Genomic DNA, 144,179 nt, shown 5'->3' with positions numbered 1-144,179 from the left:
GCTTACAAGCTGGTTGTTTCTTAATAGCTTCACTTTCTGCTTTTGTGGGGAGGAAGGAGAACAGTGAAAAGAATGAAGACAGCAGAAGGTGTTTCATTGTTTTAAGACAGAAAATAATCATAGAAAGTCAAAAAGCCTCTTACAAACACCGGCAAGGATTGGGAACAGAATATTCCCATCAAAATGCAAAGCCGTAACAGGAAGAGTGGTGGAAGCTTCCCATCTAAAATGTGAAAATCTCACAATAATTTTCAAAGCTCAGACTAGTCAAATAAAAAACTATCATCTTTTCCATGAGACTGGTCACTTACTCTGGTTGATGTGATAATACACATTATTATCTTAACGACCTTTTTTATTAAAGCCAGAAAACCTTATTGTAATTTTATTTCCAGAAGAATTAAAATCTTCAGAAATTGGCATGAAGTTTACTAATACACTTGCAGGTTAGTTTCCAGGATTTACTTTATAACGAGCAGAATATCCTACTCATTATAGATATTCCCCCTCCCCCCAAAAGTTCCTTAAAAAAACCCACCCCAACCTACTTTTCAAGCTAATTTAAAGTAAAATTGTGAAAGAACACCAAAAGAATTTTAAGTTTTTCAAATTTACTGTTGGTCTACTTCGAAATCTTGGTTATCAAAAGTTGGAAACCTCAAACTCCTGGCTCTGGCAATAAATATAGCAAGTAAAGTAATTTATATTTCTTACGGTCTATAGTAATCTATGATCTATAATGTTTTTCACTCCATATTCACCCAGGCTATTGATCTACTACAGAAGATTAAGATCTGAAAGTCCAGACTGCAAAGTCAAAAAGCAGATTTCATATCCATAAATTAACTCCCACTCTTACAAATCAGCTGTCTCCCCATTCATGAGCACATTAAATTGGTCCCTCCTCAGGCACGGAGGATATTTTAAACTTCAAAGTTAATCTTCTCTTGATCTGGAAAAATTGCTGTAGGAGCTTGTAAGTCATTCTGAGTACTCTTGGCCAGCTGTGAAGACCCAACAGTTTCCTTTATTTATTCCTTAAAATTAAAAATGCATTCCTGTCATGAGTTAACCCTTTCCCCACTAAAAATACATATATCATCAGCTGTGAGTTTTCATTACTGCATTATAATCTACCTTCTGTTTGCATGCTACATATAGGTATTGCTAAGGGGACAAGTAGATGCTGGCATACAGTCATGATGGGGGACACGCTGCATCAAATTAACTGTAAACAGAGGTTTATGCGTACGCAAGCTAGGAATTTTAGATGGAAAGAGGCCTTAGTAACATATAAAATAAGTGTCAAATCTAAGAAATGGTCATATTGAAACTGGTAGAAACACTGAATAAAGTCAGTAACTCTAATGTTACCTATCTTCCTTTGGATCAGTATTACACCATAGAAGAACTCAGAATTTCAGTTTCTGAAGCAGTGTTTTCATGATTGTTTGAGACTACCTAAATTTAATATCTCAAGAGGCCTCATTTGCCCAGTCTATGAAAAGCTAAACACATATCACTAGCCTATAGTTTCAAACTGCAAGCACATGTCCTCTCTTGGCTCCAGACCACTCCTGATGCTGAAAAGATCTTTACCTGTTAGGTTGACCCTCACCATTCACTAATGTTTTAATGGAGATTATGCCTTTTTCTCTCATCCTCCAATCAGTATAAGTTACTTAATAAAAAAGGCAGCAATAAAACCCCCAAACTAAGTTAGATGAATTTTAAAAATACTGTGGTTCTCTTGCATCACATTGAGGTTCCTTCTGGGTAAGAGAAGTCTCATTGATGTTAGAAGAAATCCAACTTGTGGTTCAATTAATATCTGTAATTTTGTTCAATCTTTTTGAAAACACTAATCTATATGATAACAGAGGTGCCAGCAAGTTGGGGAGCTGGCACAGACAGTTATAGATCAACTGTGTTGATCACTGCTATTCTTAACAGCTTTAGTGTGCACAATAGCCATAAGCCATTTGGCCAAGATTATGAGACAGTTTCAAAACCAGATCTGGAGCTGGACTCAGCTTCACATATCACTACCAATCCCGAGAAGCAATGAGGAGATACAAACAATGGTAGAGGAAACTAGAATAAAGTTCTTTTGTTATATTACAAAAGATCAAATAAATATATTTCTACTTTCCTATAGGCTGCCTGAAAACACTTAGTTTATGAAAGACTTCCAGGAAGATAAACTGCTCACATATATGTATTAACGTCCCACCTATTCTGAAAGGTAACATCTCACCTTCATGTTGCAATAAGGCACGGATTGGGGTTTTGTGGTTTTGGTTTGGGTTTTGTTGGGTTTTTTTTTTTAAAGACTTCTGTCAATTTCTGTCTGTAGGTCTCAAGCAGTTATTTTACCTTTATGGGTATCTAATCTTACACAAAGGACTAAGTTTCCTCTTGTTCAAAAATTATCCCAGTTAAACATCAACTTAAAGACGACAGCAGGATGCCCAACTATCTTAAGAGTATTAGGAGAAGCTTTTGCAAAAAATTAGCACTTCCATCACCATGCAATTGAGAAATCACTCCCTTAAAATTACCAAAGTCTCAGAAATTATGTTTTTATAGCCTGCTCTTCTATTGCACTCTTGCGTGTTTTTTTCTACTTGGCCAAGAACATTTAAGAAGTTTCCACTGTCGGTTCATTGGAGAAGAGTATTTCATTTACCTACCTACACAGACATATTGTGTCACCTCCTGTGGTACCCTGGCTCCTTGCCAATATGCATACGTAACTATGAAACTAATTATTGTTTGATATCATAGCATTTTAATTTAATTTTAAGAGGGCACAGTGATGCAAATGTTTGCAGAGCAAACCAAGAACTACTACAAACAAAATTTCAAAGAGCTGAACTTGTCTGTTCCATTCTTATCCAAGAGAAGTCAGTAGCTACCAATAAATTCACACAAAAGCAATAACTATTAATGAAAATCAGATAGTCTTGCTATAATTTGAATTTTCTGGAGGCATTGTGGTCATCCCTCTACTCTCACAGTCAATCCATTTGTACCCGCTGCCAACCACAAAAGAACCTGCAGTTTTCAAGCTAGTCAGGGTGAAGACATACGAATGCTTTTGTGGCCATTTTCCTCAACTTTTCATTTCTTGGGAACATGCCTATTTTACATCACGGAGCGATCAACAACGGGGTAAGCAAATAAAGATCTGTGACTGATTTTTTTACAAAAACACTTCCCACAGACACTTTAATATGCCAGTAGCTAGAAGGTTTGCCTGGACAAAATAGGTTAACAATAGGGGAAGTTTTTGGTATTTTGATTTTTAAAATTAAATCTACCACCTAGTAGAAAGTCATGCCCTACTATGCTTCAAATTCATAAGAAATAATACCTTAGCAGTAACTAATAAAGGGGAGATTGTAATCTTAAAGATTCACCTGCGTGGTTTCTCAGCAGAAACTCTCTCAGAGTAGCCAAAGTAAGATTTTAGAAATCCATGTTCAAAAAGGGTTAAATTGTCTTCTTTCTATACCAAGACTCAGACTAGATGTTTACACGTTTCTGTTTTGATGATGATATACCTAGTTCATTTGTTTATCACTCACACCTTCCATCATGAACTGAAAAGCAGACAAATTTTATTAGCTAAACCCTGCACTTCAGAAAAATTAAGATTATGCTACTCTGGGCTGCCTTAGACCTTTATCTATCAGAGTATCTCAAGCTTTTTTTTTTTTTTTTTTTTTTTTTTTTAAATAACAGTCATTAACAAAAGCCAAACACATTTCCCTCAGCCTATAACCTGGGAAACTCAAATACTTGGCAGAGGTCTCCTATTTTCCAGGGTTTCTACATGCACATAACAATTCTCCCACTACTTTAAAGCTTGACTTTTTAAATTTTTTTTAACTTTTATAAGTAAAATTGGAAGGTCAGGATAAACGTTTCTTACTGTTTGCAAGTATTATAACTTGAGACAGCAGTCCTTGCTCTTAGTATATCATGTGACTTCAGAAATAACAATCCTAGAACCTATCATCTTGATTAAATATGGACGGAAGGCAAATATGAACATTTTTTCTCTCTTCTGTAATAATCAAAATAACATAAGAGTACTCAGTAGGTATATAATCCTTAAATGAAAATCTCATTTCAATTCTCAGAGCACTTCTAGCTTCCAATTATCAAAAAAACCCCCAAATATCATACAAGAAAAATTGCTAATAACCCTGCATGAAGAAATATACTAGAAAGGAACATATAACCCAAAATCGCTTTGCTGCAATATAATTGCAAAGCCAGCTGATTTTGTTTATTAAAAACATCCCAGAGAACATATAGAATAATTACAAGGCACTTACAGGGTTTTCTGGTAATGTAAATATAACTTTATAAAAAAAATCAAGTAATCTTAAAAAATAAGATTATTAATTATAGAAATTAATAATCTCCAAATGCCAACATTTTAAACAAATACTCATCTCTGTTGGATTTTCAGAGCTTGTATTGCAAACCATTACTTCTAAACCAGAGAGTTTCTCTGTAAGATTTGTTTGCCTGGATGGTACAGTGCCTACAGCTACTGTGTCATGGAACTGTTTCTTTAAACAAGAAATATGCAAGATCGCAGTTAGCCTTTTTGATCTTGCAAATGTCAGACTTCAGGGCTGTTTGTTGTATCATCCTACGATTATAATTTATTTGAGGTTTTCATATTACTTATCAGTTATACAAGAGAAAACCTATCATAATTATGTTCTCAGCAATACTATCTAGACATTGTGTTACTCTAAGTACTGCTTTCATTGTCTGGAAAACCGCAATTCTTCCAAAAATTTGTAACATCATTTGCCAGCTTCCTTAACCGGAAAACAACAAACATACCAGCTCCAAGTACTTTCAATTCCTACTTCCATTAAAGCCAGGGAGCATTCCAAGTACGTCTGTATGGCATTAATTTAGCCAACAAATGGACACGGCTTCAACAATAATTATAAAAATATAAAGCTTTAAAATGAAATTTTAAGCAGACAACTTTATTCTAAGAGAGACCAAAAAGAAGAATTTTCTTTTAACAAAGTCAGTACACTTTGTTATTTAGCCTGCAAGTTGAATTTCATATATTTGCATTTCAGAATACTTTAACTTTCCATTCTGATTTAGCCCTATAGTGAATGCTAGTCCTGAAATCAGAAGGTACTGTCCAAAAATAAGCACAATAGAGAACAGCGTACCCTGCGTTCTTGGCAGTGTTGACCCCCTGAGGATACGCTTTCACTGCAGAGTTACCCCAGGCTCCTATTTGGCTGCTGCCCTTTCTCACCCACAAATAAAAAAATTCTTCCTTTCATATTTAAAAGGACTGTAAGCCTAAGGCTAAACATTGTTGTTACTTGACGTCCCACATAATTTCCCCAATGAACTTACAAGGAGACAAAGTTTCCCCACGATTCATTGTGAAAAAAACATAAGGTAGCTTTAATTCTTTTTCCTGTGCAAAAAAGAAAAGAGCTACATTTCCAGAAGCACCAATGATACACACAGAATCACTGCTGAAGACACAATAATTCAAATAAATCTCTGCAATGTGATGAGTAAGACAGGATTGGGCTATCCTGGCAATTAATTCCACAACATACAGCTCCGCACGCCTCCCTGCGGGTGGAGGAGCCAGCTTAGAGCACCTTGGTGTCTCCCATACCTTTTTGCACCACAACCTCCAGCTGAAGTTCTCCACACCCTCCCTCACAGGGCACCACAGCTTGCACTTGTCAGAGGATAATTATTGCACTAGTTCAGCTTACAAAGCAGCTTCAGAAACAGGTGGAGAACTGATGGAGAAGCAAAAAGCAATGCATTTGTGGGAATAAGCAACAAACTTTTAATCTGCACTAACCACCAAAAAACCCAAAGCCCAAACGTGTGGCAGGCCATATCTCAGATCAAGTGTACACATTCTGTCAGGTACTGACAGTAACACAAAATCTCTCTCCCTGCTTTTGCAAGCTTTTAACTATTTTTCCGGTGAAACTTCAGACAAAGCAGCAATAAGAAATAAGAAGCAACAGGTTTATAAAAATGAATAGCATGACGGTTGACAGAAAAATCTTTATGTGGGAAAGCTTTCTCCAGCCTCGTGACCTGACTGAGGCATTCTGCTCCCCCCAGCAGCAGCAAAGGGCTGGGTTCAAGTCCCGTGATCCAGAATCTGTACTTGCTTTTATAGATGATGGGCTCAATTCCTTTACTCTTATTCACACTGAGCACTACTCTTATTCTTCCATGGATTATTCATAAACCAAGAAGGACAAAAGAATTAAAGAGTCACTAGATCACTTACACGCAGAAGCTACATTTCAAAATGTGAATTGCCTATGAGCTGATAAATTCAAGCACAAGGATTTTTGCCTCAAACACACTCCAGACAATAGCTTTGGTAATTATTAATTGCATCTTTCATGTGGAAGTGAACTCTGAAAACTAAACAGCAATTTAAATGTAAAAATGAAGTATTCCACTCTAGATAAGATCTTACCAGAGGGGGGGTTGGTTGACTTCTCACTATAATTTTTTTTCTGTTTAACTATGCCAGCCAAAACCCTCTTAGTGTTTCCACTGTTGCTTTTTATAAAAATAAACCAATCTGTTATCAGCATAGCAATGCTCCCGGAACAAATCACACCACTAACCATCTTCGTTAGGCCATGAAAACTTCCTGCTGTAGACATACAATTAATCAGATCAGAAGTTCTACCCAACGTGCAGTGAAAGGTATTTCACGTGTGGTTAGCCTGTGCAGCGCAGCATTGGCACATACCCACAGGGCAGCGTCAAACAAGGTAGTGCTAAACTAGAAGCATCTACCTTAACATGGTGCTCTGCCCCAAAATAATTAGCCCTGCTGAAACCATTTCCCTCTACAGGATGTTCGCTAGGAAACACTTTTCAGAAAGGGGTATGAACAAGGGAATTAACAGGGTTTAACACCCCTGCTATGAAATGGGTCTCACATACGCAGGAGAGTCAGAGCAGGGATAAATGAAAAGAAAAAAATCTTATTGTCCTTTATATCTTGTTAAGGATTATTTCCTTCCCCAGTAAAATAAGATTCAATTTATTACACAGGTTTTCTAACAATGTGACTTGGTGTTTTGTGGGTTTTGTTTTGTGGGGTTTTTTTCCTTAATAACTTTGATCTTGGAATAATATTCAGCACTACACCTTTTGAAAATTCACAGATTTCTGAAGAGTGTCCAAAGAGATTTCATTTTGTTCACCGAGTGATCCCAAACTGTAAAAAATATGCTGTTTCTCCAAAGTAGATCTGCTCTCTAGCACTTAAAAATAAGTAATTGTTCAAGTTCTTCAATTCCAGTCAAGAAACAAATCATAAAGAATGCAGAAAGTCCAAAATAAACACACATTCTAAGAGCTAAGTACACACACTAACTTCTCAACATACCTTGCAAGCACCCTAACAATTCTTATTTTCTACTGTTGGCAGAATACATAGTGATCTTTCTGCGTGACTGTTGTAACTTGCTCTGTAATTTTGTGCCAAAACCAGAAACATGGTAATGACATTGAATAGGTAATTAGTAACTATTAAAACAGTATACAAACTAGGGCGTAGTCAAGGTGCTAGCATCTGTCTAAGCCACCTGGAGGGATTTGGCTTCCTAACAAAGCATCAAAGATGGTGGTGCCTCTGTAAAAGTTTTTGTAAATCACTGACGGGCTATCAAAGGGTAAAACAAACCAGAATTTCATGTTAAATCCTATCACATGAAAAATGTGAAGTAGGAGAAAAATTTTATAGCTTTACTGTCCCTTAAAAAAAAAAAACCACCACCAAAGCCACTCACAACAAAACATAACACAATGCATTATGGATGGTGTTTCGAGGAAAATAGGCTGGGGTCTGGTTTGGGTTTGTTGTTGGTTTGTTGGGGGTTTTTTAAGCGTCAGGGATTTGAGATGACACTGGAGAAGTCTACAGAGTAAGTGACACGGGAGGACTCAGTAAATGTAGTATGCACAAAGCTTTGCTTTCCTGGGGAACAGCAGCCAGCCCAGCCCCAGAGCCACCACCTTTTTTTTCCACTCCCTGCTACCAGCTGCAAGATCACGAGGAGGAATTCCACTTAATTCCTCCTCCTCAATAGCTAATGGCAATTTTCTTTGCTCCTCCCCTACTCAGACAGGGAAGAGGAGGAGAGAGAGGTGATAAACTCTTGTGAACACACTCGATACTTATGTGACATTAAAACTGATAATTGTCATATTCTAAAAGGATTAGTAGAGTATTGGTAATTTAGTAAACTTCACCGTCAGTCAAGTCTTGTACCAAACATTACTGGAAAAATTTTCCCAGAGTTTGTTCACACTGGAGAATCTTTCTGTGCTTGAAAGAAGATTGGGGACATAATATTGCTCAAGGAGTAATAATGAATCAAAATATATTGTTTCAGTCAGAGGAAGACAAACCCAGACAGCCCTCAGAGTTTCAACCTTTTCCCTTTCTTTCCCCTTCCACAAAACTAGACGTCAGTCATAGATCACACAGCCTAGATTTGAAAGACAGGCATCTCACTGCAGTTTTCCCACCAGCATAACCCCTGCACTACATTAGAACAAGATCAAGTAAACCGGCAATTCCGGCCTTCCCAGTTGTAAGTAGGTCTCTAAATCCAAAGGGAGCAAAAAATTGAGAGCTTTATGTAGATGTGGTACAGGAGGAGGTCAGCCCTCCATAAAACAGTGCTGTTTTCAACACCTAGCAGTAAGGCTACTGGTTATGAAGCAAAGCTATAACACCAACACAAAGAGGTCCCCAGATTCCAGCTACCACTGCAAAAAGAAGCATCAAAAATGCTAATAGTAAGTAATAGTTAGGTGTATAACAATTTAAGCAGGTAAAGTCTTCAGAGATTTATACTTCAGTGATACATGAACAAAACCCTGAAGAAATCTCTGAAACAAAATCAGGACTCATTACCCCATATAAACTTTTTAGCACTACTATTTCCTATACAGCAGCTTTTAGAGTTTGTTTTGAACCCATTAGAACCCAAGGTTGTTCTAAAATTTACCTGAACAACCACAGCTCTGCTACGGATCAGCTACTGGTCTCTCACAAACTGTTTCATTTCCTTATTTTAACATGGTGCAAGTAATTATTCCAAAGAATATCTAATACAGATAGACCTGAAGACACCAATCTATCCATTAACAGTTAACACAGCAACATGTCTGTGCTTGTGCTTAAGCTACCACAGTCTCTAACAATAAGAAGGCCATTTTAATAGAGCAAAGTGAGATACACCAACATAGATATTAAGGACTAGCTCTTAAATGCCTCAGCACTTCCCAGAAATATTAAATACCTTCAGGTCTTCTCAAAGGCAGACAGAACCAAGAACATTAAATGACCCTGAAAAATTGAATATATGTACTTAAGATACCAAAAGTATCTGCTTATCAACTCATGCTTAGAAAAAGTAAAATCCTACCACTTTTAGTTGTTTCCAGCTGCATTCTCTATTAACTAAAGAAAAGGTCAAGAGCACAATTAACTCATCCTTACCTAAAGAGCGCTGCTCTCATGTTGTCTCTATAAAGTCTAATAAACATCTATAATTCCAATACAGCTAACATTGGCGGTCAGCCACTGCATAGAAAGACACCAGCCCAAATTTCCACGTGGGCTGAAGGAGGAGAAGCTTCCCCTGGCTGCCCACCTGCTTTGCATTGAGTATCAGTTGTAATTACCAGGCTCAGCTGTGAGAGCTAGAGAGGGGCTTTCCCTGACCTCTGCCAGGGAGGCAGAAGGGCCCAGAGCAGGGAGGGAAGACTGGAAAGAACAGCAGAAATGGTGCTGCTGAGCTGTCTGATCACTGGGCTGTCTGCACTAAAGACAAGAAGTCTTTGGGAATAGTAGTGTTAAATCCTCTACAGTGCAAGGTGTCTGTTCTAAGTAGGAATTCCACTTTTTGTTCATCTTCCTTGCTCCAGGTGTTCTTGCCCCTCTCTATCACATAATACTCTATGCCAGAACTATCAAAGGCAGCTATCAAGGATTTAATGTATGATAAAAACATGAAAATATATTGATACCACTGCCAAAACTACAGCTACTGTAAATCTGCTATGGCTGTTAAGTGGTTAGTGAATATCTCTTATACTATGTTTTCTGATCAAAATGGAGCATAATTAGTGACAGTATAATTATGGGTTGTGGAAAAGCAAATAAGGCAGGTCTTAAATACTTGTAGGATTATATACTGAAGGGAAACAGCCTTTGCTGTATCAGAACTTAAAAAACAGGTGAAAATAGATGCAAAATTTTCTCTTATACGTTAATAATATAAATTAACTTCTGATTTTCAAATAACAGTAGCCCCTTGTACAGATTATGTACTTATTAAACATGATACATGGAAAGTTTTACAAGAAAACTTCAGCAATGTTGATACTGAAACTAGTAGCTACACCCAGCCTGCATCCTACTCATCATAGAGATGTCTAATTCCATCAGAACACACTGATTGCTTCTGAAGATCAGTCTGCATGAGGTACTACAAAGCTGGATTAGCACTTAAGCTGCTTGTGGAACCAATTACAAAATCTTAGTTACCTGTAATGGGTGGAGAGAGTTTTACAGAAATATCTTAAATCAGAATGTCAGAAAAAAGTGGCGCTCAGAATGATACTAACAATTTCCAGTTCATTCTTCTTTATGCAAAGTTCCTTCTTCAGCTGAGAGAAAAACAAGCAACACAAACCAGGTTTGGGTGTGCAGTAAGGTGAAGGGATAGTCTGACTGGAGAAGCTAGCATAATGCTTTTATTCTGTGCCAAATCCTTAAGGGCTTCTTTAAAATTCATCAACAGACAATAAGCTACAAAAAGAAGGGTGACATGAGTTCACACTAAAAAAAACTCTCTCTGCTATCTCTACAGAGATATTTTCTTCTCGCCGCCAAATACGTTATCATTCAAGATAACAACACAGCATTAAGTGCACCATTACACCACAGCAAGACGCAAGCGTGCATCGGCCTCACAGACAACTCCTTTGGCGTCTTTCATTTGGGTTACAGACCTTAATGAGCTACAAAGAGATATCATCAGTGCTAGATGAAAAATCTCCAAGCCTTGAACTGCAGTCTAAATACTCACTAGCACAGAGCAATTCTCTGCTCTCCGCAAATGTCTGTGGGAAAGCATCGCCGTTCGAGGGAAGAAGGACTGTTAAAATGGTTATTGAAGAGTCCGCTTAGAAGGCAGTGACCAAAGTTTTGTTGCGCTCTCTGCTAGCTTATAGAGCTCAGTGATGCAGACTGACGGTAAAAGCAGGCTGAGGATCACAGTCAACTTTGTTGTTAATTATGACAGGAACTAAAGGATAAGCAGGAATATCACCAAGATCCCCTTCTTCCCTAATCATAAGTGAGGCTCACTTTATTTTAAAGTTTCAAAGATGCAGTTGAATTTTTCTACAAGAGCATTAATTATATTAGTTCATAGATAGCTTGTCATCATAGCACATTTTAAAGAAAGACATGTAGCTTTTTTTTTCCACCAGAAAATGACAAAACAGTACAAAATGATTCTGCTTACACAATGTAAGTAGCCAGTAGGCCGGACAGCTTACGCCATTTTCCCAGGGTTGTACAAAACACCATCAGGATCAGACCATGAGCCCTATTCCTGTTTCCTGCCCTATCTCCAAGGTTTGCTGCCTACAATATTAATAAGAATGTCAGTTACAAAACACATTATCCTCTTTGGCAGATGGCAGCCGCACAGGGATCCTTCTCTAACCAGCTGCGATGTAAACAGTATTTGAAACATCTTCAATGTTTTTTCAAATGGGCATTATACTTCTGCAACAGTCCAGAAATGTTTGGGGAAATATTCTGCTTGATGTCTGAGCACGCTGACAGGCATAAAATGAGATGTGTCAATACTCTGGTGGTATGTAAGGTTTATGGGTATTTTCCAAAGTCACGGTAGCTGGCATCTCATACGGCACAGTCTATATAAGACACAAAAGCTTCAGCCAAAATACACTGATCTAATGAAATGCCATATGTCACCTATTACAAACCTGTGAGAAAAATAAACTGTGATCCTAATTTTTTTTCCTAACTGTGATCCTATTTTTTCCTAGCTGTTTTAGACCATGGAGTGATGCTCTCTGCTACAAAAAGAAATCCATGCCAATTCAGCTAATAAAAACTTTGCTCATACATTAAGACTATAATACCGGTTTTTATATTATTTCCCATGCTCCAGAGCCATGACACATGGAAAGCAAATGATTTAGCATACACTAAGGATAACATGCTTAGACAGTGACAAGTAATGTCATGAGGAAGCAAGCTCTCCTTCTTGTAATGTGGCTCAGAGTAAAGCCCAGCAGATTTTTCTCTCTTCTTCTTCAGTTGGAAAATGTCTTCTTACTTGCTGCTGCCCACACACTTAAGGAGTGGAATTACCAGGAGCGGAGGGATTCAGGAGACTTAAGACCCCTGTTGGTATTGACTTATGTTGTGTGTACAAAAAGTCAGCTGCTAGGGGATACCTGTACCTCTGCTCTGCCTTTCTCCTGCCCTCTCCTTTTGCAAAGTACTTCCTACCCCTACTCATTGTCTGTCAGGCATATTTTAAAATGGAAGATTTGTCATTCTTAATTAAACTACTAAGACTAAAATGGAAATGTAGTCAGAGAAATGTTTCTACTAAAATGTACATTCCTACCATAAACTTCTGCTCTCCGTGTATTTAGTCTTATCTATTTACATGACTCCTTTGTCTCACATATCATTAACAGAACTGTTAATTAGTGTCCCAAGTCTGCAAGCAGTGTGAAGCAACTTCTGCGACTGGTACCTATGTTCTGTCTGAGGTATCTTTACTACTGAATTGCACAACCTTGACTCCAAGTAACCAGAACAAGCTGGCAGAGCCAGTAGTTAACTTTTACATGAAAATTATAATCTGAAATCAGCATGCTGCATTGACAGAAGGCCTTTAAAAAAGTCGCTTTTCTAAACCAGAATTTGGGCTACTACACGTTTACAAAATGAAAAGGAATGGTTCATGGGAACTTATCCTGGAACAAGGCCATGAGTCACAAAAGTACTGCAAAATGTATATGCATACAAATAAACCACAACATATCAGCTATCTGCTGGTTTTATTGCATGCCCTGCATAACAAAAATTACACTCAAAAACACAAAGGAGGTTTTTTTGTAAATGTTTGCAGAACTACTTTACTTGCTAACTCTTCAGAAGTACTTTCAAACTTAATGTAAACTTCCAACCAGAATTATAAATTTTGCCTTAACTTTTAGAGGAACACATAGCAGTTTTACTGGTTACAGACACTTTTTCAGAATGTCAAGAATGCATAGCGATACCTATTCTGTAATCTATTCATATCTTCTTTAAAAGGTAATTGATTCATGTCTTGGAAAATATTTACAGACTATAAAGTATATGACAGTTAGAAGTTATTAAACATCAGATCAGCTGTGTCCTTCTCAAGACGTAGGACTGCAGACCAGGTCTCACTTGCTTTTCTGTCTCTAGCACAAAGAAAGAGTCCCATAGCTGAACAGTGCATGTTATAAATACATGCTTTAGAGTAATACAAAGCATACAACTGCTCCTATCCACATCAGCAGATGATTTATTGTTGACTGAAAGGAAACACAATTCAGGTCACAAGGATATTCCATGAACAATGCACTGCCCAAAAAAAAAGTGTTCCATATTGTTTTCAAATTTCTCACCTTTCAATTTAATAATTTAAGATGAGGCACAAGTCAATGTGATCAACAAAAGAAGGAAAGAAAAAGGGCAGTTGGATATGGTATATTGGCCAGAAATCATTTAGAGGGGAAAGAAATAAGGGAGATTGGTTGGCAATGGACAAGGAGCTACTAGCAAGAATATGTTCCTGATGATAGGAAGACAGATGGACCTAGAGACAGATGAAAAGACATAAAGAAGGGAGAGGGATCGGTGAGGCATGGAAGCAGAAAAGCAAGTGGAAAAGTGTGGGAAAATCAATGCAGCCTTTGACTCAAGCCAAGAGTGGGAGTGACATGAGGGAAATAGATGATAAAGGAACATACTAGCTGGTACAGAAGCAGCGCATTCGTGTGAAGCAGGAGCTGTACCGGGACTCAAAGCTGGGAAGAAACTGAGGGGCTAGCAGGGCAGGGCAGTTAGTCAAAGAGTCACAGTCCGTGGAGTGAAGACTGAACGCATTAAGGTAGTCAGCAGAAGAGGCTGAGCAACAGAAAAACCATCAGATACTGATAGTGTGGAGGTGGTAAAGGATTTAGAGAAGAGGTAGTGAGTATGCAGTGCTGATGGGAGTAAGGACAGCTACTGAGACTCGAGAGAAGCAATGCTTCACTAAACTAGTGGGGAAGAGAAACTTGTGTGCATAATGAAAAAGGAGATCCTCTGTGTTGACTGACCAAATGCAAAAGTACAACTGGAGTCATTAACAAGACAAATCAAAACAAAGGCAAAAAATTGGAAAGAAGACAAATAATCCTTTGTTTAGAGACATGTAAGATAAGATACAGCCTTTTTCTGTTAAGCATGGGCATCCTCTTTTCCTTTTCCTGAGACTGACAAATGCCAATGTAATAGCTAAACTAGACCCTGTCATACATCTGGTGTGTCTTGTGAAGTGAATCTATGCTACCACATTACTCCATTCAAGGTTAAACAGAGCAAAATGAAACATCTGGTAAAATATAAATGACCTTTACTATTGGTCTGGCTAATTATTGCAGGTTCCAGTGTTTAATAATAAAACATGACCAGAAGAGCTAAGTACTTAAGGGTAAACCACAGTACCAATCACAGAAATATTTCACAATTTGAAATTAATACAGGCATTTCCTCAAAGCAATGTGTACATTCAAAACCATGCATGTGTCTACATTGTTACTTTGCTTCTCTAACAGCTACAAACAGCAGCATAGTTCAAAAATTCATTTTCCTGGCACGCAAACAAAAGTTCATGTTTCAACATGCAGAATTCCAACTTTCAGAAAATAAATTTATGATTAATCTGAAAATACATGCACAAGATATACATCTATATTAAATCAGCTATGCATATATTAGAAAGATTTACCTTAACAATTTAATTAAAATGCTGATTTATATGGAATTTCCCCAAAAATCAGTCAATAGGAATGAAAAACATCCAAAGTAGTAGTTCCTGTTCACTTAGACTTCTGAGATCATTGCACTAAGGCAGCACAGAAGGGGAACGGCTACTCTCTACATAAAATTTAATTTTTTTCTATATAACTTATGGTAGAACATATCGTTGGCTTTATGCTTTTCTTTTCTATGTATTTCAGATGGGCTTCTACTGAAATTACAAAAACATCCAGGCCCATCTAACTATATGTATATTTGTCAGTTTGTTTACAAAAATGCAGAAGAGCAGGACTGTCTCTTCCTCCATGATTACAAAGCAGTAGAATATGTTGAGTCTTATTACCCTACCTAAGCAGTATATAGAACAACAGGCAAACTAGCATGCAACCTAAATAAACAAGGTGGTTTAAAGGCATTAGCAGTCAGAAATGTTTCTAGTATTTTCTCAGCTCCAAAATAAATACTGCCTGATGATCTCACATTTCCAGTCGTCCTTGCTCCATATGGGAAGGCAAGCCAGGCATCAAGGGTGATAGCACAGCAGGCAGGGCAGTGACCTCACCGACACGGTACACAGTCCCCCACTGCTCAAACAAGAACATCAAAGCAGGTCCAGTGATGGTAACAGAGTTGGGCAAGAGTCCACATTGCCAGGCAAGTCTGTAGCAATGAGGCAGGTGCCAGGCCAAGCCAGGAAGCCAAGGCTCTGCGTTTAAATGCAGCTCCTGAGTGGGCAGAGGTGTAGGGCTGGAGGCCCCAGGTGAGGCGTCTCACAGCTCTGTCTCACCATTTAGTTGCTTCCACTTCTTGCAACTTGACTGTTTCACAGCAGTCTGAGGAAAGGTTACACAGCTATGCCACACCAGAGCTGACTTCAAACGTGGGCATCTAAATGCTTGGGATGGAGAAAAGAGATCGTGGAAGAAAATTAGAGAGATAGATGGTTGCTGGTTGGTTAGGGCAATCAGAGTCTGTCAGTACCCTGACGGCGTGCAATTGAATAACCCCTCTCAGAGTATAACTTGAGGGACATGAGAACTTGGAAGGGCTATGCCCAACATCTTAAGAGTTGTATATCTAATTCGGATAAATCTCTATGAGACAAACAGCAGTCTAGGGGACAGAAACAGAAGAGATAAAAATTTAAGAACTACTATGTTTTGTTTTTCTTCTATGATAGACACTCAAAAAATAAAACCAAAATACAGTCACTGCCATGGATTTCATTTACCCCAGGCCCCAAACACCAAACTGCTGCACTTGTAACTCCGAAGTCCGGCACTCTACTCTGTAGCACAATCAAGAATAATGCCCCATCTCTGTACATAAAGAGCAGTTTGTACCATGTGCGCCCCTGATGGAAGCATTTTCTCCCTCAGGCATGTCTTACTCCTCTTTTTGGCTCATGGATTAGCTTTCAGAACCAATGAATAATAATACTTCGTACTTAATCTTCAAAGCTTCTCAAAAACTTCAACTCTAAAAAATTTTCCAGCACAGTATTATTCCCATTCCACCAATCAGGAAGCTGAACAAGGAAGTCCACAGATTTTATGTCCACTGAGCAGCAGGAAAAATCCCTGCTCCTCATCTTCTGCTTAAATTCTAAATCAATTCAAAATTGATTTAGATCAAACTTCTCAAAAATGTAAAAAGAAAGAATATAGCAGGAAATTCCTAGTCATTGTCAGTTCTGTCACTGAATGTCATCAGGCAACTTCCATTTCCAGTGATAGTTTTGATAAAACCATAATTAGGCATTCAGTTTCATTTAAAAATTTGTTTAGTGTTATCTTGAATAATTTTTAGAGGAATTAGGAAGTCATTAACATAGCCTTAAGCAGGATTCAAATTCATGCATGTCAAATTTTTCAGTTATTTTGCAAGCAGAATGCTGTCCTGGACAGCCTTCAATGTCTTACTACAGCACTGAACATTGGCACAGTGCAATAAATTGTATTTTATCTGGCAAGCTGTTAGTCTTTGCTAACACCAACTTCAGCTAGGAAACAATGTTGTCTGAAATTGAATTGCACATAACATTCATATAAGGATTTTCCTGCTAGTTCTTTGACGTGATTGTAGCTTTTCCCATAATCAGACTTGTAAACCCAATATATTCTATAGAATCAATAGCTTCTAAAATAGATGTGTCTCTCACATATTTATTACAGTATAAAAATCTTGTCTACTCGCAATGGTACAGTATATAAAACTGAGGATGAAATTATATTCTCTTCTCTTTTAAAATATCTCATCTTGGCAGAAGTATCTTGAACAGATATGGAATGTTAAACAGTGAATTAATCTCTAATTCCAGAAAACCAGTGTAAGAGCAAAATTATATGTAGTATTTGACAAAAAGATCATAAAATATCACAACAAAAGAACTGCAAAGAAGTTTAAAATTATTCTTTGTGTTAAAGAGTTCCGTTGTTAAAAGGTATTTTAGGGATTTAATGATTTGATAACTGAGCCAGCCATCTACAATAGGTTGGACGTTAAGCCATTCTTTATGATTCCTTGCTTTGGAAAGGAAACACAGTCTTCATCATGGGACAAATAAAAAAAGAAAAAAAGGTGCAGAATTGTGAGGCTTAGGAAAAAAAAGACCTAACTGAGTGGAAAGGAATAAGGACAGAAGAGGTGTGGAGCATCAAGAGTTTGATACTTTTGAATATGTATACTCTCTCTTGTATTACGTTGAGAGAAATGACTCTCTTTTTTTTAAATATATTTTAAAAAATCAACAGAAAGAAAGAAATGCCAATATTTTTACTTAATTTTTCTACATTGCAGGAGTTAGTTACAAATGCAGAAATTTAGTTACAAAAAGTAACTAAAATTTAAATTTTGATGGTAGCTTTCCTTCTTAAATGTTTTCCCTATTGTACCAATAATCTTTTCTGTGTTTCAGGTACTTCTTTTCAGTTTTAAAATTAGCTCTAGCCAGTCCTACTACAAACTTGATATGGAAGTTCCAGTTGAAGTAAACAATTGTCAAGAAAAATTAGCTTTAAAACTCCAGGAGTACAAAGAAAGAATATTTGCACTCCCTGTAGATATCTTACATTGCAAAAAAGTTCTAAGGAAGGTATTTAGTGTACTTAATTCTAAATAAGGTACAATTCAGTGCTCTTTTATGTACTGTAGTATGATCATGCACTTGGCAGATATTGCATAAGATTTCCTAAGCTAATATAATGTTTCCACCTCTTGATAGCCAGGATAATTTTATTATTCTATTGGTTCAACCTGCTGTGTGTCAAAAACTGCTGCTGGTTATTCCTAGACTACTTTAACTCTAAGGTGCTTAAAAAGACAGCATAGCAAACAATATTATTAGTAAATATTTTAATATTACAAATACGTCACCCTAGTCTGCAGGATGCCTGCAACTAGTTTGGAGGCCAGTGAAAGGACAAGCTATCAGGTCTAAAAGACACTAAACCACTGCAGCTTTACACTTTCTCTAAACTTCTTAGGTGACAAATGTGAATAAAAATGAAGTAGCCTATATTCTTATCTTCTGTTCCTCTTTCCAAAATAATTTACATTTTCTTTTACACAGTTCTAAAGCACTGTTTCTCCCAATGGACAAAACTTTCTGCTAGCTTCTGTTTAACTCTTTTACTTCATCCAATACTTACTCTACATCTTAATATCCTTAGCATAAAGTGCATTTGTATCATTAAATGTGTTGAATATAATAGCTTTACAAATATTCAAAGAAAAGATTAAAAACTTACTGAGCTTTATAACAGGGGTTTTTTTAAACATCTGCAACAGATTATATACAGAAAGCCTCTAACCAGGGAACCCAGAAGAGGCCCTGTGGTGTTTCCACACCCAGTCAATTAAAGGATTACTACTATTAAAAAACAAGTCTTTCTTTGGGACTATAGATTTAAGCGCATTATCTGAAATTGGTAGGGATCATCTTTGCTTGTAAAATGCCAGTAGGCTTACTGACATCAAATTTTGAGCTAGGCATCTTTGAGACCAACACCAAAAATCTGAGAGGCTTCTATAATAAGACAGACCAGATCTTATACCGTTGCAGAAGTGTAGTTCCTATATTTTGAGTTCTCTTTTGGTAGGACCAGTTATCAGCAAATCCCTTCCATTTTCTCTTCAATGACTAAGAACTTATGTCCAAACTGGAAAATATATCTCATTTGTTGTGTCTTAAGACAATCGTTCCTAAAGAAAAGGATTTGTTGAGCTATCAAAACAATGTATGCACAACACAAAATAAGTATTTTTTTTCAGTTTTATTTTTACCTAGATCTAGTACTGACACTAATTAAATGCCAACAAAGTGTCCACTGTTTTTATATTGTGGAATCCCATAAGTGCTTTGGTAGATAGAGGCCAATAGTTGATATAAAATAAATCAGGCATGTCCAGAATAGAACAAATGCTGTGCGTATTACACAGTGTGTATCAAGGCCTGCATAGTTCTTATCATCACCGAGGACTGGAAAAGGGCAGAAAATAGGTGAATATATTAGGGTAGACTTTTATATGGAAAAAATGTAAAAGGCAAAGAACAGAGATAAATACATATACATACTTCAGGTCCAGCCTCTGACATTAGTGACATTAAACTAATCCACAAAATCTTTGGGATTCAGTTTGACTACTGTGGCTCATAGATCGGCCAACCACAAACCAAAATTGCTATGCAAGATGGTGCAATTTCTGTAGACAGCCACCTCTGGATTAAGTGCTGGTTTAGGGCTCTCGCAAACTTAATTTACTTAAGCAGTATTGCAAAAGGTAACAAATATGGTTGGCATTCGGCCTTTAACTGTCTACCATTCATTATTTCCTCACAGAGGTCAGAACTGAGGCTTTATACTGAAAAACAGCTTCAAGCAAAACATCTGGAAGGGGGGAAAGCTTCAGAGACTAGTTCTGCAAGCTTTATCTGAATGAATGAGTCTCCTGCACTGCCTCCTGATTTCTCTAATTCAAGCAGAGACGCTCTGCAATAAGTTATCCTAAAGTTACTCCCATGGTATCAAGAAGGTAAGAGAAACTCAAACCAAACCAAACCATACTGAAATAAAGAGATACACTTTGGCCAATGAAATCAAGCTTCAAGTGTTATCCATGCAACATACCTTTCTCTCTGTTAAACATGAACAATAGCTGACAGGATCAAAAGGAGCTGTGGTCTGGATGTGCCTGTATTTTGAAAAGAAAAGAAAGAAGAAAAAAAGAGCAGATGGATGCAATGAAGTACTTAAGCAGCTTACTTTACAGTAATATGAAATTTTTTCACTTGACCAGCAAATACTGGATGAGTTATGAGTCCTGCCATGGCAGGTGGCACCTGTAGTTTTGACTATCATAGGAAACATATTTAACTATACCTAAAAAGCTTAGATAAAATAAAGAAGCCAATTACAAAGACTGGGACATATTTAGAGCCACTCTTGAAATAATATTACCACCACAGAAGTGCAAAAATGTGACATATGTAAGCTTAACATTATTAAAAAGTAGAATGATGTGATCAAAAGGGTGCTGATTTTATATACAGAGATTGAATATATATCTCAATGTTTACTATCATACTTAAAGTTCCTTGTAGATTATATTTTATCTTCCTATATCCCATGACAGGGTCTTTCTACTTGTTCAAGTCCTTTTATCTTAATTAGAGAATATATAACTACACAGCAAGCTCTTCACTACAGAAATACACAATATTAATGTAAGCTAAGCAGTTAAAGATCTTTAATAAAGCTTACTGAAGAGAAGGGGATGTAAGACAACTAAGAGGTGGGATTTAAAATTCTTCAATCACACACATAGTCCTAATACCTTTAATTTTCCTGATCACCTTGAGACAGGCAAGATCTAAATAACATTTCAGAAGAGTTACCGATCCTGATCATGCTGAACACAGCTGCTCATGCAAAATACACAGAATCAAGGATTTCTGTGTAGACTATTCTCCACTATTTAGAGGTTTAAATAATGTTTAAACAATGTTTTGACTTTGAAGCATACTTGCTAGCTGTTAGATAGCTGGCTATTGAATAAATTAGGTCTACACTGCAGAAGATCAATGATTCTTTGATAGGTACTGCAATGAGAAAATCGCCTACCTTTACTGATAGGACTATTTTGGAAGTTTTTCATCTACAAATCAAACTCTCATTTACCTAACTTATCAGTCTGCACAGGCAAAGTTCAGCGGTTGAGAAAATGCCTACAATACCATACTATTACCTTCATCTAATCTAGGCTAAGCTCTAAGCAAATGTCTCAGTTTTCCTCAGCAACCTCATTTGTTTAGCCAGAGCAACAAAGGAGGTCATGATGACATACTGTTATACTAACCTTGACCAGGCCATGAGAAGCGTGCTAATCACCACTCAACCTTGCTTCCTAATTAGTTCTTTATGAAGTTATACATATACAATCTTTTTTTTTTCTTGGCTAAGGAATTTGTTTACAAGAACCTGAAAATTTACCTGTAAAAAAATTAACAAAACCAGACTTTATCTTCCTCTATTAGTACAAAATCAACCAAAAATCAGTTTCTTAGTGGAAAACAGTCTTCAGTTAAGCAATACAAAAGCTACCTCTGCTCCATCACATGAAAATCATTATCCCATGCATACTAATATAAACTTTGGGACAAAGTGAAGTTCAGTGCATATGGTCACTGCTGGCTTTTAGAAATCAAGTAAGATGTCTCAGGGTAAGAAATACATTTCCCACAGCATTGCTTCAAGCATTTTCAGAAACAAGGTGGAACGCAATGTCACCATCTGGAAAGCAAGAATGTGTTTATAACCTTGTGTTTAACTGACCTACAAGCATTGTTTCCACTGCTTTTATCCAATTTGTTCATATTCCTGGCAAAAATTCAATCTAAAATGATTTCTAACTTCTCTGCTTCATCCCCTGCAAAGTGCAGTACCCACTTTATTTGAAAAATTAGCTTACCATTAGATCTGTGGCAAATTCCCTCACAGATGGTGTTTCTTTATCTTTTCAATGCCTTAATTGGATTTTTATTTTGCAGTGATCAAGCTTAATAAAGGTCCATTTCACAAGACATCCCTCTTGCATTTATCACATTGTCTACAAATGTAGTTTTCAATTTGAAGTTTTTAAAGTAATGTTTCTTTAAACATGCTAAATTTATACCTAAACACTTTCTAATGCAGTTTTGCATAGTCTCAGAATAGAATAAAAACTTTGCAGACTATTCACAGACTGCATTTGTTAATGATTACAGACATGGGAATGTTTATTGACAGCCTTTATCTCACCATTTTTTTATTGCCATGTTTTCCTTAGTTTCTCCTTTTCATACAGTCCTACACTAATTCTTGGTCCAATATTGATCTGCATATTTAAATTTCAGATGACTTTTCTATAAGCCTTTTCATAATTAAGAGTTATCATAAATCACTGACATACAGTACTGTTATACATTTGCACATTAAACACACTAAAATTTGCTGACTTAAAAGTTCTACTTTTTGTCCCCCCTGCCACAGTAGTGATTAACCGTGATATTTGAAGCTTAGTTTCTATGATTATCTTGTCCAGGCTAAACAAAATTCTCAACTAAATCATTTAGGAGAAGTTCACTACAATTCACTTCAAAATTAAATCAGAAGTGAAAGCTAAGATTTACTGCATCTGGGAAATAGTTCCTTGGATCATGCTATCATTGATTAAAAAGAAAAAGAAGGACTTACAGAGTTACCATTGCCCTATTTGGGAAATTTACTTAGAGTAGTTCAATACATTACTATTTTGTGGTAGCTTCTAACAAAAATACTGTTGTTTTCTGTAATAACGTAAACTCCTTCATGCTCCCTAAGACTTATCATCCATGGTTTCCTTCTCCCAGCTTGAAATGAAGATAATATGAAATCTGTCATAGCAATCTAAGGCTACAAACAACTTCCTTCCAGAAGCCTCCCATATTATCATTTCCAAAGCTGTGTAACACACTAAATACTAATAGGATTAACTTGGTATCAACTGTAACATGAACTAATGAACATGTAATGAAGTAGTTCAAAGCCACTGTGATACATAAGCAGATAACTGTAGATAAGTCTCCCTTCCACTTGCTCATCACCCAAATATTTTGCCTCTTACAAAATTGTGGGATTTCACAGGCAGACAGGGGGGAGGTATCTAGAAAGTTGTGAAATTAGCAAATTATGTAAAACCAATATAAGCTACTTATACTTCTTCAGAAATACTGTTTACTATCTTCATCGTTAGACACCTCTAGATCCTTGTAAATATGACCCTAATACTCATTCTCCAAAGAGATTTATGCCAGAATCCACAAAAGAGCTTCTGTATTGTTCCATTCAACACTGCAATGCCTAATTGTAAGTGTCCTGCAACGTAACGGAAATCAGCATTCTGAGACAGGCACCCAGGACCTGTACAAAATGCCTGTGCAAAGCAAAGCACCTTACAAAGAGATCATCAAGGACAGGAAGTAAAGAAGCTACCTCTGCCAGTCATTAGAAAAAATATAGGAGAAGATAACTTGCCAGTTCATACCCAGCTCCATGCCTAGTTCACCTGTGTCTGAAATGAAAATTCTCTCTTGGCACCAGGAACATGAGCCAAGTCAACCTTTTCCTCACAGTTACAAAACTCAAAGCAAAACCCAACCAGAGCAAGGACAGTATGCAGCACGTCAGCCTCAAAAGTCACCATCCGTTGTCCCGGCAGAGACAACTCTACTAGGAGGGAGGGAGACAGGTGAACACTGTGTTAAAACCCATGAGGGGCTTAGCTGCCAAGCTGCATGTCAGCATGGTGCACAGGAGCTGATTGTGCATGGCAAACTTTTTAGCTAACTTGGTATCCAAAAGAATAGATAATATTCAGGGAATTGGGGTGTCTGTTGGTTTTAAGCTGTTGGCAAGCAGCAGTTTTGAGGATCTCAGAGGAATCTAATGTTAGCCCGAGGTATCTAAATAGCAATTAGATGCTTATGCTATACTGGTACGCGTAAGGAAAAAGACCATAGCCATATCTGAAAAAAAACTTACTTGTTATTCTTAATGCACACCAAAAAATGCCAAATACATTCTTACTATCAACTTGCTGTCAAGTACATTAGATGGGCTGATATGGATGAGACATTCAGCTACAACACTCTCCTGGTAAGCTTTAGTACAAGTAATACTGTAATGGATAAGTTGTACTTAAGGCATATGACTACAGTGTATTTAATAAGAGTCATGTTGACTTTAGTAATGGTCAAATTTAGTACCTGAGCTTCATTTGGTGGTAGCCAAAAACTCCCACATGTTTTGTAAAGTATTATCATAGGTTAGTACTACTATATAGTCAAACTGCAGTAGAATTTAGAGGTCCCTATTAGAAAGGAATGAAAAGACAATGAAATAGCACTGAGGATTTTTAGTTAATACCATGCATTAAATAGCATAGGGGGAAATTTAAAGATATTTGTTGGAAACACTTAAAAGGGCAATAAAGGCTGGCATTGCAGATGCCATACAGTCAGCAGTTCAAGCGAATAAGAGATGGTAAGGTGCGGTCTAAAAAGTTAAAGCAAATAATCCCACAGTACAAGAGAGTGAACAATGGAACATCAAAATAACAAGAATAAAAATATTTAAAAAGATACACATGTTGCAAGCCAGTATTTGTTGAGACTAGAATGAAGATGACTGGAGTTGTCAAGACATGAAATGATAAGGGCCTGAGTGAGAGTTCTGGTCATGTGAATGGAGAACAAAGGCTGAATCAGACTGAGATTGAGCAGGAAGAACTAAATCTACCATGTTAGCAACAGCAAAAAAAAAAAAAAAAGTAGAAAAGTAAAAAGCAGTGAAGTCTAGCGCGGAATAACATGGATGATCATGTACATACTGCCCTGATAGCATGGCATTTAAGGTAACAACATTTTAGACCGAGTTCTCATTTTACTGGTACTTTCAGCTTCCTAACTAGATACTTTTGGCAAAGCCAGGCTGATAACACAAATGACATGCTGGAAGGAGGCTATGCAGCTGGTTCTGCAGACACAAGACCTACATCCTCAGCTGCTACCTAAGAAAGTACTCTGAATTCACAGTCCTAGTAGAAAAAAAAAAAAATTAAAAATATATATTCCTTTTTCTTTCTTGAAGTTGTTCTTGTGTTGCTGACAAAAATACGTTCACCATTATGCTGACAGAGACTCCCAGTGCTATATCGCAATCTTTCTCTCCAAACTCTGACAAAGCCAAGTGTGTTGATATTCATCTGATTGATCTTGGCATTTTGTTCAGGAAAGGATACATCAATGTTGTCTCATTTTAGAACCATTTGTAAAAACTTGCCATGATTTTGAAATGAAAGTAAGTCCTTCTGCCAAAATATTTAAATGTCGTAGCCCTCAGAGAGGATCTTGTGTTCCTACCTACTCACCAGACATTTCCAGAAGTATCACTTAAAACAAAGGCAATAGAAGTGGTCTGAAGATGACTGTACAGCAGTAAATAAAACACTTTATTTACTCTAAGTTTTCTTTCTAATGCCGGCACATGAGATTCCTGGCATGATATGCATGAAATCTCTTCAATCAATTTTAAGAGGAAAAAAAAGTAAGTTCTTTTCCTTCAGCAAGTAGAGTTTCATATTCTATACAACTAAAAAAGCTTAATCCTTTTATTAAAAAAAACCCAGTAAAACCCAATTAACCTGCATTTAATTTTCAGAAGTTTATTCTATCTCCTTTTCTGACTAGAAAGCAGTGTGCAATTCAAAAAAAGTACCTTAATTCATGACCCACTCTTAAAATGACTCAGTGTTGTCCCATCGATTAACTGTTTCACAAGAACATGTTAAAACTCGGAGGAATAAAAACCTTAATGTTAAAATCAACTCACTCCAAAAGCTGTCTGGTCATTAAAGACTACGCTATTCTTCTGAAAGGAGTGATCTTTGGCATTTTTCATAAATAAAACCATCACAGTTTAGGGGTATTTGTAAAATCTGACTGAGGCTGAATGAATTAGGGTCAACTTTTCACCAGACTCTCCTGCATTAAGAAATGTGAAGGTAGGTCCATATTTTTTTTGCATCTTTACCGAATATGGCCAAAACTTAAGTTTTGAGATGACTTTCACATACAACATCATTACAGAAACTATGCAAAGATTATATCGAGTAATGTGATAATGTGCTGGTCTTTGAAAGATTGGTGGGATAAGTTTGGCAACCATGAAGCATACTGTTAATGAGAAATTAGAGGTTGTGAAATTTTAAAACAGATGATGAGCCCCAAACTCTTTATTCATCAGCTACACCAGCTGGACAGTCAGCGGCGAGATAAATTTTTTAAGTAAAAAGCAGCCTGCAGCACATTCTGAGTCAAGAATTTCTGGAACAGTTGCACAATTCAGTTATAAACAATCATGAGAAAATAAAAATAGAAGACATACATACATAAATCCACTTCAGCAGAAAGTGACTGGCTCTTTAATTTTGTTATGCTTAAATGTTTTCTTCCTGAAATTAAAAGCTTTATAGTCTCCTCATACGAAAATGTAATGCACCAAAGTGAAAGGAAACAGGCACAACTTCATTAAACTAGTCAAGATTATTTTACGCCAATTTATCTAATTTTAAAAACCCTGAATTTTACTCATTCCTCAAAATTTTGAACAAAAATAAACCCAGAATTACAAACTGCCGAACACTGTGACAGTAGAAATTTAGAAGTTGCAGCATAAAACAGAGCTACTGGCAGCAGCTACCATCAATAAAATACACTGGTTATACTAGTGGACTAAGCTATTTTTTTCCATTATGAAACACAGTAGAATTAACGTCATGTTGAACACACAAAATCCCCAGTACTTTCATCGATTCACTGAGAGACAGGCTCCCAAGGACTGCATCATTTTTTAGTAGCGGCCTCTTACTGACAGGAACAAGTGTGTTAACTGAGAAGTGGGTCTGATACAATTCAGATACACTGTATGAGAACCGGCATTTAATTTAATCTGCAGACAATTACTGGTAAAGCTGCTTTGTGTGTTCGGTTTAATTCCTGGGCTGTGAAGTCATGAAACGGTGCTCAGCAGAGCAGAAAGGTGAACGGCATCCTGTTAGGTGAAAGCAGAGAGGCCATTTTACGTATGGCTCTATAAGCTGGCTAAAGCGGCGGCCTGTGTCTCGAACAAAGAACATTGCTTCACAGCCACATTCCCACCCGACTAACCGACATCACAAGCTGTAAAGTAACTTGACACAAACAATGGTTAAGCCTCTGACTTGTGGCTTGAAGCAAATTTTTTGTCAGAGACTATCTGTGGACATAATTAGTTGTTCGCCAGAGAATTTCTTGGCACAGCTGATAGCCTAACACTTTTAAAAACAGCATGTATTTTGACCCATTGGGAAAGGGGTTCCAAAATAGTTTATTGTCAGGAGCCATTAAATTAAGGATATAATTGATTGAAGAGAAAGTGTTGCTGGAAGGTATTAGGAGCCCACTGGATACCTGCCATTTCTGAGATGCTCACAAGGGAGTTACTTCTGAAAAACAAAAAGAGGAAATAGAACTGTTAACTATTTACATTTACATAACATACCGTTTATCAAGATTGCTCTAAGCCCTAAATTTGCATAATGATGTGGTGGCACTGAGCCATGCCTGGTACCTGGAAAACCATAGTGACCTTTCTTAGCTTACAGAAACAGGAAAAGGGAAAGGGGCCCCTTGATGGCAACAAGTACGTTTGGAACTGAAGCATGAGTCAAGAAGTGCTTTTTAATTTCGGGCTTGTGCACATGTATAACCTCAGAATGTGACAAAACTTACTGGAAAAACATCAAGGACATTAGTGATCGAAGGTTTTGGGCAGCGGACGGGCAAGGCAGAGCGCGCAGTTGATGTCGCAGTGGGCCCTATGCCATTCCCGGGGCAGAATGGCAGATCTCTGCTGCTCTCGGTTTTACGACTGTCGGCCTGCTGAGGCAAACTTCCCACAGAAGTCACCTAAAAACCTATCAGTTCTTGTGAAGTAAGACAACATCTGAAACTCCAGACCAGCGGCACAGACAGCCTCCATTGGTGTTTAGAGTCGTGTACTTAATAATCCCACCTGAAAACTACTGTAAAACTGAAGATATTGCACAGGTGTTCTGCTTGCTAAATAGGACATCTAACTGTGATGCCAGTGCTACCCGTGAGATACAGTAACCATATTGGTAACTGATAAATAAGTTCAAAAGAAAAGGGGAAAAAAATTGGATATACCAAAGGTAGTAAACCGAGGAAGAAAATAAAATATGAACAGATTTCAAGCATAAGACATATAAATAATTACTATGGCAAAACCTAAATGATTTTATTATTTTTATTCATATTTTTAACTCTGTCTAAAAAAAATCTGAAATAATATCATTCTAGTGAAATATTTTAAAATAATTTCAAATAGGTATTTTTCTGTAAATATTACTAATAAGGAATATGTGTGCTAATATTCAAAATGTGACTAATTCTCTTTTCCTGACACTAAAGCACTATATTTCACAGTAATGATACTACTAAGTTTTAGACGTAGCAAATTTGCTGCCTTTAAAAGGACTGCATCTGGCAGTAAAGTTAGATGTAAAGGCCAACTACAAAACTCCTGGTTTCACAAACCCAATGAAGAAGCTGCTATTTACATTTCTTGAGATAAAATCAAATATTAAAAAATCGTACATGCAAGCAGAGACCCTTCAGCATAACAAAGTTTCATGTAAAATGCTTACCTTCAGAAACTATTAAAAGCAATTGAAGATTCCTTCCAATTATCAGACTAGAAAGACTTGCCCATTCCCAAAGAGTTAAAAAAATTCACATTATTCTGTTTATCACAGACTACAATCTTTCAAGATCAAATATAAAAATTACAATGTAAATAATACTTAATTCATCAACTTTTTAAAATAAAAATTGTCAAAAATCAAAAGCAAGTTTATTAACTTTCAAACCATATTCGAATGATTAAAATTGGAGACAAGGAAATATCTTCAGCAGTTTGGAACCCAGCATCCATACAACACACAAGCCATACTAAAAACAATGATTACATTTGGCTTTTCAAAAAGTAGATGTCAATTGGAACAAAAATGCTAAACTGCCTAGATAAAAAATTAATAATAAAAAATTAATGGAATTATTTATCTTTATAAAAATATTAAATTCAGAAAAGCTATTTACTATTTATAGGATAAACGGTTTATATATTATATAGTATATATAATATATAATTGAGTTCCAGTTTTTCTTTTCTTCTTAGCCTTCAATAGTATGGTTAAATATTACATTAAATACTACATTAAATATGAACCGTATGGTTCACAGAAAACCATTGAAATAACTAAAAACTATTATATAACTATTTGTAAGGTTTGGCAATCCCCAATCAGATGATAATGCAATCTGATTCTATCATTTTACTCTTAGTTTGAATGCCTGTACTTTCAAAGATTAAGAATTGCCTCAATGAGCTTATCTTAAAATACAGAGAAGAACAACTTAAAGGCAGTTATATGAAACTATTAATTCCTTAAATAGTCGTAGGTGGGATTTTCAGAACAAATTGAGTAACTTGGGAGCAAAAATCTCCACCATTATTGAGGTAAGTTAGATTCAAAGGATAGAAAATTTCTACACAATTTCATACAATTCTACATGACTATTTCATACAACTTAGATGTGAAATTAAATTCTAACCTCCTGTCTCTGTGTAAAATATAACGATCACATTTTATTTCAGTTTATCAGTCTGAAAACAGACTCTACCATCAAGACAGTGAAGCTGGACAAGTTTAATTTTTTCCCAGTAAAGGCAGTGTGTACATACACACACACACACACACAAGCCAAGGGGCAGTCTGCATTAAAAAGAAAGGAAACAGGAAAAGTTAATCAATGTAATGTAACAGTACAAAAATGAGAAGACCAAGAGAAAATGAGGAGGGAAAAAAAATTATTCAGCACTGGAGAAATTAATATACAATGTTATAGTGCCAATTACAGATAGATTTCAGCATTGCTACGCAGTGTTTGAAAACAAAAGTAACTACCCAGTATTCAGGTGGACAGAGGCCAAAATAAGACATACTGCTAGTAAATAGCGAGCATAAATATTAATCACAGAAACAACTAGATTAAAACCAAAAAGATTTAGCATCTGTCTGTTGCTTACAAAAAGTAGAACAGTTCATGGTTTTTAAAAATTGAAATCAACATTTCACTTACAAGTATTTAGATACTGTTCTAAATTGAGCACATTAACCAGATTGCAAAGTCATAAGTTATTTCTTCAGTGAATAAACAACGGGGTTAGTGAAGCTGTCAATCCTTTTCCCTAAAGCAGGAATATCTCATAGAAGGCAACATTCTCTGTATAAGCTTTCATTTATCTCATGCAAGGTTCATTTTATCATTATCCATTTTGTCATCTGGCTTCATGCTGTATCCCCAAGACGCTGAAGCAACAGCAGAAGAATGAAGGTCAAAGTAGAATTGACCAACCTAAGTTTCACCTTGTTTTCCAACAAATAATAGGAAGTGCATCTTAACAGAAGCGGTGCCTGTTAGGTTGACATCTCATCCTATCCATAAGCTCTGGCACAGTGGAAACTGATGGACTTGCCCAGAAATGGACAAATACTAAAAAACAGGAGAATGCACATGAAACAATGAAAAAGGTGGGCCAGTAAGAATGGAGAAAGCTGAAGCAAAGGCTAAATGAGGAAGAAAACAGAATGAACTACTTTCCTATACCTCTGCAGACCAACATAATTCTCCGCCATGGACTTCACCCCCTTATGCAAATTAACCTGGAAACTCCAAAAACCTCTTTGGTTTTTTTTTCAGCTGGTAAAGCATTGCCAGTTGGGCATAAACCTTTCCTTGCGTTTCATAGCAAGCATCACAGTATCATTTCCCTACAAAAGCTTTATATTTGTTCTTGAACATACACAAAACCAGAGCTGCCCTAAAACAGCAAACGTCTAAGCAACTTACCAGTCAAAAATGGACCCCATGAATACTATCTCAAGCTGAAAACAATGCCAGCTTGGGAAGCAGAATAGCTGATCTCAAATGGAGAGAAGGTGTGGCGGAGTAGAAATTGTGTGAGGTGATACTTCGGTAGGCAAAATTACAGATAGTCATGAACACAGGGTGACAGAAGGTGATATTCTGAAGCACCTATGGGTTTTCTAGTTGTTTAAACTCTTAGGAAATTTTTATCCTTGCAACTCTTAGCGAATCGGAGGCTGAACAGGCCATCTTGCCTTTTAAAAGGCAAGGCTAAGTAATGACCACAAAATCAGGATAAAAATAATTTCCCACTTCATGTCAAAAATGTAAGACTTGAAGAAGCAAAGTACGGTTACATAGATTCCACAGCTTCAGAAATTCAATTCAAATAAAAGCTAGACAGCCAAAAAAAAAAAAAGCTCTTAGGGGAAACTTTTCTAGATACAGTGGATAGACATCCTTTATTTAGATACAGAATAAAACAAATATGTTCTATAACCCCAAGGGAACAAACCATTGTTTTTAGAAATAACAGAAATATGCAGGTAGAATTCTGATCTTTCTTAAACATGCTAGAAGTTCTCAAACAGGGACATGCAAACATACAAATCTCTAGCAGTAGGACATCTCTTCTATTTGTTTTCAAGATACAAGAATAAAGAGCCCTCTTATAGAAACACTCATCTTGTCATCAAATAATTGACATTTTCATAAGACAAAGGACTAACCCAGCTACTGTCTATTGTTCACATCTTTAAATCAACTCTTGAGAAGTCACTGATGGAAATTGAAGAAGCAAAATCCACTCTAAGCATAACTTGTATTAGGTTTGATGTGATATACAACAAAATCACTGTATTTGAGAATAGACCTGTGCTGGTTTTGGCCAGGATAGAGTTAATTTTCTTCACAGTAGCTAGTATGGCGTTATGTTTGGGATTTGTGCTGAAAACAGTGTTGATAATATAGACTCACAGAATCATAGAATGGCTTGGGTTGGAAGGGACCTTAGAGATCATCTAGTTCCAACCCCCCTGCCATGGGCAGGGACACCCTCCACTAGACCAGGTTGCCCAAAGCCTCATCCAACCTGGCCTTGAACACTTCCAGGGATGGGGCCTCCACAGCCTCTCTGGGCAACCTGTTCCAGTGCCTCACCATACTCATAGTGAAGAATTTCTTCCCAATACCTAATCTATATCTACCCTCTTTCAGCTTAAGTCCATTACCCCTTGTCCTGTCACCACGTGCCCTTGTAAACAGTCCCTCTCCAGCTTTCTTGTAGGCCCCCTTTAGGTACTGCTCTCCGGAGCCTTCTCTTCTCCAGGCTGAACAACCCCAACTCTCTCAGCCTGTCTTCATAGCAGACGTGCTCCAGCCCTCTGATCATCTTCGTGGCCTTCTTCTGTGGGCAGCTGACCCCAACTGACCAAAGGGATATTCCATACCATATGATGTCATGCTCAGCATATAAAGCTGAGGGGAAGAAGAGGGAAAGGGGGATGTTTGGAGTGATGGCGTTTGTCTTCCCAAGTAACCGTTACTCGTGGTGGAACACTGCTTTCCTGGAGATGGCTGAACACCTGCCTGCTGATGGGAAGTATTGAATGAATTCCTTGTTTTGCTTTGCTTGCGTGCACGGGTTTTGCTTTGCTTATTAAACTGCCTTTATCTCAACCCACGAGCTTTCTCACTTTTACTCTTCCGAGTCTCTTCCCCCATCCCGCCGGGGGGGAGTGAGTGAGTGGCTGCATAGGGCTTAGCTGCTGACTGGGGCAAAACCACGACAAGACCCCGCAATTTCCAGTCATTCAAGAAGCATTTCCAGGTTAAGTTAATTTTGAAGACATGACTGAAAATTGCCTAGGGCATTGATAGTGGCTAGTAATGAAGTTTTTACCCTGGTTGAGAGACCAATGAATTGTACACTTCATAGTAGTACAAATCTTGGGAACTGTGAAAGAAACAAGGTCTCAGCAAGCTAATTTCTCTAAAGTTCATCAGTTTGTATGGCAATTTATCTGACAGAGAAGGAGAACATGAGAGGAAATGCTTGAGGCAGTTCATAAGGTTTTAAAATTCCAAGCAGGCAATATAAAATATGCCAGATTACAGGTGAAAGTAAGTTGAATAAATCAACCATAATTACTCATGGCTTCAAACATTCATTCATTAACAATTTATATTAGAAGAACATTTTGAATTAGAAGTCACAAACCAAAAAAAAGATTTACATAGGGATATCTTTACTTACTTATTATACTACTAAAATTATAGTCAGGCTGGAGGAGGCAGAGTAAAAAGCAAAGAGAAACTCATATCTTGTGATTTTCTCACTAAGGAAAAAAACCCTGCTTCTGCTGAAGCAGGATACAAATCATGACCATCAAGTCTGAAATAAAGAGAACTTGTCACTGTCACCGAATTTTTGAGACTCAGAAACAAGGGAAGAAAGCTAGTTATGAAAAAAGTACTCTCATCATTCCGAGGCTACATGAGGTCCAGTTAAGAGCAGAAATCATCTTGTTTCTCTGAAGAAGCCAAAACTCCAAGGAAGCCACCAATTCCTCCAGGTTTACTGAAGTTTTGCTCAACTTTGCTCACCTTCTTACTATCATTCTGATAATATTGACCACATTTATCATAAGATCAAGTAATAACTATATAGTCACTTAAGAAGTTTGTGGTACCCATATGCACAGAGTTACAGATTCTGAAAGCAGATAAATCTGAGCAGAAATCATTACTCAATACTTTTTCTATATATAATACCTGATATGAAACCACCATTTGTAAATCTATGCACTGTTTCACTGTATAGATGACTTGCAAAATAAGCCATGATTTTAATTGAGGGGGAAAATGCATGCCTTCATAATTGCCAGTTACAGTATGTTCTACTTTCTTTCATGCAAACACACATCACAAAATCAGAAATCATATTACTCTAGTATTAAGAGCATCCAGTGAATGTGACTGAAATATTAACAATCACTTTTGGAGTTTGATAATATTATTTTTAGCAATTTTTTTACTTCAAAAAGTTTAACAATGCATTATGTATCTAAACCTGTTAAGATCCTTGTAATGAATACACAAAAATTAGCAAATACTGTCCTAGGTCTGTATAAGAAAAGGCTTTAAAAAGATTTATCAGATTGAATTCTCAATGTTTTCAGAGAATTACAGTTTCAGCTTCATCTGTTCATCTGAATCATCCAGCAAGTTTACACTGATGAGTAAAGCTTGTGTTTATTTGCATTTGAAACAACTAAAAATTAGCTCAAGATGCTATATTTATTTGTATCCCTATATATAGATTTTAGTGCAGTGCTATTTTGGCCTTCAGAATACAACTCCCTGTTGAAAATGTTAAACGGGAAGTTAAGACAGGTAAATTTGCCAAAGAACAGAGTTAACATTAGAAGCATTTTTAAACTTTAGCTGGATGCTTTTTCTAAAGTGAAGTGAAAATGAATGTGGGCATAGGAATAGTCAGGTTTGGGTTGCCAAGTTGAGATGCTGAGAACTAAAGGAGGATGCCCTTTCAAAATGTTTGGCTTGCAAATGCAGGAACACAAATTGCGTCAGTTTACACTCAGTTCAGATTTTCAAGATTTGTCCTCTCACATAACAACACTGTTAAAATGACCATGGAGCCTGATGGATGGTTCTACAGGAAAATAGGCATTCTGTGCCTGCAATATATTAACGATCCTAATTGTTTCACACCGGATAAGTGCTAGGTTTGTATCTCACAGGTACAGATGTACTGTAATGGGGTTGGTATCAAAATACTACACAACCATATGAGTTTATCACATGAATTTCAAGAACAGAGATCACACAACCCATAAAAAGTCAGTTGCCATTAGAAGGATGTAAGTCACAATACAAGCAGTATTTTTATTGCTCATGAAAAAAAAAGTAACTTTAAGGAATTATGGCAGTCATATAATTCCAAATTAGTAGATGCTCTCTAGTAGAACAGCAATGCAGTCAAAATTGCTCATACAGATGACATAATACTGATCCAATAAGCCCAGATGCAAGGATCTGAACTGGCAGCACTGTTGGAACAGAGATTCTGGTAGACTAAACTATCTTCCAGCTTGCTGAAGAGACAGCTCTTAGGTTTAGACAGCCCCCATATGATCTGCAAAGCATGTTTCATATCAAAGATTGCATTCCTGATCCACAATTTTAAACAAAATCCAAACCATTCTCTCTCAGTTTAGACAGAGGTCAATATTGACTATTTATAATTCCTAAAATAGCACTTCTGCAACATAGCATAATATTGGTATTACTTGCCTCCAAAAGACTGTTTTGCTTTTACTGTGAGTGATTTAAATATCTCCAGAATCCTTCTGCCTACTCTACCTCCAGACTAGGAAGACGATGACACCACTTTAGTCATTTCATGTTGTTAATATCTTAAGCCAACTATGTTACTCTGTAGATCTCAAGAACTTGCTTAAGCACACTCCTCACATTTTTTTTTAAATAAACAGGCACCAAAAGGCTCAGAACCAACACGTGCAGCTTTCTTGTAAAATAAGGTTTATTACAGCAGAAGCTACTTACCATTAGCATGAATAATTTTTGTTGGAGCATAAATATTAGCATTCTTTGATTATATGTTTACATCTAATTTCCAGGAAGAAAAGCGATAGACCCTATTGCTAGAAAGAACCTACAATAATAAAGAAAAACCTGTATCAAAGCAAACAGTGCATCTCACTGGCTCCCTCGTTGTCCTTCACCCACTCATTCCCCTCTGCTCAAGACCTGCTCTGTGACTGTTGTCTCTTCTCTTTACTCAGACTGTTTGGGAAGAAGCTCAGCCTTTGTTCTGAAAAAAACACTGTATCAACAGCCCGGTTCACCCAAAGTACATTGATTGGTTTATACCACTTTGAGGGAATGGCCTTTAAATCAGGTTTTCTACAGAAAATAAAAATAACTGTTGCATTCCATTCCATTAAAGTTTTCAAGAGAAATACTGATTTTAATCTGTTTTATAGCTAATGTGGCTAATATTTTACTATATATTAAAAACAAGCACTTTGGTTTAAAACCTTTTATTCTAAACCTGAAAAGGCAAAAAAATAACTACCAAACTAATTCCTTTAGAAACCATAAGAGAAACCAGACTACAGTTAGAAGGAAAAAAAAAAAATTTAGCAAAAATGAACTAGATTCACAGTAACCTTCGATAGAGAAAATGACAACTCCGTTTCAAGTGTACACTGAAAAATCCAGTTAAATGCCTGAGCTCCCCTAGCAGTGCTATTAAACCCCAGAAAGCATTTCCTTCAAAAATTGTTCGCTGATAGCATAGCAGCAATGAAAGACCTGTGTAGAAAATACATACAAGTAGTTTCTGAGTATCTGAGTAATTGATTTTAGGTGAACATTAAGCTACAATTATCACCAAATCTTTTTCGTAGGTCAGTTTTCCCCCTATTTTCATTTAACCTCACAATATAGGTGCCTGTCAGTCACATGAAGTGACTACACTTAGGCAGTTCTGCCCCCTCCTGGCCTAGTCAACATATGCAAGCGACATGACAAATGCAGAGAACAAGGAACTTTTGAACACAGCAGCAACAAAATTATCGGAGTGACCATAGGCACTGAACTGTCCTACAATCACTTCTCTGGATTCTGATCTATCAGTCATTAAGGGTTTATGGATATCTTTCTATATACCAGAGAAACACAATCATATATTTATGCAACAAAAGTAAACTGCAGTTCTGTTTCTGCTATTTGCAGAAAGATCTTCAAGAGAGTTTTTATATTTGCTAAATATTTTTTTCTCTTAACCTGATCTAAGTTTCTCTGTGCAATCTCAATAAACACTTAGCTAATGAGAGGGACTTTTGAGAGACAAACCCATGCCTATTAGATATCTGAGTAGTATCTCCTGCTTAGGGAAGTTAAAAATCTGAAGTTCTACTTCATCTGATATTTTCTTTTATCCCAGCATGATGATATCGCTTTCCCATGTCTCTCCCTTTAAGATGATTCTTGTATGTAATTCATAACTCTAGGCTTGTTACCCAAAACAAATATGCAAACATATAAAGGCAAAAATGTTCCTCATGAGTCAGAAACATTAATAAAATTTGTCAAAACCCTCCCTCCTGGCTTCCATGATAATCTTTTCACCTTTACCACCAGAACTAGACTGCATGAACGAGAAAGTATTGCAGATTGCTGTGTACAGTTGGGTCCTTGCAAGCTCAGAAACTGCTCCAGCAAACAAGAAAGCCACAGTGAAACTCTAGGATAAGCACCGCTAAGGTACACGAGCAACATGGAAAGTCAGCCGCTTTAAGTGTTTTTAAGATATTTGTGCAGAGTGAAAAATGATAATGGCAACTTGTAAAAATACTGCAGAATAACAAGAAAAATCTTACTTTTAAAATTTTTCTATAACAAAAAAGATTTCCTTATTTTCCGTTCCTGCTCCTCTGAAAACAACCCTGAAAAAGGATCATCTTTGGGTCTTGGCCCCTCATGGCAATCAGAACGTTGCAGCTGAGTTTAGAACCATAATGAGATTTAATGATGTTGTGGTTTAACACAGCAGGCAGCTAAAACAACCACACAGCCATTTACTCCCTCCCCCTCAGCGGGATGGGGGGAGAAAATTGGGGGAAAAAAAGGTAAAACTTGTGGGTTTAGATAAAGACAGTTTAGTAGGTCAGGAAATAATAACAACAACAACGACAACGATGACAACAGCAATCAATATACAAACCAAGTGATGCAATTGCTCACCACCCACAGACCGCTGATGCTCAGCTAGTTCCCAAGCTGGGGTCCCAGCCCCCAGCCAGCTTCCCCGAAGTTATATACTGAGCATGACATCATATGGCATGGAATATCCCTTTGGTCAGTTGAGGTCAGCTGTCCTGGCTGTGCCCCCTCCCAACTCCTTGTGCACCCTCAGCCTCCTTGCTGGTGGGACAGTATGAGAAGCTGAAAAGTCCTTGACTTGGTGTAACCATTGCCTAGCAACAACCAAACCATCAGCGTGTTATCAATGTTATTCTCATCCTAAATCCAAAACACAGCACTATACCTGCTTCTAGGAAGAAAATTAACTCTATCCCAGCTGAAACCAGGACACATGATAAAATAAACAACTAACCCTGAAAAGTTTGCTTTCCAAACACTGAGAATAGCTGGATGAGTGAGGACAGGTTAGAACAAACATGCTCTTGTGGGCACCGCAGAACAAAATTCTTCCAATTTGAAATGTAAATATTCTAGTAAAAGGCTTATAAGCAACTAAACAGCTCTTCATATAGTTTATGCTGAAGAGGGACTTACCCCAGACTGTGAGCAGAGTCAGAAACTCCAAGTCAGAAACTCAGTATCATCTGAAGCGCTCACAAAAGGATCAGCTCTCACTTCCAATCCCCAGGAACAGTATCTGTCTTTGCTTTAAAAGTAAACAGTCTTCATCTTATCTTTGTCAGGACTTCTGCTAGCATAGGTTATGATAGAACTAAGGAGAAGTATTCCCTCTTTCATTTCCTGGAGAATTATGTTTTTAGAAAATGCTTTTTGCCATATGTAGAGGCCAATGTCTTTTTCCAGGCAAATAGCAAAGCTACCGCTCAGAGGGGGAAAATTTATGTTTATACATACAGATTCACAAACTACTCACAAGTTCTACTGCAGTCAGCTGTAGGGCTGAACAATACTAATAATTTTAGAAGCACTTCACACAGATGCAATGAAATATTAGAAAATATGAGAATATTTTAATCAAACATTAGCACATTCTGATTTCCTGCATCGTAAGTTTAAAATTATTTCATTTCCAAGTTCCATTTGAATTCCAAAGAGATATAATTTTCCCACTCCGGAGACATAAGAATTGGTTTGACCATACTCTTATTATAATTTGAGTTTATCATGCCAATTTACAGGATTCCAGACTGATTCCATGCCAACTAATTACACACCTACCAACTACTTTTCTAGCTGTTTTATCTAGGCAATTACTGACTGGAACATTCTGAGTATCCTACACTGCTGTTCTTACAGAAGTACTCACACTAAGTTTAAACCAGATCGCTCAGATTTCAATAAAAATACAGTCACAGAAAAGTGAGGGAACATTTTCCTCTCTATATAAGTGCACTACTAGGAGAAAACTCTGTGATGAAGGGAGTAGTAGCCACCAGCTTTAAGAAATGTAAACCTCAGTTAAAAAACACCCAAACGTTTCTTGGGAGCAAGCTAATGCGTCCACAGTTGGCAGAATTTTGAACCTGGCAGAGAGAAAATCCAGAGATCCAAGAGATGCCATTTCTTGCCATCCAATTCAGCAGAACTAGCTGTTAAAATCACAGGCGGATCTGAAAGAGGCTGTTAAAAAGCCACATCAGCAAACTCTGTTATTTGCCGTTCCCTTTTGCTCCCTTTCTAGATCATCTCTCTTTCAGTTGGTGGCACTTATGGCATCCTGTCACAACCTAGTCAGTCAGGTTCAGATCCACAAATCCCGCTCCCTGGGCTCACACCAGAGCTGTCAGATTGGCAGCGTTGTCTTGACATTTGCTATACATTATTATTATTATTATTGTTCCACACACGTAAGAAATCATCATTGCCACCTAAAACATCGAAGACATGCACACATGATCTGACAATCTAACATCTGTAAGTATATAAAAGTTACGCTCTTGACCAATGAGGAGTAGCCAGTACAATTATCACGCTAGAGTTTTATTGTTCCATTTTTCAGTAATTGTGCATATGTGTACTTGGACTATCTTTCTTCTCAGAAGTGTTTAGATACATTGTATAATAATACATTTATCATCTCTCATACATTATATCTGAATATAACCAGTGTGCTCATGCACTCCACTGGGATTCTGAACATTCATTAACATTTATAACGCACTTTGAGGACAAAGAATGTTGTGTCATTACCATTGTCTATCTTTTAAATGAATAGATAGCATAGGATACGTCCTTTCTGGTCCATTGCCCCCATTAATATACTTCTTTCTCCTATGGCTGTACTATTTAGATGACTAGTTATTTTACAGTGTTCCTAGTTATTTTACCATAGAAGCAGCTTATGCCTCTACTGATTTAGCGATTCAGCAGTTTTAATAACTCCAGCTAAAAAGAAAACCACCAATAAGAAAGGAAAAGGGGGAGTTTTCTCCTCTTCAGTTAGGAAGATTCTAGTGCTGTTGCTGTATGCGTCGATGCACTAACTCTATATAGGTGATGACAGAGTCTCATTCTCTTCCCCTGGCAGAGCTTTGCTCCACTATTTAGCAGGGTCACTTTCTGCAATTCCAGTCAATGCTTCTATCACTGTACAAAACCTTTTTAGCGCACAAGATTTTCTCCTCCTATTAGAGACTGTTCTCTGGCTTTCTTTTATCACTCCCTCTCACCTCTCTGCCCTCAGCAACTCACTACCTGTTCTGTCCAGGGAAGATCCAGAAACCGTTCCTTGACTGAGAGCTCTTCATTACAAGAGACTGTAACAAATCACAGCTACCTAAGTCTAGTCTGTATAAAAATCCTCAAACCTGTTACTGCTTTAATCTTACCCAAAGAAAGCCTCTCAGAAAAACACTGCTCCTTCCAGCTGCCTTCTATTAAGGGTCTATAACATCTCTTACCAACTCATAGAAGGTGCAACTCTCTGTGCTTAATTTATTGGGGAGAATTGAGGCTTTGACCAGAGATGAGATCTGAAAGTCTGAAAGGGCTTCCTGTCAGTCTTTTGTTAGAAAGAAATACAGCATTTTGAGATCTGAAATTCTTAGTCTGATTTGGATGTGTCTACATCTGTGTTCTTCGGCAAGATAGTGTGCTGCTTACCTCCATTTTTGCTATCTTTAAAAACAAACAATACACATACTAATAATTAATGCTCGTCTGTGATTATTTAATTATAGGATAGGTCTGAACCTGCATTGTTTGCTCTAAATCCATTGCCTTCAAAATTTATGGCAAATTTCAACCAAAATTAAAAGGTAAAGAAAAAAAGACCCTGCAGGTTTTTGAATAGAAACTCTTTACAAAAAATGTGACATAGACATAATGGTGGCAAAAGACTCGAACACTTTTTGAGTGAATGAAAATTAACTTTGAAAGTTTTTATTGTAATGTTAAAAACAATCTTTTCATATATATATAGTCTAATTTGTTAATTTTATGCTTCTTATAGCAAAAAAGAGACATAATCACTCTGCCTTTGGGGGTTAACAGAACCCTTATGACTACTTGTAACCATGGCAATACAAAGAGCTAGTCAGAGCCCAACATCAAACTAACAGAGGTGCTGAGACACAGAAAATAGCTATATGATGAATTTGCTACACGACAGCTAGCTGAATCTGTACCAACTGCATTAACAACATACAAAGCAAAGTCCACAGAGCCTTTTGAATGCTTCAAAGCATGCAGCATTTACTATGGCTTCTCACTGAAAATAACAGGAAATCCCTTTAAAGGTTCGTTTCTAAAACACTGAGTGCATCTGAACTACTTTAAAAGCAGAGACAAAATGAGGTAAAAAATGGTTACTATGTGAATCGGAACAGTAGCGATATGCATGAAAAGACTAGAAAAGGCCCCATTCAAGAAGAATGGTTTTCTTGACTAAGATTGTAGTTATGGAGATTATGCAACCAATGGCCAATGACATCTGAGTTAGCCTGTACCAAGCATCATCAAAAATGTTTTCTCATCGTCTGGAGAAAGCCTCAAATTTAACAGACACAGAAATACTCAAGGCAAGCAATCACTTAGCTGATGATTTATTGACCAAACTATCTGCCTGCCTTATAATAATAAGCATGTGCACATTTAACTGCCTTCTCTGTGACAGGCCAAACCCACAAAACATTGTTTAACCAACCACAATTACAATCCTTAAACACAGTCATCCTCAAAAAGAGACACCTTTAGAAAAAAAAACAACCATATACTCCTTGCTGTAATATGCAAGCTATGACCAACAGTAGAAGAAAAAATTTTTCATTAATACATCTCAACAAATTACCTCTACTTGGAAAATAAAATGACTATATACAGCAAAATTACAACATATGTGCACATTACTTACATTACGCAGCTGTGTGATGACTCAAAAGAGCCAAAGAGTGACAGCGCGATCAAACAGATACTCTCTCACTCTTACAGCATTAGCATCATTAGACAAACTGATAGATCTCCCTCTTCGCCTCTCTTCTTTTCTTTAGCCCAGTGATAACTACAGAATCAGAGTTCTCTGCGAGTTCCCCTCCTGGCTTCAGGAAGGCCAAGCTCACCTCCAAACCAGCAGTATTTCTGAGGCACAGTAATTTATATGCCCAGATGATCCAAATGACAATACCACGCTTCCTAAAATGAGCCCAGCACAGACTTGTATTTGTGCAATGAAGGCACATGGATTCACAAGGCTTAACATCCTTAAGGAAAGCCTGGTTTGCCCTTTCTCTTCTGTAGGTCCATAGGATTCTATACAGCATGTAAGATATATCAGCTTTACTTTCTCAGGGACAAGAAAAGAATGTCAGATTAATTCTACAGACTTCTACAATAAACCTAATTTTCCTGTATTCTTTGTCCATTTGTCTATTTGTTTTCTATGGAAGCAAAGCACAGACCCTTAGGTCTAAAATATATTGCAGATTTCTGTCAGCATGACTGCGCTGACCAGGGTTGTAAATAGTTGAGATATCATTTACGTACAATTCTATTGGTAGTTGTACTTGCAAAAAAAATTAATAAAATGTCTTAGACAAGATGCTGGGAATCCCAGACACCGAGTTCAGACTAATTGTATGCCAAAAAACCCCGAGATCTTCTGGGATATGTTAGCTGAGTGAAATACACATTCACTGTTTCTGACATGTATGATCTGCTGTTTCACCATACCACCATCTGTGTTCCGCATTTACCGCAACTGTTTTGCAAGTCTTCATAAAATTTTAAATTTAGGAACAGGTTAATGCCATGAAAAATGAAGATACTATCTCGACAACATTTTCTTGGAATTTATTTGTCATCTTATTTGAATCTTCAGTTTCAGAGCTACTTTGCATACCTTTGCAGATATGCTCAGTGAAGGGTACATTAATTACATTAATTATTTTATATTTCATTATTATGTCTATAGAAATCTCCAAATCCTGTACTTAAACTGTAACATTTTACCCAGGACAAAATTTGAAGAAATCCTATTGTTCCATTCTTGAAATGAATTGCACAGATAAAATACTAGGAATTATGGGCTTTCAATAAAATAGCGGTTTCCAAGTGCCTTTCTTTTTTTTTTTTAATTGGAACAGGTTCCTATGCTGCTTAAACACTTTCAAAAATATTATCTCTCTATCTATTTTGCAGGTACAGTATCTGGCATACTAGAACTCACTCCTAATGAGAGTGACTACTGCATTATACTAATTACTGCAATACCAGTAATGTATTAGAAATATTACACAAAAATACAGTTTATTACATAATCTAGATAGATTCCATAGGGTTACATTAGATGTAACTTACAGCAGAATGCATTTCTAGTGTTCCCAGAGAATCTTGGCTACACTCCATACTTCCATTTTGTGTGTGATGAATTTTTTTTTGAGTTGTATTTGGGAACTCGCTAATTCAATATTAATGAGAAATAACCAAACGCAATAGGTAGAAACATTTGAATAGAGGCCAAGTAATAGAAGCCTGGTTTATTCATTAATGGCCAAACCTTCATATTGGCTAATTAAAATAATTACTGATTATCTTAAATTATTATTTGTGGCATTTTGGCCTTTTATCCTCTGAACCTCAAGCTAGTACCTAATATCACAAACAAAAAGACAACGTGAAAACAGAATTATGTGTACCACAACAGAATGCTGGCAGAAAGAACATGACTATGACTTGCATTTTTACCTTGTATTTCAGTGGAGAATCTTGAAAAACTTTAAAAATATTAAAAAGGATGCTTTGAAGCAATACCCAAAGTAAAGTAATATTATGTCCATTTAACTACAAATAAACAAAAGGTCAGAGACCCAGATTCAGAAATGTTTAAGTAAATAATTCACTTTGAAAAGAAAGGATTTGGTCTGAAGTAACTTCAGAGTCTGTGGATCTCTGCTTCTGTGTCCTAGGCATGAGATTGCCCTACAACTTTCAGCATGGGTAGTGAGTATTTGTTTACTAAACAGGTATGTACTACTAAAATACAAAAGGAGCCTAATTGTGCATTGACAAGCTAGGAGTGCTGGCAATCTTTCAGCTCTTTTTGTGGACTGCATTCCATTATTCACTAATAACTTGATCTGCATACTTACAGATACGGTCTTTGGCTTGAACAACAGCTTTGCATCCAGTTCCCAATACAACACAAAAACCTGAAAGGAACACGCAAGAACATTTCCTTCTTTCACCGAAGACCTGATCCAAAGATCACTCAGGGGAGTCTTTCAATTGACTTAATGAGATGTAGATCAGATTTCTAAAAAGCAGACATTCAATTCATGACTTCAGCAGAGTGTATGCTGTAATGAATATATTTATCCGCCTTCACTAATCCTTTCATGTGTGGAATTTACACATGCAGTATATCTTCTATTTTTTTTCATAGATTTTGTAGTCGTGTAACTAATAGCTGACATTAAACCATAACCAATACATTAGAGTAGTCTTTAAAATCTGGACTAAATGGAGCCTGATGAAACTGTACTTTTAGTGGTTATATTAAATTTAAGTAAAATTATACTAGGGATGATATAGGTCTTCTTTATGACAGGCTTAGCATTTTCCAAGACAAAACTAAAAGAATTATGTAGGAAAAACTGTACACTACTTTATGCCATCAACATAATTAAGAATGACACAACATAAAGATTATGGGAGCAAACCCAAGGAAATTCAAAATAATTGGCTACTCCAAGCTGCTACTTCCAACTTGGAGTTTGAATTAATTAAAAGATCAAGTCTAAAATAACAGTAGAAAACCACATACCTAAAAGGATAATTACTCTCCTAAAAAGCCAGAGACGACTTTTAGCATAGAATTTCTTTTCACAGAAGGAAAAGAGTTCTAGGTATCATACCAACTTTGACATGGAGGCAGGTTCAGCTTGGTTCAGCTCTCTGCCCGAGACAGCCTGCAGGAGGAGCACGTGAAGAACCACCGCACAGGATTTTATTTTGTTGGGTGTGGCAAGTTTGTCTCTCATTAAATTGTTAAGACTCCCCTGTAATCTCATGCGTTGCTTTTCAAACTCCGGTCCATACGTTGATCCATAGGACCTGAAGATGATACAAACCTTTTAAACATACACAACTTCTCACACATCCAAGCAAGCAAAGAAATGGTGGGGGAAATGAACATAGTAAATGAATATGCAGAGTATCTTAAATTTCATTAGCTTTATGCAAAAATCATTGAAGTAACTGACCACTGGCATTTTTTTATTAAAAAAATGGCAGGTTTTTGTTTGTTTATTAAAATGTGTTGATTAACATGTCCTCGAAAAATCTGTAGCACTTAGAGCAAACCACAACCATTTGCTCAGACTGTACCACCTGCACTGCCCGGGGCCCATGAGGCAGCCTCCTGGCCCCTTATTCATCTGACAGCAATGAACATTTTCGTCATGCTCCTTCCACTCACTCTGACTGACTCCATGTTCCACCTGCACTATCACACTTTCAAGAAACTTCAACAGGACTGACTTAAGCACAGTATGAACATTATCCAGACTAGTCCTCCTATTCCCTTCTTTGCTTGTCTCCAAACACATGTTCAGGGATGAGCGGTTAGGTCTATGCTATGTCTAAGATGAATAGTGTAACAGCTGACTTGCATGCTCTTTCTGATCCCACAGTGTTGAAGAATATCTTGTTGCTCTTCATGCTGTCTGAGAACCAGTGCTTTTTTCACAAGTTAAAAGAAAAAGTAATTGCTTGCAAAGAATAGCAAAACAATTTATATTAGTAGAAATCCTTCTATGAAGGCCCTGATTTTCAGGTTTGTGGCCACATATAGAAATATGAACATCAGATGGGTATCAAAGAAGTATAATATACAATAATAGTTAAAATTTATGCCACTCCCAGTGACATGCACATAATTAATAATCAGATTTCTAAAGTCACTGAAGTGGGTGTGGAGAGGGTGGGTCCTGTATCAGATGTGGTAGCTTTGCTTCAAGTACAAATTTACTGCAACACAATAAGGTCAAGACTCATGGCAAACTTCATTTCATGTGACTTGCAGACTCAGAAGCATGTACTACACACAGTAAGAAGCAGGCTGGAACTGAAGAGGGCTCCCTCTTCAAGATCAGTCAGTCCAGATGGTTCTGGGGCAACGGCAGGAGAAACAAGTGGCCAGTGCAACTCCAGCATGAAAGTGGAGCTGAATGACTGTGTGAACGCACTATGAGTCATATGATGCAGAACCTCCTGGCTACCACTAATGGTGAAGAAGTGCAGATTAAAGTTCCCTTGTTTTCCTTCATTAAATCCCTCCCTTTAAAATTCAAGAGATTGTAGCAACAGTCCTGGTGAGAATCCATTTAGTATGACATTGGTGCTCAAGGTCTGCTAAACATACAAAACACAATGGATGCCAGTTCACTCATGTGTGAAATAAAATAAAATGTGTAAAGAAGCTTTCTACCTTCCCTAGCCAAGTTTTGCTGCTGATGAAAGGGTGAAATTACCCTTACAGCGCCTGCACTCAGTAGTATGATATTCTAGTACCTCCCAGCTTCAGTTCCCACTCTTCTCATACTCCAGTATGTAGCTCCTGAGCATGCAAGTCGGGGCTCAAGGGCTGGTGGGGCCCAGGAATGCCCTATGAAGATGGGTGAAGACAGAGAAAAGTGCTGCAAGCTGGCTGGCCAGGTAGCTCCACTTCATATTGTGTACAAGGGTCCAATGCCTGCCATACCTCAACAGTGCCCATATTTTGTCCTTTCTTGATAAATCTTTTTCCCAAGCATCTTCAGGAGCAGGTGTCTTTAGCTTCTGTCATGACGTTTTTGTCACCTGTTTTGGGCTGACTGGGATTTAAAATCCACAAAGATGGAAAAGGCTTTGCTCTCCATGAACGGATAGATGAAGTCCTAGGACTTCATGGCAACAGGCAAACTACTTGATAATTGCTAAATTTTGGAATTAGGTTGCAACTTGGCATCCATTTCACACTTACAGAATGTAAGTATTTCCAAGTGAATCCAAATCATGTATGTAGCTTGTCTTTGTATATAATTAATTAACACATACTGTCTTTTCTGTTATTTGTGCTAGTCGCTGGAATTTATCCCCAACATACGTTACTATGGATTCCTTTTTGTTGCCTTTTTCAGTCACTGAAATGGCACATCCATTTTATGGCATATGCTGTATATATATATTTTGATCACATCACACCAAAACATTACTGTGGACTAACTTTAACGCTGTTGATACACTGACCTTTTTTTAACATGGAATGGACAGAAAAAGTACATGGGAAAAGACAACACACTAAGATGGAGTATGAGTGACTGAGCACAACTATGAGAATAGATTTTATAGGATTATGTTAAGTATTCTGTAGATTGTAGAGATGTCAGCTAACGTAAAACTCTAATGTACCAGCTGCTGTCCAAATAGATCACAAAATGAAAGTCCCCATGCTGAGCAGGGCTTAAAATAGAACAGCTGATGAGTAAGATGGTATCTCTTATATAAACTTCACATTTCATGCACTAACATTTTTCATGTCAAATATTCCTGGGGTTGCTATTTTCCATGAAAAACCTGCAGCAGAACAAAAGCACCAAATTGTTTGACTTTTCAGGCTTTAAAATGCAGCTGTTATTTTCATGCCACTCGCAGAAACTCCCTTCTAGTCTGCTTTGTGATTCATGTGTTTGGCTGAATAACTTTCCTGGAACTCAGAACAAGAGGGAAACCTTCCCTAAGTACTTCCTGTCTTTCTACATGTACTAATAACAAGACGGAGTCCTCCCACCTTTCCCATTTACAACACGCCAGGCACACCTACTGGTTGATATACCCATAAGCCTCAGAAATAGTCTGCTTTTGCTCTGTTTTTAAAATAGCATGCATTTTCTCTGGCAACAAAAATATTAAGAGATTACTTAACTAATTGTCTGTTGACAATGGAGAAATCATAGCTCACTGTGAACATTGCCCTTTCTCTTTAAAAGATGGTTCCTGTCTACAGCTAATCGCACCTGTGAAAGCATGTTACCTTAAAACACTGTTGGGAGTACAGAAAGATGTAATGTGGAGGGGAAGTACAACCTATGTCATGTGCTTAACCTTGCAGGCCTTACTCCAAACACCTAATGGAATCAGCACGAAATCGATGCCGAATTTTGACTGTGTAAGAATTAAGTGAAAACTTCAGAATAGGGTCTAGTATATTTACAAGATGAAACGGCAAAAAATAAAATCACTGTCCCAATGTCATATTATAGCCTGTCAATCTGGAAATCCTAAAGGAAAGGATTCAAATTACCATCCTCTAATAAAACCATGGATTGTTAAGCTTTTATTAGTTACCAACACTAACTGAAAATAGAATCAAGCCCCTGTTCTTTCAATATTTCATAGCTTCTTTTCAGAATATGTGTCCTAAGCATCATCTTTTCCTTGTATTTGGAAAATAGCTAAAATGTTTTGTGTAACTGATATGAAAAAATGACCAGAGGTGCTGAGTGGTTTACCGAACTCTTTAGAAGGCTGCCAGCGAGGTACTCCAGTTCTAATTGTGGCTTTGCGTCTGACTTAGTATGTGGGTGTAACCCTGGCCAACTCATTTAATCTCCAGGCCTGTTTTTCCAATCTGTAAAAGGGGGGCTGGTGGTGGTGGTATTATACTTATTTAATTAATACAGTCTGTGGCTGTTAATTAGTTAAAAAAAATTACTCTTGAAATATTTAAATGACATTTACAATTCCAGCTATCCCTTTCTGTTGAACTGATTCTGCTTCTTGTTTGCTCCTTAAAACAAGCAAATTGAGGCTGGCTGAAAAGCTTTCTCTGTTCATTTCATTACCAAAAGGAAAGTCTTGCTGCTTTTTTTTCCTGATTCTTACCCGCATTTCAAGTCAAAGTTGCATATATACTGCCTTGCTCTGGCTATTCTGTGAAATTTAGCTTACAGATTTGTTAGATTTTGCTATTCTTAAATGAAGCTTTATTCCAATAATAAATTAAGCTTTAGCCTACCATAGTGGAGTGTTGTTACTCTCCTGAAATGCAGCAACTAATGCCTAACAGATTTTTTTTCAGTGTTCTAAGAGAAAGATGATCTTTCTGATACCACTGTTTAAGTGAAGCTGCCATTACTCCTATAAGGATGCAAGACAGATAAGGGGGGGGGGGGAAGCACTATAAAAGCTATAGCTTTCCTTGCTAGTAAGAACCAGATTAGTCTTAGTCAGAGATGCAGTTGCCAACAGACCATACAAAATTGTTACACCCCCTCCCAAGTAAAGGCAGTAAAAATCCACCCTGGATCTCAGTGTCCTCAACAAGTCTTGAAGAAATGCACTCAGCCATTTCAAGAATGTCTTTGGTCTAATTCTCTTTTAACAAAATGGCTTCTAGAATTTTTTAATTTTTTGTGCGGGGAGGCAAGAATCTCATACCAGTTAACTCCAGGTTTATACGTGAAATGTAACAAAAAGAAAGTAATATGGTGTTGAATCAAAATTACTCCAAGAATGGATTCTTTTTTATCAACAAAAATGGTAAATAAAACTTTAGTAAACATTTTGATAAAACTTTAGAAAAATGCAAAACAAAAGGTAGGAAGACAAGCTCCTAATGGAAAAATGCTGTTATTTGAAAAGGCTGTAGTCTTCAAGATTTTTAATTTAAAATATTTTATTCACTAAAATTTGATTAACATACTTAAAATTTACCATCTCTCCTTCAAGTTCAGACTTCCAGTCTCTGAAAAAGTAATTAAATTCCACATATTTTTCATGAAGTAAAAACTCTGAACGTGCTTCAACCTCCATTAAGTTCAAATCCAGATAAAGATAGAAATACTTCCTCCTGAGCCTTCCATAAATATTGACAAAATATTGCAAGAAGTACTTAGAATTGCTTAACTCCCTGGCTGTAGCCTCATTTTCCTCATTAGATTCTTCTTCCTGTTCTTATTATGCTGCCAGATATTGGATTGCCAACTCTTGTGAGTTCCTATCGAGTTTCAGAATATTAATCCGTGTTCTTAGAGACCACAGGGCTGAAATCAATGGATTGCACAAGAATCTTCTCTTTTTGTTCTGAAACAAGCTCCTAGCCCTTGAAATGATGACAAAGGTTGTGAGGATAAAGAACAGATTTTAAAAAGCTCAGAAGGAAGCAGGCACATGAAAAAGTCAACATTTATTTATTTATATTTATGATTTTTAATGCTCGAATTGGGAAATATTGTGGTAGGAGTAAGTGTACACTCTTTAAAGTAACAAGTGTTTCTACAAAGGCAGAAAAACCTAATATTCCCCTGGCTTAGGTGTTGTAATATCTCAAGAATTTGAAGAAACCTGAAAAGAATGAGTGAGCAATAGCTTATTAAGACAAAACTTTTGTTTTGAAGAGGTTTGAGCTAGCCACACATCAGCTGCGACATACTATAGTAAATAGACCACCACTGTGGGGTTTTCTGCATCAGTCTGCAAACAGTACCAAGCCATAGCTTCCAGTTTCTTCTGTCCTTGTAACTGGGTTGAAGTATGGCACCAGCTCTGTGTAACAGGGTGAGAGATACGGCTCAGTACATCTCTGGGTTTTTTAAAGTATAGACAGAACAAGAAATCCAGGCATTCAAGTTATTAAGTCTTGCTAATTTTCTATGAGCTATAAGTTCTCCTGCTGCAGGTAAGATCATAGCTCGCATGTCAAGAGTCAAATGGAGGAAGAGATTGGATAAAAGCATAAGACAGGCAAGTTAATACTGCATGTCTGAAAACCTATAAATAAAAAGCTGTTTAAAATGCTGAAAAGCGGCTGGGTCCACAGTTAGGTGCTAAAACAGCACATCTTGGATGTTTTTTGGAAGACAATAAAAAATAAACATGTAAAATACGATCTCCAAACTATTTTACAAAAACTCATGCTCCAAAGACTGAGAGATTTGTGTCCCTCTATCTCTAATTGGGGTCATGAATCATGTTTCAGAGAAAACACAACTAAAACATGAAAGGACTAATTTGGCAGGTACTTCCGAACATCTGTTGCTATTCCAAAGATATATCAGGGCCTGTTTGAAGGCAACCTTCCCAAAAAACCCAATGAAAAACGCTATCAGCATTTGGGTTATCGTTGAGAAACCAGACTCCTTTTTGTGTGTGTAACTAGATATCTAGATTAAAAAATTACTGAAAAATTGCAGATTCTAAAGTGACACATAGCCTTATTATACCTTAGGTAGGCTGCACTTAATGCATATCATACCTGGTACTCTTCTTGACACAAAGTCAAAACCCTAAGACTAGGAAAGTGGTTACAGTACCTTCAAATGTGAATACAGTAAAGCAAATCAATCGGTTGGGACATAGGCTACTTGTTCCAATATTCTATTAATAAACACAATTTTCAGTACAATCACCACATAGAACACTCTCTTCCTGTTTTTAAATCACAATTTTAAGCCAGAAATTAGTCTAAAATCTGGTGTTTAAACATGGTGTAACCATTACCATAGTTAAGGAGGCAGCTAAATTTCTGGTTAAGACCTAATTTACTCCCTTCTTTTAAAAAAAAAAGCATAAAATCTGAAAATTAATCAGGTCAGAGTTGATTGGATGAGGAAACGCTTTTGCTATTGTATCAGACACGCCTGTGCACAGTGCCCTGAGCAGAGTACACAGCTGAGCCAGTCTTTCTAGCAGGTTCCACAGTTTGTGGTGTGATCTCAGTTTCAAGTGCTCCTTCAAGTACTGCCCTTCAAGGAGAAAGTATTCTACCTTTGCTCAAGCCTTACCTCTTCTACTTACTTTTTGTGTTTAGAAATGCGTGGTAGAAGGGTGATGCAAACTCTTTTCCAGCAATAGAAGCTGAACTCTGATCTCATTAAACTTCAAACTGTCATTTCTTAGCTGTTCAGTGATTATCTTTGCACCCTTAAAAATTTAAGATATAAAAGTCACCTATAAGATGCCTGATTGTCTTATTACAGAGAGAAATTCCCTGCACTGAACTTACAGAGAAAATCTATTTTAAAGAAACTCACAGGATTGATGTATATCATCATATGCTGAAAATCAGAATTTGATTAACCAGATGCTGCTGTTTTCTTTAATATCTCATGAATAGAAACTACAGTATAAACACAATTCAAAACAATCATTTATTGGGAAATATGACATATGGCCTGATACGCTGCTTTCCTACAGAAATAGCTAAAGATCATTACTCTTGGCATCATTCCCTACAACAGTCACTGGGCTCATTAAAACAGACAGTATGTGACTGAGTCCATAATTAAGATAGTTTCTACAGGTGGGTAGAAACAATGATAAAAACTACAAAGACTTGTGAGAAAGAAGTAGTCAAGGAGACTTCTCCACCTCCATAACTTCTGTGCACTAAAACAAATCAAGGCAGCACCACTAAAACAGTTGCTGACAAAAAAAAAAATGCATTTGCTCCTTTTTCTTCATGATATACATTTTCATCTTATTAATGTACGGTATTTCGTTTAACTTGTTCTGCTGGAGGGTTTTTCTTTGAGTAGGAACATCCTGATGTGAACAGGAAGTTTGTATCCAGCAGGGGCCACTTGTTGCCTGGGTTTAGTCCCAATTCAATTAGGTTGGAAACCAAACACATTCTGTGATAGTGGATTGGAATAACCACAACCGTGCTGTGATGCAATAATGCTGCAACCCAAGCTGCTCCGGTGATGTTATACTACTAAATGTAAACCAACCATTTGTGATGCAGCATCACAGGACAGGAAATGTTAAGACAATTATAATGTGGCAATGATAATCAGATGTAGCAATAATACAATCACATTTAGAAAATATTTGCATTTGAAAGCGGCTACGCTGTGATCATATTCTTGCAACACATCCTCTTTACATGCCAGCACTGTTGCGTGGATTATCTAAATTTAGACTATAACATGGTGAAGTAGATGACTTTACTATATTCCATCACTGGCCTTTTTCACATGCTGAATAAAATTATTGCTGCTTACAGCATTGGCATTACACAATCATGTTGGGAGATGATGGAGCATTTACGTTAGTGAAACTGATGGCGGCACCACATGTGTGCTTACGAGACATTCTGAAGGGTGTTTTGAGGGTATCATGTGAGGACTCACCAAATACAGCGTACAATGCAACATCACCTTACTGACACAGTATTGTGTACAGGCACCACGTACGTACAGCACGTGAGGCACACAAAAGGCTGGGACTTGCTAAGGCAGGTTGCCGACATCGCAACGGACTCTGCAGCTGAGGCGATGGCAGGCCAAAAGATACGCGCCATCACAAGGCAACGATGGTGACCCCACGTCAGGGAGGAGCGAGGGCAGGCAGCCCATGCCAACAGGGCAAGGCCGGGCAACAGCTCCCGCTGGCCGGCAGAGCGCAGCTCCCCACACCCTGAGGCGAGCGGGAGGCCCCCAGGGCTGCGGCCCCCAGGCGGCCCGCCCCCGGCGCGGTGTCTTTGTTACTGAGGGACGAGAGGCGAGGCCTAAGCGCAGGCGACCGCCTTGCCGCCTTGGGCAGTGCCGTCAAGGCTGCCGCGCTGACCTTAACGCCCCACGAAGTGACGTCACTGCCCAGGCCGATGTCACACGAATGACGCAGAAGGACAGGGTAGCCCTAGCGGCGGCACTGAGGCAAGGAAGGCATCGAGAAGGAGCTGCTGACGACGCTCCGCCCGCCGCGGGAAGCCACAGGCAAACCAACACGGAAAACCGCCACGCCGACGTCGCCACATCCGGGTCCCGCGCCGCGACTAACGGCCCGGCCCGCCCCCTCCCCGCTTCGCCACCGCGCACGCGCCCCTCCCTCCGCCCATCAGCTCCGCCCTCGGCCGGGGGGCGGGATCAAAACTCCCAGCCGCCTTTTCGATTGGTTCCCACTCCAGGGGAGCCCGGGGATTAGCTGCCGTTCAGGAGGGCGGGCGTTGCCCGCTTTCTGGCCGACCATTGGGCAAAGCCGCCGGGGAGCCGCTCGCCCGTTGGCGGGCGGGCGCGTCCGGTCTGGGGCTGGAGGAGGGTGCCATTGGCTGGAAAGTAGGTTAGTGGTGCGCCGTTGGGTGGCAAGCCAGGCGGAAAGTAGGTCAGGGACGGGGGCTGCCTGCGCCGGGCGCTGCTCCGAGCGTGCAGCGCGTTGCCGAGGGACAGCGACCCGCTCCCCCTCCTCCCCCCCCCGGGCGCGGCGCGGCGAGGGGGCGCGCGGAGCTCGCGGTGAGCCGCTAACGGGCAGTGGGCGACCGTTGGGGGGGGCGCTAACGGGCGGTGGGCTGCTGGGTGAGGGCGGTCCGCGGCCCCGGCTGAGGGAACGGCGCCCCCCTGGAGGGTGGGGGGAGCCCGGTGGGTGGTGTCCCACCCCACCCCCCCCGGCCGCCACCCCTCCGGAACTGCCTCCTCCGGCAGGCCGTGGGGAGCTACCTGCCCCGGGAGGGGTTGGGGGCTGCGGCTTCCCCGGTGGGAAGGGGCCGGACTGGGAGAGGGGGGGTAGTGGGGCCCGCGGCGGCAGTGCCGGGCTGTGCCCCTTGGAGCTGGGGCCGGGGTGGGGGGCCGCGAACGGAGCGACCCCGGTATGGACTGTCTCGGCGGTGTGACAGGACCCGGAGGTGACGGGGCGGACGCGAGTCGCGGCCGTTTGCAGCCGGGCCCGCTGCCGGCGCGGCAGCTCGTCCGGACCCCGGGGGCAGCGCTGGGGCCGGGGGTCCTGCTGTCGGTGCGTCCTCGGCTCGGCGGAAGGGGCGGAACGGGGCGAAACCGGGGGTCGAGGAGCCCAGTGGAGGCAATGCCAGGCTTGTTCCTCCTCCCAGGTGTGAGTTAGCCTTCTCAGGGACACGGAGGCTGAGGTAAGTCGCTGAGCAGAGATGTTGGTGCCCCTTCCCCAGCAACAGGAATGGGGCCCTTCGACCTCTGTCCTGCGGCCGATCCCTTGGGTCTTTCTCAGTAAATCAGGTGCCTTGTGGTAAAGTCAGCTTTAGCTGAGGCCTGAGGAGTGTGTGTATTAAACACCAAAATTATGGTAGTAGTTGGAAATTTCTATGGGTTGTGACTGTTGCACGGAGGAGGCCAGTCCTACCTGTAGACAACTAGAGCCAACTTGCCAGTCCCACAGCTATGGGATTCCTTGCTTCCTAACAGTACAGCTCTGTTACCTCCTGAAGGTTTTATGGTGAACCCGAGGGTCCTGAGGCAGTCCTCCCTGGTGCTGTCGCTTCCCGGGCTGTTGCTGATGGGTGTATGTGCATCTTTGTTGTCAACAGGAGAAAGAACACTTTTCTATGATAGGGAATGTAGAATACTTGGGAATGTTAAAGTGGCTTCCCAAGATCAGGATTTTGTGCTTGGAGAGGCAGGGGAATCAGTTTGCATTTTTAATTGCTGAGGTTTCTGTTACTCTGATGCCTCAATTATAACAGTTTTGGAAAGATTTTAGTACTTGAAAATAATGGTGAAGAAACAAGTGGGTGTGTTTTCTTCCTTTTGAAACAGATATGCCCACAGCAATTTTTAAGTGTTTTCTTAGTATTCGAGGTAGAAAGGGTTGATGCAGATAGCAACTGTATTTTTAAACGGTTTTGAATCCAATCTCTTCATAAAATTAATTTGGTCTTTATGTAGAAATTTCTTCAAAATGTTGGTCCTTGAATGTTCAAAATGAGACTACATTTTAATTTGTTTTTTAATAGGTTAGCATTAAAATACCTGTCCTGACTGTTTAGTATATCTTTTCTTTTGTCAAAAGGACTTTTTAAATGGTAGCAACTGACTGCAGCAACAGGCTGCAGCTAAGTTTGTAGGGGGAAAAAGGAAGGTTGTTTGTTTTAATTAACTATTAATACTAACTGTCTCTGTACATGGTCTTGCAGAAGGCTGTGGTTAAACTCTGCCCTCAAAAGAATGTATGTTTTGTATGCTCTAGGAATATGCAAATGTAAATAGCTATTTGAAGTGTCAGAAACTATAGACCTCATCTGAATATTTTAAAGCACGATTGCCTATTAAGGGAAAAGTCTTCTAAGTTTTGTGGGTTTATGTTTCTCATGACAATTCATGATTTTATGCCTACTTGTAGAAATGGACTATAAAATAACCCAATAAAATATTGTGGTTATAGATTAATGTGCTGGTTTATCCCGTATTCTCTTCCACACTGTGTGTTTCCGTTGTCTGTCCACATGGCAGTTGTGGTGGATGGTGCCATGTAGCCTCAAGGTCTGTAAAAGAAGTACGTTGGGAGACTGCCTAGCCAAGAAGTGCCTACCATAGAGAACCTAAGGATAGCTGTTTTGCTTTGTTCTTCCCTACAAGGCCCTTTGGGGAGATGTGGGGGTGTCAGTAAACTAACTTAGCTGTAGCTGGGATTCCATAAAGCCAGACCAGAAGTTAGGGCCTGCTACCAAGTCACTGTTACCACCTGCTACCAAGAGTCCTGCTGTATTTGGGGACCATTGCTAAGGATGTATCAGGAAGGTGATGTATGTAGGGGGGAGTTTAGTGGAGATTTTTTTTTTTCCTTCAAATACCTGGTCTCAAAGATTCTTTTGGGAAACCAAGATTATGAACAAGTGAACATTCATTGGATTTACTTGGCAGAACTTAAAGTTGCACACAGTTCTTTACACAAGACTACAATGAAAAAGCTGAGACCTAATGTGATAGTTGCAGCCTGTGTGCTGCAGATGAGTAAGACCATTTTTCAAAGTGAACTGATACCAAGCGCACTGGAAATACCAAGAGACCTGTAGGTTAATAGGTTTAGATGAATACAGAAGTGATGTTTTCATGCTCAAATTCAATATTTTAAGCTGGTTTTGGCACAGAGCCAGTTGTCTGTGTGGTTAGGCTTTGACAGGAGGTACAGGAAAACCTGAAGGAATACATTGTTGTTAAGTAAAACAAAGTGAATTTCATGTATCCCTTAGCGGCTTTCTCTTTTTTAGTTCTGTAACTTGTATGCTTTTCATTTTTTAACTTTTACCATTGCAGCTACCTATGTCTCAAAGTATTATAAAGTTTAAAGTTCTCTAACTTCAGTTGTCTTCAAGAAAAGATGTGTAAAGGCATGACATGCACATGATTGCAAAGAGAAGCCCAGAATAAATACCTATTTTGAAGCTTGTGTAGCTTCCTTGTTCTCAGTAAGTTTACAGAATGCAAAGAATACTTAAGGTTTCTCTTGTAACTTTAATATATTAAACATGGTTTGAAAATTTTGGGTTTGGCTGTCATACTTGGAAACCTTCAGACTAAAAGTAAGTGGGTTTGATAAATGTAGTAGCTGAGATGATACTGACTGGAACTCAGCATCAGCTTTTGTACTTAGTTGTTGAAAGCTCTGCTTGATCAGCCCGTAGAAATTAGGATCTGCATTTTAGAGGTGCTTGAAGATGCAAATAAGGTGTTTTGTGGCATTTTCAAAAGTGATGAAAGATCTTTCAATCTAGGTTTAAGAGTTGCTGTAGGGTTTAGATAACGGGCTCAAAAAGTAAAGCAGCAATTCTGCCTGGTGTGTGTGTGTATATATATATACGTATGCATATATATATGTTTATGGTAGTCTTGTGTTGTGGTAGTAAATATATTCCAGGTTTAGTCAGATCAGATGCAAACTGGTGACTTTTGCATACTCCTGTGGTGTTATGTAGGTGAAACTCAAGACACTGAAACAACACAGAATGATGCTCTTAGAAAACGAGAATGCTTTTCTTTTTAAGAGTTAGTGTATTGAGTTATTTGGAAAGCCTATTTAAGTTTTTTTTGTGATCTTTTGTTGCTAGTTGTAATTATCAAATTGTTTGTATCTGTATTTAATCACTTTGGATATTGTTAAATAACCTGTGGTATATATTTAATTGAACTTTACGTTGAATGAGGTGGATATTGAGGTGAATAGCTTGCTGGCATGAACTGCATATTGCACCTGCCTTTTTTTTACTTCAATTTGTTGGAAAAACGCAGTAAGGCTACTTATCCAAGGCCCAGACTTCATCTCCTTGGAAACCTGATCTTTCACCAGATGTTGAGAAATGTAATTTCTTTTTTAATCCATTCTGCAGAAGAATGCAGATCAAAACGGCATCTTCAGGCTTGGGTAGTCTGGAATATTCATTAACAACAACAACAAAAAATAGTCTGACATTTCAGTCTTTATCCCAGAGAAGACTGATATTATTTCAAATTTATTTTAGCTGTTGGTAAAATTCCTGTAGTGGTTGTATAGTTTAATTCAGTTCAAGAACTGGCTGATAATGTCTTCTTCATGTGTATAGTGCAGGACTATCTGTGTTCGCTGCCCCTTCCTTGCCTGCAAGGATTGATCTTTCTTCTCTGTGTTCAGGTCATCTTTTCTCCCTTGTAGCTGCAAAAAGATATTTCTTAGCCAAGGCATACAGAGTTTGTAACCTTTTCAGTCTCCTGCCATTTGAGAAGCTGTTATTCAACGTCTCTGATGTCAGACACGCTTCTAGGTCAGCTGCTGGTGTCAGAACAACTTGTGACCCTGAGCTGAAGCCATGCTGTAGTTTAGTAGGTTGGTCTTCTGTAGGAATGGTGCCAGTAGGCTACTTATAGAGCAAGAAATATTGTTGGCAGGATTTTAGAATGGTGAAATAGCAAGCCACATTTCTTGTAGTTTAAGATGTTGATGTTCTCTACTAACTTTCAAAAACCCATTCATATGAATGTAAGCAGTTGAGGAAGATGGTTATAGTTTTCATGTTTGTTTTGACAGTATTTTCCTTGCAAATGTTAGTGGGCTCTATTTTCCACAGGTACAAGGCAATTTAGTGGCACCTTGTGTAAAGGAAGCAGCAACTATATTGCTAAATCCTTAACGGTCCTTACTTGGTGTGGCTGTGATGGAAATACATCTTCCACCATGCAGTTGCTGTAATGCTGAGAAGGAGGTGTTTGGCAATTCCTAAGCAGTGTGTATTGGCATCATGTGTCTCAAACCGCTTTACTGGGAGGCATTTTATAATAATCATATATGCTTATTCAATTGTAGCTGTGTGCCTTAATTCCTTTCTGTGTCAGCTAAAAATAAGTTAATGGAATCCATGTGTTTTAAAGTCGTGATACAAGACTACTTGGAAAACTCTAAAGTTAGTCTTACCCTTTTGGGATTGATGTAGCTTTTGGAGGGAGAATGAAATAAGACCATCAGAGAACTCAGAAATGAGTATTATTCTTGATCTAAAGTTCTTTTTCTCTTGGAAACTTCCTTAAAGTGGCTTTGCCTTTTCTAGCTTGCTTAACAAAAAAGGACAAGATCAGAAAGATTTTGGTAGAAATTGCTAAATAATGCTGTACTGCAGAATAGTAACAGAGTGAAGTGAGAAGGAAAAGTTACTTCCTAGAAGAATCAGGAGAAAATAAACCTAATATATTTTAACTTCTTTTTGAAGAATATTTTTTCTGTCTTTAAAACTTAAACAACCAAACCGGTTCAAGGAAACTTATTTCTTGGATTGTTATGTATTGATTTTTCTTTGTTATCTATGGGTTTTTCTTGGAGCATTAAGAAATTTAGGACTTATCGTTTTACTTCAAATTGAAACATGTAGTAAAAACTAATAAAACTTTTATCCTTTATGTTGTGTGCATGCATTGTAGTTGTGTTGAGAGTGACAGCAAAATGGCTTTAGTTCAAGTTCTACTTTTTATTTCTACCCTTCACTCAAGGATCTCTGATAATTGTATTTTAAAACCCCCTGAGATTTGGGGTTTATGCTGCAGTTTGGCTACTAGCATATTAGTTTTAGTATAACCTTTTAAAATAGTATTAATTTTGCCTGTAGTCTTGAATGGCCTGGTCATTTTTCAGGGATAAATTCTGGGGTTCAGAGTACATTGCAAAAAAATCAGAGATTAGTCTTTGAGGTTTATGTTAGAACGTGTTTTCTGACCTTGTCGGGTTTTCCAATTTGCAGTTCTAGAATTGTTGACTGAGAAACAGGATGCCTTTGTTCCTTTTCCCAATATGTTTTGTTGCCAAGTCATTTCATGTAATCTTTGAATTTGTGTTTACAAATTGGTTTGTTACGAATTCACTGAGTCAAGGAAAAAAGTCAGTGTTAATACCGTGCTGTCAACATACTTAAGAATGTTTTTGTGTTATACTCAGGATGTGGCGCAAATTCATAACTCCAGAAACTTACTTAAGTTTCATCTTAGAAGGCTCTGGTATCTAGATTTTTTTTAATTTTTTTTCCTTAATGATCTGATAAAGCCTCTGAAGATTAGGCAAACTTGCTGTCCTGGAGTAACATTATACTGTAGTTCTAATCTATACCCAGTTTACTATGGCTTTGAATTTTGAAAAGTCTTCATCACCTTAATTTTTACAATCTAAGTGAAGTTTTATGATATTAGATGCTGTAAAAAATTTACATTTGTAGAACTTGTGTTATTTCTTATGTGAAATTAGGACGTTTTAAATGATGTCTGTTACAACCCTTCATTCTCACAATGCCATTTTTAGTGAAAAAGCATGTGTGAAGAGAAGTTACGCATTAGCTTGGAAGTTTTTTATTACAAATACTTCAGTTTCTCCCTATTGTTTTAGAATTCATTCTATTTCTCTATTTTGAATGTACTATTTTGCTGCAATGACCGAACTAGCCACTGAATATTACAGTTTAATTTAGAAACCTGTCAAGTCAGTTCAGTGATTTCTTAGTGGGACTTGTCACATAAAAACCTTAGAGTAGCTGGAAGTGCTCTCCAATCATTAAAGAATAATCTATTCAAAATGTTGCCAAATGCTTGCCATGCAGTTTAGGTCTAAATTCTAGAAGTTTGAGAGGTTATTTGTATTTTAGAAATATAAGGCCAGCAATTGGCTATTCCTATTTTTAATAGGAAGAGAGAAATAAGAGCAATGACTTTATGCTAGTTTGGGTTTATGCTGGAATTTTCTATTTTACCTCTGTCAGACATTTTAGGGCTTGTGTGTGTATATATACACACACTTTTTTTTTTTCTCCCCTCATATCTGAGACATAAGCAATTTGGTCAGCCTCTCTGGCCTGGGAATAGTCAGAAGAAAGATGAGTATTTCCGTATTATAGCATTTAAAAATCTAGTTCAGTCTGTTTAAAAGATCCTAGCTGGCAATAAAGAGTACTTAATTACTGTATTTGGCATTATTTGTTGAATGAAGTAATTCCTGTCCTAATTTAGCCGACTTGATCATGAGACTCTTCCATAGCAAATGCCTGCTTTATTTTCTTAGCTGGAATAGCTCTTTATTCATCTTACTCTAATGCTGTTATCATTAAGAATAAGATGATGAGGGGGGAAAAAAAGTAGAGATCATTACAGCAGTCAGCTGTTGTAGAAACTGATGTTTTTACATTCCTGTTCCTGGTAGAGATTATCAATTTACCAGCTCAGAGCAAATTTTAACAATTGTGTTCAGCTGATGCCACCGTCTGAGTTTTCTGACTCTGTCCTTTATATATATGTTCCTCCCAAGAATTTTAGTCTGACTGATGAATTTTTGGAGGCTTTCAAGGACCTGTGTGGGAAATTGCTCTGTCCAGGGCAGTATCACCAGGACTGTGCTCAGGTACTTGGGCAGGACAAAACCCAAAAACCTATGGCCAAAAAGAGCTATCTGTTTTTGATGCCCAGCAGTTTGTCCTATGATGACACATGAATCCTTTGCAACATCCATTGACAACTGGATGTACTTGGACAGTAGTTCTGATGATCATTTGAACTGGGTTGCTATGGACAAAGTAGCTCCCATCAACAGTCCAACTCCTTCCTGGCTGACCATTTCCATCCATGTATCCTGTCCCTCTGCTCTGTGATGGCACATGTTTGGGCAAAGGTAGTGGGCTGGGGAATCTGCTGTGGCTCAGGGATAACTTTTTTTGAGATTACTCAGTTCACTGATACCATACACCTTGTGGCTTCATAAATATTTGTGCTTTTGTAGGTTAGAAAACAGCACAGCTAATGAAATGAGTAGTTCTGAAGGAGAGGTGGGAGAGGCAATAAGTGTGAAGACTGCTGTTTTAAGTATGTTACAGTGCAACCTTGATGTGGAAGATGATGATTAATGGCAGAACATTTTTGGATTAAGCTGTGTTGGGTCACTTCTTTCATAAATCTACATAAAAAATTGAAAAAACAATACATCTGGTTTTGATACCCAGAAGCCAGAAAAATAAACAACTTTTTACTTCCATCTCTGGAGCTACACAGTGGAACCGTTCACTATTTTTTGTGCCATTTTTAAAATTCTTTTTCATAACAAGAAAGAGTAACTCAGCTAGACCTCTGATTCTTTTCCCTTTCCTTTTACTGGCTCATGTGCTTCTAGGTTGCCAGATGAACAAATATAGAAGTGTTTCAGATACGCAAATCTCTCAGGAGTTCATTCACCATGATCACTTGACTTTACCGGCGCTGAACACTCCTTGAAGTCCAAGTTGTTGTCAAACTGATAATTTATCTAAAAATGGCAGAGACCCAGCAATGTCTCCAGTTAGGCTTGCCAGGAAATCTGGAGGAAATGGAATATAAGAAGGAGACTAAAAGGAAGAAAATTTTTTTTTCCACCAAGACAATAGATGGTTTGGACTTAAGTCCACTAATTGCATGCACCTCTGTGCGCACCTCTGCTCCCTTTCTGTGTAACGAAAAAATAAATCTTGAATTGCTGCTTAAGAATGATTCTCTAATTTGGTGTAGATCTTGTCTTGCTATCAGTTTGTCTACATATTCTGTTTTCTGGAAGGAGAACTCTAAAACCTACTCAGGCTTCCCTTTAGAGAAATATTGGCACCTTAGTTTGTTCTTGGTGTTCTTATCAAATAGCCATTCAGGCGAACTGTCCATGTGTTCAGTCACATGAAAATCTGTTTTCTGTATGGCTGTGATGTACACTTTTTGGAATATAAATAGAAAATAAGGAAAGGTTTAAGTCAGCAGATGACAGGAGAATCCATGCCTTCTACTTAAAATGAATTAATGACTGTTTTTTTTTTTCCCCCCCTAGAGTATATGAATACTACTACTGAGGACCAAATAGTTGCACATCTCGGAAGCGGGACAAAAAAAAAAAAGGAAGACGTGCCTATTGGTATCTCATTTGAGACCTAGTTAGCATTGTAGCATATTGATGATCTGTCTGTAGCTGAACTGATCATTGTCCAGGTCTACAAGACTTTTGAGATTTCTTTAAATGCTTAAGTTAGTCTAGCAGAGTTCTGAGTGCTCTTTAGGCAAAATTAATGTGCCTTTTAGAACTGGATTTGCTCAGGCAAGTAGTTAAACCTCTATGGATTCATTCATGGTGTGCTGTAAAACTTGTGTAATCTACTTCCTTTGGCACAGCTTTCAGATGCATACTTCTTATTTTTTAAAACAAATATTTTGTTAGTCATCTGACTTGTCCTGTAGTTTTAGGATGTTTCCGTAGCTTGCTTGTTTCCTGTAGCCCTAAACATACCAGAATGATTGTGTCCCCTGGCAAGCCTGGGAAAGTGCTGGTTTCTGTTATTTGTCAGTGAAACCTATTTTTCCATTTTTCTGTTGAATTTTGTTTGGTGACTTTGGAAAACCTGGTAACTCATCTCTGACTTTATTTACACACCCCTTCCCCCCCCCCCCCCCAAAAAAAAAAAAAATCCCCCTTAAAGTTGCCTGTGCGTGGCTTTTTGTTATCCTTTTGTCTCCATTCTGTAAGCGCTTTGTTTGCTTTTGTGTGTGTGTTTTGTGGTGATGGTGATGTTTTGGAATGATACTGTGTTGGCAGCCAGGTCAGAGAATGACATTGGTATAAGTTCTCAGGTTTATCCGTAGAAGGGTCTGGCGAGTGGATTTTAGAGAATTTGAGGAAGCAGAAAAAGGAACTTTCCAACACCTGGAAGAGCCTTGATGCACTAGCATGTTTCTACTTAGAGAAGAAACATTAGGGATAAACACAGTTAACTTTAATTTCCCTTTCTAGCAAACCTAATTGCATGTTGTAGGAAGTACCATAGTTTTCCACCTTCAAATACAACACAACACATCCCTTTTAACTCCTCCCTGTGATGTAATTTGGCTGAGTCTGTTTTGGCAACAGCCTGTAAGTTTCTCTTGTCATTCTTTATGGTGTAGTTCTGTATTTTCCACGCATCCTTCCAAAAGTCTCATCAGAATCATTTCCACATGTGAGCTAATAATTGTCTTCCGCTCTTAAGAGAGGTGGTCAGTTAGTTCCTGCTGGCTTCCTGTATTGTTGTGTTCTGCTTAACTTCATAGTTTTCAGATTCCTACTTCTCAGTCTGTAAACATCAATCATCTCAGTACAATTATATTTTGATGTTTTTATGTGCCATTCCAATGCAGAACAATATTTCTTAAATCTAACTTGCCTGGATGTTGAATAGCATTCATACAGGTTGTTGACTGTGCTCCTATGTATTGCAGATTGATTTGTTTTTACTCGGGTGTTGATAAAAGAGCCTCCTATAAAAGGAATAAATTTATTCAAAGCAACAGCTCACCCACGCACACACACTTTTAAGACTGTTTCTGAATACTTCTATTACGCTGGAGGCTTTGTTGGCTTATTCTTCCTATAACATCCCTATAGAAGTTAACCTGTGTGTTCTCGTGTTCAGGTGTGTGTTGGCTACATAAGTTATATGTACGCTTACTGTTGAGCTCATCATCCATCCCCCTCCTTTGTACAATGCTGGTACTTGTTTGATTCCCTAAATCATGTTACTGTCATCTACTCAGACTTGTAGCTTTTTTTAAAATTATTTTTGGCAGGATAACTTTTAATCTATTTTGGATCTCTGAACAGTTCACCAGTGCTATGGAGTTGAAAGCTGAAGCTAGGAGGTTAACAACTCTTGCAGTCACACTTCAGTTACAAAGGGTTAAATGTTTAGATTTGCAACTTCTCATCTAATAAAAAAAAAAAAGTAAGAATTCTGTCACATGAATCTCCCAAAGAAAGGTCTATGCTGCACTGTAAAAATCCGTGTAGCCCCATATTAAATAAATTAGCTAACTGATTCATACAGTTACTGTTTGTGATCTAAGCAAGGATTAGTCAGTAGCATTGTTTCTGGCAATTTCCACTTGGCTTTGTCCTTGATGTTACACTAGTCAGCATCTGTATCAATTATATGATAACAGAAGAGACTCTTACTGGTGAGCGAGCCAAATGGCGCAGGTTGGTGTGTTTAGTTAGCACTCCAACAGCCTATGTGACTCGATAAGATCTTGCTTAAGAAATTGTGCGATTTCTAACTAGCTGCCAAACAGTCATATATCTGTATATCACACTTAAAAGATGAAGATCTGAAGTGGCTGAGGGTGGCAGATCCCAGTGCAGTGTTACAGAGAGGTGGACAAATTATTTTTTTTACTTGGTAAACAAGGATATCAAGCTGGATACAAAAGTAGTTTGATATATGTATGATGTTAATTATCACTTAATGAAGTACAAGAAAGTATTAAAGTTAAGTGTTTATAGAAAACTGAAAAGAATTCAAGGAATGAACTGTGTTTGCAAACACAACCTTACTACAGTGGGAGACCAAACAAATACAGCTAAACTTAGTTAAAGGAGGAAAAAGCAATTCACTGAATTAATCCTTCAGTTAATGACCTGATGAGGTTACCTGGTAGGAGAAAATGAAATGAGGTTTACTGCCTGATAGGTGACCTACTCCAATTCAGACTAGAAAAGTTGGAAGTTTTGAACAAGAGGAACTAAGCCTTGGAACAGAAAAGGTGGGAGGAGGGTAATAGGTTCTTGCAACATCAGGTCATCCAGGATATCTTTGTAAAATAAACTGTAGGCAAGACTTCAGGTGAGTGGAGAACTGTGTATATTAACTGAAGTGCTTAGTAAGGTGAAGTGTGGGATGGCCATCCCGAGTGTGTGTTTCGGGTGCTTTGTGCCTAACGACTTTTACAAGGTTCCCTGCTCAGTGCTATTGTTTCTAGGTGCTGCATAGGAATGTAGTTGTTTAAACTGGGTTTGAAATTCCACTTATGAAAGCAGATGCCCAACATACAAATGTTGTTTCCTATATTAGACTATTTTTTTTCTGGTAAGTGAAGCTTTTACGCTTGCCTTGCTAAACTCTGCGTAATGTGTACTGACTGAATTTAAATCTTCCACCTGGTGTTAAGTGATGTTATGGTGATAACTGCAGGTTAGTTGACTTAAACCAGAGGTAACCTAGAAAGGTTTTTTGAGGGTGTTGTATACTTTACACTTTCACTATGGGTATTCCATGTATGTCATTCTTGTAAGTAGAAGTTTTTTTCTGAATACTTAGGAATTGAGATAATGTTCTTTTGCTAATACTGAAAAGAAGGTAATAGTGACTGTTGCATGGTGTAACGAAGACCCTGTTCCTGTAGAGTCCTGTCTTGAGTAGTGGCTGTGAGTGGCTGCCCAGCAAAGAGTAAGATTAGGGCAAGCATGTGTCCTCTCACACTGGCCCACAGTTATTTTCAGCTCAAGGACATCATGAGCCAGATGTGGTGGTAATCCTCAGTAGAATTCCTTGCCATTAATTGGTCCTACCTCTCTCTGGAAACCACGTGATCATCTAGTCTGCCTGTTATGTAGCAGAGTTTCTACAGCCTGCTATCTCAGGTGTGAAGAGCTGTGCTGTTTTCAACCTTTCAGCCAATCTTTGTTTGATGTCCCTATGACACTTGATGATTTTGTAGACCTTGGTCCTGTCAATTTTCTAGCTTACTTCATTGTTCCTTATACAGAACTTAGTGCCTGTCTTGTTCCACTGAGTGAAACTGGAAGGCTTTCCATTTTCTAATAAATTTAATTGCTGTGAATTTGTTGGATGATATCCAAGTCGTCCTCCGTACTGTTCAGGAGCTGTAAATAATTATGAGCATTTGTAAGTGGTAACTAAGGGACTGTATTATTAATATTTGGCACAAGCCTGCTACTTGCGGAAATAAGATCATCTAAACCTACTTAAACTTTTTGTGGAGGAATGTGAACTGTCTAGTGATCCTTCCTAGGTCCTTTGGGATCGGACTGCGTAGGTCGTGGAATGTTCTCTTGGAATAAAAGAATGGGTTGGAAAAACTTCTGCTTGCAACTGTTAGTCAGATGGCCCTTTGTCCTTTATTGTATCCCTCCTTCATTTGGAAGAGGGGGTCGTTGCATGGGTGGATCTTTGATCCAAGCGAAAGCAATCATTAAGAAAAAAATTTTTAAAAAAATGAAGCCTTCAGTTTTACCAAGAATCCTTTTGTGGTATGTGTGGCTGTGTTTTGTTTTGGTTTTTTTCTAAGCAAGTTTTCATTCTCTTTTGTGCATGTTTGGTGTTGGCAGGATTTTTTATCTGTTTTTTTTTCTGTGGATGACAGGGTGTTCTTCCCCACTTGCTTTTTTTTTTTTTAAATAGTCAAGATGTCTGCATATTATAGGGACCCTATTAAGTGAATTGCTGGTGCTTCCTGATCATTACTCTGCCTTTATTAAGGGCTATCTTGGTTTGGTAATGCAAGTCTGCTTTGAATGCAACAGCAACTTTAAAACACTTTTTCAGTTTCAGTTGTAATGTAAAAGTATGCATTCAAACTTGACTGTTGATTTAAATTAGAAATCATAGATTTAAAACCTGCCTGGAAAAAATGCAAGTCTGAGCCTTGTATCCAGATATATCTCTGGCAGCTGAATGTCACAGGTTTGGAAATTTGGTGGTTCAACTTCAGCATTAATGTATAGATGCACGAAAAAAGAAACCTGTTTCATCAGCCATTTCTGTAAAGGGCTTTCCTGTTCCTGTTGGCCTTTCTCAAGAAAATAAAACTTGTACTCCCACTGAAGCAATGAATACAGAGTTCATAGGAATGCTCCTCTACTGTGTCTATATAATCATAACTTGTCATGCACAAAAGAACAAAATCCTGAGTAATGTCACAGTGCAGGTGTGGATAAGGAGAAAGGTTTCAGCACACCTTGCCTTGCTCAAACCATGCAGGGATTTGCATGTTGAAAACAAATCCTGCTGGACTGCTGTGAATAAGCTGAAAGTGCAGTTAAGGGATGTTACAGGAATATTTTAACCATTCGCTGCCATTGAGAGGGGCCGTTCTGCCCCTTCCCCTCTTCTGGCATGTCTTGGCCCCTTGCTTTGCGCTGATTCTGGGTATCATCTGACCTTTCAGCAATATGGTTGAGCTTGCTAACCCCCCAGAAGACTGTGCTTTCTGTCGAGTTTTTATTATTCAGCCTGATGAGCAGATTGATTCAACACACTGTACAGACAGGCTCTGGGGACTTTATAAAGTCTGCGCTGGAGTAGTGGAAGGGAGATCTGGAGGAAGGGTGACAAGAGAGGAAAAAAGGGAATGAAGCCACCCCTTTGATAGCACTAAGATATTATATTAGCTGTTCTGTGGAACTTTTTCAACAGTATCTCGTGCTTATCTTGAGCTAGACTTTTTCCAAGCCATATAGCTGTTGCTGAGGTACTTTATTACTCTGGACATGAATGTAAAAGTCAGGAAACATCCTGCATGATCACTTGATTTGCTCCACCAAGTCTTTCTTTCAATGCTTTGATTTACAAAACCTCAGAAGCAAAAATTTCCTAGATGCTGGCTTTAGTAAAGTGCATATTGTAGGGTATTGGAGATATCACATTGCACAGAAATTCTGGTTTATCCAAGTAAGAGAGAAGGAAACATAAAAGTAGCTAGTCCTGTGACAGAAGAAGCCAAGAATATGTCATTATGCATATGGTATGATGACACATCTAACTTTACTTTTAATGCCCTGTTAAAGGACTTCTCTTAATTGTCATTTTGGTTTCACAGTCCCTTGAAACTGGTGAAAGTATGACATGACCGGAAGAAGGTGTCCTGCAGTCATGCTTGCTTTCTACCGTGGCGGTACTAAGCATGACTCTTGGTTGGGCAGTTGAATGGGTAGTTTTCAGCTATAGCAATTCTGCTCATAATGCACTGTATCAATATTAGTGCTGGCCCTGGGGTTGTCTTGGGAACTTGCCCTACTTCTCAACGTTCACTATTGCTGCGATTCCTAACTGCTTTATGTGAATTTTTCTGAAGAGCAGAGTATTGGATAATGCCACAGTATGAGCTGTCATAACTCTGAATTGCTGCCTTTCTCAGTCTTAGCAGCAGATCGCTTGTTTAAAAACCAGGATTTCAGGAATGGGGGAGGTGGTTATTTCTGAAACATTGAGCAAGACTGAAAATGGCATGTGTGTCTTTTTTTTTGATGCTTATGTCTTTGCATGTTTTCCATAAAACATGCAAGTGCTGAATTGTCGCAGTGTCTCAGTTTTCACTAGCTTGATTTGGATTTAACTGGCAAATAGTGTGACTTCAGGAAACCAAACTGCTGAGCTTATTTATGTTAGTGTATATTGTTGCTCCACATATATCCAAGGGACTCTAGGTGCAGAGAGAAGTAGCTGAGGCCACTTGCATGAGTGCATGTGGAGGGGTTATTTCCTTAAAACTGGAAGTTTGTAAATAATTCTAAGTTGTAAACTTCTCCATTTCCACACAGACTTTGTTAACTTAACACATACAATAGCTATGCCATCGCTGTATGTTCTTCTGCAGTTTTTTTTAAACAGACTACCTACTCATATACTTAATGAAAAGCTGTGATGCTTTCCTATCCAAAACCCAGTAGTATAGTGGGAGAACAAAAATGAAGTTGAACCTCCAATATAGTACTGAGATAGTCTGAAGGAAGAAGTATTGTTGTTCATATGGATGTCATGCATACGTGTTTGACAGCTGATTTTGTGTAAAGTTAAGTCAAAAAGAGCTTTTAAGAAACCAGTGGGGAAAAATGAACCTGACAGGGATATGTGTGCTAGAGGATACAGTAGAGAGGCAGCTGAGTTGGGAATACCCCAGCGTGGTTCCAGGCAGGCTGAGAATATCTTCCTTTTCCTAAGGCTTACTTTAGGATCGAAGAGGAACTGACAGCCTGTCAACTTTTCTTCATCAGGCTGGTAGAGTGCTGAGAGCAGGGACGCTTCTTATAGCCAGAAATGGAATTTAGCAGGACCAGAGGGAGTGTGCAAAAACTGGAAATGAAAGTGTAAGGTATAAATACATCCACCTGTGTCTACACTCCTTTTCATGATGGTTTTGCCCTTTTGTTTCTATGCTTTGTTCCCTGAAGATATAAACTCTTTAGCTGTAGTTTGTTTGGCAATAGGTCTCTGAATGAAAGGTCTCACATGTGCCAAATGTGTCTGGGTTTGTTGCAGTAATAATGTGACTGGAAAACAGAATCAACTGTATGCAGTATGTCTAACAATATTTGGACCAGGTGATTCAACCCAAAGGAAAATGCAGGAAACTAGATTTGTCACCTTAATAAATGCACTTCAGAGACTAAAAGAAATGTGTAGTGGTTTGATCTATTAAACTGAAAAATATCTAACATCCCTGAATGTATAAACTTTATAAAAGTCTAGTAAAGAAATATTACTTGGGTAGTATTAGTCATGCCAGAGCTTGAATGTATGGTTTAGTTTTGATGCCTACAATACTCTGGTATGAGGAGGGGAGAAGAAAATGAAAACCTGACAGAAGCACAGAAGCATTTGGTACCTGGAAGCTGAAGTAACTGATGGAGTACTAAAATAGCGTGTTGCCAGAGAGAGGAGTGGATTGAGTTAAAGCTTGTTCTCCCTTGAAATCTTCAAATCAAGACATTCTATTGCAAGTTATATTAAAGCACAAGCAGTAGTTAGAAGCTTGAGGAAGAAATCCTAGATGGGTTCCTTGGTATGCCAAATCACAAATCAGACTGGATAAGTATCAGAATGGGATTCTGACGTACAGCTTCTACCTTTGAAGTAAATGAGAAAGTGTTTTGTTAGACTGGTATTTCATATGGATACCTTTCAGAAGACACATTTCTTAGCACTTCTTCTGAAAGGATTTTGCCTTCTTGCCATTGAAGACAACTTTGGAGATTATGAACTACAGGAAGAATATTTGCCAAATTGTTGAGGATATAAGAGCTTCACCTAGCTACGGTAAGGAAATTAAACTTGTCCAGAGCGTATAGTGGTCATAGTAATACTTACAGTGAACAGTTAGGGTTTGGGATATTTATTCGTAAGCTCTAAATTAGAAGATTTATATTTAACTGCATGAAACTTAGTTTGTTAAGTTTGGGTAATTGGAGGGTAAAGATATTAAAACTTGTATCTAAAGCATCCGTCTGCTATAAACGAGGGCTCATATTCAGGAGTCAGATAAATCTTGGAACAGAAAGCTGCATCTTTTGAACTGCAAGTGCAAAAGCTAGGCATCCCCAGTTGTGAGTTAAAGATGCACTGATTTGTAAATTCCCACTGTTTGTGTAAACATGAGGAGTGAGTTAAGTAGCTTACCTACTTGTTATCTTGATGCCTCTTCTGCTCTGGAAATGTCAGTCCAGGTTGTGTACAGTCCTCTTAAGGAAAAATTTCTAATTTTCTAAAAATTTTTGCTTTGAAGTTGACTTTACAGTGCAGCACAAGATAAGACATCTTATTTTGTTGACAGTTCAGAAGCAATGTGCACAACTTGGGAGACTTCACAGAACCACTGCCACCTCAGTTGAGAGAGTTTTTGTTGGTTTATGGTTTTGGTGCTGTTTTTTATTAAGGTTTCTGATCAAAGCATGCTGGAAGTACATAAGTTTCTAAAGAAGTCAACAAAAACTTTGATTACATTTTTATTTAAAGCGTATTAATGCTGGATAATTGATTTACCCACATGGTAGGATGGATTTCCCTCTGTCTTTCGCATACCTTTCCCCCACCTCAAGTCCCTTGGATGGCTTAGGGTTGATGAACAAGGATTGCATTTCCTTCTGATTTTTATTCCACTTCAGTTGTATCCATTTCCAGTGAAATCAAACTGGATGTTTTTGATCGGCAGGACCTGTTGAGATAAGGCATCCAAAGGCAGGAAGGAGTGTGCTAATTGAGAGTCAGTCTTGCATTGATAGTTACACCTGGGTATAATTCTTAGTGTAATTTTTCTTACTCTTTGTAGATCGGCTGTTATCGTACAGATTTTTGTATGACAGCTATACTTTTTTTGTAAAAACCTTATTAAAATATCCATCTTCTTGACATTTGAGATGAAATCTGAAAATATGTTCCTAGTATACCTGTGGGGATCTTGGTGTATCTGCAAAATGTCACGAGGCACCCAGTAAAATGTTTGCATAGCTCTGAGGCAGAATTCTCTGGTTCTTGCTCTAAGTAGAGACATCTGAACTGGCTACTCTTCTGGCCGCTGTGGCTGAGCTTAGGAGTTACATTAGCACTGATACAGTTACACTCAGTATCTAGTCATGTGAGGACCAGCACTTGGTGCTTCCAGAAGCCGGTAGAGAGGCTATAGTTTACTTCGTGTAGGTAGTGGCTGTGTTTGGTAGGTGTGCTGCAGAAATCCCTTGAGACCTCGTCTTCCGAGCAAGGCAGGTCCATTTTGTTTTCTCTGTGGTAGCAGTTTCTGGAAACCTAAGGAGTACATGTACTGGAGAATTGATTATTGAAGCAGGCCAAGTTCCTTTGGTAACAGCAGCATGTTAGTATTGATTTCCAAGAGTGTGCATCACCACCTTTTTCACAAGGACTTGGTTAGTTCCCTTGTGATGTTGCCTTTTGATGGCTGCCCAAAGTTAAATATCTGAACAGGCCAACATAAGCTCACTTCAAAGAATAAGAGCTCAAAGAGTCTAATCTTGGCTGACGAGAAGCTTATACTAGATCAAGCTTTCAGTAATGATTGCAAACTAGGAAGCCTTGTTGAAACACTCTTTTAGCTGGGATTCACTGAATAGGTAGAGGCAAATGGTATTGATACATGAGAGAAAATGAAATCTCCTGAGGGTCAAACCAATTAGTCAGGGTGCTGTTTCTGATGATGATACACTGTCCAGACCCAGTGGCTCTTCTGTAGAATTGTATGTTAGACTTCTAGCTCTTATCACTAGAGGTACCTAGCAGTCCTCTACTAGGAAGGGAAGTTACTTCATCCATAGTGCAGACAGACCCTTTTTGGTCTAAGCAGGTTTGATTCCTGGAAGTGGCATGGATTGACTTTGGTTTCGTTCCAGTGTTCATTTTCTGCTGTGAAGATGGTCTGTATCTCCATCTGTAAGGCCTTCCTGCTGGACTGCACCAGCCTTGAAGCAAGCATTTATCTGCTTCACTGAGAGGAGAACATGAGTTACGATTTTTGGCGGTTGTTAAATCTGTTCAGTTCTCTTTCAAGAACCAGCCTCTCTTCCTCTCTTTCCATGCTGTCTGAAGCTTCATACTTGGAGATGCAGACAATACAAAACAGGGAGGAGTGACTGATACACCACATGGGTGTGCTACCAGTCAGAGGGATCTTGACAGGCCAGGGAAAAGAGTCAGCAAGAACCATATAAAGAATCTTATGAAGTTCAGCAAAGGGAAATGCAAAACCCTGCACCTGGAGAGGAAAAACCCCATGACCCAGTACAGACTAGGGGCTGCCCAGCTGGAAAACACCTTGGCAGAAAAGATCTTGGGGGTCCATGAGCCGGCAATGGTGCCCTTGCAGCAAAAGTGGCCAACAGCCTCCTGGATTGCATTAGGAGTAGTGTTGCCAGCAGGCTGAGGGAAGTGATGCTTCCCCTTTACTGAGCACTGGCGAGACGCTTCTGGGGTCCTGGGTCTAGTTCTGAGCTCCACAGTGCAAGAGAAAGTTATTTTAGTTACCACTTATTCTCAGTTTTAGAGCAACAGAGAAGTCCTTTGTTAAAATAGCTGGAAATAAAATTTTTAAGTACTTCCCTGTTAAGCAAGGAGAGATGGGATGTCATGTGCCTCTTGAACTGGAAGTCTAAGTGCTCTGTGAACAAGATAAAATTCAGTATATTGTCCTGTGGCTCCATTACCACTATGACAGTCTAGAAAACTCCTGCGGGACGTTGCTGTGATATGTCTCATTTTGTCTTTTCTCAGACACTCTAGTGATGAACAGACCTGGTTTTGGTAGAGGAGTGCATGTTGGCAGGATATTGATCTATTGAGAAACTGCCTTTACGTTAACTTCTAGAGCTGAAAGATGTTCTTTGTGCCTGTGGACTTTTTCTTCTGTTTATTTGAGACCTTTTTCCCCCCCTAAGTCAAAATGATTCATCTTGTAGCTTTGTGGCTGGTTAAAATTCATGGGATGCTTCCCTCCAGCCTGCTACTCTTTCCTTAGGAAAGATGGGGGAGCAGCTGTTTGACCAGTAAGTCACTGGAGCAGCTGAAGTCTGTGCCTCTGCCTTCCGCAGAGCAGGGGATACTTGTGCAGCTGGGTAGCAGCAGCAACTAACAGGAGAAGCGCAGGAGGTTATTGGGTCACTGCTGCTCTGTGTGTGTGGTTAAGGACGGGGTTGAAAGACCAATGCCGCTAAGAGGTTGGGTTGGGAAGAGTTCCAAATACCAGATGTGGATTGTAGGCAGCCGGGCTTGGCGAATGTGCTGAGTGAGTGAGTGGTAAAAGGATGACCTCAACAAGCAAACCAGGGTAAAATCACTTCTTCGTTCCAGAGGGTGCAGTGAGAGGCATCTGCGTGTGAGAGGAAGCCACAGGGCTTTTTATCTTCTGGGAGTACAGAGTGTTCTTGCAAATAATACTAGGGAGTTCAAGGAACACAAATGTGCCGTTAAAACAGTGTCGATGTATCGGGCAAATATGAAGTATTCTGACAGCTGCTCCTTAAGTACTGAAGGAAAAGGAAAATACTACTGCTTTAGTTCAAAGATCTTCCTTTGATTCAGAGTATTTCATAAGAAAGATTCTGATGTAGGAACTGCTTGTTACTTGCAGCAGCTATGGCGGTGTGTGCCAGTATGCATTTTGAAATCATCATAGGGACGCTTGCAGTCCTTGTGCTGCTGAGAGGAAATCTCCCACCATTACTGAGTGCGTGCGCATCTGGAGTATACACACATCTACAACACCTCTTGAAGTGAAGATAAATAATCCTATTCTTCTGTTTCTTACTAGTTCGTATTGTGACAGTTAACTTCTGAGGTGGAATATTGCTGTGAAGGGAAGTAGATGATTTCCTTTTTGTCGCTGTTTTTGGTTCAGTCATTACAATGAGTATCTCTTCAATTGCTTCTTAAGGAAACCACACCATGGTTTTCTTCTGTCATTGTGAAATACTGCTTTTAAGATATGAGACACTTCTGATTCATAAAGTTATGAATTGCGTTTCTTTTAGAATAAATATGTATGTATGTTGGAGATAGTTACCCTGAGGCAAGAATCAACTGAAACTGGTGGTGCTTGTGTAAAGAGGTCTTGACTCCTGGATGGGTGCTTGGCAGACATAGTTGACCTACTTTAACTCTGACCTTGATTTGCTCAGAGGTGTTTATGTACTCGTGATCAGCTTTGCTGCATGATTAAGCTAGTCACGTGTCATCTAACTTTTTTTTTTAAGGGATGAACAGTAAGATTTGTTTTTACTGTCTCATTAGCCTTGTTACAGGGGGTCGGAGAAGGATTGAATGCAAGGGAGGGGACTCCTGAAGGAAGTAGTCCCAAACAGGCTGTGGAAAGACACTGTCATGCGATACAATGCCATTTGATTCTCGTCTACAGGACAATTTAATCAGAAAGTGGACTACATGGCATTTTTTCAAGTAGGTCCTTGGAGTACTTGGGCAACAGGCTGGGCATCATAAATGGAAGATTTGAACTTTGCTTATATATATGGGTAACTTTTGTGTTCCTTCTCATAAAGGATTTTTTGAGCCATTGAAGAACCAGCAGCTGGAAGCTGAAAAGATAGCAAGATATTAAAATTTTCAGAATTTTAAGAAAGCCTTGCAACAAAACATTTCTCTGAACTGCTCACTATTTATTATAGTGGGGCATGCTGATTTTTAGTCTGATCATTGGGTTGACATTTTTTTAACTTTAAACCTCATTTCAAGAGACGTGTGGTTCTTAACTTCTGTAATGCTAAAATGTAGGACTGTGGTTGTTAGGACTGGGATGAGCATTTGGGACATGGTAGAGAAAGGGCTGACTTAAAAACCAGAATTCTCAATTTCTTTTCATGTAATTTTGTTCTGCTTAAATGGTCAAGACACTTAAAATAGCTGCTTTGAAACTATCAAATATAGACACTTGGTTATAATTGAAAATAGCACAGTTGAATGGATACTTGGTTTCAAAAAATTTTCTGTAAAACTGCTTTGAAAGTTTTGAGATGAACAACAAAGCATTTTTGTTGTTGTTGCATTAAAGCACACCAGTGACTTGTGCGGTGTTCTGATTATTAAGCTAAAATGCTGACTGTTGCAGGCATTCTTAAAGGGAAAAGGCTGTGTTAAACTTACACACCGTTTTTTCTCTTTTTTCTTTCAATTCCAGCTCATCCCAACCTTCTGTTTGAGGTCATTGGAAGTGGTCCATGTGCGTTCAAGAAGTGGGCTCGCATATAGAGGTGTTCAGGAAGTTTTGAAAGTTAATTGTGGGTGGTTGGGCCAGAAATTTTAGAAACTACTTGTTTTTATATTAGGTTCCAAGATTGAATTAAGGATGCACACGGATGTAATTGGACAGCATAAAAAATGGCATCGTAGGTAGTTTGGTGTGATGGTACTTTCATAATTTGAATTCATAGGGCTTAGCCACAGGCCACGGTGAGTTTAGCTGTAACTTCTGCACATCAACTGAGGTTTAAGGTAATGTTTTTGCACCTGAACCAAGCACAGAGAAATGGTCAGTGACTGTGGTTTAGCTGGTGGTTTGTAAATTAATACAGTAGTAATCTCATAAACCACAGTAACATAATTGAGATTATAGTTGTTGGACTACTTTGAGTAAGAGAGACAAAGCAGACAACTAGGCAAAGGCTGCTACAGGAAAAAAGTAAGGCCTGATCTACAGGTAACTGTATTAGTGTGAATCAAAGCCTTGTAAAATAAACTGTGGTTATGGATTCAATGGCAATTTATAATTTGACTTAAATTTCTACTGACTTGGCTTTTGTCAGTGACCTTCTGGTGACAGCTGGCTTCTTAACTTGCTTGTACCAGTATGCCCACATGTTTGCAACTATGTGACTCCTTTCTCATTTTTGAGAGAGGACCACAGAGAAGTTGTCAGGTGAGATGGATGATGAGCCCTCAGTAGCAGTTTGGAAGATCTCCTTCTAGAACAGCAATGATCCTCTGCTCACAAGTTGGTAGTATTAAAGCAATGACTTGCCTGACCTTAGAGTTAAGAGCTATGATCCTGGCAGTTATTACCATAACAGGACCAGCAATTAAACTTTTGAAATAAATTCTGAATTTGCTATTCTGGCAGAGCTGAAGAAAATTATACTGACAACTTTGGATTTTGTGAGGTTTCTGTTGGCTTATAACTCTTAACATGTTTATATGTGGGATTCAGTAGAATTGGTTATAAGGTGGTCATGTTGACAGAATACTGGTTGTTTGACTTGCGAACTTCTGAGAGTGTCATGGGAGCTTTCTGATCTGTGTAACTGGGAAGTTCTGCTGTCATTGCAGGTTGGAAAGGCAGTCACGGTGTTCACAGATGCATTAACCAGAAAACAGTGTACCCAAAAGACTTTCAAAGCTTTTGCAAGAGGCAGACTTAGAACAGTTTAAGTCTTGCATAGTAAGTTTTGCTGAAAAACTGTTGTGACAGAAATCTGGATGGGAAGGACATCCACCTGCAGACCAGCCACTAAGTTTACAGTGTAGTTGGGAGACACAGTTGAGGACTTAAGTCATAGTATGGGATGTGGATTTTATTTAAAACTTGAAGCCTGCAGAATAGAAAAATGTTTAACCCCCTTTTGAGAGTGCCAACTGCTATTACAAGGGAGAATAAAATAGTAAGCCAAGCCCAAGCTGTCTTACTGCTATGGCCACCTTAAAAGTGAGGCAGCCAGGAGTGAAGGGATAAGTCTGTCTTGCACTGTAACAGCAGTTTGATTCATTCTGGTGGCATCTGCCAACAAATGTGTTCAGTTTGATTGTTGTTTGTGAGTGCAGGGGTTTTATGCAAAGACCAAAGAATGATAAGCAGGGCCCAAAAGGAAGCGATGCTGAAGAGATTCCTTCAGTTCCAAAGCTTGGGCCATTGGAGATACACATCCCAACATGTAACCTTTTTGATGATGGATAAAGCTTCTATGCTTTATAAGGAAATTAAAATTCGATCCTTGAGTAGAAAACATGTATTTGCTGTTATAAACTGTGTCTAAAGCAATTGTTCTTAACAAACTTGTTTTGAAAATGTTTTGTAAGCTTGCTGGTTTTCTTCCCATTCAGGTTTTTGAAAGTACTTGACTAACAGAATATGAGGCATGGAAGAGTTTTAAGGTGATCAACTGCTTCAGGCTGAGCATCATCATCTTTCCTCACGTTGATCTAGGCTTCCAAGGCAGGCTTTCAGGTAAAAACTGTTCTGTTTCACAGTTGATGCCATTTAGTAATAAATAAACTTTTTACAGAGTTTCTTCCAACAGTATAATTATTTGCCATCTAGAGGATTCAAATGTGTAGGTATGTTTTGGATGAAAAAGCTAATTAGGTTTGTTTGTACCTTTAACTAGTATTCTTAGACCATCATTGGGTTATTAGTTTTTTGTTTGTGGGGTCTGCTGTGGTGGAGGTGTTTATTTAACCTGATTTTCTATGGAAGTCTTCTGAATTTCCATGAAATTCAGTGGAATTAGAACTCTCAAAGCTTATGAACTTTGATAATATGATCTTCAAATGGAGACACACTAAAACTAGAGTTCCCAGTCAGCAAAAGACAGACAGAACTTACCCTTTATTTATGTTAGGTAGAAGCAGTTAGCTGGCCAGTTAACATAAGAGTAAACCTGGTTTAGTTAAAGATCGCACTGAGAATTCTTTAAAAACAATTGTGTTATGTGTTTTGAGAATGGTCGTGGTTTGTATGCAATATTCAATACACCAGTAGCTGGAAAAGGAGAAATTGTCTATTATCTGTTTTATGGCAAAAAGAAATAATAGAATTATGATTTTTGCAGGTTTTAAGAATGCTCAGTTTGAGATTTGCTTTTTGGTTAAAAATACGTAAGTTTCTGCTTCTGTTAATGCAGTGGTTTTTTGGTGGTGTTTTTGGTTTTGGCTTTTTTTTTTCCAATGTTAGACAATCCAATGGCAGACCAAAGGATGGACATATCTTCTACAATTAGTGACTTTATGTCACCAGACCCTGCTGACTTGATCTCCAGTTCCCTTAGCACTTCAGGAATGGATTGTAACAGGAAAAGAAAGGGAAGCTCTACTGATTATCAGTAAGTTGGATTTCTTTTGATTTAACACTTCCAAAAGAGGTTGTAACACAACAGTACAGTGGGGGAAACAACAGAAATATTTATAGTAATTTTTAAATAACCTTTTCTTGACAATCTGTCAAAAAGGTTTTAATAAAGAAAAAAGCCACTGTGCACTAAGAGGAAAGTTCATTATTTAATAGTACAAATAAAACATTCATCTCAACGCAGCTAGAATTGAGGGCTATCAAATGGGGTAAAGCTGAGGAAATAAACCTTTGGCTGATGTGTGTGTGTGAAAATTAATATTGATGAAGTGTAATAGTGTGAAAGTTGATTATATTGACTTTGCATAGGAAATAGAATGACTACTGGGAGGGTAGATAATAAATTTATTAAAAAGCAGAAGAAAAACTGGGAATAGTTCCTTTTCTTCACCTATTTTTTGCCTTTTTAGTCACTTCCTATCAGTGTGCTGCCAACCTTTGCCTGATGAAGCTATTTTGGTCTCCCAGTTGAATACGAATCTGAGTAGTCTCTGGTTAGCGGCAGTAGATCTGCCTTTTTAATCAGCTGATTTAATCTTGTGTTGGTCCTTGACTGCAGACTGTTATTCCTGACAAAATAAAAACTGCTGCTTCTCTTTAAGGGAAGCTTGCTTAGGAGCACTGTCCAAGCCATCGTTTCTCTCTTGGGTAGGTGTTTGAAGTAGAAAGCAATCACACCAAATCTGCTTTAGAATAGTGAAGATCATGGTAAAGTTTGTCAAATTTCCAAATGTGTAATGTCTTCTGCACTAGGTACCAAGACCAACCTACTTTAAGTTACTGTGCAAACCTCACATGAATTGTAACTTTACAAAGTCTAGTTGCAGGGTAACTTGTGAATGGGTCACACCCATTATTAACATAGCTATGTAGTCTGTTTTGATGTAGCTTAGCATAAATTTCATCATTGTGGGCCTTTGGATTGTTGGCAGTTCTTTTTATAGGGAGGGGTAGACTTTTTAATCCACGCTGAGCATGACAAATTACAAATTAGGTTCCCTGTGCATAGGATTTCTTTTTAGGAGAACTTATGTGCAAAACGTTAAGTACCATTTAAAGGCCACAAACATACAGCATACATACCTTCTCTAATATGCATTTAGTCTTCCTGAAAAGTACATGACTCCCTGTAGTTGAATTGACTACTACAAAATTCAGTGAACAGCCTCAATCTTACCAACTTCCTCTTCTCTAGAAAGGATTTCTCCATCTTTATTCTTCTGGGTAGGAAGCATTGCTCAAGTCCTCTTTTCCAAAAGACAGCTTGCTCTTGTAAGTTATAATTCTGCCCTTTAGGTTGTGTGTGCATTTTATTAAATATGTGAAAACACTGTTTCCTTGAATCCCAAGTAAAATAAATTTACAACAGCTGTCATTGTACCACAGTTCATGTTGTGTTGCAAAGGAAATGGTGGCTAGTAAATATTCCTATTTTAAAATAGAACTTAAGGTAGACTTCCTTGATTCCTCCTTCTATATGTATATATTAGTATATGTTGTTCTGAAATGCTACTGTTCAGCTTTTGCTGCCTCTTAACAATGTATTTGTTACATAAATTGTCTGAGTGTCCGGTTTTATGCTTCATTTACCAGTGAAGTCAGGGAATAAGGAAGGAAGAACCTGACTGTTTTAGTGTGGCTCTTCGTTCATCACTCAAGTACCAGCAAGCATATTGATCAGCTGTGCTTTCAGCTCTCCACACCAGCTTCTTTTCAATTCTTTCTCCTGCCTCTCCTCCAGGAAAATTCCTGTCCAACCTATTGCTGTGACTTCAGCAAAGGTTGTCCGTTCTCTGCTATGGTCTCTTTTAGTCAAATGCTGGAATCCAAGACTTCATCCACATGTCTATAAACAGTTAATTTCTTTTCTTGGGAGTAGTGTTTTCAGTTGAAATAATATATGATAAGAAAACAAACTATCCTGAAGCATTTGTAACTTACCTTGTACCTCTTTTAGATTTTGCTTTCTGGGTTTTTCTAAGGCTAAAACGAATTTTATCACAACAAGCATTCTGTAGCTAAAGGCGGCATCGCAAGTGGAAAAATGTTGAACAGGAATGACTAGTATGTTAATGGCAAATATGAGAAGATTTTTCATAAGGGTCTTATAAAACATAGCCTCTTAACATGTTAAAGCTCAGTGGTATTGCAGATCACTTCACAGTCTTGAAGTGATGCCAGCAGTTAGCTTGCATGTGGAAATTCTGTTTAATTTCCTTATGATAGGATAAAGTCTGTATAAAGTTCAGAATTAGGACTTTAGTACTGACTAAAAGAAAATGTTCATCTGTCCTGCTGGGCACAATGAAAAAACTGAGAAACATGGGATACTTCTTTTTTTATTATTGTATTCTTAAAATTTTATTTCTGGCCTTAGAGTCCTCTGAAATCCCATTTATCTAACCACAAGGGCAACACACATAAAGTGCAGATCTTTCATTTCTGAAGATGAAACAATATCTTAATGATTTGCATAACATATTTTAGGTTAGTTGTTTTACTAGTTTTTCACATGAAGTATAATGAACTATGCTATCTTTTTCTCTAAAATACAGAATTATTCTTTCAGAAAGTAGATTAATTTGAACAAGCTTGTCTCCTTAGAATACGTTCACTGCTATTGTCTTGTTTTCATTGTGCTTTTCATTTCAAATAGAATATAAATTAGCTTGAGAATTTAAACAAAAAAAATCTAAGACATTCTTATTTCCTGTATATGGTGTACTTTATTTTTCTTTCTTTTCAGGCTTGATGGCTTTCCTTTTGAGTAAGTATAAATATTTTAATAATCAGTTTCACTTGAAAAAGATGCTTAGTGTTTTTCCTTGCCTTTCCCTCCCCTTTACCTAAAATTTGCAGGTAAAAATTAAACCAGAATAAGCCAGGCTTAAGCGTGTGCATTTAAGCATGGTTGTACACATTTATATATATATCAAAGCATTCTCTTCCTAATTCTTTTGCCTAACAGTGCTGTAGTCTTAGACATTCAACTTTCTTCACCAGATACAGCTATGAAAACTTACACTTTCTTGTCCTCCTTGTTTCTGTACATATGGTTACAATATTAAAATGTAATAAGGGGGATCCTTTTTATTCTTCATGCCTCCTTCCTTTTCTTTTTTTCATGTTGAGACAAAAGCAAGCCATGTCTCTCCACTGAAAGTTGTACTAAATTAAAGTGGGCCTGGTTAGTTTCATACAGTCTCTCATTCTATCCATGCATTTGGCCATTTCCAGTGGTTGGTTGGTCTAGATCATCTCAGAAGTGATGATACCATCTCCTACCCCAAAATCAGCTTTTAACTTTAGTAAATTGAACTTTTAGCTATAGTAAAAGCAAGTTAGTAGCCCTATTTCTGATGAAGGCATGAAAAAAATCTGCTTTAATATGTCCTTTTTTCCCCTCTAGTTAACTGAGAAACATTTGTATAACAGATATCTTTGAACTGCAGCGTGTTTTACTGTCAAACACATCAAACTGTGCCATTTTGTTAGCTCCAAAGGAGACAGAACTAATTTAAGAAAATGTTTTAATATTACAGAAACCACCCAACTTCTTTAGTCCTTCAAGTTCTCACTTTCATATTCTATCCTATTTTGTATTTAGGATTTAAAGATGACAGGAGTACTTTATTCTAATTTTATGATAGTTTGATAAGTTTCCCTAATAGTGCTTAATTTGTGATATATTGCTTTATTCTGTTTCTGCAGGGAAGGTATGGATACAGATAAAGATGACCAGCATGGAAGGTACTATTGATACAGTCACTAAAATGTTAGTTCCACAGTACTGACGTAGGATCCTGTGTGTAGATACCTGTTTTCAGTGTCACTATGGTCAGGTGTCCCAAATTATTTCTTTGCTGGGACAACAGCTTAAGATTGTTGAACAAATTAAAACAGGCAAACAAAAGACCCAACACTTTGAGCCACAGTATTATAAATAATGTTATTTTCTGAAGAAAGGTTAAATAAATATTCAAATTAAAAAAAGGTATTTTAATGAGGATCAGTAGATAAGATGCATTAAAAGATTGTTTTCAGTGTTTTCAACACTGTAACTTTGTGATACCGTTTCCCAACAGATTGGAGTATACAGACCAACAAGGCAGAATAAAAAATGCAAGGTAATAATCTAAACAAATATATTGAAAACAATTGATCTTTTGCCATATATGAAATATTTGCATGAGTTTCTTATCCTAAAGATCTTTTTTCCTGGCTTTGACATCCTCTTATTTTTCCATATCTTTGCACTGTTAACATTTTTCATGTAAAAACTGCCTATAGTTTTGTGAAAATGCTAACTTGGTAGGTAACTTGGTTTTAGTCACTTCTGTTTAATATTATTGTTGAAGCTGAAGTCTGTATATGTTTCTGGTAATGTTACATTCTTAATCTTGTTTCTTTCAAATTCAATAGTGGGTTGTAAAAGTGTTAACAGTCACTGTTTAATATGGGAAAATATAAACCAAAAATAAAATAACTTAGTGTTTACCATCATTTTTCCTGGTTAGAAAGAGTTTAGTTCAGAGGTATCTCAAATACTTCAAATGGAAAGCTGTAGGGCGAGTAGAAGACTTATATTGGCACAGCAGAAGGTAGTTTTAAATACTTAGTACATTCATATAATATACCGATTACAAATTCTTAATTGAATGCTTTATTCAATATTTATATACACTGGAATTTGCTTATCTGTGACCTTTATGATTCCAGTTATATTTCGGTGTACGTGCTCAGAACAAAGTGTTGTACAGCAGTAGAAATCTCAGGTAATTTTGTACTGCTTAGTGGGTTGTTTCAGAATAAGAATTCAGTGTACTGTATGGCCAACATTACATGTGTTTTCTGGTAAATGAGGGCCATGTGCTGCAGCCTTGCCTATTGCTTGTAACTGTTACTCACCCACATAATGAACATAAAACATCTGAAGAATTCTGTATGTGGATGTCCTTTTCACAAGAATAAGAGGGTAACTTAATTATCAGGAGGAGGTTATTTTTGTGGGTTTGTTATACTGGATTTGGGGATTTTTTTGTATGATTTTTCTCATGCTTTTCTGTTTTTCCTCACCACCTTACTTCTTTAGGGAGGCTCATAGTCAAATTGAAAAAAGGCGTAGAGATAAAATGAACAGTTTTATAGATGAACTGGCATCTTTGGTACCAACGTGCAACGCTATGTCTCGAAAGCTAGATAAACTCACTGTATTGAGAATGGCTGTCCAGCATATGAAAACACTACGTGGTAAGTTGACTGGGAGTGGAGTTTCCCCGAAGCCATGCTTTTTCTCTCCCTTTCTTGCCCTTTAGCCAAAAAGGAGTAAGTTAAGACACTTTGGGAGGACTTCTCTTTTCTTAGCATTTGATGCTGCGTGTTCATTTATACCTTACTGGTTCGTGGTCCAATATCCTGATCCAGCTGGGAAATTTGTGGGTGAGAAAAGAATAATTTTCTATTGTCTGACCTGACTGATCACCACCACTAGCTTCAACAAAAGCAAAGCAGCTGAGGCAGGTTTGGGGAGGGAACAAAGGGCTTAAGTGGCAGTGCGCGGTTCAGTCTTGCGTAGCACTGTGCAGTGCTCTTAAGCAGGCAGTGTGCAAAACTGGTTGAATAGAGAGGTTAGATTTTAGGTGTAAGTATTTCTACAGGACTTCTGAGGTTTTGTGTTCATACCCTCAGCTCTGTGTGAAAGAATGGAGAGTACTTTGAAAATGCAATTTTAGTCTCTTTAACTAGTTTCTGTTACAAGCATCTGAAGAGAAACGTGAGTTTGGAAGAGTTGAGGTTGTTGCAATTTCTGTATTTCTGTCCTTAAAGCCTCATATGAGAGTGCATCAGTGCTTGGGTACTATCAGTGATGATGGTGAAAGCTTAAGCCTTCAAGAAATACGCCCCTGATAAAAGGTAGTGATGCAGCTAATTTAAAGACGGGCTCACTGTTCTAGTTTTTAGGAGATCTGGTGTCTTCCAATCATATTTATCCTAGCACTTTTGAAAGGTTTAACTTTTTCTGCCACTGTCACTTGATTAGGTTAGTACTTCATAACAGTTCAGTGGTTACTAATTTGACTCTCTTTTGCCTTTATGAAGGGAATAGAATGACAAGAATTACTCTTTAATAAATAGCTGCCTCATTTGTTGCTAGTTTTGGGCGTTTGGCGCTGAGAGATGGCATTGTAATGTTGTTTTTTCTCTTTGGCATGGAATGAGAACTGATTTGTAAGTTCCTGATTTTGTAAGTGACAATCTGTTTACATGACCTTATCATGTTTTACTAAATTATAAAGAGAAAAAATAGTTTGAAGGTTTTTTATTCTTTAATATCGTACTTTTCATTTCTAATTCTGAGGATAGACCATAAATTAAGCACTGGATTTGGGTTAAAAAATGTGTGGAGGAACGCTTATATCTCAGAAGGCATTTAATTTGCATTACTATGTAATACGGTATTTGTGTTTTAGCAAAAAAGCTTCATCTTTTTCAGAATTAATACTAACAGAGCTCATGTTGATAATAAAATCAAAAAGCAACTTTCATTTTAAAGAATACGTGCAATGAATAACAGTATAAGAAAGAGCCAAAGAAAAATTGCTCATTTAAATGTGTATTGTGACATTTGTGATACGGGGAATGTTTTGTTTTCTTTAGGTGCTACAAACCCATATACAGAAGCAAACTATAAGCCTGCTTTTCTATCAGATGATGAATTAAAACATCTTATTCTCAGGGTATGTTTCAGCTTTTAATTAAGAGATGTTAATGGCTGTGAATATCACTCTCCCAAAGCAAAACACCCGTATTTTTCTGCCTTATATCTCAGATTAAGGATGTTCTGATTACGAAGGATAATGAAGAAATCTGCAAGACTAGTCCATAAAGTCAATGGGTTTTAACAATGATTAGTGTCTCTTAAATTAAGCAGAAAGATTTAAGAGGGAGATCTGAGGAAACTGATATTTTGATGGCAACCATCAGAAGTTTTCTTGCAGACTTTCTGCTATGGGCTGCCTTGACGTGATTTTCAGCATACAATGATGTAACAAACACCTTTTTTTGAGGTTGCTGATGCACCATGACTAAGTATGTTTGGCTGCTTGCTGTACACCGCTTTTATAGCGTGGAGAGTGTATATCATTTGTCAGTAGTTAAGCTCTTCTAGTAGCTTGTGTGATTTGTGAAGCACTGCAGTGTCCAAATGCAGCATATACAGCCTATGCAGAATTTAATTTCTGCAGCATTGTGACTCTAAAGCTATAAAATTAGGGCGTAATCCTGCACGCTTGTATGTGACTGAAAAAGAGTACTATTGAAATGGGAATTACTTGCCTGCAGGCACATAAATAAATACCCACGTTATGTTCTGTTTCTAAAAGAGGAACTGTGGAATAAATACAGTTAAAATAATATTTTAATTTGAAGGTATTATTAAGCATAATCATAATATTATTGGACAAGACATGGATTCTTTCTTCCCATAAAAGTGATTTTTACATTCTGGGCATGATGCCCAGAATGATGCCAAAAAAATTTGCAGATGCAAAAAACCCCAGACCTTTATTGTAATTTCATATCTTGCCTGTTGACTCAGTTATCTCTAAATGTTAAGGCAGCTCTCCCAGCATAGAAATTCTACTGTATACAACGTGTTTTTAAAAGTTATAATGATGCAATGAGGATGTATAACTTAGTAATTTACTTTTTTTTCCCTCCTTAATTAGGCAGCAGATGGATTTCTTTTTGTTGTGGGCTGTGACAGAGGGAAGATACTGTTTGTTTCAGAATCTGTCTTCAAGATCCTCAACTACAGTCAGGTATTCTTTTCCATTTTAAGTAATGTTAGGCCTTAAGAGATTTGAAAGCTTTTTTATGATTATGCATTTATATGGAGGGCTATTTATGTGAATAGTCTGTCTTGAAAGCTGAGATTTGTCGCAAAGAAAGTGCTTTTCTCTGCCATGTCATTAGAGAAGATTGTTTCTGGTTTCCATTCAAACTAAGGAGGTGAAAAGGAACTAAACTTACTTCACGGATTGATGCATTCTGATCAGGGGTTTGCTCTCAGGCTTGTAAAAGCATTATCTAATTGGGAGTGTAAGCAAATCAGTCTGAGGTTCTTCCAATAGCTTTGCGTGATTTTTTTCCATATTTACTGATGGAAACAGGGAAGCAATTATACCAAAGCTGGTTTTTTAATATCTCCTTAATGTGAGGCTTAACTTGCACTATATATTGTGTAAATAATATTCTTCGTTCTTACTGTCATCTGCCCTCCTTACCAAATTTAAAAACTGTACTAGCTTCAAAAGTTTTCCTCAGCCAGCCTTTAGTTAGGTAATACTAAATACCTACTCATCATGTAAATATTGAAAGACAACATTTGCAACTGTGACTTTTATTTTTTTTCCTTCAAATGTGTACCATATGAAGTGAGACTGAAGAGAAACCAGAATATTTGGTGGTGGTGGGTGGATTAAGCATGCTATTTCTGTAAAACATTTACTAAAATAATGAAATAAATTACTATGTAATGTAGTCGTAACTTAAATATACAGCGAAAACATACCTTCCATTAAATCCTAGATCTCAGATGTTTGATGTTCCTTGATGAGACCAAAAAAGGATTGTTTATAATAGATGCTAAAATATACTGAACAATTATTTTAATTTTTGATTGAATGTTCAATCTCTACAGAATGATTTGATTGGTCAAAGTTTATTTGATTACCTTCATCCTAAAGACATTGCCAAAGTGAAGGAGCAGCTCTCTTCTTCTGACACTGCACCACGAGAAAGGCTTATAGATGCAAAAAGTAAGTATTACCACCTCTTGAAAAAGAGTCATGTAGCCAGATTCAGTGCTTCTGAGTAGTTGTCTAAAGTCAAAAGTGTATGTGTGTGGTGCTGTTCGGATTGTGTGTCATGCCAAGGAAGTTTCAGCTTAAAGACGGGTGGGGGAAAGGTGTGAAACAGATACCTGACTGTAGAAGTGAGTAGATTGGGCATGGACTGCAATACAGATGCATTAGTTTCACTGGCTTCATCTCTGAGGTATCCTCTCTTCTCCAGGCATCAAAAGTTTAGTCTTTTCCCAGTGAAACATATGAAGCTTTTGTTCTAATCCACCATTCTCGATGGTCAGAATACACTCAGTATTATTTTGGTAATCCTTAGCTGTCAGTCAAGATAGAGGATTCTTTTTATTACTTGCTTATTGCCACTTCCATCAATGACCTAACCTTTCTCTTACAAGGTTTTTAACCTGGTCCTTGGCATCATTTCCTATTATGTCTCTTAGCTCTATTCCACTCTGGTACTTCAAAGTAGTTCTGTATCTCTGCTGCATTTGAGTGGGTGTTTAATTCACTCTCATAACAGAAATCTGCATTGCTTAAGTAGAAGATGGTATCTTACAACTGCAGATTTCCAGGTCATTGAGTTTCATGCTTGTCAGGAGCAGAAATCTCTAGGATCTCATCTCAAAGAATCCACCAGCTCAACTTCAGAAACTGAAACTGAGAGATGTCATTCCAGGGCAGTGAGCCTAGAGGCTCCAGCTGGATCAACTGAAGTTTTCCTGGCTCCTGGTTTTGTCTGGTTGTCAAGCATGTATATCCAGTGCTAGCTCCTTTTTTGCATGCCTCTGACAAAGTTAGGGCAAAAATAAATACTATGAATTACAGTCTTCCCATCTGCCATGATAGACTGATTGGTAGAATTTCAAGAACTCATATTCTTAAGATTACTAGTATGTATGCATTTATTTTTATGTTGGCATGAGGGACTCAAGCACAGCTTGTACCCTCACCGCTGAACAGCAATTTAGAGTGCATGTGGTGCAGGACAGTGACCTCCTTGAGGTGACCTCACTCAATTCTAATTTTAAGGGAGGCACACTTTACAACATTGGCATCATTGTTTTCCTCCTTATGTTAAAAGCCTACAGGGCCCTAGAAGTTTTTGTATGTGTTTATAGCTGTTCATGTATACATATCCCCACACAGAAATAGTTGAAGTGGATAGCAAGCTGTGGAAAAGTTGCTATGTGGTTTAAATCTTCCATCACCTCTTGGAGCACTGTCCCCTGGAGCTCCAGCTGCATCACTGGCATTGCTGATACCTGTGCTCCTGATGCATGCCAGGAGCTCTGCTTGTTCCGACACTCTGCTGTTGGCTCCCAGAGTTGATGTGTGTTTTGGTACTGTCTTTCTCCAGCTACTTTCCACAGAAAAGAATCTAAGAAATTCCTATTAACCTATGAAAAAGGTCAGGACTTATTGTTAAGGCATGTTCATATGCACTTATTTCTGTGAAGCGAGAGAGACTTCTTACACATAACTGGAGGTCTTGGGGATTTGCAGTCCCTGTGTAGTTCACTGCTACCTTTTTTCCTCCTTCCATCAGAACAATGAAAAAAATCTGATGTCTAGAAACACACTAATTGAGATGGACCTGGAATGGCACTGGGCCTTTTCTGCTCTATATGTGCTCTCTGGGTGGGTGTTGTGATAGAAATCTTTTCTGGTCTGAAGGGTTATGGGCCTATTGAGTGACTATGTATGAAGTACTGCTCTGATTATGGGTAAATAAATGTCTATTTTTAATCAGTTGATTAGTGGTCAAAGAAATCACAGTGTTTATTGCAAAACTTGTGTGGATTTGTACAGTCTTTTGCTAATCTTCGCATTTAGAACTCTCTGTTCTCAAGCTGGCGTCAATGTTTTCACGCTAGAAAGTGTAATCAGAAGTTCTAATGTTGTTGTGGTCATTTGAGTCCTGCACATATTCACTTACATGAAAATCTCCAAAATAGGACTTCTGCTTCTGAAGAAGGATATAAAAGGACTTCTGTGCGAGTCCCAGCAAAACTGAAACATTGTACCATTGGGTCATATGATATAATCATTTGTATGGTTAACTTTTTACCTGACAAAGAAGGCTTCCTCACTTCCTCTGTTTGCTACAGCTGGACTCCCAGTTAAAACTGATATAACACCTGGGCCATCACGACTGTGTTCTGGAGCAAGACGGTCCTTCTTTTGTAGGATGAAGTGCAATAGACCTTCAGTGAAAGTAGAAGACAAGGATTTTCCTTCAACCTGTTCAAAGAAGAAAGGTAACAATTATGCATTTTATTATCAAATGTAATGGCTGTCAGGCTTTTTTTTATACAATTGCTCATTTGCAGTGGTGAAATTTTTTACATTTATTGAACAATGTCAATGTTTCTTATTAAGATATTGAACTATGTCTAGATATTGAACTAGGTCTATTACTTCACACCTTCCCGCCCCCAGTAGTAGATCTTACATGCTGTATTAGCATATAAAGCCAAATTCTCCTCTCTGCTTTCTTGCAATTTTTGCAGGCAGTTTGTGCTGACAGTTCTGGTGTGGTTATTGCATCTTCTTCAGGCATCGATCATATCGCATTCAGTCTTGACCTACTAGCCAATGTCCCCAACAAAGGGGAGCTGTTAGTCATTCTATTTCTCTGCTCCATATTTAACAAGTGATATCTGCGTGGATATCCAACTTAAAAAATGAGTTTATTCTGACTACTGGAAACATAGCATTTCTACACCAGAAGTATTTGGTCATAACATTAGCAAAGTTGGTAATATTTTTTTCTTCTGCGGGGTATTATTCTAGACATGTTGGAATATATATTGAGTCCAAATTTGAAAGCTGCTTCTTTGAGTACTTTGGATAATACATTTGATATTAGTTAGTGGAAAGTGTGAACTAGAGAACAGAAGGCAACTTCAATGTTTTGTCTCTAGATGTGACAGCTGCCCCAAGTACTTCTGCTAGGCTCAGACACAGCTTCGACCTTGGATCAAGCTTTAGTGCCCATCCCTGAGGAAACTAGTCTGTGCTGTTAGGCATACGCCTCTACCTCTCTATGAAAATCTTCTTCCTTGCAGTTTTAAGACCTGCTCAGTGCTGAGAAATATGAGTTCTCCTTTCAGATACTGACTATATTACTTGTCATTGTGAATCTTCATCCTCACCTCTATGTACAGCTATCCCCTGTATACCCCAGTGTCTGTTCTGCCAAACAAATTGTTCTGCTGTTTCATGGGAGCCTCATATTAAGTTGAAAAAGGCATCTTATTTATTTATTAATATACTAATTTCTCCAAACAAGCCTTTAGATTATTTGCATCTTTTGCTGAAATAATAAAATGTGATGCAATTTCTACTTAAAGATTATCAAAAGCAGCCTTGGTCTGAACTATGTGGTGTTTCAGTATAAACAATGATTTTGCAGGGATAAATTGTTTGTTATCTCAGATTAGCTGCATTGAAGCAGGAGTGCTGAAAAATCCCTTAGTGAACAGTATCTCAAATTTCCTGGATTCTTATCCAGGAGGAGATGCATTATTAGCAGAACTGAGATGAAGTTCTCCAAAGCAATATCCATGACCTAACTGCTTTTTTTGGTTTTTGTTGTTTGTTTTTTTCTTTTTTCTTTTTACAGCAGACCGCAAAAGCTTTTGCACTATTCATAGTACAGGATATTTAAAAAGCTGGCCGCCAACAAAAATGGGACTAGATGAAGATAATGAACCAGATAACGAGGGTTGTAATTTAAGCTGTCTTGTTGCAATTGGACGGCTGCATCCTCATGTAGTACCACAGCCAGTCAACGGTGAGATCAGGGTGAAACCTACAGAATATGTTTCTCGACATGCAATAGATGGAAAATTTGTTTTTGTAGATCAGAGGTAAGAATACCTGTAATAACTTCCACAATAAGTCACTGTCCAATGCTGCTTTACTGACTGCTTTACTTAAAGCAGTGAAATACTATTTAAAAAAAGAGTGCTCTCTTCAGCTTTTTACTAAGTCCTGACTGCAAGTTAAGTTTGGTTTTTGAGACCCAGCTCAAAGCTACTGCTGTGTATTTATTCAGTATTACTGATTAAGTTTAAAAACCAAACCAAACAAACCTCCAAAAATATGGCTTACCAGACAGAATAATCTAGGGATTGTTTCTGCCTGTTTGTTAAGGGAACGTATATATGTAATCCTCAGAAGACTATGCTGTCCTATTTTTAAACTGGACTTTGTAATTGCTACCTCTTTGTTGTTTGAAAACTTGTGCAAACACTACATAGTTAAGTTATTGCACAGACTGTGCTAGGCTCTGATAGCATATATATTTATTTAACTATATACTTGGACACATTCTGCTGAATTAATACTTCCGTATGTGATCTTTTGTATTTATAAGAAAGCAAGCTTTTCATAAGCTATGCTGCTTGGAAAAGGTTTGAGAACTTGTACTGGTGTGGTATCTTCTTTCAAATATCAATTTTATTTATTATCTAAAAGGCTAATTCTTGCCTCTTTGGAAAAAAATTGCTTGAATTTGCTTAAGTAGCAGAGACACATGACCTGAGTCGTCTTCCAAAATAACTGGTATTGTCAAAGAGGAAAAAAGGTGGTTGAAGGATGTTAATGGAGGGGTTCCGTTGAGTTGATTGAGAGGGCTTCTTTTGGTTCTCTTCCTTGTCAAGATGGATTGAGACTGCCCAGATGAAGCCGTTTCAGGTTGCCTGTGGCTCAGGCTTGATGGCTCACAATGTCCAAAAGACCAGGCTCCAAACTCTGCCAGAATCTGCCTGCTGGAATTTGTTTCAGAGGTGTGTCTGGCATCAGCTGATTTTTAGTGGACTTTGAGAGGAAATAGAGCTGATAGTCTGGAGAGGAAGTGCAGTAAGGAGAATCTGTTCTTTTTTTGTGTGTGAGCTATCTGGTTGGGATGGTTGGGTTTTTTGGTTTTAATTTGATAAAAAGCTTTTTGAAATCTCAACTCTTCAGCAGCAGAGCTTACAGCTGGTGATCGCTCTGGGAGCTATGAGAGCATTTGTAGCCTTTCTGTTGCTGGAAAAAGTGTGCCATTCTGTCGTGCTAAAGTATGGTAGTTTTTGAACAAGTTTTATTTTCAAAAGAGCAGACATATTCCCTTGATGGATAATTTTGAAGTATTTCTAAAATAGTAAGACTCAGAAAATGTTGACCTCTCATTTAATTGTTTTTCAGCTGTTGTTTACAGACCTTAGAATGTGTATGCTACTTCAAAGAACTCTTTGAAAGGGAATTTTTTTTGAAGAAAGCCTCTCAGTAGGCTTAAATTTGGCATCCTATGATCCCTGCTTCCACTGGAGAATATTTAGGCACCTGTAAAAGTTAAAAACTATTAATTTATTTCTATGTTGGACTTTTTGTTCATATAGACTTGCACTGTTCCTTTGTCACTTGCCCAAGGGAATTCAGGAAGGAAACACTTCTTAAACTCTCTATGACCCTAACTTCTTGTCCTTACGGATTGCATGGTCCCTGGAGAAGAACTGCTATAGACTAGGTACTAATTAGCTGAGCTACCAGAGTGAGAGAACTGTTTAACAGTTCACTGTCAAAACGCAAGCTACACAGAACAGAGTTTTAAAGAGAACCCTCCCACTTCTTACTACTTCAGTACTTTTAATGTCTCTTGATGGTGAGTTTGAGAGTAAAATTAAGTTTATTGTATATGCAGATCACATCACATACAGCTTCAGAATTCAAAGCTGCCTTGTTAAGTCGGAGAAGGAGCTAAGGAAAAAAGTAAATAAAGGATGAAGGGCAAGAACAATTTCCTTCCTTGCTTAATAGAATATGGTTAGATATTGAAGTCACTAAGTCTTTTGACATCTTCTCCTTTCCAAAAAGTCTGTTTATCCTGCTATGAAAGTAAATGTAAAAGGTTTGATAAGTTGCTTACTGATGCCCATATTGGTTGTTACCCATCTGTGTCAGGCTTTACACCACTGCAGTGCTGGTAAAAGGTTTGCTTACTAAAGTTCTTGGAAAAATACTGGAATAAGGTTCACTTGGTTCCTAGCTTTTCCTTTTTAAAGATAGACTCTATGTTTTGCTGCTTTGTGGTTCTCCACAGGCTCTCAGAGATAATTCATCAAAGCAGTCTTGGAGCTGTCAGCAGTTTGTGTCCTGCAATAAGGTTCACCAGACAAAAGCCAGTTTGAAAATTTCTCTCATGTGAATACTTGTAATGTTTCCTTAGAGTCACAGAATCATTTTGGTTGGAAAAGACCTTTAAGATCACCAAGTCCAAACCCTTAACCTAACACTGCCAAGTCCAATTATGTCCCTAAGTGCTACATCTACACGTCTTTTAAATACCTCCAGGGATGGTGACTCAACCACTTCCCTGGGCAGCCTGTTCCAGTGCTTGACAACCCTTTCAGTGAAGACATTTTTCCCAATATCCAATCTAAACCTCCCCTGGCACAACTTGAGGCCATTTCCTCTTGTCCTATTACTTGTTACTTGGGAGAAGAGACCGACACCCACCTGGCTACAACCTCCTTTGAGGTAGTTGTAGAGAGTGATAAGGTCTCCCCTCAGCCTCCTTTTCTCCAGGCTAAACAACCTCAGTTCCCTCAGCCATTCCTCATCAGACTTGCTCTCTAGACCCTTCACCAGCTTCGTTGCCCTTTGGACATGCTCCAGCACCTCAATGTAGTGAGAGGCCCAAAACTGAACACCCTACTCAAGATGCAGCCTCACCAGTGCTGAGTACAGGGGGACGATCACTTCCCTAGTCCTGCTGGCCACGCTATTTCTGATAAAAGCCAGGATGCTGTTGGCTTTCATGGCCACTTGGGCACACTGCTGGCTCATATTCAGCCACTGTTGACCAACATCCCCAGGTCCTTTTCCGCTGGGCAGCTTTCCAGCCACTCTTCCCCAAGCCACTTGTGACTGGCCACCAACTGGATTTAACTCCATTCACCACAACTCTCTGGGCCCGGCCATCCAGCCAGTTGTTTACCGAGTGAAGAGTACGCCCATCCAAGCCATGAACAGCCAGTTTCTCTAGGAGAATGCTTCTCCAAAGCTGAGGCCTGTCAATGAGGACTTCGGGTGTAAGCCACCTGGTTGGTGCTGAATGGTTTTAGTGTATCTGGGGAAAATACAGAAATGCCCTACACTTAAATACTGTAGGTTTTATGCTTCAATGCTTTTCCTGCTGTTTTTATTCATAGTTATTAGTATGTTCTAATTTCTACATTTTATAATACCTCATTTAGGCTTTTTTGAGATTGCATAAGAGGTGATGATCTACCTGTGTTTGTTCCTTATTACCCTTTCTATTTAATTTGCATTGGAATAGTTTGGAACTATGACTTTTATACTGCTTTCTTCAAGGAACTATCACTTTTCCTTCAGCAAATTTTCTTCTAAGGAATGTACAAAATCAGCTTTCACTGTAGTTCACTAGTTTTGTTTGCTCTCCGTTCTTCTAGTGAGGATCTCAAACTCTTACCTTGGCATCATTCAGCCATGTTACTTTCTGTTCTGATGTTCTTGAGCAGTTTCCCTACAGCTCCTGTGGATTTGATTCTGACCGTGTTCTCTATCTTCTAAACTAAATGGTGTGCATTTCAGGGTTTTCCTGGATAGTTTGTCCTGCTTTGTTCCTCTCTCAACTGTTCCTTCCTTCAACAAGAAGCCCTAGAATGACTTCCCGCGTGGTTGCTGTGTTCTGCACACCATGGTAGCAGTCATGTACTCTCCCTCCCCAGATACCCTCAAAAGTCTGTCTTCTAGGGGCAAGCCTACACATCCCTAATGCACAAGGTGACAGCAATTCTCCCTTGTCCCCCCACCTATCTGTTATTTTTATGTTGGTATTCTGGGTTAGATGAGTTATCCTAATAAAGTTGTTAAAGCTTCTAAATCATTAACAATGCAAGAAATAATTCTTGTCGTCTTGTTTTAACATACAGATCTGTAGGGTGTTTAGCGTACTGGCCCACTATAGTGCTTCCTGGTCAAGAACGACCCTTTCATCTTGTGTTAGGCTGTTGTATAGTTATTGTCACTCACCTTACCTGCAGTGTTGCTTTGCCTTTTCCTCTTGAACTTGGTTTAAGGCTTCGGTTACCAAGTTGATGCATAAAGTCGCCTTTTCCTAGTTTCTTGAGATGAGCTCCATCTTTGGCAACAGCTCCTTGAACACTACCTGAGAGTCATATCAAGAATCCATGTCTTTCCTGTGTTGCAGATCGCAGATGTATCTCATTCTGAAGTTTTCTGATGAGGAAGAAAATGAGTTGGCTTTGTGGCTGATTCTGATGAAACAAAAAAAGTTGGTTTATTTGCTTCATGCTTCTGTCTGATACACACAGTAGATCTCTTCGTGCTTATTCAGGAAACTTCTATTTGTTAACTTTTCTTTTTTGTGGGTGCAGGTGCAGGCTTTGCGGGGGTTTTTTGTCCCACTCTTAAGGCTGAAATACTTCTTACGCTACAATTTGGCCTCTGTGCAACAGCCGCACTGTGGCTACACAAAGGAACACGGCAGTTCTCCGAACCTTTGATATTTTTCAGTGTCATCTTATGCAGAAAGCTGTGCATTATCTTGTGGGTGCTGCAAGTCAGCTTTATTCAGGTTTAAATTCTCAAAACTATAATATGCCTCCAAAGCTATTTAGAAAGTCTTACATCCCTGCCAGTGGTGATAGGTCAAATATAATACCTGAGGGCTGTTGGTGTCGTTTACTTTTTTTAATTACCTGAGAATTAAAAAGAGTATTCTTGATTTTTTTTTTTTTTTTTACCTTCTAAACTGAAAATACCTTTCTGCGTTACTTGAGCCTTACCCAACTTCGGTGTGATTTTAATAATCTGTCACTACTACTTCAATGTGAAACAAATTTTTTCTGGTTTTTTTTTTTTTTTTTTCCCCCTCTACCTCCCTTCCCCAAGGGCAACAGCCATTCTGGCATACTTACCCCAGGAACTTCTAGGTACTTCATGTTATGAATATTTTCATCAAGATGATATAGGACATCTTGCAGAATGTCATAGACAAGGTATGATTCCTAATAATTCAGTAAAGAAACTTTCTAAAAATATTGGGAGCAATTGTATATTAAGAAAACTAAATGAACTTGAAAAGATTTGGATCTCTCTCTGTTTGCGAATGCTTTAGTTAAAGAACATTGTGCTACATGTGCCAAGCAATATGATTATCTTAGACTTCCATGGATTTTTAGTGAATATTTGAGGTTCAGGTTGGGTGAGGGGGGATGACTGCAGAAATAGCTTGCCTTCCCCCCCCCCCCCAGGGGTAAAGGGAAGAATTAACATGAATTTTCCCTGATAAGGGCTCTACTTACGGTTTAACACATGGTTACTTGCCTTCTGTCTTTAGTTTTGCAGACAAGAGAAAAAATTACAACTAACTGCTACAAGTTTAAAATAAAAGATGGCTCTTTTATTACATTGCGGAGTCGTTGGTTCAGTTTCATGAACCCTTGGACCAAAGAAGTAGAATACATTGTCTCAACAAATACAGTTGTTTCGTAAGTATTTTTCCCTTAGCTGATGCATGTAAATGCTGATTGCTTTGTCCCATTTTCCACTGAGATTTGACCTAAATATGTGCACATCTCCTGTATGACAATAGGTGTCTTTTCCAGATAACACCCACAACTGCATACCTGGGGAGAAGGGAATTAGTTTAATAATTGCAGTGGCTTAGTAAGTGTTTATTAAAGCCTGCAAAAATACAAATATTTTCTTTCTTTGGGAAAACCTGGGGTTCCAGCCTATGGGAGATGTGTTTCTTTGCTTTTGTAGGAACTTCTCTTCCCCTTTTCTTTTTCCTTGAAGGTTCTGTACAGATGCAGTGACTTCACAGCAGAATAATTGCTGAGAGGAATTCTGTTACGAGAGAAGCTGTTTGGGTTCTGCATTGCATGCTGAGTTGTAACACGATGTTTTATTTCTGTTGTTTACCTAGCTTTGGTGTCAGGGTGCTTCTTTCACAGAGGTGATAGGGACCACTTAAATCCTGAAGCATTCCACTCTGATCTGCTGGCAGAGTGACTGTTCCGTAGGGTTTTCTATCACTGATTCTTCTAATTCTTGAAATCCACAGCACCAACGTACTTGATAGTGGAGACACAGCCTTCCCACAGCTTGCGGCTTCTCCACACAGCATGGACAGTGTGCTTCAGGCTGGAGAAGGTAACTACTGGACTGTGAGGAGATTATTGGCAGTTGTGCCTTGTTAGCAGCTCATCCTGTATGCACAAATTTTCTGCACTCTTGCAGTGAGAATTTGTTAAGATCCTAAAGAAAAATAAGCTTTTGGGCAAAAAAAAAAAAGTGCTAATGCAGTTCTTGCCCTGTTGAACTTAAATATCTCAACTTTGGATATAAGCTGGAGAAGAGAAGTGCATAAGCCAGCTGAAAGAAACAAGTATAAACAGGGTTGGAGGAGTGACAGAGGAGAAATGTTTGCCTTCATGCATGATGGTATTTGTGCATCATCCCAAAGTGAATTCGTGTTCTGTGGTTAGTGCAGATGACTACTCAGGGGGTGAAGGGATCATAAATATAGTTTGGCTGTTCGGCTTATTGCCCCTCACCTGCCCTTCATTTGACTGACTTTGTCAAGACAGGAGGACTGGCTACTGGTAATTGTCATGGGCTTGTTATGAATGCTGCAGGTCACCGAAACATCTTTTATAATGGGTGGCATGCAGCATGAAGCAGAGCAGAACCTGATCTAATAATGAAGTGTTACTGGAGCAAGGTGGAAGAGAGGTAGAATAGAAGGATGCAGTGACAGCCCATGGATGAAGGACGGGGGAGGAGAGGTGGTGATAGCACTGAGATTCTTTCCAAAAAGATGGGAACCATTGCTTTTAGAGACCCTATTTACTAGATACTACTCTTATCAGCTATGCTTTTATAGCTGTAGAGCGAGGATATTGCACATCTGGAATTAGTTGGTAAGTTGTACACAATACACTTAGCAGAACAGTCCAGCAAAGCTGGACTCTTCGGTTATCCCTGTTCTGAAAAATGAAGTTCAGTAAGTGAAACTACAGAGAAGGAAGGGTGGGAAAGCATGAGACAGCTGACAGCGGTAGGAAGAGACGCTGCCATGTAGGCATGATGGTTAGTGATAGAAGGTGGAGTAATGGCAGCAACATGGTGTCTGGGCCTTCTGAGAATGGGGAAGAATACAGAACAAAGTGTTCTGTAATAGTGTAAGCTTATTCTTGCCACAACGCAGCCTTTGAAAAGAAACCACATGTATAATAACGTCATACTGACAGTTCTTGTCCCCAGAAAAGAAAGTTAATTGAGTGAAGTTTAATTTCAAGTTGATCTGGCTGTGCTAAGGATTTGATGACCTTTTTAGGTGAACCTTCTCACCCCCTGATGGGTCTGAGCCACAGATACCAAGGGCTGCTATTGTTAAATATGAATTTCTAAAAGGAGGCCATTATCCATTATGTATAAGCAATGCTAAGGGCTTTCTTGCTCTTTCAGTGTGTGATCTTTTCTTCACAATGCCTTGGAGTATATCAGGCTCCTTCCTGACTACCTCTCAAGTGTTGTGCAAGTGTCAAATCACATTAAAATAACAGTGAGCTGCGAACTGTTCAGACCTCGCTTTTTCTTCCATTTTTAGATACTTGCAGTGACCTACAGGGGGTTTAGTTATGTTCATCAGGTAGCTTGAACTTATCCCATATTCAGTGGAATGTGTGCTGGCAAGTTGTTCTCACAAAGCAAAGAACAAATGTGTTTGGAGATGAGCCTATTCAGGCACAGAATAAAGCAGGTCTGACAAGCTATTCTTTACCAAGTCTGGACAAGAGGTACTATGAGATGCTTGAAACGGCCAGATTCTGATAAGAGCCAGGATATGTTGTGTACCTGCTGGCACAGAGGGGTGACTAGGAGATATAGCATATCTCAGTGCAAGTCAGAGCTTTCCGTACATTTGAAGGTGCTCACTGGTTGGTGGAATTGTAAATAAATACAGTTCAGAAGGTCTTGCAGCTTGTCAAAATGCCTAAATCCAAAGGCTTGTTGGAAAAGGTTTGCAAGCTTTTTTCTGACCTTAAGATATCTACTCATTTCAGGTGGCCCAAAAAGGACCCATCCTACTGTGCCTGGAATTCCAGGTGGAACAAGAGCTGGGGCAGGTAAAATAGGGAGGATGATTGCTGAAGAAATCATGGAGATTCACAGGTGAGAGAAAATGGTAGGAAGTTAGAGGAAAATCAGTATTGTGGGTTTTTTAAGAGGAAATTAAGGAAGTCTTTCTCTTTCTTCAAGCTGAATACAGAATGATACAATTGCATTTTATAAGTAGACAGCTACAAATACCTATTCAGAATACCTGAGGCAGTCAAAGCCCATAGTGAAAGAATGAAAAAGTTACAGCCTTCCAGCTTTCTACTGTAAAAGACTAATATTGGAACTTACTGTAACAGTGATAATTACTTGTTTACCAGAAACAGTAGTTAAAAAGAACAGCTAACTAGAAACAAATTCCTTTCCAGACTATTCTTTTTCCAATGACTTAAGGGTGTAAGTGGAACAACCTCCAAATGCCAAAGCTATTGACTACGTGCCAAAAAAACAATGTTTGTTTTCATGTGATCCACTTTGCTCAGATGCTTTTAGAGTTGTTAGATATGTAAGTTCAGCTTGTGCAGTTCTCCCACAGCTCTCTGAGCAAGGACACGATGATTAAGCTGGCTCTGCCTTCCCAGGGGCAGTCTGTCTGAAAGTCAGGTTGTAGGTCTCTGTAGTAATATGTGGCTGTTTCTCAGAACAGCCATCTCATATCTCTCACCTGTGTGAGCAGCTACTTTCAGTGGGTGTCACTTAATTTCTACTGGCTAACAATCCCTGTTCTTCATGAATTTCCTCTTGAGAATTGTTCCCTTTCCTATAGAAGTGGTTTCATCCAGCTGATATTTAGCGGCAGTAATTTAACCGTACTGAGCTGCAATTCAGGAAAACAGTCCATCTGTTTCCCATAGTTTTGTTTCTGCTGCAGGCCACAGACTGCTTACATCATTGTTTAAGGGAACAGCAGACCTATCACATACGGCTTCTTTCTTGTCTATAAGGATAGGAGGGGAGGGGGGGGAAGACAAAAAGCAACACCAAGGCTGAACCAATACATTGAAACTTAACCATCCCTTCTAGTAGCTGTAAAGCACTTAATTAGCCTCAGTGAGTGTAGTAGTGTAGCTTACCACCCATGCTTTCGTTTCATTTCAAGACCCTGGGTTAGTTCCAGTCCTTTTTCAGCAGCTGTTACTATTTTCCAAAGCTGCCTTCTGTTCAGCTTTCCCAGTGGAACTCTGCCAAGGATAAGATTCCCAATTCCATTGCTTTTCTCTGTAACCACCCTTCCTCCCTTTAGTCTACAGATTTGTTGGTTCTACAGTTAATACATTATTCATTAGTTAAAAAAAAAGATATTTGATCAAGCTATTGAAAATTGAAGTGAAAAGTGCTGCTTCAGACTTCTTAAAAATATTATTAACTATATCAAATATCTAGTGTACTTCTGCAGCAGTAGCTCACTTAAGGAGCCTAGGTTACTGTGACTGAGGCAGCTCAAATGCTTAGCTGGTCTAAATTGAAGTAAAATACAAAAAATGAGGCTTTCCTCTGTACCCAGGACTTTTTCCTTCTGACTCTGTAAAGCCTGAACAGGAACAAGTAATAAGGGGGAGGAGGTAAAGACTGCAGACAGAGCAAACTGGGCAATTTACACACAACTGTTTATCTAGCTGCAAAGAAAAATGTTGCTATTGCTGATTTAACACTGAAAAAGGAAGTTACAAAAATGAAGTTCATGCTTTTAACATTTAATGCTGCCACCTTATACTAAAGTTGGCATTTGAAGCTCCAAGTCTCTGGCACCTGAGTCTCAAAGTTGCTGGTAAATTTATTCCCTGTTTTCTCCATCTTTTAGGATAAGAGGATCATCACCTTCTAGCTGTGGTTCAAGTCCACTGAACATTACCAGCACACCACCACCTGACACATCCTCCCCAGGAGGCAAGAAGGTAAAAACAAGCTTTACAGTCAGTCTTGCAGCAGCAGTGGCAAGCAACATGAGATCATGCTTAGAAAATTACACCTGGTGTTGAACTCCTCCTGGCTGCTTGGCTGAAAAAGTCTTACAGCAAATCAAAGTATTCTGGTGGCTAAAATCCCTTTACAGTAGTCCCTGAAGTGCAGAGACCAGCAATTCTTAAACACTGGCAGCTTTTGAAATCCACTTGCTCTTTAGATTTTCACTTTTATCAGAGCTGCAAGAAGCAGCCCTCCAAAAACTCTTTACTACCACATACTGGTGAAGATTGGAAGTGCTAGTGTTTGAGCACTGACTGTGCTCAAATGATTCACACCACTTTTACCCTACTGCTCTAGCACAGAATAGGACAATTAGATGCTTTACTGTGCGCTGACAGTTTATTTTTAAATCAATACCATGTACCATACCTTGTTCTAAGATTGCTTGAGTTGCACTCACATACCGTTACCAGCACTTAACCACCTGAACACTTGCACTGGCTGCATTGAAGTCATCTAGTAAATTGCTGCTTATGGTAGGTATATTCGAGGCAAGAGCAGCACTTATCTAAATCCTTATTTCTGTGCACTCGAATGCTGCCTCAGACTTACTTAACTTTTTTCCCCCAGAAATTATAATGACTATACATAAGAATTGCTTGTACTGGAGCATATAGCTGACAGGAACTATTTTTGTCTATTCTTGGCTTGCTTTGTTCTTGAAATAAAACTTGACGTTGGAACAAACTGAGTTATAATTCTAGGAATAGTTATTCTGGCTCCTTCTGCCCTACAATAATTCAACACCTACATATAGTAAGGGCTACTGTAACAGAATAAAGGAAAACACACATGGACAGCTGGGTGCTTCTAATCAGGCACCCCCTCAGTATTTCTCCTTGGTTAGAAGACTACATTTGCTAGAAACAACGCAAGTTCCAGCTGATGCTGCCCTCAGAAGGGAGCTCACAAGTACTTACCTCCCAGTGTACACACACCTGAGCAGGTCAAAACTATGGCTGAAGTTCAGCTATTCCCTTGCAATTTAAGAATCCCAGAGAAGGCTCTTCAGTTTCTGATGAGCTCTGGTATATGCGGTACTGCTGTGCTGCTCTGTACCAAAAAGTGGTTAGGCTTGTGATCCAGGGGCAATGCTCTGCCCATGCAGTCTGTCTCTACGTGGGGGGATTATACTCCTAAAATGAAGGGTCTGAGTTGACCCCACTTTGCACATACTGTATTTGTAAATTCAGAAGCATTCTGTAGTTAGCTGTAATTACTATCACTTGCAGATGGAATACTTACAAAGATGACCCACAGAAATCCTGAGGTCTTTTTCTAGTGGTTTTTCAGAAGTTTAGCATGTAGTACTGACTTGATCTCTTCCTTTCTGGTGGTGATATACTGTCCACTGCTTGATGGGCATAATACAGAAGTAGTAGTTCCTAGTTTACAACTAGTCTGACTAGCTAGCCTTTAGGTGGTGGGGTTTTTCAGGAAGTCTATCTTCCCTGTATTAAAAATCCCATTATAGGACAATTTAAGACTTAATGCTTCACACTGGCTTATGGCTTCTATTTTTTTCTTTCAAGATCCTGAATGGTGGCACTCCAGACATTTCTTCAGCTGGGTTACTGTCTGGGCAAATCCAAGATAACTCTGGTTACCCATATTCTGACAACTCCTCTATTCTTGGTGAGTGAAGTCACACACTGATGTGCCTTAATACCAACTAAACGCATACAGACAACTCTTAACAAGATGACTAGTTTTAGCAATAACTTGCTTTCACCATCCACAGTCTAGAGCTGAGGCATAAAGCCCGTAACCTACCACTGTTTGCCTAAAGTGGGGGCTACAAGAGTAGCCTGGTGGTCTGTTTTGCTAACTTTATACTGTATACTCTTGCTGAATCTGTGTGAGTTAGCTGACTTCCTCCCCTGCTTTTTGTGAATACTTTTTAAACAACTGAAAATGAGAAGAAAGACTAAGCTGATCCTAGATGTTGATCTAGAATTATTTTTGAAGTACAGCACACAATGCCATCCTTATTAGGGATACCGGTCATTTCTCGTGCTCCGACACCTGGGTATCAGAGGTATCCTTGAAACTGTGGCAGCCTGGACACATCAAACAGACCGACACTCCAAAATAGTTCAGCCTGTTCAGATACTCTATGTCCAGTCATGGGGCAAGTGCCTGTAGCAAGTAAAGTGAACAAAGTAAAACTGAACTTCTGACAGCTTCCTGTGTTCATGCTTACAGGGGATAACTCTCATATTGGCATTGATATGATTGACAACGACCAAGGATCAAGCAGCCCCAGCAATGATGAAGCAGCCATGGCAGTAATAATGAGCCTTCTTGAAGCAGATGCAGGTCTCGGTGGCCCTGTAGACTTCAGTGATTTGCCATGGCCCTTGTAAATGATGCACCTGGCTCAAACATCCAAATATCAAAGTGCATTTACTGGTGGAGTTCTACAGTCTGTGAAACTTGTTGGACTGAGAAGCTTTTATGTACAAATTTCATAAAAGCTGTATCAGATTGCAACTCATCCTACCATGTGTAACTTCAGACAAAGTGGAATAACCTGCTACAGTGTTCTGTGTTGATTTGGTTAGCTGTGTATAGCTTGCAATACTTGTATATTTTGAATTCTGTTGTTTGAAATTTTTTTTAAATCACTGTGCAACTCACTGGCATCAGTGGTAGCTTTTATATGCAAATGACCATTTCAGATGTATGGTGTGTTTTTACACTGCAAAACAGTCCCCCATGTGGATATTTCTTATACTAATTGTACCATAAAGCTGTTTATTCTTTCTTGTAAGAATCCTTTACTATAAATATTGTTAAAGTGTAATGTATTAGACAGTTAAATATTTTTAAAATAAATGTTTCCCTTGTTCTAAGATGGAGCATTTACTTTGATAAATAAATTTGATAAAACCCTGCTGAAGGTGCATGCTAGAAGCAGTTGCCTATTTATCCTTTCTTTAGCCCTGGGGGAAAAGGGGAGAAAAACACCATTCTGTCACTACAGTAAATTTCTAGAAAAGCTATTATTGCTTATTCCCAGATTCAAGTTTATACTAAGGGAAAAAACGCAACAGTAAGGTAGGTTAAGATAGTCTGACATTACTACATTTTTCTTTCAGAAATACTTGTTTTTCACTTATTAACCATCCTTCCCTGAGGAAAGAAAAGCAACTACTTTCAACATTCATCTGTATACTTAATCTCATTCACAGATAATTCAAACTCATTAAAATAATGGAAACTTTATTTGCATGAAAAACTTGTTTACAATCATTAATGAAGAATGAACCATTTGCATTTTCCCATTTCATGACACTTATGAAAAATGTATTAAATAAATATTTGTGAACAGATTAAGGTAAGGCAGAATTAAAGATAAAGCCCCTATCCCTTGTTCACAACTCTTGAACATGGCTCATGCTGCAAACAAGTGAAAAAATTCACTAAAGAACTTTGAGTTTAACAAGATGTTACATGGGTAATTGAATCATGTCCTCAATCCAAAAACCCAAGAGTAAGTAGTTTTGTGCTCAACCATATACAATAACTTTAAAGTGGTCAGCCTATTCAGAGCAAAACTATTTACAGTTAATACTTTTGATAGAAGCACTTTGTTAGTATTGTGCAATACATTTATAAAAAATGGCTTCAAATTCCATTTATCAACCATTTATAAAGTGCTACTATCAATTCCAATTCTGCATTCTAACCCCTGTGTAACAATACTGACATACACTAGCCACCAGCCTCCCATTGGTTTTGATGGGCTTAAGAGTGAGGACAGTCCAGCATACAAATCACCAATGTCACAAGCCTACTGGTAAACACATAAGACGTATGTAACCGTGACCCCAGGGTGTTTGATCTGTACTCTTTCCAAAACAAGCAGGTGCTCCCCCTGGTCTTTGCAAAGGTCCGTACTGCAATATCCTAAACACTGTTACACAATGGAGAAAACTGGACTTGCAGTGTAGTATGAGTACAGAGTCACTGTAAAGTAGCATGCTTTTGTTTTAGTAAGAGTCAAGATCAGAGCAGTGGGTTCTGTCCCTCAGTATCCATCTCACTGTTATTAGGTGGAGGATGAATGGGCAGGATATCCAGCTCATCTACTTGGGGGGTAGGATGCATTACCACAAGCTGGTCCTGGGGTATATCTGCTGCTGCAGCTGCTAGATTTGTAATGGATTTGCTTTTCACACACTGAAAGTCAACGTGCCGACTCTTTCCTTCCTCCTTTTCCCATGACATCCGAATGAAGGGTCTTTGGACGTAGTTGTAAATCACCTCCGGCCTCCCGCCCGGTCGCTTTTTCACTTTCTCTTTGTACGTAGGGTAACCTAAGAAACAGAGTACAGCAGGTGTTAACACTCCTCATGCTGGTTAGGTCAGGGATTCCTTTTACAAAAAGCACTTGTCACCATCAACATCCTGGATGGAAACAGAAGCCATCATGGTGTCCTACTGATGCCAGGAGGGCACACAGTCAGCAGTGTAACTACCAACCCCACTGTAAGGAAAGAGGCTACAGTGCTATGGATAAGGAAGATATTGCCACTGGACAACTCTGCCAGACATTGCAGGCAAAGCCAGTCGTTCCTTCCCTGAGCCAAAAGCAGGTGGCTGCTCTAAAACACTATAACCTGGAAAGCAGGAAATGAGATCTCTCTAGAGATCAGCATCATTTTGAGCTGTGGGTTAAGTAAGTTCTCAAGTGGAATCCACACGTGTTCCTCCCAGCCACCCCAAGTGATGAAAATACATCAGTTTAGACCAGTTATCATCAAGTCTGGTTATGCTGTGTTCAAGTCTTCCCTCTGCCTAAGCAATAATTTTCGTTACCAGAGAGTTACAGATTATTATGGGGCACTAGCATTAAAGTTTAGTCAAACAGTTGTTCTTTTATCTAAAACAAGAAACACCAGAAGTGATCTGGTATTAGCCAGCGTTAGCACACAAAACCAGGTCTTGTTTAGTTGAATAGCATGTCAGGCTGAAGGCTTATACTTTGTTCAGACAAAAACATTTGTCAATTCTAAAAATCAGCAGTTAAAAACATTTGGTTTTGGTTGGCAAATTACAAATGTAACTATGACAGCTTGGTGAGCAAATGATAGAAATCCTGCAAGTTATAAAGGCTGGATTTTTAAATATTTGGCTCAACAGTCAGAAAGAAACTGAAATGCACAGAAACCCAGTTGTTACATTCATTATAAAAATCTGAGACTACTTAATGTAGTTGTCTTTTGCAAAGCCAGAGCTGAGATTTTACAGATCAGCCTCCTAACTTACAAGATGTTTATTTCAGATTAATATTTCTTTGCACTTCAATGATCTATTTCATAATTTTGCATTTCCTAAAAGAAAATATTTACCTGCCACTTAACACAAAATTAACACCAGACCAAGAACAGAATAGACAAAGCTGTAAAAATGCATCATCACTGCAAATAAAGTACAGAAAACAATTTGCATGAAAACTGAAGAGCAAATGGCAGGAGGTGCAAATCCTAAGTCAGTGGCAACCACCTGAGTTACTCTGGACCAGCTGTTTGTTGAGTACTGCATCCCCTCTGGATGTTCTACCATCTAACCTCAACAGGAAAGACAACACCGACCCTTATTTCTTCAATTGCAGAGATGATCAGGAAGCAGAGCAGTCAGCAGACCTTTTCCCCTCAGAGTCAGCTGTGCTTCTCTTACCTTCAATGCCCAGTCGGATCTTCTTGAGCCCCCTTTCCTTCAGGACTGATTTGGCCACATCTCGATTTTCAATGTATTTGAAGAATCTATACAACTTTGTGCTGTAAATAACTAAAAAGACATTTTAATGAGGAAAAATTGTATGGAAAGATAAATCTTTGTGCTTTAAGACTAAAGGTTTAATCCTTTTCACTGTTTTGCTTTATTCTAGTATTTCTATTTCCGAATAGTGGGAGACACTCAAGAACTCCTCAAAATATCTAAAACAGAAGTCAGAGAAAAAAAGCTGAACGGACTGTGAAACAAGTCAGTTGCAGATCTCTTTTTCCCTATCAATTTAGTCTGTTTTATACACTTAGGAGTTTTTTGTTGGATTTAGGAATTTAATAGGACAATTCACAGTACAAACCACTCCCAATCCCATCTCCACAAAGACGACAATGCAATTTTTTTCTCCTTTTTGATAGAATTCCTGTAAACATTAAAAAAAAATCTTTCCATTCTTCTTGCCATTATGTAAGAGATACCTGCAAAGCAATTTCAGAAAACCCAGAGTTGTGAAGCAGAACAAGGAGGACATCTTTGAAATTTTGATTATAGCACCTTAAAAGAAGGGACTGGGGCCATCAACCCCATACAGCTGCAGAGATCCAGATCAACTGTTTATGAAAAGTATAAATATAAAAAAGGCAAATGTGTGCTTAACTAATTACTTAGGGTAGGAGGTATTAATTGACATCTTTGAGTCCTGGAAACCCAAGCCAATTGCATTACTACATTAGAATGACCACATTTGATCTATACTCATATTGACCCTCTCCTCTTTAGGAAGAGCTACAGGTTTGCATCCTCCAAAAATGTAAGGCTCTTTTTTTGGTGGTGCTTTGGGATTTATTTAAAAAAAAAAAACAAAACCAAACAACCACAAACCAAAACACCAAACCAAAACACAACCAAAAACCAAAGCAAAACTGTAATACTTTGAAGAGACTTCTAAGAGGATTTTATACTACTGGAGTACAAAGAGTGTCTCAAGCTCCTACATCTCCCCCAAAAGCCCGAATTTCAAGTTTTCACACTAAAGCAACGTCTTCTGCTACAAGGACAGCACTGACGCAGGGAAGGGCACTCCATTCACAGGTGCTGTAGCTCATCTGTACACCAAACTCTTACACTTCCAAAATACTAACACTTCCCCCCCCAAAAAAAACCCCAACCCCAAACCCTCTAGTTATTCTCCCACAGTAAACATGACTCCTATCCATTCTTCTCATCAAGTTCTTTCTGAAAAAGTATTTCCTTCCCCCTCATTGACTGACAATACCTTAATAATAGAAATTAGCTTCTCTTTTTAATTAGATTTGAACGTAACATGCAACCTATGCTTCTGTGAAACAAATTATTAAGCAGAACTACCAAAACTAAGTTGGTTTTTTTTCTGAGGCACTAGGGATGTTGTAAAGACTTTGCTAACAGTGCTTACGTACAAAAAAATTAAATCAGCACATTTACTGCTACCTCTACTACAGCGTGGCTTGGTGGAAACAATGAAAATAAGCTTACTTTGTGAATACTCCTCTCCCATTTGTGGGGGGTACTCTTCATCCCAGTCAACAACATCATCATCTGTCAGTACAACAATGTGGCACTCCCTCTCACCACTCTGGGCACTGGCTACCATTAATGGGAGAATCATTTCTTCTAGATAAAACTCAAATTGTTTGCGAGCACCATCATTTGACAATTCATGCATGAGAGCACCTGGAACAAAATTTTAAGCATAAGCACATTTGAAGGCTTGGTAAAAAGACAATGAAGGCAGGAATAAAACAGCAGTTCTGTTTATTTTGTAGTATTTACTGCAGACAGCTGTAAAGACACTTAGTTTATCAGTTTGTATAAGATCAGAATTTTTTACAAATGTTTTCTAGAAGCCACACCAGAAGTTGGAACTAATAGGACTGTCCTGCGCATCTTAGCACAACATTGGGCAGACAGAGGAGTGACTTTGAGGAGACCACCTTCATGTTTTACTACTGATGAACATTTGGTAATTGTGCGTAAGACTCCTCTCGGTCTTCCTAAAAGAAACATTATTTAAGCCAGTTGCTGAAAGAGTAGAGCATGTAACCCAGTTTTCGTAAGCAGTAGCTTAAAAACAAAGCCTCTCAAAACCCGCGCAGCATGAGCTGCTAAATCCTTCTACTAAGGACAACATGCACTGAGAGTGTGACTCAGCAGGCGACACGCTGTGAGGTCACAGCACTGCCGGTGAAGGCAGAGGTGCCCCACACGAATCTCACAGCTGGAACGCCACAGCTTGGCACTGCACTGCACAAACACCATGAGATCATAGGAACCAAAGACACAGGTCAGGTCATTTAAACATTGGCCAGAACTTCAGCTGTGCTCAGTGTCTCTTCTGCTCATTCTTCCCTTACGCATTAGGAACCATGGTGCACCCTACACCACCAGCAAAGCTGTGCTACTTTTGCTAGCAACACAGCTTCACTCTCTTGAGTAAGGGGTCAAATAAACTACCGTTCCTATCCTCTGAAAAAGAGATATCACTTAATGTTACTGTATCTGTACTGCAAATGCATCAATAGTTTAAGTACTTCACAGAGCTGACCACGGCAGAAAAATACCTGAATATCAGCTATTTGCTTAAGTTAGTCTGTATGATTCAAATTATTTTAATAAATTCTGTACTTACTGAGATCTCTGCATTTAATAGTACTATACTCAAAAGAGATACAAAGATAGTCACACGCTTCTCTCAATTCAGGAATAGATATCCCATCAGGACAGCGTATCACTCCAGTCTTGTAGTAATCCTACAGTAATGCAGCAAAAAAACCCACAATGCACTTCAACATTTACTGACAGAAACATTTCATCATTTCATTTATGATGTTTTCTCCACAAGCAAACCCGCTAAGATGTAAAACATATGTTAAACTTCATGAATTTTATTGTCTTCAAATTTATCAATTTCCTGAGCTGCTTTCAGAGCAGTGAGCTCTGGTTAAACTTGTTATTTAAGTGACAACTATTAATACTGATCATTTTTGTACATGTATATGGTCTTTTATCTATACTTCACTCAGCTTTGTCAGCAGAATTGGAATAGCAAAAGCAGTATGGCAGCTCTACTTGTTTGTGTAGATATGATGTACATAAGGGGCCATTTTCTTCTCAGATTGAAGTTTGCTTTTCTCCTGCTACCTGCAGTAAGTTAACTTCCAGTGCTCTGTTTAATCTAATTTCAGTACAAGAAGGGCTGAACATATCTGAACTAAGTGAACCAGATGCATAGGAGAAGGTCAACCAATTTTTGGCAGGCAGTAGTTTTTTGGTGCTTTCGTATCAAGCATTTCTTTCCTCTCTAGAGAACAATACAGAAGAACAGTATTTATTCCATCCACAAAGTCTGGATATGCAAGTAAGGCTAAATCCAGAAGTTATGCCTCTTAATACTCATAGTGCTTGTTGCTGAAAACTCACCAGAATAGCACGAAACACAGTGGAACCAATTCCTTCAGCAACTTCATACTCTCCTTTTTCATTAGGACGTGTAAAGTTATGTTCTCTGCCTGATCCAAACATCCTGCTCAAGAATAAAAGTAATTTGGTTATAATTCCTTACTATGATTTTTTTTTTTTAAATCTGAAAAGGAAAATGTCAAAAATTATACTGACATGGCAGGGAAAAAACAGTCTATTTTATCTCATATGTATGTACAATGTTCACTGGGTTTATGTTGAGCAAGACTACTAGCAAATAGAAAGCAGGGTAGCGTAACTCAGGAAAGTCTAGTTTTATTCTTCAACCTTAACTTGCCAATATCCTCCGATCAAAAGAAAAGTTAGACCAGGCCATTTCCTGCCAGTGCCAAAGGTAGGGGCAACCTGAAACAAGTCATCTTTGGCATTTGTGAGGTAATGTAGCAGAAGAACAGGTTTTGCTATGGAATTCTCATTATTTAAAGACATTTGTGGTAGTTTAAGAAACAGAACTTAGTGTTCAAATATATGCAATTCACCTCAATTTCATTTAAAAGATTTAGTTAATTCAAAAGTTGAAATAACGTTCTGATAGAAGATACCCACACTTAAGGGTAGCATGTACAGTATAGTTCTCCCCACTAGGATACAAGGGAAGTTAGACTTAAAGAGAAATCTGCAAGTCCCAAACGGTATCTGACTTTTTAAAACACACCTCTGATACAGAATTATACCCTATGCTTGCAAAAAGTATTGCAATCTACTCCGCGTTATTTACAAATATATCCCAATGGCAAAGCTTTGACTTCATACACACAACCCAAAGAAACAAGAGTTGGTGTACTCTGTGCATTTATAATGCAGAACAAAGTAACTTTTTTCACTTAATGATTTGACATATGTTTTCTGACCACTCTTCAAGACAAGAAATACTATTTAGGAAAAAGGCAGTCTAACAGGACATAGACTTAAGGCAAATATGTTCTTATTGTAGTTACTTTTACCTCCCAGAACATACTAGCTAAGCCGTTCCTGTTTAGTGTCCTGTGAACTGACATTGGGGGAAAATGGGTTTATAAATAACTTGCCTTTTAGAGCAGTATTTCTGTATCTTTATTAACCTACTTTTGAATTAGCAGAAGATAAAATAAGCTTGTTCCTTGAACCAATCCCAAAGAGAAAATAACTCAGAAACACACACATAAATCTAGTGCATTAGCCAGCACCACTTACTATGAGGCTGGGCATGGAAAAGGTAGCTATTTCACCACACAACTTCACACTGATACACTCCCAGTTTGTTATTCTGGATATTCACACGTATGCATGTATTATATATGTACAATTAAATCACTGATGCAAAGCATTTGTATTAATTATTACTTCTATTTATTTCTCTTTACAGTTTACACAGAGAAACATTTTTTGCTTTCTCTGTAACTCTTCCCTGACTTTTCACAAAAATTATTCACACAATAGGGAACCAAAGTACTATTTATCCCACACAGTGGTAATTTAAATGAAGCAGAAATTGTTTAATCATACTTATTACCTGTATCTCAGCAAATAGCTTTATATATATGTATTTTAAATATTATTATATCCTTATAGGCTGAGAAACAGCCACATTTCAGTGAAAAATCCAAAGTGGCGCAGACATAAACCTTCACTTCTTTCTTGCCACAAGGTTGTAAGTGGTGCTCTATGCATTTGGACAATGCAAAACCAGCCACTGTTTGAGCAAGTAAAGTATAGAATCTTTGCCCACACAAGTAAGCCTGTTAAGTGTTATTTATTATAGTTTCTACTGAAAATACTACAAACATATTGTGGACTTTCATTCAACTATTGATCATTTTGAGTGTTAGGTCTCTTTGCTGAGAGGCTCCGATCTGTTATACTGACTATTTGACATTCCCCTGTCCAAAAAGCACTTCAGAAGATAAATGTGCTGAGCTTGAGTGTTGTCAGGGTAGGTCCATTAAGCTAAATAAATTCCTTCAAGATTTTTGTTCTTGCTATTTTCAAAGGGACTACCTACACTCACTACTTTGTTTTGTGAAGCAACTAGCTTTAAAAACCAAGAGATGGAATGAGGCAGACTGAATACAGAAGCAATGCCCAGCAAGATAGAAGGAAATAAGTACATCATGAAATGTTAATTTACTTATGAACTCTTTCATCTCTACATAATAGACATCTATTGGTATCCCTACCAAATACAGGGGAGAACTTACATCTGATTTTTACTTAAAGACCTTTGCAAACTGATAATATGAGTTCAACACCTATTTAAACAGTTTTAGTATCTACAGAGCATTTATGGCTCTCTTCTACAGTTAGAGATTAAGGAAAAAACAAAACAGATACAAACCTGCCCAACATTGTATTAGGTTGTGCGGTAAAAATAGAAGGATCTACAACAAATCTGGTGTTATCCACTATGAGCGTTACTCGTTCAGAAGTTCTTACATTCCGAGCTCCCTCTTTGCCATTTTCATATACAAATACCATTTCCCCACCAGCCTTGCAGCTCCCATCTGAACTTGACTGGCTACTGTTTCTGCTGCTGTTCCCCATGCTAACAGAACCGTTAGGGGAAGTCTTCTGAGGACGAGGGCTGCTTGGTCGAGATGAACTATGATCCTTTTCTCGATCTTAAGTGGGGACAAGGTGGAAGGAGAAAAAACAGGAAATTAGATTACAGATTTACATGAGCTCTATGCAGTTTATGTCTTTCCAGACACAAAGCATGGCAACTTGATAAGTTACGTACAAATTCTTTCAATTAAATCTATTCTAGTTAAAGAAACCTTCAAAAATAACTGTCCATATATGAGATCCTGAAGTTTCTACCACTTAGACAAAGCCACCTCACCTCCTCAAAGCTTTTACAAGAAAAATTTAGTATCCTAGTATTGAAAAAGCAACTCAACATAATATAGAAGCTATGCATCACAGTCGGTGTTTAGTGTTGTAGTTCAAAGAAACAAACCAAGTTATGTCACTTAGAGAGAAGTGTTTCCTACAGTTCTAAATATCTAAACCCTAACAAGTAAAGGGGAAGCATTTAGTCAATTGTCGTCTTAGAAAAATTAGATTGTTCTTGTGAAATGAACTAAATAAGATCATCATGTAGGAATATACACTGCAGACTGAAGTAATGACCTATCAAAAAAGGGTACTCCCAGCCTTTTACAGCCCAGGGGACATGTAAGAAATCTGTATGTTGTGGCATCAACAAATAATACTTTTTATTGTATTCTTTTAACAAAATAGTAATTAAGTTTAAGAATTTTAATCCTGAAATGCTATATATCTGAACACACCAGAATGATACTGTCTTGTTGGTGAAGTAACATTCCTGATGCATGGAGTGAGCTGAGATTCTGCCCTTTCATGGGATGAGTCACGAGATCTGTCACTTGATCTGCGTCTGTCCCTTGATCTCTCATGTCCACCACTTGCACCATGGAGGCTCATTTTTGTGTAGTTAGCAATACGGGATGAGGTGCTGAAAACAGAAATAAGAGAAATGTTCAGCATTTCAAAATTTCAGAAACATACATTTACATTGTAAAGGCATTCACACTCCATTACATGTTTTGAAGATGAATATTATCCACCTCCATTTTTTTGTTGTACTCATGTTTATATTTACAGACATGAACAATTATTTGGAACATTAAGTAGACAGCAGGAATTACCTGTTTATTGCTGTGTAATCTACAGAGACACTGTCTGATCACCTGAACCTGCCTGTGAACCTGTATTCACAGAAATCCCTTGCAGAACAGGTAAATCAAATACAACGGAGCATTTTATTTTAATTCTTACTGTTAAGCTAAATGTTGTAATCAAACCATGAAATTAAAAAGTTAGGGGCCATTTTTTCCAATGAAACCTGGTTCAGAAAACCCTTCTCAGAGCACAGGCTTTTAGTGCTGACCACTTTTCTTGCGACTTGACCTTTACAAAGGTGGTCATCCTTAAACTAGTTGATAAATCAAGACACACCAGCCAAGGGTTTACTTCTGCGCATTCTTTTTTAAGTTTTCAGTTACTCTTAGAAGGAATAATGGCAAGCCACCTCAACCCAGACAGCAAACATATGAACTAGATTATTAAAGCCAAGACCTACAGCACTGTCAGTAACAAGTAGGACATTTGTTCTAAACAAGTAAATTTTAATGTAACAGTGTAAGATTTTTTTAGACTGTGATTAAGTTATGTTACTTTCCTTAAATTAAGATAGTGATTACATTTTGCAATTAATTATTAAACCTACCAGCAAAATCAGTCAGTTTCAAGATCCAGTATTCTCAGAAGCTATCTAAAAATAAAATATCAACTTGCAACAGCTATTGTTAAATTTTACCAAAAATACTTATGCCTTTTATTTTGTATTCTTTAAACCAGAAATTTTTATATCAGGACAGCACAGACATATCTTGTGTCCTTGCACCCCACTGGAATTCCTAAACCAGTTCCTTTGCTATTTGCCTTTCAAGTGTGGGCATGACAACACTCCTTATTTATGGGTTTAACTGAAGAACTTTCCAAAAGCCTCAGGTACTGAATAACTGAGACAGACATCTGCACAGCTACAAGGTCTGACAAAGAAGGGTCATAATTTCCCACAGGAGCCTCAATGCCCCACTTGCTCACGGCCTGCAAATCCCACAACTTTTACCAAGAGACCTTAAATATGACTGCTAGGAATGCTGTAGGATTCAAGAACACAAAGAGGTGAGAATAATGACCTAGCTAAGAAAAGCACAAGTTTTAAAAAGCATGAACTGTACAAGCAAGTTGAGCAGAACGTCCTCATTTTAGGTTGCTTAGAAGTAATGACAAAGAACCCCAAAACAATCAAGACTATTCAAAAAAGTGAACATCTAGCATGACATAGTTCAGCTTCAGGTTTCAGTGACTGATAAGAAGAGAAGCTTAAATCAGAACAAAAAGGCTATGATAGATGTTCTGCAGTTTACCTTGGCACAAAATGAGTATTAGCACAATGCAAAGAATAAGAAATATACCTCTCAGCTAAGGAACACAAGCTTCTCCCCACTCCATCTGAACGAGGGAAGGATCTCGTATCTGATAAAGCAGGAGTTTGGTGCAGAGAGAACCTACTGCAATACTGTTTTCCTGCCAAGCTTAAAATATGCTGCAATAAGACATGCATCTTTAGGATGAGAAGTCAGCCAAAGGTCTATTGAATAAGGTAAAAGAACTGCAAGCCTTGCTTATGGCTGGAAATGCTTAGATTTACAGTCCAAGAATAAAGATAATCCAACCACTTTTAATGAAAGGAAGTGAGATCTGCAAATCTCCTTTTCAAGAAAATTAACAATACATATACACATATAAGACATAACTATTTTTATAGGCACAAAATATGCCCACAAGTTATCAGAAATGTGGATTGCAGCCTATAATTAAAATCTAACTTGAAACAAAAGTCTGACCTCTATCTATACACGATAACATTCATTACTACTACAGCAAAACTTCCCAAGAAATGGTCAAACTTTTTTTAAAAAAAATCTCTGTATCTCATCTGCACATTTATATTTGCACATCATGGTATAACCAACTATCCCACAAAGGGGATGTGCGTGGGTGTGTGTGTGGGTGTAGTACTCACACATGCATAGCAGTCCCGTGACAAAATATCTCAGCAAATCCTAATAAAGCCGCATGTGATCAGGCCTGTGTTAAAGCAGCGCTTTGATCCTAGCCCTGATAATATTTCTAACCATGCTGTGAGAAACTGGAGTTCTGCAGGTGCCACATTTTATAGTATCAAAATCTATGACTCACTATTTAATAGCTAAAGCGCTCTAGTTGCTTTAAATAAGGGAAATGCACTAGAAAATGAACCCTGTAAGGATATGCAGGCTTATCACGCATTTTGGCAGAGCAGATATGAAATACCCTTTAACAGAGAAGGCAATTAAAATGCAATTCTTAATCCAGAAAACCATCTGAAGCCACATTACTCTCTAAGAAGTGATTGAGAGTTCACATTGAAGGAGGGTGAACCTTAGTTAATAATCTCTTTACGGGCATTGAGAAAAACAGGTGCTACAGGAAGCAACACTGACTCAGCTGGCATCGTGCTTCCTCCTTAGTCACATCTGAATAAAGGACTAAACATGCTGGGCACAACTGTTTCAACTATACCTTCCAGTATCAGAACTGGGGCTACTTCTGCCTCGGTACATACAGTGAACAGGCCTGGGAGAGAGGGGCAGCACAGGCAGATTAACCTCCCTCCTGCTGCCAGCCACGTCCATCCCTTCAGAGCATGGACACGCGAGCCATCAATTCAGCATGCCGCACTACAAAAGAGGCAAGGGCTGCCAGCTGGTGGAGGGCAGGATCCTTAAATATTAAATCAATTGTTTCTGCAACAGAGAGACTAGTAAATAATTTCAAAAAGCTCTTCAAATTGCAGCTGGCCACACCATTCATTTGCTCTGCTTCTATGTTGTACTTTCCTTCCTTTAAAGTACAGATTAACGCTAACTGTGAGACTGGCACATTATCTATTAGCCAGAAGATGCAAGATGCAAGCCAAAATTACAAGACTTTTGAGAATTCGAGCAGCGTGGCTTCAGACAGCACCATCTGAATCATGAATCTTCACTCATCTTAATAACAGCCATCTAAAATGTCAATCTTAAATCTCATCACTGTTGAGTCACAGTACATACAAAAATAAATTTATTTCTTTGATCTGTTGGATATATACCTGACCAAATCTGAAGTTCCATCTGTTCGACAGCATGTGTACAACACAGGTAAATGTTCAACAGCAGGTAAATACTACCACTGAAATACAACTTCGTTCTACAAGACAACTAAAATGAGTTTAAATTTGAACAAAGAGAAAATAAAGAGGTGGAATCTAGCATGTCAGAGACTGGCTTTACCCTGCAATATTTCACTAGGAAAACTGTGTCACTGAACTACTCAATCCATCTGAAACAGGAGCTACATCGGTGGCCAGTACATATGAAAGATGACCTCTGACTTATATTTTCCTATAAAGAGGCTTTAGAAGAAGTTGCAAGCGTTCAAAAAAAAATGAAGACATAGAACTATCAAATAATTTGGATTTTTTTGATAGAAAGATTTGTCAACAATATCATTTTTACCTCCTAACAAAGCCATTGGGTACAGAAGGTTGTTTCCGCAGGGAAATGCAAAACCTCTTCACTCTATACCAGCAATGCAAAATTGTTAGGAGTTACTTTATTTCATGCATTACTAAAACTAAAACATTCACTCTCTCTCTCCATAGGTTTAAAATACTGATTTCTTAAGTTGCTAACTAAGACTTGGCAGTACCTTTTGTTCAAGAAGTCCTAACATTTGTAGCAAATGGAATTTTAAGTAGAAACCCCAGCAATGCAGGCAAGCCAAACTGGCATTCACTAGGGAGTTCCACAGTTGTGGACATGCAGCTACCTACCTACCCACCTCGATGGAAGAGTGACCAACAAAAGCAGAGCTGCCCCATTTGCAAGAACAGGCAACCTGTTAGGAAGTATTGTGGTTCACAGAAGCGTTATTCAGACCAGATAAAACACCAGTACTTCTCAAACAGCAGTGAACCACTGATAATTAAAAGTGCCAGGAAGCCGTTGGTCTCAGGTGGCACCTGGCTGCCATGCTATATTAATCTGTAATTTCAGCCTACTACAGTCAATGGTGCTCTGCACGGTGCATTATTTCAAGCCTGCAAGAAAGTCATCATAGTCTCAGATCTCTATCTCACTCTGAAAGGAAGTATTTGCAATATCAACTTTCTATTAATTTCCCAGTCAATGACCACCAGCTGCACACTGTGCTGTGGAAACCAAGGGCACTGACTGGGGCACACCACCAGCCTACAAGCAAAGTTTTCTCCTGTATGCTTAACAACATACTGCATTTAATTTAAAACTGCAAAAGAGAAAAAAAACCCAACATTTTAAACCCACAGCCTCATTTCCTCATACACTAAAGCTGGAAAAAGGCCCCATATATGTAGACCATCTAGTACCCAAAAGTTTATAAAGGAAAGGTAAGTCTTGCTTTATCAATTACTTTCCTACAGGGGGGAAAAAAACAAACAAAACCCACAAAAACCCCCACACCAAACAAACACCCAATGGTGTGTTTCGACAATCTTCACAAATTCAATATACAGTTTTTCCTGGCTCCAAAGGAGCACTGGGACACTAGCACTGCACCCATTCAAGAACTTGAGGTCAGCAATAGAATTTATTTTCCCCCTCAGTCAGGGATCAAGGAAGCTCTGCCTTTGTAAAGGCAAGAGGCATTTTCTTTAAAAGCAGCTGCCTCACAAAAAAACCCCAAATGAGCTCAAGGTTTTATTTAAGCAAATCTATTTAATATGATGTAGAGGAGGAAAAATGGCACATTTGTCATACTGATATTCTTCTTATTTTTGCAGTAAGGGAAGAGCTGTTTTTAAAAAATGTAAATGCTCTTTGATTTAATGATGCTTTGGAGTCATCTGTGGAAGAAGAGCTTCAGTTTGTCTTTATACAAAACAACATATTGCTCTGAATATATTACTAATGATTAAAAGAAGTCATTAAACTGAATTAATTCTACTGCCAAAACAATTAGCATGTATTCCAATACAAAAACTTCATGTGCATCCTACTGAATACTGCCAATAAACATACTTGTTTTATAAAACAGGCTCATGTCTACACAAAATTTATGGTGCTAAACCAATATACTTATTACCCCCAAAATCACCCTAAAATCTTATCTAAATGAAAAGGATGCAGGAGTGGAATATTAATCAAGATTTTTACCCCTTTTTTCTCCCTTTATCTTCTATTAATTAATTCTTCTTAAAATATAAACTTAGTTCCAACACTTTCCTAGGATGATTCACATAATCAACACTTGTAGAATACGGCTATACAGCTTTATCTATACACCAACTTACAGAAATAATGCTATAAGGCTTTAGAAGAAATCAAATCTGTTCTGCTCATATTGCTAGGACTTACACAATGACAATGCTTATGCCCCTCTTCCTCCCCCTGAAGTCTGTTCTTTGTCAGCAGACATTTCAATTGACCAGTGCACACAAAGGACAGTACTTTTCCTCATTCTTCTCCTGAATAATGCCCACAGATTATTCCTGTTAATGGATACGCACCTTCCTCTTGTATCTATCAGGGAGGAAACACAAAAGCATGGAAATAATTTTGAAATCAGAGCACAAAGGAATTCTGTTCCTTCCAAGAAGGCAGCTTTGAAAGCCAGATCAGCATCCTTTGGCATTACTTGTTAAGTTCAGCATATTTGATATTTCCATCATTTCTTCAGTAGTTCACTGCACCATCAGCGAGCCTTACTTTTTCCTCCATCATCTTCCCCTGAAGGATAAGAGATTGTAGCCATACAGTCCATTAAGTGTTCAAAGACGCAAGCCCCTCCAGATACTAATTCAATTCAATTTCTCACAGTCACTGACTCAGCCATGCGTAGTGCAATACTGACGTCTGACCTCACAGCCTCCTGTGAGCTGAATTCATACTTGCCTGTTTCCCCATCCCTAAGCAGCCATTGGGTACTGCAATTGACAGGCAGGGTGGGGAGCGTGCGAGAGGAGAGCTGCTCGGTACCGTGCCAAGTACCATCTGCGAAGCTATTTCTAGTCCTGCCAGCTTGTCGGGTTTCAGCACACACACCCCCCACATCTGAAAAGGTTATTGCTAACTTTCTCTTGTAACATCTCTCATTTGGGTTCGTGATCATTCAAGATAGACAAATCCATGCAAGTTCTGAGGATGGTTAATTTGTTCCTGTAAAGTCTGCCTGGATTAATATTTAAAATTAATTCACCTTTCATTGAGTTCATAAGCAGGTACAGCAATAGCCTTTTGAGAACAAGGCAGTGCAGCCTCCATTTTTTAACTACAGACATCCCTTTTCCAGCAAGGCTAAGCCAGGAAAAAATATCCTATGCTTTGTGACAATCTAAATATTAGTATATAATTATGCTAATCAGTATGTTCACTGATCAAAAATCAGTTCAAGTCCTGATGTAGTGCATCTTCACATCAATAGGTCATCAAGTGCTTCACAACAAGTCAAGCCCACCAAGCACAAAAGCAAAGCAAATTAATACATGTGTCAGGATAAAATTTCCTAAAGGTTTTTTCTTTGGGGGAAGATAAGTAAGCATTATGCTACAGCTTTTTTTAAATGATTCTTTTTAGAATGTCTGTAGGCTGTTTTAAGGACCCACAATACACTGGAAGAATAGTTTAAAAGCAAGTCTTAGCATAAATAAAAATCAAGATGTCAGAAGCAGTAAAGTGGAAATTAAAATATGATGAAAGCTGAAAGAATAAGAGGGAATGTTCAGCAAAAGAGGAAGACAGTAAAACAAATGAGACTAAAGAGACAGGAAAGCATCGGCATTCTAGACTGAAGAGTCAGTTCTTTAGACATGGAAGGAAAATTTTTGCTCACACAATTTCAGTTACCTGAGCCAGTGAATTTTCTCCTGGTTTTAGGTCTTGTGAGGGTTCGCACAACCACCCTCCCCATGCCCCAGGGGTAGAATAACCATCACAGTCTTGTAAGCCTTTTCTTCCTTTCAAAATAAGCCATGGAAGATATGGCTATGATAAGCTGTATAGAAAGCATGCTGGAAAAACCCTTTCCTATGGCATTTTTTGGCCTCCAATAGAACAGTCCTCCAGCAGCAAGAAAAAGTGCAAGCACACCCAGGTTCCTTCAGCACTGGTTCCCTATACAAGGTCTTTTCTCCATAGCAGAATTAGCATGCTTTCTTCTCCTTTAATACTATTTCAGGTAGAAAGAACATGCCATGGATGGATTAGCTCCTGATGCCCACAAAACTACCACTGAGGCCAGGATGTGTATCCATCACAATCTTGTAGAAACATGGGTCCAGTCATCATGCTTAACTTGGGGCTCAACATCCAGTAAGGAAGCCCTCGGAAAGAATTCACTCTGCTTAAATTGGGGAGTGCTTACAGGATCTTCCCTCAGCTCAACACAGCAACTCTGCAAATACTTTCCTGCTCAAAAATTCTTAAATATTCACATAATTTTGGTCTTCAGTGGGCCCTCTCAACAATGAGTAATATATTTCTTAGTAATTCAGTTCTATTTCAGAGAGAAAATGACAAAGAAATCCCATGAGTGTTCAGTTCCCAAAGGGATTTTTCAAGCACCAAGGAATTAACTGTTAGGTAGATATACATTCACACCTTATGATGTCTGTCAAGCTACCAAATACATGACCTCCATAAAAGAACAATGGTTGCATTTATATACCAATTCCTACTCCATGTTAGGTAAAAATCAAAGTTTAAGAAACTCAAAAGCTTATTCTCCTCTTTGGAACTGGAAAGTACCTCCATCTATTAAAAACCAGCTTCAGAAGTTCAAATTGAAAAGAACTGGGTCAGAACACATACTGAACCTGCGTCCAGCCATTATAATTTCTACTCTCAGAGCAGAAAGGAGCAGACAGCAATGCAGGAGAGTTGTCCATAGAAAAAAAAAATCTAGGGCATAATAGTTCTGAGCATAATAGCTTTACCTCTAAAGTGCTTTGTGTCTTAATTAGAAGTCAGGGTCTGATCAAGTTTTGCATGATGCCAAAGTCCACCACAAATATCTGATGATATTTGGAAAAGCACATTTGTGTGCTGGCCAAGTTGAAGAGGATTTAATGTGCGCTTTTGCACAGGAAGTCACTAGGTTTTCCTTCTCAGCAATCTTCACAAGCTGCCGTTTCAGAAATGAAGGATTTCAAAAAGGATGAAAAAACACCCCCAAAACTGTTTAAGACCACTCGCTGTATCTTAGATACCTCACAAAAGATTGTTAGACTGATGTTTTTGAAAGTCGTCACTGAGTGCAGCCCATTTTTCTAGATTTCAAGAACATCTCTTCCGAGCCCATCTCGGTTTCTTCTGAGGGATTTACATCCTGGTGCCAATAAAACGTAGGTGATCTTCATCCACCAATACCACGTTGCAATGAAGAGCAGGCACATTTGCAGTTAAGTTAAAGCAGATGATGCATGGTAGTTCACAGACTATGACCTGAGCCCATAGTGAAAGTAGGCCTAATTCTTTTCATGTAGGCCTGCCCCAAGTTCAACTGCAGAAATTCAACTTAGAAGAGAAATAAAATCAATCCTGCAGATTATACATTCTGATATCATTCCAGACATAAGAAAAGGACCCTGCTGGGGATGCTTCACGTACTTACAAAATGCCGAGGCAAGTAGCACTTCCATTCACAATCCATGAATGCATCCTCCCAGCATGCAAAAATAATATAAGGAAAAGAAATTCTCAGCATTCAGCATCTGCACAATATGTATAAAAGCTGAAGATTTTCAAAGATTCAAGAGGTTCAAGAGTCATGACAACAGAATCACAGCACAGCCACATCTTGTTCATTAATGCAGTGGAGCAGGCAGGACTTTGAATCTCATACTACAGAAACAGAATGAGCAAACAAGGAACTATCTAATAGGACTAAACCAGAAACAGATTTAGTAAATTAAATCCAAGAGAAATCTTAAGGAAGAGGCAAACTTAAATCACAGATTTTTGACCACAATTCCAGAGAAAGCACTTAGTACAACAGAATTAGTATCAAAGTCTTCCAACAACAACAAAAATAAAGCACTATAGAGAAGTTACATGTGGGAACCTAATAACCAATGAAAAATTAAATAGAAAATGCAGAACAGCAATACCTAATAATGAAAATACAAGTTCAGAGACCATTTACTTGAACCTTAGCCACTGTTTAGTCAATATAGGGTTCCTGAAAATTTTGTCCCATCTTATTTGGGTACTTAAATAAAAAGCATCTCAAAGATTTTTGTAATAGCTTGGACAAACAAGACTGTATTGTTCGTTACAGTCAGTTTTAACAACATATAATTTCATCTTGTCAGAATCTTTAGATTTATAGCAGGGATCATTTGCATTATATTTTTGGTCTTTATTTTCTGAATCTCTCCCATCTGAGTTTTCCATTACATTGCCCATCTCAGAACAAGAAAAAGGAGGAGATAAAACAACAGTACAACTTGCCGGAGGTTTCAAAAAATCAGACACGCACCAAACTTGAAAGAAAAAGATGTAATCCTAACTTGTGTAACTGTTTAACGCAGGCACCCCCTTAGACAGTTTTGTCACACGTCCTTTGCCTCAAATAGACGGCACAGTGAAGGGAACCAAGTTCCATGGCTATGCTGGCTGCCACATAAGGATTACACACAGAAGGACGGCTCACAGTCCTAGCTTTTGTTTTCTATGAGTCTAGAAAATTATCTAAGCTATTTTAAGGATGTTAAGGCTGGAGGATTAAACACTTCAAAGCACCAAGAAGTGACAAGCTAAGCATCTGTCTTAAATATTACTACCTTGTTGAGATTTATTATAAAGTTCTTATTTCACCATTACACTTTTCAAATCTTAAATATTTTTTTTTCCTTATGGTAAGAAGGCATATTTTGAAAGTGCAAGACAAATAAGACTGCAGTTCTCAAACCTTTTAACAAAGCAGTTCTGTTCAAGTTATACCATTAAAACTTATGTCTCCAAAAGCATTTTTCCCCCCCTCACACTGCATTTTTCACACAGACTTTCACTTGTCTGGAGAAACACTGTCAATTAAGTGAGAAATGATAGTAATATGTCTGTATTCAGCCACCCAAAATCCAATTATTTTGTTTAGGCTTTTGAATAAAGTACACTATTTTCCAATAATTGGATTCTCTGAAGTAATCAAGTATCTCAAAGGAACAAGGTAACAAAATATTTCTCCTTAATTTATTCCTTGTTCTGTTATGACCTCAAACTATTAGTTGGATTCTTATTTGCAAAGCTTTCCAAAATGGGTCTACACTATTTGGAAAAAAAAAATAAAAATCAGAAGTTAGCTTGAATTCTATATCTCTACTATACACATTAAAAGCTTCCATAAAACACTGGCTGTTCAGCATTTTATTGGAAACACAAATTGTGTTTAGGCAGAAATATGCCTAACTTAGCTGCAATATTTTAGAGGGATAGATTTCATTCCTTCTGATGCGTGAACCTTAAATTCAGACCTTACGAAGTGATCATCAGCAGTCTTTCTGAAAGGCATAGGCCATAGACTTCCTCGAGTTAACTACTACCTGCTTCAAGTAATCTTTTCAAAGTTGCACAGCTTTTTATTTAAACATTTCCCCAAAATAGATAATCCACAACAGACCACATACGGTAAGACACATGCACCGTTTCTCTGGACTGGATTTACCTAGCTTCGGCTTCCAGCTACTACACTTTATTACAAGTTTGCCCAGTGACTGAAGCTTATCATCGTAATGCTGTTTCTGCAAGGATCTTCAGAGACTGATCAAGACATCATTATTTAATTTCTGAGTTTTCCCTGTTTCAAAAGATATTTAGTAACATCTATGTCTTCAGAATCTCCTCTAATCAAAACCTTCCCTGAACTGCTGATACCAGATTTCTAACGACTTCACTACACATCCAACAGCTGCGTTAGCCCTTTTGACCATAAGGTGTTAATGGAGGCTTATGTTCAATTGACTACCCTTGAGCCAGTGTTCTTTACAATGCCAATACTACCAACTATCAAGTTGATACAGTCTACAAAAATGGCCTACATTCTTTGTCCCCAAATCTTTAGCTTTGTACTTAGTCATATGAAGAAGGCATGGGTATTTGCACCCAGTTTATCAAACCGCTCAGGTCACATGCTATTAACAAGTCCTTTCATTATTTAACACTCCCTATCATGGGTCATCTGCATCAATATCAGTTTTAGGTTTTATTCCAGATCACCAGTCATGGGAGGCAGCACGGGATCAGAGATGAACTACATGAACTGGACTCAGCAATGAATCACCCATTTATAGTCACACTCCGAGACCCAACAGCAAACAGCCCTCGATTCACATACAATGCCCTATTATACCTATATTGTTCATTTGCTGATACTGCGTCACATTTTGATCCTAGATAAGAAGCAGAGATCAACAACTTACCAGACACCATCATCTTGATAAAACCATCAACTGTACAAAGCTCTATTCCATAAGCCTATACTGACCAGCAGCAGCCACCCTCTTCAGTTCTGTGTTAACCATTCCATTATTCACACCACAGACAGGCCTATAATTATATGGGTCTCCCTGGGAGCCTTTTAATTATTGGTGCATTCTTTTTTCCTGCCCTCCTGGATGTCTCACAATTATCCAAGATTCAATAACAGGAAAATAACCCACAATATTAATTGTCCATAGAATACTTTGGGCAACACTTGAGTCCAGTTTATCTGGATCTATGCAGTAAAAATGTGAATTAAGTCGCTGCTATTGAATGTGCTCCTTAGGTCTTTTTCATCATCTTGCAAGAGGGAAAGTTTAAATCACTAACAATTTTAGCTAGCAACAGAGATGCTTCAGTTATATTTAGCACTTCTAAAAGGGCAAAGTACTTGGAAGATACACACTTATTTGGATGCTTATATATACTTCCAGCAACGTGTTTCTTCAGATACATTTGCTAGGTGACTAACTGCTTTGCTTAATTCATTTTTGAACGCTATATGCTGGAAAACACTAATTAACTTCATAATATCTTCAAATCAAGAAGCATTTAAAAATATTCTTATGGTGAGGGATGCAGGCAAAAGCAAGATCTGACACACAGCTTTACAAAGAGTGCTATAAAGCGTGATGCATACATGCAACTATTAGCTATCACTATGAACAAGTTGCACATATTTTAAGTATGCTATATAACAGAGTACCAACAACTAAAGAGTGATGAACAGGAAGTAACTCCTAGTAAGCAGCCCCAAAAAATTCATATATTTAGTCACTTAACTGGTGTCTTGATATGCACACAAGGCATTGAGTTTTTAAAAAAGATTAAAATCCCATCCACAGCAAAACAAATCTAAGCACAGATCAGGGAAGCTGATAAATCAGGTTAGAAAATATCTTTTAAATTAAAAAGCATTCCTTTTCAGAAGAACTACAAAATTTATGACAGGACTTGCCACAACCAGATACAGTAGCCTTTAGAATGGGCTTTTATTGTAGTTTTTGAGATGCAATAGATGGTACATAGCACCTACCTTGAATGTTTACAAAGTTTACGAGGTCTATTATGCAATTTCCGATCCCAATTCTCTGGATCGCTGGAGTTACTGTCATAAGGATGAGGCCGTCCTGCCATTCCACTGCCAGCTTCCTCACACTACTGCTCTGAAAAGCACACATGCAGCACTCACAACCTACATTAAGAGAGCAGTGTTTACCTTTAAATAACACCACACAGGACAAAAAATAGACATGCAGAATTCAGTGTTGTTAGGTTTTGTTTTTTTAAATAAAGATTACAGAAAATAGGATATACTGAAGCACAGCTTCTAAATTGCATGACAATAATATTCTATACATTTTGCTGATACCTGCACTAAAAATATTATTTTATTATAATAAATATAGTTCTATAAATGTTGGCAGACAACTTCAATTTTGCCACAATTAATTTCACTGTGTCCAAACAGAAAAGTCACTGGTTATAAAACAGAAGGCAAACACATCATAGCTTTCTTTCAAATGTATAAAGTTAATTCAAAGAAAGGTCCCAACTGTAGAAGAAGGACCAACAGCTTTACAGTTTGAATGTCTGCCCAAGAGGAAAACAGAATTATGATTAACAGACAGTTATATCTGAGTCCTTACTCCAAAATGGAATCAACAGCAATCCTTAGAAACACTCAGTGTAGTCCAGTTTCACTGACTTTTGCAGAAAAGTCACAAAAATTTAATAGACATTATAAGCCTACCCTTCCTTGACTGGGATCCAATATTCTGTTCAACTCCCACCAAAATTCACTAGATAAAACAACCTTGTCACTGTCAATAAAGATATCCAGTCTTAAAGGACTGGTGTTCAAGTTATACCTATAAGTGACACTTGTGTTAAGTGTTGTACAGTTCAAAGTGTACTGGTTACAAAAACAAAAAAGTAGCCACAAGTGAACAGCTGATGATTGTACAGCATCTGGAAAAAAAAAAAATCAAGTTACAGATAGATAAGCCTACTAAGTAATGGAAAGATAAGCCTACTATGTTTCTCTAAAATTTTAAGCTAAATATTTTAGAACCATCGTATGTCCACCCCACCCCCTTTTATTATACTTCCATTACATGCAATGAAACTTATCTTTTTTTTGAAGTGAGTCCCAAAAGAATTGAGACTTCTTTGAAACAAGGTAGCTTCTCTAATAAAATGTCCATCTAGTCATGGAAAATAGAAAAGCTCTTCTGACAAATTTAAATTCTCTTGGCTAAATTTAGACCCAAAATTTTTTATTACAGAGAAATGATAGAAAACAAGCTTCTGTTTGTGTCCATATAGAGTCAGGAAAGGAAAAAACATTTTATTTAAAATTACAGGAAATACTCAACTTTCTCATGCTAAAAAAAAAAAAGCCCCAATAAGCATTTCATTGTGTATTACCTGGAAATTCAGGTTATCAAAGCACAGTCAATGTGTGACAAACACAAAAGGTTATAGGATTTACACACATTTATCAGGTGTGTTTAGATGTTTAACAAGGAGAAACCTACAACCTATTTCAGAACAGAAAAAGTATTATTAAGGAGGCAAGGGAAAGAAAGAAAAGGAGGGCTGGTTTATAAATCCAGTCGTGATTTACTTCAGCAGCAGTCATTCAGAACTTAGGCGCAGTATGACGTACCATTTTCATGCACAAGCAATACAAAAATAAAGACACCTTTAATCCTGAATGGAAACAAATTGAGTTCATTAGATTGAGTCACTGGAGCAGGATACATAGCAAGTCTTACTACTCATGGCAACAACGCAGCGTAGAACAAAAGGCGAAGGCTGGCAATCTCCCAGCAAACACCACAGCTCCCATTCTGCAATCACCCCCAGCTACTGACTATGGCAGGGTCCTGCTTCAACCTCCATATTTGCTGAAGCACCACAGTGACGGGCTCATTTAGCCCCATGCATTTCTTTTCGAGCTTTTGTTTGTTTCCACAAATTCTCTCTTCCCTTTAAAACCATTTAAAAGACTTAGAAACACCTCACCCTCTCAGGTATGGACCAAAGCGGGTACCTTATCAGAAACAGGCTGTCATCCAGAAACTAGATATTTATTTCACTGAAGACAGACATGAGTATTTGAATATGGCTTTCACACTGGAAAGGCATGGAAAAGCGGTTGTTTTTTCAGAACTGCAACTGAAAGGACAATTTAAAGTCACTTTCTTAAATTGTCTGACACTTTCTGCGTTCTCCCCATCTTTCGTTTAATGGAAGTGACAGATTCAACAAGAGGATAGGTTCACATACACTTCAAAGAAAAAAGATTGTTTTAAGTAGGATCTGTTCCTCAATCTGCTAGGATCAGTTCCTCAATCTGCTTTGCTATGCAGCTACATGCTTAAGCCATTACAAACAGTAGATGACACAGAAGGACAAAAACAAACAAATGTGACTGCTCCTCATGAACAACAGTATTCCCTTCTCCCAGCTTAAAGCATCTGAGGAACCCCAGCAGCGTCACTGATGAAGTACTGGACTGGCACACAACCCAGAGATAGAGCACAGTTACAGAAAGAAGAGAAACAATCTGAAAGTGTCCAAAGCCACATTTTGTGAAACTTCTAAGGCAGTTCCAAGCATGTCACACTAGGAACTTGTGATCAAGAACAGACTTCCCTTCATTCTCCACTCAGCAGGATCTTAACTAGTAACACTTCTTTAAGAAACAATTTGCAGCCAGTTTTTTTTTTATTCTTGACCATTGTTGACAGTGATTTTGTGTGAATTATAAACACATGTATTTATCAATTTTATTTCAGGTTTTAACAAACCTGTAAGACTACAAATAAGGAATTTTTTTATGCTATTCTCTATTGAAAATAAAGATTTTTCAATTAACAAATGCCATATAAATTCTATCAAGTCCTCCTGATCAATTTTTCAATGCTCCTACAAAATCCTTTTTTTTCTACAACAGAAAAGAATGTTTCAACTGTGGTTCAAATGAATTTTTTTTTTTTTTGCATGGATTCACACTGTGGGCAATAAAGAAAGCATTTTTTGCAGAAGATTCTGGCCTTGGGTGCAAAACAAAAAAACTGCAAGAATACGTGGCCCCAAATACTACTCAATGCCTCCCATGAAAACAGGGAGCTGCATCTGAAATGTTAGTGAAGGCAAAAAGGAACTGGGATCAAATGCAATAAAGAAAAAAAAAATCAATTCCACATATCCTTTGTAGATCACAAAACACTGTCATATTGGCCAAACTGATTGCCATTCTTAATTAGCTAATAAGCAATTCTTCAGGTGCAAAGAATGATTTCTCACCCCTCTGCAGAAAGCTAATACTCCAGAGAATTATCACAGGGAATATTGTGTAAAACAGGAAATCAGTCTTTAATTTTCTAAGCTTTCAACACAGACAGCTAGAACACTTCAGAGTTGCTACCATCACCTTGAAGCCAGAATCATCACTAATTTATGAAAGTTGCAGACTACTGAAATACAAGGGAATTGTAAAGACAGACACCCAGTGGGTTTGGGAAGCTAATAGTCAATGTGGTAGAGCCACCCCAGGCATTGCAAAATACAGTAATTAATGTTTACGCCACTACCTGAAGAGCTCATGAAAGGATGTATCATACACTAACCTGTGATAGCTGTAGAGCAGATTGTATTAAATAATAGTTAAGCATATTCAGTTCTGTGCTGTGACAAAATACAATGCACAAAAGATGCACAGCCAGATTAAGCAAGATTTAGACAACATTAGATGCTGAACAAAGTGGACATACTTTTGTGAGATGCAGGACTTGCACTCCTCAAGGTACTGCAGGTGGGGGAACAAGAAAGCGTTCTTTAGAAATCCTTCAGGAAAGAACCAAAGCTAATCTCAACCAACATCAATACCTTTCAAGCCAGACAGCCACAGTATATTTAATAAAAATACTTGTAAGTCTACAAAGCTCTAGAGTCTCACTAAAACAAAGATTATTTAAATAGCCTGAAGTTTTGAGGCAGAGACCCAAGATGTCATCTTCTGGACACCAGCTCATCAGATGAAACAAAGAACTGATTGCTCCAGCTGTCAGTACAGAAGACAGCATTCAGATAACTACCACGTAATACTTCCGGCAGCTGCTCAGCTTTAAGCATTTCCTAAAGTAGGACAGGTTTCAGAAGCTCATCTGCTCTAACCTGCTCCATCAGTGAAATACACTGTAAAGGTGAACCAGGATAATGGGAAAGATCCAATAGACAAGTAACCAGCTAGGACAAAACATGGCATTAGTTGTGACAGAGAAAATCCAGGATTCAGATTATTTAGACTTTCTGTAAGGGGTGACAGTCTGCTGTTCGCTGCCTCCAGTCAAAGCACAAAAACAGCAACAACAAAAACTAACTGACAGGTAAGATTTACTGGGAATGCAAGCACATCACATACTAATTAAGAAATACAGTTCAAAGTACACATGCTCATAATGCAAACACTATATATCATGGAAATCCATACCTGCCAAGTGAGTTTCTTGCAAACTAGTGCAGACATCAGCCATAATTCAGTCACATAAAGTAGCTTTATAAATTATCATCATTGAAATGTTATCAAACTGATGCTGATTAAAGCATAGCTAAGAAACATTCCTTTGCAATACAGTCTCAACATTAACATAGTAGGTCAGGACTGAAGCTTCTCTTAATGAGTAAGAAGTTAAAAAAAAAAAATCGAGCAGTCATGGGAAGCTGATGATATTCCTATTTCTATAGCACCATGAGCAACAGATAATCCAGTGACCATCTTGCAAGCTTTAACTTTATAATTCCTAAAAGGAATATGATGATAAAGCATCTATCTGAAATTGAAAGCCTATAAAGCAAGAGGCAGATGATTCCCAACTCCCTCTCCGTATTATCTGTATCGTGTAACAGCCTAGGTCTACCTGTAAAAAGCTCAGTGGATTGAGCAACTTCTCCCCCACAAAAGCAGAATTGCTGTCATGACTGCAGGAAAAAGGAGCAGAAGCGAGCTTCTTGCCACTACCAATAGCCCCATCCCCTGTGGCCCACCAATATAAACCAGAAAGCAGACAGACACAGAGCCTCGTAACACTCAGTGTCAGTGACAAGATGAAGAGCATGAAACAGTATCAAGTAGATTTCTTGAAGAAACAAGCAAGGTCTATATCCGTGGTTGTACCCAGCAGTAACAATACATCTCAGTGAGCGAGAAAATACCAAATAATTTTTCACTTTTTAAATTAATTCTAAATTAGCTTTTTATTTTATACCTATTTTAAAGGGATACATACTTTTATTGATAAGCAACAGCACTGAGCCAAGATTTAAGCAACACTGTTAAAGGAAAGCTGTGCTGAAAGAAATTAGCACATAACAAGATTTTGATTTTTGTGTATGCATACAGGACAAAACAGCCCTAACCTTCACCATACAATCTGTGAAAGCATACAGTTCATAACTAAGTGACAGAAAAAACCAATGGTGATGACATTTGTGAGTAATTTAATAAGCAGTATTATCCACACATTGCTGTTTACCATTTTCAAATGCAATGGCACCTAAACAGAAAACTGGGCTTCAAGAAGGAATTGAATGTGTGATACAAGAACTGCTTTAACATGCTGCCTCTCTTAATCCCCAGTTTCCCTGGCATTAATACACTGGGCAAAAGCACAAATACTAATACGTGCTGAAAAAAACTCCTAAGAACCGTCTCAAACAGCATCATTGGTAAATGGCAATGATGATCACAGGCAGGATGTAATAGACTATAATGAGTTTTAGAGACAGAAATGGTACAAATCAAGAGGTAATATGCAAAGGCTTTTGGCAAGACATTTGCGTGTCTTAATAGAAAAAAAAAATCTATATGATATTTTGCAAGAAAGAGACCTAGTCAAAGACAAATCCACAGACAGACCTGGAAAACAAATACAGTGGAACAGTTTTCTTTAACTACAGAGAAGTGGTTAAAAAAAATTAAATTATCCAGTTCCTTTTGACTGTACTTGTGTTCAAGCTACAGGAATTCAAGGTAATCTACACAAGCTGATGCAGAGACAGATTTTTAGTTCAGATAAAACAAGCGTGAACTGTCAGGTTATGAACTGTGAGTAGTGTGAAGTTGATAATTTGAATTGTATTTCTGGATCATCTAATTCAATAGCAAATTGAAGAGAGAGAGGGTCTTCCAGGGAAAGGATACCAAAGCTGAAGCAACAACAGAGATAAGTACTCTTTAAATGAATCACTGAAGATGATTCACGAAGAAAAAAGGCGAACAAAAATAAGGAGAACAGAGATGACAGTCAAAAGGCTACCAAGAAGCCAGGTTTTAAGCATGTACTCAAAATTGTAAGAGGCAGCCAACAGTAAAGAACAAAAAGATACAATGCTCAACCACTACTTTGGACAAAGAAGCCAGACAGGTGACAGAAACAAACCTGGAAAAGGTCTATGATGGAGCTGGATCCAAATTCTGAAAGAAAAGAGTTCTAAAGTAACATGTTTGGTGGGATGTGAGATAAAAGGGAAAAAGATGTTGAAGCAATAGCTAGAAACAAAAGTGAATTTAAAGAAGAAAAAGTAAGGATAGGCCACTGCAACACATAATTGTACTATGACAGATTTATGATACAAGCAATTGATATTTTCTGCAAATAAAATATGACTAATATGGTCATGCAGAAAAAAGTTTTATAAAGATATTGAACTCATTATGAAATCATTTGAGTAGGTAAATCAGTGCTCAAGGATTATGTAAAATAAGTATGCTCAGGAATTACATGATTGCTGTCAGGCAGTCCTACGCAATAATACTGTTTCTGTACAGCCCTCAAAGCAATTGCAGGCTTATGCCAATAAACATTATACGATTAAAACTAGTACTTTAAGTAATGGCCAAACTACTCATGACACTGCATGTAGCAGAGTTACCAAGGCACAGCGACCAGACGAAGGTACTCTTTCTACAATGCTTTTAAAGTGTAAAAGCTCCAGCACACGATCTTTCTGAGGCGGCAGGGAAACCCGGCGCAAGGCCCGCGGACAGATGTCGCGCCTGAGGCCGGCTGAGGTACTCTGAAAAGCCCGTGGGCGACTACAGCACCGCTCCGGTCCCTCGCAGGGGCCGCCGCCGCCGCTCGCCCGGGCCGGCAGCACGGCAGAGCCACGGACAGGCCGGCCTCCCGCAAGCCTTGAGAGGGGACAGCCCAGGAGCCGCGGCCGAGAGCCGGGCCGGAGGGGGCACGTCGCCGCCCGCACCCTCCGCCGACTCGGCCGCAGCGGCAACGACCCCGGCCGCGAGGGAGCGGCCCGGGAGCCCCGGCACACAGCCTCCACGGAGCGCGCAGCCCAACCGGACCGGGCCTTCAGCCGCCCCTCTGCGTCGCGTCGCGCCGCGCCGCGCCACCTCCGCCGCCCACTCACCCGCGCGGCGCCGCGGCAGAGCCACCGTCTCCCGCCGCCACCGGCCGCTGAACCCAGGCCCGGCAACCGCCGCCGCCGCCACCTCTCGCGAGAGCTGCCCAGTACGCAGAAGAGGAGGAGGAGGTGGTGCCGAGATCTCACGAGACTTGCGGAGCAGGGGGCGGGGCGAGGCGGGGCGGGGCGCGAGGCGACGCCGTTGCTAGGGGCGGGCCGGAGCGGTGAGGCGGCGGTTGCTACGGTGTCGCCGGCCGGCGGCGGGCCGAGCCCGGGGCTGCCTGAGGGCCGCCGCCACTCCGGGGGGGAACGCGCCGCGGGCAGCGGACGGAGGCCAGATCGCGATCCCGCCGGGCGCCGCCGCAGGGTGTGCGGCCAAACAGGCGGAGCGTCCGCCGAGGGTGGAGGCTGCCGGTCTGAGGGCCTGAGAGGCGGTGCTGGAGAGCGAGCGCCGCCCGCCGGCGGGAAGAGCAGCTCCTCGCCTGCCGCCTGCCGCCGCGGACAGGTAATCGGGAAAGATGAGGCAAATGAGCCAAAGTTTCCCCTATAGAGCTACACTGAGGGGATGGTAACTCGGCTGCTGCCCTTCCGCTGGAGCTCTGTCAGTGTTTACACACAGGTGGGCTGAGGAACAACCGTTACCGGTTTTACTTGGCAGCACGTACCCAGCCCCCAGGCCTCCAGACCAGTCCCATGGTACTCTGGCACTGTCATTCATCTATCCCTGCCTGGCACAGAAGAAAAAGCCAAAGAAGTATATAATACAGTTTAGCTAGACAAGCTGACATCTGTGCTATCTCAGCCTTCATCCTAAAACCGATTCCTGATTTAAGTTACAACTATAATGTTTAGGTTTGTACAGCCCTATAGATAGAGTCTGTGTAATCTGCAGTCTATTTAGGAATAAAATTAGAGGATGTGGCTTTCATTGCATCATACCCCAGCAGAACTATCATGTCCCACATTGTAGGCAACTTCAGTACACTGAAGTGTCACAGGTGTTGAGATGACACTAAGCCCTTCGCACTCCTCATGAGGGGAGAATAAACTGATACCAAGCCCCAAGTGTATTCAGATCTAAAGACAACATTTGTCTCTTTTCTAAGATATTCTCTATAGCATCATTATTAAATACAGGCAGAGCTTGACTTCCCTATCAGGTGAAAGGACTGTAGAACTGTATACAATAGGTATATTGAAGGAAAGTTGAATTAGTGGAGAGTTTGGGAGGAGGAAGAGAAGCAACAGATCTCTGTCCAAACTTTTGAATGTTTATTTGTTCTCCTTTGTGCACTGTGGGAAGCCAGTCTGGTTGCACAGTGGATATTTTGGGGCAGCCCCACTGTGAAGATCAACCACCGTGTATGGGGTCTTCTCAGAGTCTCATAAAATGCTATTCTAAGCCACTGTGGGACCAGACCTCCCAGGGAAAACATGCAGGTAAGAGAGAACGTGAATCTATATGCTACTGATGAGTATATTCACCTTGAGCAGGGGTTCTGATTTAACCTCTGGTGGAGGAAGTAGACAAATTTGCTGTCAGATTCCAGAGACTGGAACTGTATAGCCAATGCCTCTTGTCTGCTTCTTATATATCTTACAGAGCATCCTCCTCTTTCAGGAATACCTAAGTATTAATCTAAAGATTCAGTGAGTGTGCACCTCTGGACTTGCCTGATACATTAGCAGATCCGACTGCTTCAAGCAGGGAATATTAGATAGACAAGTTGTACACCTTATGCACATTGGGGAGAGGAGGGAAAGAGGGGGCAAGAGAGCAAGGATTAGTATCTTTGCTATGCCAAAATACTCCCAAAAGACAGCAGCTTTGCTACAATATACAGCAAAACATGAATCTGTTAAATGAATTTTCTTCCATCCTTTAACAATAGCCACAGAGATAAACCACACAGTTCTAGAAATTCATCAGTGGAACAATGACGGCCAAGCAGCCCACACAAAAGCTGTTAGAATGCGCTAACGAGGCGAGGAGTCAGATGTTAAGTGCTGTTTAACAGTGAGCTGAGCAATATTAGACAGCAGTATTTACAACAGACAAAGTTAGAAGCAGCTAAGAAAGCCAAAACACTAGCAGTTAAATCACCAGCAGTAGGTTTTACCTACAGATCTTACAATTTATCTAGTTTTTATTAGAGTTTTTGTGATTTTGGCTTTGTTAATGTTTCATGTGTTTGTTTTTTTCCACATACTACTGTTTTACTTCCTCTGAGGATAGATATTGATATTAGTGCTTCTTGTTTCAAAGAGTCATGAGTGAGAGACACGAATATATTTCTTATCACTGAGAATTTTATAAAAAACAGCTGTGTACAATAGATATCCATCTGCACAGGATAGATCTTCAAGGACACAGGTCAGATCATAAAACAAGGTTTTCTGCTGTGAAAGGAAGTATGTGCATATTCTTCAGGGAGGAAAGAGACCTTCTAGAGACACCCAATCTTTGGAAGGCTGATCCTGTGGATGTGAAGGGATGCAGACCTAATAATTTCCTAACTTTATCTCATTATAACAGGGGACATAGTCTCCTCTAGCAGTCACATGCATATTTGAGTCTGTTGCGAAGTGCAGGCTCACTTAGTGTTTACATTGTTTACATGCAAGTACCCAATCTGGCATAGAATTAAGGCACATTCCAGTGCATTCATGGGAAAAGAACTCAAGCATACCCAAGAGTCATACCACTGTCTCCTCCAGTGACGTTGGCTAGAGATGAGACTTTGGCTCATACTAGCTAAAAACTCCATATTCAGCCATGTGCAAGCTCAATTCTGTGCTTCTTTTTCCTTGTTCTCTTAGAAAGATAAGTATGCAATACCATTTATCTCTCTGTACTGTTCATTCATCATATGTTCATCACGCCTCTTTTTATTTATTTCTTTTCTGACTGCTGTTGTTACCATTTATGATCATATATAAGTGCTTCAGTGGCCCTATTATTTCTTACCATTGTCTTTCTAGTCCCCTTAATCTGTGAAAAAGAGATGACCAAAATTGCATGTGTTAGTCCAGGTGAAGATGAATCTATGCAATATGTCATGGAATTGAAATATTTTTTATAACTTCCTCTGCTGCACTCTGAACATTTTGGTGTTTTGACTGCTGCTACACTGATCAGAGATTTAAGCTGAAAAGCCGTAACAAATCTGTTTTCTAGATAATTACCATTAGTAAGTAAGTTCATTCAAATTACATCTTTTTTCTAAGGGGCACTGCTTAGCACTAATTCATCTGCCACTGTGCTGTCTTAGTCCTTCTGAAGAGTCATACTGCATGTGGGCAAAGCAAACATGATTTTAGCCATAAATGAGGCAGTGCTGAGCATGGTTTGTCTGTGGCCATATTTCTAGCTAAGTGATGTTCAGTGTTGCATCGTCTGTCTCTGACCCTGAAGCCCTTTGTAAGCAACAAGTATTTTTTGAAGTGTACAGGAAGTTTAAATATTTATGTAAGCACCTTTCATCTACTGGATAGCTGAAGATTAGGAAGAACAAGTTGTTTAGATAATAGAGTTCTTTGTTTATATCAAAATGAAATGTTTTTTGAATTTGGCACTTGAAGATATAGTTTCTACACGTGTGTCAATATGGTAAGGGGACATAAATAGGTTTGTGCTAGGTAAACACCTTTTGTTTAACCATAAAAATTATTTTATATGCAGGAAAGACAAAAGGAAAAATAGAAATTGTTTTCATCATTATTTTTGTGTTTATATTGCTGTAATAATCTTGTCCCAAATGCTAAATTATATCAGAACAGTTAAAGATCAGTCAGTTATTATGCTTTAAAATAATGTCCAAGAGCTTTTGGTCCACTTTATTTGGTAATACATAAGTGAGACATAGGTACAAAAATGCAATTTTATTTCTTTAAGTTAGCACAGATGTCTGATAAAAGAATAAATAGAAAGTGCACTTTAAGGCCTCAATTCTACAAACAGACAAGTGGTATGGAAACCTTGCCTGTGTGTGGGGCGCACGATGTGCACAGGCATACCATCTGCTTGCAGCATCAGGGCCTTTACATTACTGAAAGTATAGCCAAGATTATGAACTACAGTTCACTAGTTACAAGTACCTCTCTAGCCTCCAGCAGATTGCATTTATATTTGTAATCATTTATGAGTGTTTTACTAGGTTCCCCAAGGTGTGCTAGACATCAAACAAACAAATAAGAAGTGATATGGGAACATACATACAGACACTTTGGCTTAGAGCAGCAATTCATATAGGTTTGAGCTCTGGCAATGACAAATTTGGAGGCAACCACCATTATTCCTACTGAGAAAACATTCTTATTAGTCATAAATGATTGAAGGTCCTAAGCACATATGTGCATATACCATTCAAAACAATTTTGTATTTGCTGCTTTTTAAAATTATTCTTATTATAATTGATTTTTCCCATCCATATTTATGTCCAATTCTTTTTGTGTCCTGCTTAGAGTTTGAATGTATTACAGCTAATGGTTCCTCTCCCAGGTTGATTTCTGCATGTTAATGGTTCTCATTTTGGGGATTTGGCAAACTGAGATCCCAATTCTACAAAAATTGCATATAAAAATGAGTAATTTTATTTATGAGAGCCACTGGTCTCACAAACAAAAAATACTTACACATGAGGCAACAACATACAGAAATTTAGAGATAGTTTACAGAGAAAATGAGGGACAGAAATATATATATTGCAAGATTTTTGTTTCAATTGTAACTGGTATAGAATCATTTCCCAGTTCTATAGTTAAAGCCATGCTTAGATACGTGCTACCATCTCGGCTCCCACTGTTAACTGCAGTTAATTATAGGTTATCCTCTTTTGGAGGAGGGGAAGGTTATCAAACTTTAATTTTTTATGTTTGCACTCTTTAATCCTAAATTATTATCATGCAGCTTTTCCTATGTAATTAATGTTCATCTGATTTTAGGCCTTCTTCTGAAAATACACGTGGATTTAAGTTTACAAATTTTCATTAGTACAAAGTTAAGCAAAATTTAACCCTAGGCAAAATTATGCCCTATTCTGGAGACAGGTTCTACTGCATTTGTTCATTGTTGGTTAACAGTACAAGTAGGCCTAGTGATTACATACAAATGTTGTCCATGTAAGAGTAGTAGAACTGGTCTTAAATGATTTTTTCAACTTTCTTACTGTTTTGGGTTACTTTTTATGCTGGAATTTTATAAGATACATTAGCCATTTAAAAGATATCCAGAAATTAGCAGCAATGGTCATGGGTGGACTGTAAATACATTTTATTATTTGGTTGTGAAATGTCTAACTCAATGGGGCTACAACCTTGAATGGAGCCTTTAATCCTTATTGCAGTTTGAATAAATAATGATAAAATGCCCTACTTGATCAATGATAGACAGACACGTGCTTACTTGGACAGACATAACACTCTGGCATTTTTCATTATGGCTTTGTTTTAAAGAGTACATCCATGTAAGCTTTGTCCAGATCAATGGATTTCTTCTGCATTGCTGCCCGCAAATGCTCAGGGAGCAGCCTCCGGCTTCTCATCTCACCCAGGACAAAATCATCCTTGTTTCGAGGCCTCTGGGTCCTAGCATCCTCAAGGGCACTGTGCACATCCTGCAGTTTCATCTGAAGCCAGTCCTGTCTCTCCACGGTGTGTCGATGCTCTCCAAGATTATGCATTAATTGCATCTCACTCACTGATCTTTTCCTGCATGAAAGAAGAACAAAGAGACTCATAGTGGCCCTTCTTGAGTTCTAGATCTTCACTCAAAAACCTAGGTTTGGGAACTTTTGTGAGGTATCGCAATACAGAGCCGTAGAATCTACCTTTCTAATTTGTAAGGGATAGAATGGCATCTGGAGAAAAGAAGGAGTGTGGATGATGATTTCATATTGGTAATGGATATGTTAGTGAGAAGGCATCAAATATGGGAAGCAGTCCAGTTTTGTGACAATATTGTTTGACTATATATTTATCATTTATTTTAGCTGTTGTAGATGAGCTTAAGGCTTATATGATAATAGGTAACTGATTACTAAAACTATGGCATTTATTCAGTGGTAGCTTTCTGTGAACACTAGAGCTAAGGAAGCATGATTTCCTGTGGATTTGTGTCTCAATGCTGATTAATGTTAGTGTCTAAGTGTGAGTTCCAGCTGGATTCTCGCACAGTAAAAAAGATGTTTTCCTGTGTAGAGTCCCCCCCCGCAAGCGCCTAATAAGAGATGCAGCTTATCCAATGATATTCCTAAGAGAACACTTATATGATTTTTCTCTCTCTACTCAGCTGCTTATTTTCAAAAAATGTGTAAGAACTCAAAGCATCTGAGATCTCTACAGCTGTATCTAGAGGACAGAATTTGGCCAGCTTGGCCAAAGGGTTCAAAAGCAGGGATGGAAAGACTTGGATACACATAGACTTACATACAGACAAACCAACCATGTTCTCAAGAACAGCTAAAGTCATCCTCCAAACTTTGGAAGTATATAATAATGTACTTACATCATTGGTCTTCCATCAGAGTTTGTAAAAAAGCATATGACATATAAAACGATTGCAGTCCTGGCCAGATTTTTTATAGAAGTCATTTTGTCTACAAAGATAGAAATGAATATGTGTATAAATCAGTATTTCAAGTAATTTCTGTTAATTCCAAAGAAAATTAGTTTAGAAAAAAAGTTGGAGACATCAGAGAAGTGATTTTGAAAAACATTTTTTTTGTTAAATGGATTAGAATAAGAAATGCAAATGAAGAATTTAGTTGTAATACTAATTTTGTGAGCAACATACTGTTACTTCGTAGAAAAGTCTAAGAACTTTGGTCAGCCTTAGTTGCCCTGCATCATCATCATATATGTACCCATCTCTTGGATAATTGGGTGAAAAGCACCATGTTCTTCCAATACTACTACCACTACCACTACCACTACTACTACCACTACTACTACTACTACTACTATTATTATTATGTCATTTATACTTTATATGCTCCAAGTATGTTGAAATACTTGTATATAGCTATGTAAGTGAAAAGTTTTGTTCTTTTATCTATTTCTTTTGCATATTCTTTAGGATGAAGAGGCTGACACTTTTCTTGACAATAGAGGCATAACTCTACTGAGTTATGTCATTCCCTATTTAACTACATAAGAGAAATTAGAATTGAGCCTTCATTTTTTTCAGTGATAATCCTGCATTGCCAGTATGAATTCCACTCTGCTTTGTACATCATCAGCAAAACTGCCACTTGGGATATAGTTGAAAAATATTTATTACTAATGATGCTAAACCAACCAGAAATTATATAGTCCAAATATCAGTTTCCAGTTTGGATTTTCAGTATTGGCAGCCAGAAAAAGCATCTTTTTGTTATAGCTTAAGAAATTTGATGCAGAGTAACTGAAACTTAAGAAATAAAAAACTCCACAATGCCATTTTTTGCAATATTTTCTGCAGCTTTACTCTAAGTCAGAAAAACATTTATTACATGGCATCTTACATGATAGTATGAATGTGGTCCTAGCAGTCCATCTAACCCAATATTATAAATTCAGGAGTTGGATTCACTTCAAGATATTTCTAACTCACTGTCTCAAATTTTTTAATTTCACAAATTTGTTTCAGATAATAAGTTTGATCTTACTAATATTCACTTTATTTTTAAGATAGTTTGAAAAGAAGATAATGTAAAAATGAATAAGGAATCAATTATAAAATTTTCTAAATAAGTCTTCTAGAGAACTTGGAAATAAAATAGAGTGTACTTACCAGATAGTATCTTAAACAGATTTCTGGTTTGGGTATGTCGGCAGATGACTGTCTCTTGATGTCAAGTATATTTAAAGACTACTGAATTGGTTTAGTGGACCCCTTAAATGTAACTTTAAAATAGAGCTTCTAAGTAACTTAGAAGCCCTTTTATTGTCTCAGTTGATGTCACTCTCAACACACACCCTCCTGACCCTCATGTACCCACCCTCAGATGCTTTTGTTAATTTGGCATTTACAGGGAAAAGAAAGGTCTCAGCAAAAAGACAGTATCCTGGTATCTGTGAAGAAGTTTGACTTTTAAATTCAGATTCCCTATCACTCATAGATTTGTACCCAAGATAACATGATTTCTGAAGCTGTTGGAAGGATTTGCAAAGAAAACTGTGTTGTTAAATGCAGGCAGGTGAAACTTAAATTAGGCAGTGAGGTTAGTGATCTACAAATGCAAGACTAAAACAAAATATTGAAAAGCTAACATCTATAATACTTGGGGGAAAAAGAACAGTCACTTCAGGTCAGATAGTAGGTTTCTTTGTGAAAGAATATACTGGTAAGGAGGAGAAGCCCCAAGATGACAGAGGATCATGTTTTTAATAACAAGCTGGTGGTACTGAAAAGTTGTTAAAATACAGTGTTAGACCCTCACTGTTCTGTTATACCTATACCTATGAATATCCCTGAATCTCTCAATTGTGCTAGATAAAATGAAGGCATTTGAAGAGGCTGCGATATAAATTAGTACTTTATAAATTTT

At 38.4% G+C, this 144,179-nt stretch overlaps 3 protein-coding genes across 20 annotated transcripts; 1 reads left to right on the top strand and 2 right to left on the bottom strand.

Moving 5' to 3' along the window:
* Positions 1-54,494: 54,494 nt before the first annotated feature.
* Positions 54,495-105,772, top strand: BMAL1 (basic helix-loop-helix ARNT like 1). 7 transcript variants are annotated; one of them, XM_054827213.1, is made up of 20 exons: positions 76,029-76,194; positions 76,931-77,003; positions 78,847-78,970; positions 79,697-79,844; positions 82,617-82,637; positions 83,582-83,620; positions 83,956-83,997; positions 84,963-85,120; positions 86,528-86,607; positions 87,598-87,690; positions 88,572-88,689; positions 90,843-90,992; positions 92,360-92,606; positions 97,660-97,766; positions 98,108-98,258; positions 98,837-98,925; positions 100,842-100,950; positions 102,698-102,791; positions 104,394-104,496; positions 105,067-105,772. In XM_054827213.1, the coding sequence occupies exons 4-20, from the start codon at positions 79,705-79,707 to the stop codon at positions 105,225-105,227; spliced, it is 1,902 nt and encodes a 633-aa protein (XP_054683188.1). In that variant the 5' UTR covers positions 76,029-76,194; positions 76,931-77,003; positions 78,847-78,970; positions 79,697-79,704; the 3' UTR covers positions 105,228-105,772. The 7 variants fall into 7 exon arrangements, with proteins under 7 accessions (XP_054683189.1, XP_054683192.1, XP_054683187.1 ...); XM_054827214.1 differs by lacking the exons at positions 76,029-76,194; positions 76,931-77,003 and adding an exon at positions 54,495-54,566; XM_054827217.1 differs by lacking the exons at positions 76,029-76,194; positions 76,931-77,003 and adding an exon at positions 54,600-54,736 and having other exon boundaries at positions 92,363-92,606.
* A 297-nt stretch (positions 105,773-106,069) lies between these two features.
* On the bottom strand, positions 106,070-136,130 carry BTBD10 (BTB domain containing 10). Of its 12 annotated transcripts, XM_054826832.1 has the most exons (11): positions 135,657-136,130; positions 134,672-134,706; positions 132,005-132,039; positions 128,257-128,386; positions 115,383-115,567; positions 114,428-114,710; positions 112,054-112,156; positions 111,263-111,383; positions 110,110-110,307; positions 108,547-108,657; positions 106,070-107,183 (listed from the first exon to the last, which is right to left on the bottom strand). In XM_054826832.1, the coding sequence occupies exons 4-11, from the start codon at positions 128,355-128,357 to the stop codon at positions 106,873-106,875; spliced, it is 1,413 nt and encodes a 470-aa protein (XP_054682807.1). In that variant the 5' UTR covers positions 128,358-128,386; positions 132,005-132,039; positions 134,672-134,706; positions 135,657-136,130; the 3' UTR covers positions 106,070-106,872. The 12 variants fall into 12 exon arrangements, with proteins under 12 accessions (XP_054682807.1, XP_054682810.1, XP_054682812.1 ...); XM_054826835.1 differs by lacking the exon at positions 132,005-132,039 and having other exon boundaries at positions 128,257-128,415; positions 135,657-135,752; XM_054826837.1 differs by lacking the exon at positions 132,005-132,039 and having other exon boundaries at positions 135,657-135,752.
* A 4,956-nt stretch (positions 136,131-141,086) lies between these two features.
* PTH (parathyroid hormone) lies at positions 141,087-142,242 on the bottom strand. Its single transcript, XM_054826846.1, has 2 exons — positions 142,157-142,242; positions 141,087-141,360 (listed from the first exon to the last, which is right to left on the bottom strand). Exons 1-2 carry the CDS (start codon positions 142,240-142,242, stop codon positions 141,087-141,089), a joined length of 360 nt encoding a protein of 119 aa, XP_054682821.1.
* Positions 142,243-144,179: the final 1,937 nt, after the last annotated feature.

Source organism: Grus americana, chromosome 5 (genome assembly GCF_028858705.1).
Source record: "Grus americana isolate bGruAme1 chromosome 5, bGruAme1.mat, whole genome shotgun sequence".
NCBI classification, from domain to species: domain Eukaryota; kingdom Metazoa; phylum Chordata; class Aves; order Gruiformes; family Gruidae; genus Grus; species Grus americana.
Note: the sequence above shows the minus strand (reverse complement) of the source record. Positions and strands in the feature narration are given on the sequence as shown.

Bases quoted from the DNA above. Each gene is read 5' to 3' on its own strand.
- BMAL1 (XM_054827214.1), top strand. From the start codon at position 79,705: ATGGCAGACCAAAGGATGGACATATCTTCTACAATTAGTGACTTTATG. The intron at 79,845-82,616 runs GTAAGTTGGATT...CTTTCTTTTCAG, and splicing joins GGAAGCTCTACTGATTATCA to GCTTGATGGCTTTCCTTTTG. The intron at 86,608-87,597 runs GTATGTTTCAGC...CTCCTTAATTAG, and splicing joins TAAAACATCTTATTCTCAGG to GCAGCAGATGGATTTCTTTT.
- BTBD10 (XM_054826830.1), bottom strand. From the start codon at position 121,377: ATGCCAAAGGATGCTGATCTGGCTTTCAAAGCTGCCTTCTTGGAAGGA. The intron at 115,568-121,252 runs GTGCGTATCCAT...TTCTGTTTTCAG, and splicing joins CTGATAGATACAAGAGGAAG to CACCTCATCCCGTATTGCTA. The intron at 112,157-114,427 runs GTTTGTATCTGT...ATTCTTGAGCAG, and splicing joins CCTAATACAATGTTGGGCAG to GATGTTTGGATCAGGCAGAG.
- PTH (XM_054826846.1), bottom strand. From the start codon at position 142,242: ATGACTTCTATAAAAAATCTGGCCAGGACTGCAATCGTTTTATATGTC. The intron at 141,361-142,156 runs GTAAGTACATTA...TCTTTCATGCAG, and splicing joins TCTGATGGAAGACCAATGAT to GAAAAGATCAGTGAGTGAGA.